Raw genomic sequence first — 142,522 nt, 5'->3', positions numbered from 1 at the left:
TGCAGAGGCCAGATGTGCATTACAGCCAGATACAGTATGCTGTGCAGAGGCCAGATGTGCATTGCAGCCAGATACAGTATGCTGTGCAGAGCCCAGATGTGCATTGCAGCCAGATACAGTATGCTGTGCAGAGGCCAGATGTGCATTGCAGCAAGATACAGTATGCTGTGCAGAGGCCAGATGTGCATTGCAGCAGGATACAGTATGCTGTGCAGAGGCCAGATGTGCATTGCAGCAAGATACAGCATGCTGTGCAGAGGCCATATGTGCATTGCAGCAAGATACAGTATGCTGTGCAGAGGCCAGATGTGCATTGCAGCAAGATACAGCATGCTGTGCAGAGGCCAGATGTGCATTGCAGCCAGATACAGTATGCTGTGTAGAGGCCAGATGTGCATTGCAGCAAGATACAGTATGCTGTGCAGAGGCCAGATGTGCATTGCAGCCAGATACAGTATGCTGTGCAGAGGCCAGATGTGCATTGCAGCCAGATACAGTATGCTGTGCAGAGCCCAGATGTGCATTGCAGCAAGATACAGTATGCTGTGCAGAGGCCAGATGTGCATTGCAGCAAGATACAGTATGCTCTGCAGAGGCCAGATGTGCATTGCAGCCAGATACAGTATGCTGTGCAGAGGTCAGATGTGCATTGCAGCCAGATACAGTATGCTGTGCAGAGGCCAGATGTGCATTGCAGCCAGATACAGTATGCTGTGCAGAGGCCAGATGTGCATTGCAGCAAGATACAGTATGCTGTGCAGAGCCCAGATGTGCATTGCAGCCAGATACAGTATGCTGTGCAGAGGCCAGATGTGCATTGCAGCCAGATACAGTATGCTGTGCAGAGTCCAGATGTGCATTGCAGCAAGATACAGTATGCTGTGCAGAGGCCAGATGTGCATTGCAGCCAGATACAGTATGCTGTGCAGAGGCCAGATGTGCATTGCAGCCAGATACAGTATGCTGTGCAGAGGCCAGATGTGCATTGCAGCAAGATACAGTATGTTGTGCAGAGTCCAGATGTGCATTGCAGCAAGATACAGTATGCTGTGCAGAGGCCAGATGTGCATTGCAGCAAGATACAGTATGCTGTGCAGAGCCCAGATGTGCATTGCAGCAAGATACAGTATGCTGTGCAGAGGCCAGATGTGCATTGCAGCAAGATACAGTGTGCTGTGCAGAGGCCAGATGTGCATTGCAGCCAGATACAGTATGCTGTGCAGAGGCCAGATGTGCATTGCAGCAAGATACAGTATGCTGTGCAAAGGCCAGATGTGCATTGCAGCAGGATACAGTATGCTGTGCAGAGTGCAGATGTGCATTGCAGCAAGATACAGTATGCTGTGCAGAGGCCAGATGTGCATTGCAGCAAGATACAGTATGCTGTGCAGAGTGCAGATGTGCATTGCAGCCAGATACAGTATGTTGTGCAGAGGCCAGATGTGCATTGCAGCAAGATACAGCATGCTGTGCAGAGGCCAGATGTGCATTGCAGCAAGATACAGTATGCTGTGCAGAGGCCAGATGTGCATTGCAGCCAGATACAGTATGCTGTGCAGAGGCCAGATGTGCATTGCAGCAAGATACAGTATGTTGTGCAGAGTCCAGATGTGCATTGCAGCAAGATACAGTATGCTGTGCAGAGTCCAGATGTGCATTGCAGCCAGATGCAGTATGCTGTGCAGAGGCCAGATGTGCATTGCAGCAAGATACAGTATGCTGTGCAGAGGCCAGATGTGCATTGCAGCAAGATCCAGCATGCTGTGCAGAGGCCAGATGTGCATTGCAGCAAGATACAGCATGCTGTGCAGAGGCCAGATGTGCATTGCAGCAAGATACAGCATGCTGTGCAGAGGCCAGATGTGCATTGCAGCAAGATACAGTATGCTGTGCAGAGGCCAGATGTGCATTGCAGCAAGATACAGCATGCTGTGCAGAGGCCAGATGTGCATTGCAGCCAGATACAGTATGCTGTGCAGAGGCCAGATGTGCATTGCAGCAAGATACAGTATGCTGTGCAGAGGCCAGATGTGCATTGCAGCCAGATACAGTATGCTGTGCAGAGGCCAGATGTGCATTGCAGCCAGATACAGTATGCTGTGCAGAGCCCAGATGTGCATTGCAGCAAGATACAGTATGCTGTGCAGAGGCCAGATGTGCATTGCAGCAAGATACAGTATGCTGTGCAGAGGCCAGATGTGCATTGCAGCCAGATACAGTATGCTGTGCAGAGGCCAGATGTGCATTGCAGCAAGATACAGTATGCTGTGCAGAGGCCAGATGTGCATTGCAGCCAGATACAGTATGCTGTGCAGAGGCCAGATGTGCATTGCAGCAAGATACAGTATGCTGTGCAGAGGCCAGATGTGCATTGCAGCAAGATACAGTATGCTGTGCAGAGGCCAGATGTGCATTGCAGCAAGATACAGTGTGCTGTGCAGAGGCCAGATGTGCATTGCAGCCAGATACAGTATGCTGTGCAGAGGCCAGATGTGCATTGCAGCCAGATACAGTATGCTGTGCAGAGGCCAGATGTGCATTGCAGCCAGATACAGTATGCTGTGCAGAGGCCAGATGTGCATTGCAGCCAGATACAGTATGCTGTGCAGAGTGCAGATGTGCATTGCAGCCAGATACAGTATGCTGTGCAGAAGCCAGATGTGCATTGCAGCAAGATACAGTATGCTGTGCAAAGGCCAGATGTGAATTGCAGCCAGATACAGTATGCTGTGCAGAGGCCAGATGTGCATTGCAGCCAGATACAGTATGCTGTGCAGAGCCCAGATGTGCATTGCAGCCAGATACAGTATGCTGTGCAGAGGCCAGATGTGCATTGCAGCAAGATACAGTATGCTGTGCAGAGACCAGATGTGCATTGCAGCCAGATACAGTATGCTGTGCAGAAGCCAGATGTGCATTGCAGCAAGATACAGTATGCTGTGCAGAGGCCAGATGTGCATTGCAGCCAGATACAGTATGCTGTGCAGAGGCCAGATGTGCACTGCAGCCAGATACAGTATGCTGTGCAGAGGCCAGATGTGCATTGCAGCCAGATACAGTATGCTGTGCAGAGGCCAGATGTGCATTACAGCCAGATACAGTATGCTGTGCAGAGCCCAGATGTGCATTGCAGCAAGATACAGTATGCTGTGCAGAGGCCAGATGTGCATTGCCGCCAGATACAGTATGCTGTGCAGAGTCCAGATGTGCATTGCAGCCAGATACAGTATGCTGTGCAGAGGCCAGATGTGCATTGCAGCCAGATACAGTATGCTGTGCAGAGGCCAGATGTGCATTGCAGCAAGATACAGTATGCTGTGCAGAGGCCAGATGTGCATTGCAGCAAGATACAGTATGCTGTGCAGAGGCCAGATGTGCATTGCAGCAGATACAGTATGCTATGCAGAGCCCAGATGTGCATTGCAGCAAGATACAGTATGCTGTGCAGAGCCCAGATGTGCATTGCAGCCAGATACAGTATGCTGTGCAGAGCCCAGATGTGCATTGCAGAAAGATACAGTATGCTGTGCAGAGGCCAGATGTGCATTGCAGCCAGATACAGTATGCTGTGCAGAGGCCAGATGTGCATTGCAGCCAGATACAGTATGCTGTGCAGAGTCCAGATGTGCATTGCAGCAAGATACAGTATGCTGTGCAGAGGCCAGATGTGCATTGCAGCCAGATACAGTATGCTGTGCAGAGTGCAGATGTGGATTGCAGCAAGATACAGTATGCTGTGCAGAGGCCAGATGTGCATTGCCACCAGATACAGTATGCTGTGCAGAGTCCAGATGTGCATTGCAGCAAGATACAGTATGCTGTGCAGAGGCCAGATGTGCATTGCAGCCAGATACAGTATGCTGTGCAGAGGCCAGATGTGCATTGCAGCCAGATACAGTATGCTGTGCAGAGGCCAGATGTGCATTGCAGAAAGATACAGTATGTTGTGCAGAGTCCAGATGTGCATTGCAGCAAGATACAGTATGCTGTGCAGAGGCCAGATGTGCATTGCAGCAAGATACAGTATGCTGTGCAGAGCCCAGATGTGCATTGCAGCAAGATACAGTATGCTGTGCAGAGGCCAGATGTGCATTGCAGCAAGATACAGTGTGCTGTGCAGAGGCCAGATGTGCATTGCAGCCAGATACAGTATGCTGTGCAGAGGCCAGATGTGCATTGCAGCAAGATACAGTGTGCTGTGCAGAGGCCAGATGTGCATTGCAGCAGGATACAGTATGCTGTGTAGAGTGCAGATGTGCATTGCAGCAAGATACAGTATGCTGTGCAGAGGCCAGATGTGCATTGCAGCAAGATACAGTATGCTGTGCAGAGTGCAGATGTGCATTGCAGCCAGATACAGTATGTTGTGCAGAGGCCAGATGTGCATTGCAGCAAGATACAGTATGTTGTGCAGAGGCCAGATGTGCATTGCAGCCAGATACAGTATGCTGTGCAGAGGCCAGATGTGCATTGCAGCCAGATACAGTATGCTGTGCAGAGGCCAGATGTGCATTGCAGCAAGATACGGTATGTTGTGCAGAGTCCAGATGTGCATTGCAGCAAGATACAGTATGCTGTGCAGAGTCCAGATGTGCATTGCAGCAGGATACAGTATGCTGTGCAGAGGCCAGATGTGCATTTCAGCAGGATACAGTATGCTGTGCAGAGGCCAGATGTGCATTGCAGCCAGATACAGTATGCTGTGCAGAGCCCAGATGTGCATTGCAGCAAGATACAGTATGCTGTGCAGAGGCCAGATGTGCATTGCAGCAGGATACAGTATGCTGTGCAGAGGCCAGATGTGCATTACAGCAAGATACAGTATGCTGTGCAGAGACCAGATGTGCATTGCAGCCAGATACAGTATGCTGTGCAGAGCCCAGATGTGCATTGCAGCAAGATACAGTATGCTGTGCAGAGGCCAGATGTGCATTGCAGCAGGATACAGTATGCTGTGCAGAGGCCAGATGTGCATTGCAGCAAGATACAGTATGCTGTGCAGAGGCCAGATGTGCATTGCAGCAGGATACAGTATGCTGTGCAGAGGCCAGATGTGCATTGCAGCAGGATACAGTATGCTGTGCAGAGGCCAGATGTGCATTGCAGCAAGATACAGTATGCTGTGCAGAGGCCAGATGTGCATTGCAGCAAGATACAGTATGCTGTGCAGAGGCCAGATGTGCATTGCAGCCAGATACAGTATGCTGTGCAGAGGCCAGATGTGCATTGCAGCCAGATACAGTATGCTGTGCAGAGGCCAGATGTGCATTGCAGCCAGATACAGTATGCTGTGCAGAGTCCAGATGTGCATTGCAGCAAGATACAGTATGCTGTGCAGAGGCCAGATGTGCATTGCAGCCAGATACAGTATGCTGTGCAGAGGCCAGATGTGCATTGCAGCCAGATACAGTATGCTGTGCAGAGTCCAGATGTGCATTGCAGCAAGATACAGTATGCTGTGCAGAGGCCAGATGTGCATTGCAGCAAGATACAGTATGCTCTGCAGAGGCCAGATGTGCATTGCAGCCAGATACAGTATGCTGTGCAGAGGTCAGATGTGCATTGCAGCCAGATACAGTATGCTGTGCAGAGGCCAGATGTGCATTGCAGCCAGATACAGTATGCTGTGCAGAGGCCAGATGTGCATTGCAGCAAGATACAGTATGCTGTGCAGAGCCCAGATGTGCATTGCAGCCAGATACAGTATGCTGTGCAGAGGCCAGATGTGCATTGCAGCCAGATACAGTATGCTGTGCAGAGTCCAGATGTGCATTGCAGCAAGATACAGTATGCTGTGCAGAGGCCAGATGTGCATTGCAGCCAGATACAGTATGCTGTGCAGAGGCCAGATGTGCATTGCAGCCAGATACAGTATGCTGTGCAGAGGCCAGATGTGCATTGCAGCAAGATACAGTATGTTGTGCAGAGTCCAGATGTGCATTGCAGCAAGATACAGTATGCTGTGCAGAGGCCAGATGTGCATTGCAGCAAGATACAGTATGCTGTGCAGAGCCCAGATGTGCATTGCAGCAAGATACAGTATGCTGTGCAGAGGCCAGATGTGCATTGCAGCAAGATACAGTGTGCTGTGCAGAGGCCAGATGTGCCTTGCAGCCAGATACAGTATGCTGTGCAGAGGCCAGATGTGCATTGCAGCAAGATACAGTATGCTGTGCAAAGGCCAGATGTGCATTGCAGCAGGATACAGTATGCTGTGCAGAGTGCAGATGTGCATTGCAGCAAGATACAGTATGCTGTGCAGAGGCCAGATGTGCATTGCAGCAAGATACAGTATGCTGTGCAGAGTGCAGATGTGCATTGCAGCCAGATACAGTATGTTGTGCAGAGGCCAGATGTGCATTGCAGCAAGATACAGCATGCTGTGCAGAGGCCAGATGTGCATTGCAGCAAGATACAGTATGCTGTGCAGAGGCCAGATGTGCATTGCAGCCAGATACAGTATGCTGTGCAGAGGCCAGATGTGCATTGCAGCAAGATACAGTATGTTGTGCAGAGTCCAGATGTGCATTGCAGCAAGATACAGTATGCTGTGCAGAGTCCAGATGTGCATTGCAGCCAGATGCAGTATGCTGTGCAGAGGCCAGATGTGCATTGCAGCAAGATACAGTATGCTGTGCAGAGGCCAGATGTGCATTGCAGCAAGATCCAGCATGCTGTGCAGAGGCCAGATGTGCATTGCAGCAAGATACAGCATGCTGTGCAGAGGCCAGATGTGCATTGCAGCAAGATACAGCATGCTGTGCAGAGGCCAGATGTGCATTGCAGCAAGATACAGTATGCTGTGCAGAGGCCAGATGTGCATTGCAGCAAGATACAGCATGCTGTGCAGAGGCCAGATGTGCATTGCAGCCAGATACAGTATGCTGTGCAGAGGCCAGATGTGCATTGCAGCAAGATACAGTATGCTGTGCAGAGGCCAGATGTGCATAGCAGCCAGATACAGTATGCTGTGCAGAGGCCAGATGTGCATTGCAGCCAGATACAGTATGCTGTGCAGAGCCCAGATGTGCATTGCAGCAAGATACAGTATGCTGTGCAGAGGCCAGATGTGCATTGCAGCAAGATACAGTATGCTGTGCAGAGGCCAGATGTGCATTGCAGCCAGATACAGTATGCTGTGCAGAGGCCAGATGTGCATTGCAGCAAGATACAGTATGCTGTGCAGAGGCCAGATGTGCATTGCAGCCAGATACAGTATGCTGTGCAGAGGCCAGATGTGCATTGCAGCAAGATACAGTATGCTGTGCAGAGGCCAGATGTGCATTGCAGCAAGATACAGTATGCTGTGCAGAGGCCAGATGTGCATTGCAGCAAGATACAGTGTGCTGTGCAGAGGCCAGATGTGCATTGCAGCCAGATACAGTATGCTGTGCAGAGGCCAGATGTGCATTGCAGCCAGATACAGTATGCTGTGCAGAGGCCAGATGTGCATTGCAGCCAGATACAGTATGCTGTGCAGAGGCCAGATGTGCATTGCAGCCAGATACAGTATGCTGTGCAGAGTGCAGATGTGCATTGCAGCCAGATACAGTATGCTGTGCAGAAGCCAGATGTGCATTGCAGCAAGATACAGTATGCTGTGCAAAGGCCAGATGTGCATTGCAGCCAGATACAGTATGCTGTGCAGAGGCCAGATGTGCATTGCAGCCAGATACAGTATGCTGTGCAGAGCCCAGATGTGCATTGCAGCCAGATACAGTATGCTGTGCAGAGGCCAGATGTGCATTGCAGCAAGATACAGTATGCTGTGCAGAGACCAGATGTGCATTGCAGCCAGATACAGTATGCTGTGCAGAAGCCAGATGTGCATTGCAGCAAGATACAGTATGCTGTGCAGAGGCCAGATGTGCATTGCAGCCAGATACAGTATGCTGTGCAGAGGCCAGATGTGCACTGCAGCCAGATACAGTATGCTGTGCAGAGGCCAGATGTGCATTGCAGCCAGATACAGTATGCTGTGCAGAGGCCAGATGTGCATTACAGCCAGATACAGTATGCTGTGCAGAGCCCAGATGTGCATTGCAGCAAGATACAGTATGCTGTGCAGAGGCCAGATGTGCATTGCCGCCAGATACAGTATGCTGTGCAGAGTCCAGATGTGCATTGCAGCCAGATACAGTATGCTGTGCAGAGGCCAGATGTGCATTGCAGCCAGATACAGTATGCTGTGCAGAGGCCAGATGTGCATTGCAGCAAGATACAGTATGCTGTGCAGAGGCCAGATGTGCATTGCAGCAAGATACAGTATGCTGTGCAGAGGCCAGATGTGCATTGCAGCAGATACAGTATGCTATGCAGAGCCCAGATGTGCATTGCAGCAAGATACAGTATGCTGTGCAGAGCCCAGATGTGCATTGCAGCCAGATACAGTATGCTGTGCAGAGCCCAGATGTGCATTGCAGAAAGATACAGTATGCTGTGCAGAGGCCAGATGTGCATTGCAGCCAGATACAGTATGCTGTGCAGAGGCCAGATGTGCATTGCAGCCAGATACAGTATGCTGTGCAGAGTCCAGATGTGCATTGCAGCAAGATACAGTATGCTGTGCAGAGGCCAGATGTGCATTGCAGCCAGATACAGTATGCTGTGCAGAGTGCAGATGTGGATTGCAGCAAGATACAGTATGCTGTGCAGAGGCCAGATGTGCATTGCCACCAGATACAGTATGCTGTGCAGAGTCCAGATGTGCATTGCAGCAAGATACAGTATGCTGTGCAGAGGCCAGATGTGCATTGCAGCCAGATACAGTATGCTGTGCAGAGGCCAGATGTGCATTGCAGCCAGATACAGTATGCTGTGCAGAGGCCAGATGTGCATTGCAGAAAGATACAGTATGTTGTGCAGAGTCCAGATGTGCATTGCAGCAAGATACAGTATGCTGTGCAGAGGCCAGATGTGCATTGCAGCAAGATACAGTATGCTGTGCAGAGCCCAGATGTGCATTGCAGCAAGATACAGTATGCTGTGCAGAGGCCAGATGTGCATTGCAGCAAGATACAGTGTGCTGTGCAGAGGCCAGATGTGCATTGCAGCCAGATACAGTATGCTGTGCAGAGGCCAGATGTGCATTGCAGCAAGATACAGTGTGCTGTGCAGAGGCCAGATGTGCATTGCAGCAGGATACAGTATGCTGTGTAGAGTGCAGATGTGCATTGCAGCAAGATACAGTATGCTGTGCAGAGGCCAGATGTGCATTGCAGCAAGATACAGTATGCTGTGCAGAGTGCAGATGTGCATTGCAGCCAGATACAGTATGTTGTGCAGAGGCCAGATGTGCATTGCAGCAAGATACAGTATGTTGTGCAGAGGCCAGATGTGCATTGCAGCCAGATACAGTATGCTGTGCAGAGGCCAGATGTGCATTGCAGCCAGATACAGTATGCTGTGCAGAGGCCAGATGTGCATTGCAGCAAGATACGGTATGTTGTGCAGAGTCCAGATGTGCATTGCAGCAAGATACAGTATGCTGTGCAGAGTCCAGATGTGCATTGCAGCAGGATACAGTATGCTGTGCAGAGGCCAGATGTGCATTTCAGCAGGATACAGTATGCTGTGCAGAGGCCAGATGTGCATTGCAGCCAGATACAGTATGCTGTGCAGAGCCCAGATGTGCATTGCAGCAAGATACAGTATGCTGTGCAGAGGCCAGATGTGCATTGCAGCAGGATACAGTATGCTGTGCAGAGGCCAGATGTGCATTACAGCAAGATACAGTATGCTGTGCAGAGACCAGATGTGCATTGCAGCCAGATACAGTATGCTGTGCAGAGCCCAGATGTGCATTGCAGCAAGATACAGTATGCTGTGCAGAGGCCAGATGTGCATTGCAGCAGGATACAGTATGCTGTGCAGAGGCCAGATGTGCATTGCAGCAAGATACAGTATGCTGTGCAGAGGCCAGATGTGCATTGCAGCAGGATACAGTATGCTGTGCAGAGGCCAGATGTGCATTGCAGCAGGATACAGTATGCTGTGCAGAGGCCAGATGTGCATTGCAGCAAGATACAGTATGCTGTGCAGAGGCCAGATGTGCATTGCAGCAAGATACAGTATGCTGTGCAGAGGCCAGATGTGCATTGCAGCCAGATACAGTATGCTGTGCAGAGGCCAGATGTGCATTGCAGCAAGATACAGTATGCTGTGCAGAGTGCAGATGTGCATTGCAGCCAGATACAGTATGCTGTGCAGAGCCCAGATGTGCATTGCAGCAAGATACAGTATGCTGTGCAGAGGCCAGATGTGCATTGCCGCCAGATACAGTATGCTGTGCAGAGTCCAGATGTGCATTGCAGCCAGATACAGTATGCTGTGCAGAGGCCAGATGTGCATTGCAGCCAGATACAGTATGCTGTGCAGAGGCCAGATGTGCATTGCAGCAAGATACAGTATGCTGTGCAGAGCCCAGATGTGCATTGCAGCAAGATACAGTATGCTGTGCAGAGCCCAGATGTGCATTGCAGCCAGATACAGTATGCTGTGCAGAGCCCAGATGTGCATTGCAGCAAGATACAGTATGCTGTGCAGAGGCCAGATGTGCATTGCAGCCAGATACAGTATGCTGTGCAGAGGCCAGATGTGCATTGCAGCCAGATACAGTATGCTGTGCAGAGTCCAGATGTGCATTGCAGCAAGATACAGTATGCTGTGCAGAGGCCAGATGTGCATTGCAGCCAGATACAGTATGCTGTGCAGAGTGCAGATGTGGATTGCAGCAAGATACAGTATGCTGTGCAGAGGCCAGATGTGCATTGCCGCCAGATACAGTATGCTGTGCAGAGTCGAGATGTGCATTGCAGCAAGATACAGTATGCTGTGCAGAGGCCAGATGTGCATTGCAGCAAGATACAGTATGCTGTGCAGAGCCCAGATGTGCATTGCAGCAAGATACAGTATGCTGTGCAGAGGCCAGATGTGCATTGCAGCAAGATACAGTATGCTGTGCAGAGGCCAGATGTGCATTGCAGCAAGATACAGTGTGCTGTGCAGAGGCCAGATGTGCATTGCAGCCAGATACAGTATGCTGTGCAGAGGCCAGATGTGCATTGCAGCAAGATACAGTATGCTGTGCAGAGGCCAGATGTGCATTGCAGCCAGATACAGTATGCTGTGCAGAGGCCAGATGTGCATTGCAGCCAGATACAGTATGCTGTGCAGAGGCCAGATGTGCATTGCAGCCAGATACAGTATGCTGTGCAGGGTGCAGATGTGCATTGCAGCCAGATACAGTATGCTGTGCAGAAGCCAGATGTGCATTGCAGCAAGATACAGTATGCTGTGCAAAGGCCAGATGTGCATTGCATCCAGATACAGTATGCTGTGCAGAGGCCAGATGTGCATTGCAGCCAGATACAGCATGCTGTGCAGAGCCCAGATGTGCATTGCAGCCAGATACAGTATGCTGTGCAGAGGCCAGATGTGCATTGCAGCAAGATACAGTATGCTGTGCAGAGGCCAGATGTGCATTGCAGCCAGATACAGTATGCTGTGCAGAAGCCAGATGTGCATTGCAGCAAGATACAGTATGCTGTGCAGAGGCCAGATGTGCATTGCAGCCAGATACAGTATGCTGTGCAGAGTCCAGATGTGCACTGCAGCCAGATACAGTATGCTGTTCAGAGGCCAGATGTGCATTGCAGCCAGATACAGTATGCTGTGCAGAGGCCAGATGTGCATTACAGCCAGATACAGTATGCTGTGCAGAGCCCAGATGTGCATTGCAGCAAGATACAGTATGCTGTGCAGAGGCCAGATGTGCATTGCCGCCAGATACAGTATGCTGTGCAGAGTCCAGATGTGCATTGCAGCCAGATACAGTATGCTGTGCAGAGGCCAGATGTGCATTGCAGCCAGATACAGTATGCTGTGCAGAGGCCAGATGTGCATTGCAGCCAGATACAGTATGCTGTGCAGAGGCCAGATGTGCATTGCAGCAAGATACAGTATGCTGTGCAGAGGCCAGATGTGCATTGCAGCAGGATACAGTATGCTGTGCAGAGGCCAGATGTGCATTACAGCAAGATACAGTATGCTGTGCAGAGACCAGATGTGCATTGCAGCCAGATACAGTATGCTGTGCAGAGCCCAGATGTGCATTGCAGCAAGATACAGTATGCTGTGCAGAGGCCAGATGTGCATTGCAGCAGGATACAGTATGCTGTGCAGAGGCCAGATGTGCATTGCAGCAAGATACAGTATGCTGTGCAGAGGCCAGATGTGCATTGCAGCAGGATACAGTATGCTGTGCAGAGGCCAGATGTGCATTGCAGCAGGATACAGTATGCTGTGCAGAGGCCAGATGTGCATTGCAGCAAGATACAGTATGCTGTGCAGAGGCCAGATGTGCATTGCAGCAAGATACAGTATGCTGTGCAGAGGCCAGATGTGCATTGCAGCCAGATACAGTATGCTGTGCAGAGGCCAGATGTGCATTGCAGCAAGATACAGTATGCTGTGCAGAGTGCAGATGTGCATTGCAGCCAGATACAGTATGCTGTGCAGAGCCCAGATGTGCATTGCAGCAAGATACAGTATGCTGTGCAGAGGCCAGATGTGCATTGCCGCCAGATACAGTATGCTGTGCAGAGTCCAGATGTGCATTGCAGCCAGATACAGTATGCTGTGCAGAGGCCAGATGTGCATTGCAGCCAGATACAGTATGCTGTGCAGAGGCCAGATGTGCATTGCAGCAAGATACAGTATGCTGTGCAGAGCCCAGATGTGCATTGCAGCAAGATACAGTATGCTGTGCAGAGCCCAGATGTGCATTGCAGCCAGATACAGTATGCTGTGCAGAGCCCAGATGTGCATTGCAGCAAGATACAGTATGCTGTGCAGAGGCCAGATGTGCATTGCAGCCAGATACAGTATGCTGTGCAGAGGCCAGATGTGCATTGCAGCCAGATACAGTATGCTGTGCAGAGTCCAGATGTGCATTGCAGCAAGATACAGTATGCTGTGCAGAGGCCAGATGTGCATTGCAGCCAGATACAGTATGCTGTGCAGAGTGCAGATGTGGATTGCAGCAAGATACAGTATGCTGTGCAGAGGCCAGATGTGCATTGCCGCCAGATACAGTATGCTGTGCAGAGTCGAGATGTGCATTGCAGCAAGATACAGTATGCTGTGCAGAGGCCAGATGTGCATTGCAGCAAGATACAGTATGCTGTGCAGAGCCCAGATGTGCATTGCAGCAAGATACAGTATGCTGTGCAGAGGCCAGATGTGCATTGCAGCAAGATACAGTATGCTGTGCAGAGGCCAGATGTGCATTGCAGCAAGATACAGTGTGCTGTGCAGAGGCCAGATGTGCATTGCAGCCAGATACAGTATGCTGTGCAGAGGCCAGATGTGCATTGCAGCAAGATACAGTATGCTGTGCAGAGGCCAGATGTGCATTGCAGCCAGATACAGTATGCTGTGCAGAGGCCAGATGTGCATTGCAGCCAGATACAGTATGCTGTGCAGAGGCCAGATGTGCATTGCAGCCAGATACAGTATGCTGTGCAGGGTGCAGATGTGCATTGCAGCCAGATACAGTATGCTGTGCAGAAGCCAGATGTGCATTGCAGCAAGATACAGTATGCTGTGCAAAGGCCAGATGTGCATTGCATCCAGATACAGTATGCTGTGCAGAGGCCAGATGTGCATTGCAGCCAGATACAGCATGCTGTGCAGAGCCCAGATGTGCATTGCAGCCAGATACAGTATGCTGTGCAGAGGCCAGATGTGCATTGCAGCAAGATACAGTATGCTGTGCAGAGGCCAGATGTGCATTGCAGCCAGATACAGTATGCTGTGCAGAAGCCAGATGTGCATTGCAGCAAGATACAGTATGCTGTGCAGAGGCCAGATGTGCATTGCAGCCAGATACAGTATGCTGTGCAGAGTCCAGATGTGCACTGCAGCCAGATACAGTATGCTGTTCAGAGGCCAGATGTGCATTGCAGCCAGATACAGTATGCTGTGCAGAGGCCAGATGTGCATTACAGCCAGATACAGTATGCTGTGCAGAGCCCAGATGTGCATTGCAGCAAGATACAGTATGCTGTGCAGAGGCCAGATGTGCATTGCCGCCAGATACAGTATGCTGTGCAGAGTCCAGATGTGCATTGCAGCCAGATACAGTATGCTGTGCAGAGGCCAGATGTGCATTGCAGCCAGATACAGTATGCTGTGCAGAGGCCAGATGTGCATTGCAGCAAGATACAGTATGCTGTGCAGAGGCCAGATGTGCATTGCAGCAAGATACAGTATGCTGTGCAGAGGCCAGATGTGCATTGCAGCAGATACAGTATGCTATGCAGAGCCCAGATGTGCATTGCAGCAAGATACAGTATGCTGTGCAGAGCCCAGATGTGCATTGCAGCCAGATACAGTATGCTGTGCAGAGCCCAGATGTGCATTGCAGCAAGATACAGTATGCTGTGCAGAGGCCAGATGTGCATTGCAGCCAGATACAGTATGCTGTGCAGAGGCCAGATGTGCATTGCAGCCAGATACAGTATGCTGTGCAGAGTCCAGATGTGCATTGCAGCAAGATACAGTATGCTGTGCAGAGGCCAGATGTGCATTGCAGCCAGATACAGTATGCTGTGCAGAGTGCAGATGGTGATTGCAGCAAGATACAGTATGCTGTGCAGAGGCCAGATGTGCATTGCCGCCAGATACAGTATGCTGTGCAGAGTCCAGATGTGCATTGCAGCAAGATACAGTATGCTGTGCAGAGGCCAGATGTGCATTGCAGCCAGATACAGTATGCTGTGCAGAGGCCAGATGTGCATTGCAGCCAGATACAGTATGCTGTGCAGAGGCCAGATGTGCATTGCAGCAAGATACAGTATGTTGTGCAGAGTCCAGATGTGCATTGCAGCAAGATACAGTATGCTGTGCAGAGGCCAGATGTGCATTGCAGCAAGATACAGTATGCTGTGCAGAGCCCAGATGTGCATTGCAGCAAGATACAGTATGCTGTGCAGAGGCCAGATGTGCATTGCAGCAAGATACAGTGTGCTGTGCAGAGGCCAGATGTGCATTGCAGCCAGATACAGTATGCTGTGCAGAGGCCAGATGTGCATTGCAGCAAGATACAGTGTGCTGTGCAGAGGCCAGATGTGCATTGCAGCAGGATACAGTATGCTGTGCAGAGTGCAGATGTACATTGCAGCAAGATACAGTATGCTGTGCAGAGGCCAGATGTGCATTGCAGCAAGATACAGTATGCTGTGCAAGTGCAGATGTGCATTGCAGCCAGATACAGTATGTTGTGCAGAGGCCAGATGTGCATTGCAGCAAGATACAGTATGTTGTGCAGAGGCCAGATGTGCATTGCAGCAAGATACAGTATGCTGTGCAGAGGCCAGATGTGCATTGCAGCCAGATACAGTATGCTGTGCAGAGGCCAGATGTGCATTGCAGCAAGATACAGTATGTTGTGCAGAGTCCAGATGTGCATTGCAGCAGGATACAGTATGCTGTGCAGAGGCCAGATGTGCATTTCAGCAGGATACAGTATGCTGTGCAGAGGCCAGATGTGCATTGCAGCCAGATACAGTATGCTGTGCAGAGCCCAGATGTGCATTGCAGCAAGATACAGTATGCTGTGCAGAGGCCAGATGTGCATTGCAGCAGGATACAGTATGCTGTGCAGAGGCCAGATGTGCATTGCAGCAAGATACAGTATGCTGTGCAGAGACCAGATGTGCATTGCAGCCAGATACAGTATGCTGTGCAGAGCCCAGATGTGCATTGCAGCAAGATACAGTATGCTGTGCAGAGGCCAGATGTGCATTGCAGCAGGATACAGTATGCTGTGCAGAGGCCAGATGTGCATTGCAGCAAGATACAGTATGCTGTGCAGAGGCCAGATGTGCATTGCAGCAGGATACAGTATGCTGTGCAGAGGCCAGATGTGCATTGCAGCAAGATACAGTATGCTGTGCAGAGGCCAGATGTGCATTGCAGCAAGATACAGTATGCTGTGCAGAGCCCAGATGTGCATTGCAGCAAGATACAGTATGCTGTGCAGAGGCCACATGTGCATTGCAGCCAGATACAGTATGCTGTGCAGAGGCCAGATGTGCATTGCAGCAGGATACAGTATGCTGTGCAGAGGCCAGATGTGCATTGCAGCAAGATACAGTATGCTGTGCAGAGGCCAGATGTGCATTGCAGCAAGATACAGTATGTTGTGCAGAGGCCAGATGTGCATTGCAGCCAGATACAGTATGCTGTGCAGAGGCCAGATGTGCATTGCAGCAAGATACAGTATGCTGTGCAGAGTGCAGATGTGCATTGCAGCCAGATACAGTATGCTGTGCAGAGCCCAGATGTGCATTGCAGCAAGATACAGTATGCTGTGCAGACGCCAGATGTGCATTGCCGCCAGATACAGTATGCTGTGTAGAGTCCAGATGTGCATTGCAGCCAGATACAGTATGCTGTGCAGAGGCCAGATGTGCATTGCAGCCAGATACAGTATGCTGTGCAGAGGCCAGATGTGCATTGCAGCAAGATACAGTATGCTGTGCAGAGCCCAGATGTGCATTGCAGCAAGATACAGTATGCTGTGCAGAGCCCAGATGTGCATTGCAGCCAGATACAGTATGCTGTGCAGAGCCCAGATGTGCATTGCAGCAAGATACAGTATGCTGTGCAGAGGCCAGATGTGCATTGCAGCCAGATACAGTATGCTGTGCAGAGGCCAGATGTGCATTGCAGCCAGATACAGTATGCTGTTCAGAGTCCAGATGTGCATTGCAGCAAGATACAGTATGCTGTGCAGAGGCCAGATGTGCATTGCAGTCAGATACAGTATGCTGTGCAGAGTGCAGATGTAGATTGCAGCAAGATACAGTATGCTGTGCAGAGGCCAGATGTGCATTGCCGCCAGATACAGTATGCTGTGCAGAGTCCAGATGTGCATTGCAGCAAGATACAGTATGCTGTGCAGAGGCCAGATGTGCATTGCAGCCAGATACAGTATGCTGTGCAGAGGCCAGATGTGCATTGCAGCCAGATACAGTATGCTGTGCAGAGGCCAGATGTGCATTGCAGCCAGATACAGTATGCTGTGCAGAGGCCAGATGTGCATTGCAGCCAGATACAGTATGCTGTGCAGAGGCCAGATGTGCATTGCAGCAAGATACAGTATGTTGTGCAGAGTCCAGATGTGCATTGCAGCAAGATACAGTATGCTGTGCAGAGGCCAGATGTGCATTGCAGCAAGATACAGTATGCTGTGCAGAGCCCAGATGTGCATTGCAGCAAGATACAGTATGCTGTGCAGAGGCCAGATGTGCATTGCAGCAAGATACAGTGTGCTGTGCAGAGGCCAGATGTGCATTGCAGCCAGATACAGTATGCTGTGCAGAGGCCAGATGTGCATTGCAGCAAGATACAGTATGCTGTGCAGAGGCCAGATGTGCATTGCAGCAGGATACAGTATGCTGTGCAGAGTGCAGATGTGCATTGCAGCAAGATACAGTATGCTGTGCAGAGGCCAGATGTGCATTGCAGCAAGATACAGTATGCTGTGCAGAGTGCAGATGTGCATTGCAGCCAGATACAGTATGTTGTGCAGAGGCCAGATGTGCATTGCAGCAAGATACAGTATGTTGTGCAGAGGCCAGATGTGCATTGCAGCAAGATACAGTATGCTGTGCAGAGGCCAGATGTGCATTGCAGCCAGATACAGTATGCTGTGCAGAGGCCAGATGTGCATTGCAGCAAGATACAGTATGTTGTGCAGAGTCCAGATGTGCATTGCAGCAAGATACAGTATGCTGTGCAGAGTCCAGATGTGCATTGCAGCAGGATACAGTATGCTGTGCAGAGGCCAGATGTGCATTGCAGCAGGATACAGTATGCTGTGCAGAGGCCAGATGTGCATTGCAGCCAGATACAGTATGCTGTACAGAGCCCAGATGTGCATTGCAGCAAGATACAGTATGCTGTGCAGAGCCCAGATGTGCATTGCAGCAGGATACAGTATGCTGTGCAGAGGCCAGATGTGCATTGCAGCAAGATACAGTATGCTGTGCAGAGACCAGATGTGCATTGCAGCCAGATACAGTATGCTGTGCAGAGCCCAGATGTGCATTGCAGCAAGATACAGTATGCTGTGCAGAGGCCAGATGTCCATTGCAGCAGGATACAGTATGCTGTGCAGAGGCCAGATGTGCATTGCAGCAGGATACAGTATGCTGTGCAGAGGCCAGATGTGCATTGCAGCAAGATACAGTATTCTGTGCAGAGCCCAGATGTGCATTGCAGCAAGATACAGTATGCTGTGCAGAGGCCAGATGTGCATTGCAGCCAGATACAGTATGCTGTGCAGAGGCCAGATGTGCATTGCAGCAGGATACAGTATGCTGTGCAGAGGCCAGATGTGCATTGCAGCAAGATACAGTATGCTGTGCAGAGGCCAGATGTGCAGTGCAGCCAGATACAGTATGCTGTGCAGAGGCCAGATGTGCATTGCAGCCAGATACAGTGTGCTGTGCAGAGGCCAGATGTGCATTGCAGCCAGATACAGTATGCTGTGCAGAGGCCAGATGTGCATTGCAGCCAGATACAGTATGCTGTGCAGAGGCCAGATGTGCAGTGCAGCCAGATACAGTATGCTGTGCAGAGGCCAGATGTGCAGTGCAGCCAGATACAGTATGCTGTGCAGAGGCCAGATGTGCATTGCAGCAAGATACAGTATGCTGTGCAGAGGCCAGATGTGGATTGCAGCAAGATACAGTATGCTGTGCAGAGGCCAGATGTGCATTGCAGCAAGATACAGTATGCTGTGCAGAGGCCAGATGTGCATTGCAGCAAGATACAGTATGCTGTGCAGAGGCCAGATGTGCATTGCAGCCAGATACAGTATGCTGTGCAGAGGCCAGATGTGCATTGCAGCAAGATACAGTATGCTGTGCAGAGGCCAGATGTGCATTGCAGCAAGATACAGTATGCTGTGCAGAGGCCAGATGTGCATTGCAGCAAGATACAGTATGCTGTGCAGAGGCCAGATGTGCATTGCAGCCAGATACAGTATGCTGTGCAGAGGCCAGATGTGCATTGCAGCAAGATACAGTATGCTGTGCAGAGGCCAGATGTGCATTGCAGCAAGATACAGTATGCTGTGCAGAGGCCAGATGTGCATTGCAGCAAGATACAGTATGCTGTGCAGAGTCCAGATGTGCATTGCAGCAAGATATAGTATGCTGTGCAGAGGCCAGATGTGCATTGCAGCAAAATACAGTATGCTGTGCAGAGGCCAGATGTGCATTGCAGCAAGATACAGTCTGCTGTGCAGAGGCCAGATGTGCATTGCAGCAAGATACAGTATGCTGTGCAGAGGCCAGATGTGCATTGCAGCAAGATACAGTACGCTGTGCAGAGGCCAGATGTGCATTGCAGCAAGATACAGTATGCTGTGCAGAGTCCAGATGTGCATTGCCGCCAGATACAGTATGCTGTGCAGAGGCCAGATGTGCATTGCAGCCAGATACAGTATGCTGTGCAGAGGCCAGATGTGCATTGCAGCAAGATACAGTATGCTGTGCAGAGGCCAGATGTGCATTGCAGCCAGATACAGTATGCTGTGCAGAGCCCAGATGTGCATTGCAGCCAGATACAGTATGCTGTGCAGAGGCCAGATGTGCATTGCAGCAAGATACAGTATGCTGTGCAGAGGCCAGATGTGCATTGCAGCAAGATACAGTATGCTGTGCAGAGGCCAGATGTGCATTGCAGCAAGATACAGTATGCTATGCAGAGGCCAGATGTGCATTGCAGCCAGATACAGTATGCTGTGCAGAGGCCAGATGTGCATTGCAGCAAGATACAGTATGCTGTGCAGAGGCCAGATGTGCATTGCAGCCAGATACAGTATGCTGTGCAGAGGCCAGATGTGCATTGCAGCCAGATACAGTATGCTGTGCAGAGTCCAGATGTGCATTGCAGCTGACGGGGGCCACTAATGAGCGCCATATGCTTGACCAGCATTCAATGTTTAGGGGGTCATGGGTTTCATATCACAGCATTTCTGTGCAAGGTGTGGATTCGTATTGAATTGATGATGCGTTGCAACTTTGTAATTCACTTTTTTTCTCTATCTCGTTCTGTTTTCGAGATAAAAATGCTAACTCCGTTGTTTTCCACCAGGTGGCGCTATAGGGGGTTTCATTGCGTAGCGCATGGCTACTTTACTATACCTAGACACCACTTCCATGCCTATAGCTGCCGCCGTTCTCAAGTTAATGGCGATGGACACACTGTATAGAGCTCCCTACCCAGTATATGGATACCTATCCTTAACATAATTTATGAAGCCCACTTCCCAGTATACGGAGACCTCTCTTCAATATACTGTATGAAGCCTCCTCCCCAGTATACGGAGCCCCCTCCCCAGTAAGCAGAGCTTCCTCACCAGTATATGTAGACAAACCCTCCCCAAAACATGAAGCCCTCTGTCAAGTATACGTAGCTGCCTCCCCAGTATATAGAGCCCTCAACCCAGTAAACGAAGCCCCCTCATCAGTATACTGAGCCCCCTCCCCAGTATATGGAGCCCCCCCTCCCCAGTATATGGAACCCCCCCTCCCCAGTATATGGAGCCCCCCCTCCCCAGTATATACAATCCTCTCCTCAGTATATGGAGCCCCCTCCCCAGTATATAGATCCCCTTACCCAGTATATGGAGAGCTCTCTTCAATATACTGTATGAAGCCCTCTCCCCATTATACGAAGCCCCCTTATCAGTATTCGGAGCTCCCTTCCCATTATCCAGAGCCCCCTCCACAGTATAAGGAGACCCTTCCTCACTATACAGAGCCCCTGTTGCGCCCTGGACTAGCCAGGTCGTCACAGGTACTGCAACACACACCCCCACCCTGAGACAGGCACATCAGCCAGACACAAAATCCCTGTTGCCTCCCTCCAGGGGCTGATGTCCACACTAGGTGGGGCGGAGCCAGGCGGTTGGCCCCACCCACGGAGGAGTTCACAGTCCTGGAGGCGGGAGAAGGAAGGCAGTTCAGATCAGGGAGTCAGAGAAGAGTGCAGTTAGGAGGAGGGAGAGAAGTGAACTGACCGTGTCCGGGTGTGTGGTCCGGGCACCAAGAGCAAGGTTGGCAGACGGTGGTGGCCGTCTGCAGGAGAGGCAGATCAACGCAGAACCGTAGGACCGGGGACGGGCGGTGGCCCGCCGGTACCGAACCGGGGAGCGAAGTGAAGCCAGCACACTCAGGCAGGGCCTGCGGACCCCGACCAGGCTTGGAGTCGTCATTAGAGGTCAAATCCGTCAGTGACCGGAACCCCAGGGGTTTCCTAACAGCCAAGTCCCGATTGAAGGCAACCTTCCGACCAACAGAAGGAAATACAGCTACCGCCACAGCTAGAGTTCCAAGGGCCAGAGCCTGCGGGCAAAAGGTCTCCTCCGGCCCATATACACGCTGGGGAGCAGGTTACCGGTGGGAAGCCATCGGGGCCAAACATACACAAAAGGTGCAGGGAAAGGCAGCCACCACCAACCGCCCAGGAGAAGCCACAGCAGCCGGCTGCGGGACCTGTCCATCCAGCCGTTTGGTTTACCAGAGACTTTGCGTATATTTGTGGCTGAGTGAGTACAACCGTGCCATCCGGCACCGCGCTGCCCCCGCGACCCTGCACCTCACCAACCGTGCCTCCCCGCCACCTCACCGGGCCCCGGGACCACCGACCCCTACCCACGGAGGGGGAAAACAACATCCCTGCTGCTCCCTACCATCACTCCCGGGATCCCCGTCACCAGCAGCGGTGGTGCCCAACCTCACCACAACCCGTGGGTGGCGTCACGGACCAAATCCCCCAAACCAAACTACCCCCTTTCACTCACGGGCGAGGAGCGCCGCTCGAGTCCCCGGGATCCGGACCACCGCTCGAGCCACCGAGCAGCAGCAGCAGCGCCGGACCCGAGCGTTAGCGAGCGCAGCGCAGCGGAGTCCTTCCCCGCCCGCGACACCCCCTCTCCAGTATACAGAGCCCCCTCTCCAGTATACAGAGCCTCCTCTCCAGTATACAGAGCCCCCTCTCCAGTATACGGAGCCTCTTCCTGATTATACAGAACCCTCTTATTAGTATACGGAGCCATCTACCCAGTATACAGCGCAGCTCCTCAATATACGGAACCCTCTCCTCAGTATATGGAGACCCCTCCTTAGTCTACGAAGCCCCCTTATCAGTATATGGAGCCTCTTCCTCATTATCCAGAACCCTCTTATTAGTATTTGGAGCCCCCTTCCCAGTATACAGTGTAGCTCCTCAGTATACGGAACCCTCTCCTCAGTATACAGAACCCCCTCTCCAGTATATGGAGACCCCTCCTTAGTATATGGAACCTCTACAGTATACAGAGCCCCCTAATCAGTATATGGAGCCCTCTTCCCAGCATACAGTGTCCCCTCCTCAATATACAGCGTCCCATTGTCTGACTCCTCTCACTGCTATTAGAGGAGGGGCCTGGCTGGTGGAGGGCTGAGCGGCAGCAGCATAACCCTCACTCTCCGCCTCTGCCAGCAGAAACCAGCTCTCCTGCCCCACAGAAGCCGCAAGTACTAGGCAGGAGACAGATCCGACCCTCCACCCGGACCACCACCAGCCAAACCCTCCACCTGAACCCCCTCCAGCCAAACCTTCCACCAGGACCCCCACCAGCCAAACCCTCCAACTGAACCCCCTCCAGCCAAACCTTCCACCAGGACCCCCACCAGCCAAACCCTTCACCTGAACCCCCCACCAGCCAAACCCTTCACCTGAACCCCCCACCAGCCAAACCCTTCACCTGAACCCCCTCCAGCCAAACCCATCACCTGAACCCACTCCAGCCAAACCCTCCACCAGGAGACCCCCTCCAGCCAAACCCTCCACCAGGACCCCCTCCAGCCAAACCCACCACCCGGATCTCCATCAGCCAAACCCTTCACCTGGATCTCCACCAGCCAAACCCTTCACCTGGATCTCCACCAGCCAAACCCTTCACCTGGATCTCCACCAGCCAAACCCTCCACCAGGACCTCCACCAGCCAAACCCTCCACCAGGACCCCACCAGGATAACCCTCCACCTGAACCCCTACAAGCCAAACCCTCCACCAGGACCCCACCAGGATAACCCTCCACCTGGAATTTCACCCAGATCCCTGCCAGCTGAACTTTCTACGCCCAGGCCCCCAACAAGACAACAAACCATCTGGAGCCCACTAGCCGAACCCACCATCCGGACCCCCACCAGGATAACCTTCCACCTGGACCTTCACCCGGACCCCTGACAGACAAATTTTGTACACTCAGACCCCCACCAGGAGAACAAACCACCCGGATCCCCACTAGCCAAGCCCTCCACCCGGACACCCAGCAGCTGAACCCTCCACCCGGACCCTCAACAGCCACCAACTCCCATGCGCTGCTGCCGGCGAATACTAACAAAGAAAACCAGGAAGTTTGTTGTCCGCCTCCTCCAATATCCACAGGTAAAGGGTCAATGAGAGATAGGAGGATGGGAGTGATGATCCCTGAGCAACGACCAATCACAGCCAATCTGTCCTGTGAACAAAAAGCAAAGGGCAAAGGCTGAGCGGATGATGGGTGTAGTAGTAATAATACACTTTGGGAGGAGAGTGTAGGATAGGTGACTACACTCTATTACTCCCTGTTATCAGCCGTTACTAGGGAAGAAGACTGTAGGACAGGTGACTACACTCTATTACTCCCTGTTATCAGTCATTACTGGGGGAGGAGACTGTAGGACAGGTGACTACACTCTATTACTCCCTGTTATCAGCCGTTACTAGGGAAGAAGACTATAGGACAGGTGAGTACAATCTATTACTCCCTGTTATCAGCCGTTATTAGGGAAGGAGACTATAGGACAGGTGTGAGTGAAACACTCCGATTGCATTGGAACTCCAAATTAATAAGATTTGTTTTACGAGTGCTCGGGAAATCATTGCAGCACCCATGCTACTGATAGTCTGCTTTATTACATCATGTGACCAGTGTATATAGTATCACAAACAAAGAAATCACTTCTCTGAACTATGCACCAATAAGAGCCGCAGGGGTGTGTAGAAATGTGAAACTTCCCACCCGTCAGTGTTAGCAGAGCCCTATGACATCATTCAGCTATAAGACAAGATGCTTTCTATAAGAGGATTGTATCCTCTCACATCCCCCCCTTTTGTGGCCAATTCTGGGTATATCAGGAGGTATATAGGAGCGCGCTACAAGTTCCTTACCTGGATACACACAATTCTATCACAACACTAATGGATCTCTTTTTGTCTCGGTTCTGTATTTCATGACCAGACGTTCTTTGACGGGATTTCCCTTACACATGGTAACATCAGTAACACAGAGTAGCACTTTTATGGCTACAAATACCAACAACTAAGACGATACCAGTTATATACAGGTGTGTGTTATCCTTAATAAGTCACGAAAACTGGTTAGTTCAAGACAGAGAATGTTTCTCCCACCATGAGTCCTTGTTTGTGTTGTGTTCCTGTAAACATTGTTCCCTTATTTTGGCTATTTCCCCTATATCAGCCCCAATCTGAAGATATCCCATAAAGTCCTATGTGAAATAGTCCAGCACTATGTGTGTTGTGACCCTCATTCTGCTGTCTGCTGCTATGATGACTCTTTACAACGACTGCTTTGTATCCAGATGGGTTTTCCATGGAACTTTCTGTGGTCAGGAGAAGCTGGATCGGCCCATGGCTCTTTCTCACTTGTCACCCGGTCTCCTGGCTTGAGACCATGTATTACTGGCACTGATTTAGGATCTGGAATTGGAGAATACACCTGCTTATCACACTATTTAGTCAATCATATAAGACTCGTACATCCCTGGTCACTATATCCTGCTGAATCTGTGGGAAATATAATCATGTTCTAGGTACTAAACCAAAAAATATATTTTATGGAGACCTATTAATTAAGAAAATAAAATAAAACATACATTCAGTCCACGACGTGCCAGTTTCCACCTTTCCCTTCTGTATTTTTACCTTGACTGTCCCATTCAGCCTTTCCACCTTCCTATAAAATATGTACTTTTACCACTTTCGGAACCCCATTTTTACATACCACCTCCATTATGTGCTTTTCAGCAATAACGTCATTTTCTGCACTGGAATGCCTCAGATCAATACTGGAAATAAAATTACACAACAAGCACAAACTTGCGTAAACATACTCATGGTATACGTTTATAATCAATCTGCAATCTCTAGATCGGGTAGAGCGGATGAGGGATGTGTTTCTGCAGGATCGTTACAGTTTTTCCTACATTGTTTTAGGCACATGTCTTACAAGACTGGGTGAGTCTGGCCACCTGGGTACTGAACCCTGGTGCCACCAAAGCACACACTGATAACTGTCATTCACAGATGTGTTATGGGTTACCTGGGCCATCATTGAGTAGAGAGCTCCTGGCAGAGAAAGCTTACCACTCTTTATCCACCGACCTTCCTCAGTCAGCTGTCTCCCTGTGTTTCACACTTCATTCCCTGTTGAATCGCTTGTTCCTGTAGGGATTTAAGAACATCAGGAGTGACAGGTGCCACGGAAGTGACAGATGCCACTGAAGTGCTGGTCTGTATTGGTAAAAGACTCTCAGCTCATGGCCTATTTGCTGCCTCCTTGTCTGCTGCATCTGTGCGAGCATCTCCTTTGCTTCCATCACTGTCAGGTCTGAGCTTTATCTTCACTATATCAGGCTCATTTGATAACAGGAGAGCCTCCATCCACCCTCGTATACAATCTGCGGTCTCTACAGGTTTCTTATGTGACATTATGAAAAACCTACCGTTTACATTCACATTTGACCATCTTACCCATTTCCGCTCTACATGTCTCAGAGGGGACCTTCATCTCAGCCTCCTGTACTGATAGGAGGGGAGGGAGTGGTGTGGCTTTTTATTACCTCATGTTGTGTAAACCGTAGCATATCCAGTGTAGAATCAACCAGCATCTTATTATCCTGTACCATCTATGAAATAACTAAAAATATGTTAGATCATTCTATAACCTTAGCTTTGACTATGATAGTGGTCATCTGTACTTTGCATGGTTGAAAGCACTAAATAAATAACATATAGGACACGATTCTCCTATTTTTCACTTTCTAATTTAGCAGACACATATGTTACTAATCCAGGAAATATGACTGTGGTGGAGGAAGGGCCAGATTCAGGGTCTCTCTAGTATATATGTCTGCTACACCCTCCACTGTTGGAGAATACAGGTGACATCTTTCCCCCTTTTGAATTCAGCATCTTCTTTATAACTGGATTCAAAACTGTATCAGTTGAGTACCCACATTCATGGCATGAGGAAAGGCACATTGCATCTAGAGTATCATTTAGGCAATTTTATAATATATATATATATATATATATATATATATATATATATAATATATATATATAATCTCTGATAACTTTGTGTTGTATCAGACCTGTGCCATCCAGAAAAGCAATGACATGGCATATTTTACTTGGTGTTACTTTATTATTGAAGGGGCTTTGCAATAAATTATTATGTACATACTATAAACTAAAGCAACACAACCTCCGGATATAGCGAAGTCCATTTATATATATATATTTCTTTTCAGAATTGATGTCATTGCAACAATTTACATTGCTGATGAATTTTGGACACCTTGTGATAACACGGTCCGTGTATACTGTAAACTATATCCATGTAAGAAAAAAAAATCAAAATAAGGTACTGTCAGTCTATGAGCAAAGGCACAAAATAATAATGTATTTTCCAAGTAAATCACCATTAAATGCTTTGATGATTTCCAAAAAAAAAACCAACCCACTATCATTCACATACCTCGAGTAACTTTCTCAGTTCTGGGACCAGGCTATTTATTACAAAATAACTCACCCTATGAAAAATAGACCAAACTCTCCGGAAAGTAAGGCAAGTGTAAGAATTTTAATCTTCTTACCTTATGCTGCACTGTCCCCAAAGCATCGATTTTTCACACGAGATCCGGATAGTATAATGTTTCTCTGGGTCCCTGTTCATGACAAGATGTTTGTGAGCGAAATATACTCCTTCTATGCCATTGGAACTCCAAATTAGTTAGATTTGTATTACAAGCGCTTAGGAAATCATTGCAGCACACAAGCTTTGTGGGGTACTGCAAGTTTCTGCTTTATTAGATCATGTGACCAGTTTATATAGTATCCCAAACAAAGAAATAACTCCTCAGAATTATACAACAATAAGAGCAATAGGAACAATAGGAGTGTGTGTAGAAATGTGAAACTTCCCGCCCATCAGTGTTAGCTGAGCCCTATGACATCATTCAGCTATAAGACAAGATGGACATTACAGGAACAAAATGTATTATGTTCTCTCACACAGGTGACTACAATCTATTACTCCCTGTTATCAGCCATTACTGGGGGAGGAGACTGTAGGACAGGTAAGTACAAACTATTACTCCCTGTTATCTGCCATTACTGAGGAAGGAGACTCTAGGACAGGTGATTACAATCTATTACTCCCTGTTATCAGCCATTACTGGGGAGGAATTAGTGAGGACAGCTTTGTCTGGTCATTGACACTCTGGGAACACAGGATAATGCCTTGCTGTGATTGGTTGATTTCCAGCTGTCTTCCGCGCTCCTCTCCCTTATGACGTCCAGAGCAGGAATCAATGTGTATTGTGTCTGCACAAAGGATGAGATGAAATGATACTGAGCGACAAACGAGAGCAACGAGAGATCCTCACATCCCTTTATAACCCGGGTATCTCCTGTATATAATTATATATGTACAGCCGGTATAACCTGGGCCTCTCCTGTATATAATTATATATGTACAGCTGGTATAACCTGGGCATCTCCTGTATATAATTATATATGTACAGCTGGTATAACCCGGGCATCTCCTGTATATAATTATATATGTACAGCCGGTATAACCTGGACATCTCCTGTATATAAATATATATGTACAGCCAGTATAACCTGGACATCTCCTGTATATAATTATATATGTACAGCCGGTATAACCTGGCATCTCCTGTATATAATTATATATGTACAGCCGGTATAACCCGGGCATCGCCTGTATATAATTATATATGTACAGCCGGTATAACCTGGGCATCTCCTGTATATAATTATATATGTACAGCCGGTATAACCTGGGCATCTCCTGTATATAATTATATATGTACAGCCGGTATAACCTGGACATCTCCTGTATATAAATATATATGTACAGCCAGTATAACCTGGACATCTCCTGTATATAATTATATATGTACAGCCGGTATAACCCGGGCATCTCCTGTATATAATTATATATGTACAGCCGGTATAACCTGGGCATCTCCTGTATATAATTATATATGTACAGCCGGTATAACCCGGGCATCTCCTGTATATAATTATATATGTACAGCCGGTATAACCTGGGCATCTCCTGTATATAATTATATATGTACAGCCGGTATAACCTGGACATCTCCTGTATATAAATATATATGTACAGCCGGTATAACCTGGACATCTCCTGTATATAATTATATATGTACAGCCGGTATAACCTGGACATCTCCTGTATATAATTATATATGTACAGCCGGTATAACCCGGGCATCTCCTGTATATAATTATATATGTACGGCCGGTATAACCTGGGCATCTCCTGTATATAATTATATATGTACGGCCGGTATAACCTGGGCATCTCCTGTATATAATTATATATGTGCAGCCGGTATAACCTGGGCATCTCCTGTATATAATTATATATGTACAGCTGGTATAACCTGGGCATCTCCTGTATATAATTATATATATACAGCTGGTATAACCTGGGCCTCTCCTGTATATAATTATATATGTACAGCCGGTATAACCTGGGCATCTCCTGTATATAATTATATATGTACAGCCGGTATAACCCGGGCATCTCCTGTATATAATTATATATGTATAGCTGGTATAACCTGGGTATCTCCTGTATATAATTATATATGTACAGCCGGTATAACCTGGGCATCTCCTGTATATAATTATATATGTACAGCTGGTATAACCTGGGCCTCTCCTGTATATAATTATATATGTACAGCTGGTATAACCTTGGCATCTCCTGTATATAATTATATATGTACAGCTGGTATAACCTGGGCATCTCCTGTATATAATTATATATGTACAGCCGGTATAACCTGGGCATCTCCTGTATATAATTATATATGTACAGCCGGTATAACCTGGCATCTCCTGTATATAATTATATATGTACAGCCGGTATAACCTGGGCATCTCCTGTATATAATTATATATGTACAGCTGGTATAACCTGGGCATCTCCTGTATATAATTATATATGTACAGCCGGTATAACCTGAGTATCTCCTGTATATAATTATATATGTACAGCTGGTATAACCTGGGCATCTCCTGTATATAATTATATATGTACAGCCGGTATAACCTGGACATCTCCTGTATATAATTATATATGTACAGCCGGTATAACCTGGACATCTCCTGTATATAATTATATATGTACAGCCGGTATAACCTGGACATCTCCTGTATATAATTATATATGTACAGCCGGTATAACCTGGGCATCTCCTGTATATAATTATATATGTACAGCCGGTATAACCTGGACATCTCCTGTATATAATTATATATGTACAGCCGGTATAACCTGGGCCTCTCCTGTATATAATTATATATGTACAGCCGGTATAACCTGGGCATCTCCTGTATATAATTATATATGTACGGCTGGTATAACCTGGATATCTCCTGTATATAATTATATATGTACAGCCGGTATAACCTGGCCATCTCCTGTATATAATTATATATGTACAGCCGGTATAACCTGGCCATCTCCTGTATATAATTATATATGTACAGCCGGTATAATCTGGGCATCTCCTGTATATAATTATATATGTACAGCCGCTATAACCTGGGCCTCTCCTGTATATAATTATATATGTACAGCCGGTATAACCTGGGCATCTCCTGTATATAATTATATATGTACAGCCGGTATAACCTGGGCATCTCCTGTATATAATTATATATGTACAGCTGGTATAACCTGGGCATCTCCTGTATATAATTATATATGTACAGCCGGTATAACCTGGGCATGTTCTGTATATAATTATATATGTACAGCCGGTATAACCTGGGCATCTCCTGTATATAATTATATATGTACAGCTGTTATAACCTGGGCATCTCCCGTATATAATTATATATGTACAGCCGGTATAACCCGGGCATCTCCTGTATATAATTATATATGTACAGCTGGTATAACCTGGGCATCTCCTGTATATAAATATATATGTACAGCCGGTATAACCTGGGCCTCTCCTGTATATAATTATATATGTACAGCCGGTATAACCTGGGCATCTCCTGTATATAATAATATATGTACAGCCGGTATAACCTGTATATAATTATATTTGTACAGTCGGTATAACCTGGGCATCTCCTGTATATAATTATATATGTACAGCCGGTAAAACCTGGGCATCTCCTGTATATAATTATATATGTACAGCTGGTATAACCCGGGCATCTCCTGTATATAATTATATATGTACAGCTGATATAACCTGGGCATCTCCTGTATATAATTATATATGTACAGCCGGTATAACCCGGGCATCTCCTGTATATAATTATATATGTACAGCTGGTATAACCCGGGCATCTCCTGTATATAATTATATATGTACAGCTGGTATAACCTGGGCATCTCCTGTATATAATTATATATGTACAGCCGGTATAGCCCAGGCATCTCCCGTATATAATTATATATGTACAGCTGGTATAACCTGGGCTTCTCCTGTATATAATTATATATGTACAGCCGGTATAACCCGGGCATCTCCTGTATATATTTATATATGTACAGCTGGTATAACCTGGGCATCTCCTGTATATAATTATATATGTACAGCTGGTATAACCTGGCATCTCCTGTATATAAATATATATGTACAGCTGGTATAACCTGGGCATCTCCTGTATATAATTATATATGTACAGCCGGTATAACCCGGGCATCTCCTGTATATAATTATATATGTACAGCCGGTATAACCTGGGCATCTCCTGCATATAATTATATATGTACAGCCGATATAACCTGGGCCTCTCCTGTATATAATTATATATTCAGCTCGTATAACCTGGGCATCTCCTGTATATAATTATATATGTACAGCCGGTATAACCTGGGCATCTCCTGTATATAATTATATATGTACAGCCGGTATAACCTGGGCATCTCCTGTATATAATTATATATGTACAGCCGGTATAACCCGGGCATCTCCTGTATATAATTATATATGTACAGACGGTATAACCTGGGCATCTTCTGTATATAATTATATATGTACAGACGGTATAACCTGGGCATCCCCTGTATATAATTATATATGTACAGCTGGTATAACCTGGACATCTCCTGTATATAATTATACATGTACAGCTGGTATAACCTGGACATCTCCTGTATATAATTATACATGTACAGCTGGTATAACCTGGGCATCTCCTGTATATAATTATATATGTACAGCTGGTATAACCTGGGCATCTCCTGAATATAATTATATATGTACAGCTGGCATAACCTGGGCATCTCCTGTATATAATTATATATGTACAGCCGGTATAACCTGGGCATCTCCTGTATATAATTATATATGTACAGCCGGTATAACCCGGGCATCTCCTGTATATAATTATATATGTACAGCCGATATAACCCGGGCATCTCCTGCATATAATTATATATGTACAGCCGGTATAACCTGGGCATCTCCTGTATATAATTATAGATGTACAGCCGGTATAACCCGGGCATCTCCTGCATATAATTATATATGTACAGCCGGTATAACCTGGGCATCTCCTGTATATAATTATATATGTACAGCCGGTATAACCTGGGCATCTCCTGTATATAATTATATATGTACAGCCGGTATAACCCGGGCATCTCCTGTATATAATTATATATGTACAGCCGGTATAACCCGGACATCTCCTGTATATAATTATATATGTACAGCCGGTATAACCCGGACATCTCCTGTATATAATTATATATGTACAGCTGGTATAACCTGGGCATCTCCTGTATATAATTATATATGTACAGCTGGTATAACCTGGGCATCTCCTGTATATAATTATATATGTACAGCCGGTATAACCTGGGCATCTCCTGTATATAATTATATATGTACAGCTGGTATAACCTGGGCATCTCCTGTATATAATTATATATGTACAGCCGCTATACATTGGATGGTGATGGATGGATGGTTATCATTATGGATGATGATGGTGATGGATGCCGCTACTGCTGTGGTGTCTGCTGCAGATCACGTATCATCTCCCGGTGCCGCCCTCTGATAACACTGACTGTCACACCTGCAGATTGGTTGGGGCTGATGTGTGATTTCTGGATTGTCTGTTCTCACCTCTGTGCTGTGGTGTATGGAGGGGATATAATGTATCTCCGGTGCTCCCCCCTCTGCAGCACAATGTGTAATTACAGGAGCAGCTCATCTACATAACAACGGGTGGAGAGAAGAATATTACTCAGCCTCATTTACATGTATAGGGAATGAAGTCACGGATACACAGATTATCTATCCCATATCTATTTTTTCACTTTATATCTCTTCCCTCTCCGGCTGTGTCTCTTCCCTCTGCGGCTGTGTCTCTTCCCTCTGCGGCTGTATCTTTTCCCTCTGCGGCTGTATATTTTCCCTCTGTGGCTGTGTCTCTTCCCTCTGCGGCTGTGTCTCTTCCCTCTGTGGCTGTATCTCTTCCCTCTGCGGCTGTGTCTTCTCCCTCTGCGGCTGTATCTCTTTCCTTTGCAGCTGTCCCTTCCCTCTGCGGCTGTATCTTTTCCCTCTGCGGCTGTGTCTCTTCCCTCTGCGGCTGTATCTTTTCCCTCTGCGGCTGTGTCTCTTCCCTCTGCGGCTGGGTCTCTTCCCTATGCCACTGTATCTCTGTCCCTCTGTGGCTGTGTCTCTTCCCTCTGCGGCTGTATCTCTTCCCTCTGCGGCTGTGTCTCTTCCCTCTGCGGCTGTGTTTCTTCCCTCTGCAGCTGTATCTCTTCCCTCTGCAGCTGTCTCTTCCCTCTGCGGCTGTATCTCTTCCCTCTGCGGCTGTATCTCTTCCCTCTGCGGCTGTATCTCTTCCCTCTGTGGCTGTGTCTCTTCCCTCTGCGGCTGTAACTCTTCCCTCTGCGGCTGTGACTCTTCCCTCTGCGGCTGTGTCTCTTCCCTCTGCGGCTGTGTCTCTTCCCTCTGCGGCTGTGTCTTTTCCCTCTGCGGCTGCGTCTCTTCCCTCTGCGGCTGTATCTTTTCCCTATGCGTCTGTATCTCTTCCCTCTGCGGCTGTATCTCTTCCCTCTGTGGCTGTATCTCTGCCCTCTGCGGCTGTGTCTATTCCCTCTGTGGCTGTGTCTCTTCCCTCTGCGGCTGTATCTCTTCCCTCTGCGGCTGTGTCTCTTCCCTCTGCGGCTGTGTCTCTTCCCTCTGCGGCTGTGTCTCTTCCCTCTGCGGCTGTGTCTCTTCCCTCTGCGGCTGTGTCTCTTCCTTCTACGGCTGTGTCTCTTCCCTCTGCGGCTGTGTCTCTTCCCTCTGCGGCTGTATCTCTTCCCTCTGCGGCTGTATCTCTTCCCTCTGCGGCTGTATCTCTTCCCTCTGCGGCTGTATCTCTTCCCTCTGCGGCTGTGTCTCTTCCCTCTGCGGCTGTGTCTCTTCCCTCTGCGGCTGTATCTCTTCCCTCTGCGGCTGTATCTCTTCCCTCTGCGGCTGTATTTCTTCCCTCTGCGGCTGTATCTCTTCCCTCTGCGGCTGTATCTCTTCCCTCTGCGGCTGTATCTCTTCCCTCTGCGGCTGTATCTCTTCCCTCTGCGGCTGTATCTCTTCCCTCTGCGGCTGTATCTCTTCCCTCTGTGGCTGTATCTCTAACTTCTGCAGCTGTATCTCTTCCATCTGCGGCTGTGTCTCTTCCCTCTGCGGCTGTGTCTCTTCCCTCTGCGGCTGTATCTCTTCCCTCTGCGGCTGTATCTCTTCCCTCTGCGGCTGTATCTCTTCCCTCTGCGGCTGTATCTTTTCCCTCTGAGGCTGTGTCTCTTCCCTCTGCGGCTGTGTCTCTTCCCTCTGCGGCTGTATCTCTTCCCTCTGCGGCTGTATCTCTTCCCTCTGTGGCTGTATCTCTTCCCTCTGTGGCTGTATCTCTTCCCTCTGTGGCTGTGTCTCTTCCCTCTGTGGCTGTGTCTCTTCCCTCTGCGGCTGTATCTCTTCCCTCTGTGGCTGTCTCTCTTCCCTCTGTGGCTGTATCTCTGTCTCTCTGCGGCTGTATCTCTTCCCTCTGTGGCTGTATCTCTAACTTCTGCAGCTGTATCTCTTCCATCTGCGGCTGTGTCTCTTCCCTCTGCGGCTGTATCTTTTCCCTCCGTGGCTGTATCTTTTCCCTCTGCGGCTGTGTCTCTTCCCTCTGCGGCTGTGTCTCTTCCTTCTGCGGCTGTATCTCTTCCTTCTGCGGCTGTATCTCTTCCCTCTGCGGATGTGTCTCTTCCCTCTGTGGCTGTGTCTCTTCCCTCTGCGGCTGTGTCTCTTCCCTCTGCGGCTGTTTCTCTTCCCTCTGCGGCTGTATCTCTTCCCTCTGTGGCTGTATCTCTTCCCTCTGTGGCTGTATCTCTGCCTTCTGCGGCTGTGTCTCTTCCCTCTGCGGCTGTGTCTCTTCCCTCTGTGGCTGTATCTCTGCCTTCTGCAGCTGTATCTCTTCCCTCTGCAGCTGTGTCTCTTCCCTCTGTGGCTGTGTCTCTTCCCTCTGCGGCTGTATCTCTTCTCTTTGTGGCTGTATCTCTTCCGTCTGCGGCTGTGTCTCTTCCCTCTGTGGCTTTGTCTCTTCCCTCTGCGGCTGTATCTCTTCCCTCTGTGGCTCTGTCTCTTACCTCTGTGGCTGTATCTCTGTCCCTCTGAGGCTGTATCTCTTCCCTCTGTGGCTGTATCTCTGCCTTCTGCAGCTGTATCTCTTCCCTCTGCGGCTGTGTCTCTTCCCTCTGCGGCTGTATCTTTTCCCTCTGCGGCTGTATCTTTTCCCTCTGCGGCTGTGTCTCTTCCCTCTGCGGCTGTGTCTCTTCCCTCTGCGGCTGTGTCTCTTCCCTCTGCGGCTGTGTCTCTTCCCTCTGCGGCTGTGTCTCTTCCCTCTGCGGCTGTGTCTCTTCCCTCTGCGGCTGTGTCTCTTCCCTCTGCGGCTGTATCTCTTCCCTCTGCAGCTGTATCTTCCCTCTTCGGCTGTGTCTCTTCCCTCTGCGGCTGTATATTTTCCCTCTGCAGCTGTGTCTCTTCCCTCTGTGACTGTGCCTCTTCCCTATGCCACTGTATCTCTGTCCCTCTGTGGCTGTGTCTCTTCCCTCTGCGGCTGTATCTCTTCCCTCTGCGGCTGTGTCTCTTCCCTCTGCGGCTGTATCTCTTCCCTCTGCGGCTGTCTCTTCCCTCTGCGGCTGTATCTTTTCCCTCTGCGGCTGTGTCTCTTCCCTCTGTGGCTGTGTCTCTTCCCTCTGCGGCTGTATCTTTTCCCTCTGCGGCTGTGTCTTTTCCCTCTGCGGCTGTGTCTCTTCCCTATGCCACTGTCTCTCTGTCCCTCTGTGGCTGTGTCTCTTCCCTCTGTGGCTGTATCTCTTCCCTCTGCGGCTGTATCTCTTCCCTCTGCGGCTGTATCTCTTTCCTCTGCGGCTGTATCTTTTCTCTCTGCGGCTGTATCTCTTCTCTCTGCGGCTGTATCTGTTCCTTCTGCAGCTGTATCTGTTCCCTCTGTGGCTGTATTTTTTCTCTCTGCGGCTATATCTCTTCTCTCTGCGGCTGTGTCTCTTCCCTCTGCGGCTGTATCTCTTCCCTCTGCGGCTGTATTTTTTCTCTCTCAGGCAATATCTCTTCTCTCTGCGGCTGTATCTCTTCCCTCTGCGGCTGTCTCTCTTCCCTTTGTGGCTGTATTTTTTCTCTCTGCGGCTGTATCTCTTCCCTCTGCGGCTGTATTTTTTCTCTGTGCGGCTGTATCTCTTCCCTCTGCGGCTGTATCTTTTCCCTCTACGGCTGTGTCTCTTCCGTCTGCCACTGAATCTCTGTCCCTCTGTGGCTGTATCTCTTCCCTCTGTGGCTGTATCTCTTCCGTCTGCGGCTGTGTTTCTTCCCTCTGCGGCTGTGTCTCTTCCTTCTGCGGCTGTATCTCTTCCCTCTGCGGCTGTATCTCTTCCCTCTGCGGCTGTGTCTCTTCCGTCTGCCACTGTATCTCTGTCCCTCTGCGGCTGTATCTCTTCCCTCTGCAGCTGTATCTCTTCCCTCTGCGGCTGTATCTTTTCCCTTTGCGGCTGTGTCTCTTCCCTCTGCGGCTGTATCTTTTCCCTCTGCGGCTGTGTCTCTTCCCTCTGTGGCTGTGTCTCTTCCCTATGCCACTGTATCTCTGTCCCTCTGTGGCTGTGTCTCTTCCCTCTGCGGCTGTGTCTCTTCCCTCTGCGGCTGTGTCTCTTCCCTCTGCGGCTGTGTCTCTTCCCTCTGCGGCTGTATCTCTTCCCTCTGCGGCTGTCCCTTCCCTCTGCTTCTGTATCTTTTCCCTCTGCGGCTGTGTCTCTTCCTTCTGTGGCTGTGACTCTTCCATCTGCGGCTGTATCTTTTCCCTCTGCGGCTGTGTCTCTTCCCTCTGCGGCTGTGTCTCTTCCCTATGTCACTGTATCTCTGTCCCTCTGTGGCTGTGTCTCTTCCCTCTGTGGCTGTGTCTCTTCCCTCTGTGGCTGTATCTCTTCCCTCTGCGGCTGTATGTCTTCCCTCTGCGGCTGTATCTCTTTCCTCTGCGGCTGTATCTTTTCTCTCTGCGGCTGTATCTCTTCTCTCTGCGGCTGTATCTCTTTCCTCTGCGGCTGTGTCTCTTCCCTTTGCGGCTGTAATTTTTCTCTCTGCGGCTGTATCTCTTCCCTCTGCGGCTGTATATTTTCTCTGTGCGGCTGTATCTCTTCCCTCTGCGGCTGTATCTTTTCCTTCTGCGGCTGTGTCTCTTCCGTCTGCCACTGTATCTCTGTCCCTCTGTGGCTGTATTTCTTCCCTCTGCGGCTGTATCTCTTCCCTCTGTGGCTGTATCTCTTCCCTCTGCGGCTGTATCTCTTCCCTCTGTGGCTGTGTCTCTTCCCTCTGTGGCTGTATCTCTTCCCTCTGCGGCTGTATCTCTTCCCTCTGCGGCTGTATCTCTTTCCTCTGCGGCTGTATCTTTTCTCTCTGCGGCTGTATCTCTTCTCTCTGCGGCTGTATCTGTTCCTTCTGCAGCTGTATCTGTTCCCTCTGTGGCTGTATTTTTTCTCTCTGCGGCTATATCTCTTCTCTCTGCGGCTGTGTCTCTTCCCTCTGCGGCTGTATCTCTTCCCTCTGCGGCTGTATTTTTTCTCTCTCAGGCAATATCTCTTCTCTCTGCGGCTGTATCTCTTCCCTCTGCGGCTGTCTCTCTTCCCTTTGTGGCTGTATTTTTTCTCTCTGCGGCTGTATTTCTTCCCTCTGCGGCTGTATTTTTTCTCTGTGCGGCTGTATCTCTTCCCTCTGCGGCTGTATCTTTTCCCTCTACGGCTGTGTCTCTTCCGTCTGCCACTGAATCTCTGTCCCTCTGTGGCTGTATCTCTTCCCTCTGTGGCTGTATCTCTTCCGTCTGCGGCTGTGTTTCTTCCCTCTGCGGCTGTGTCTCTTCCTTCTGCGGCTGTATCTCTTCCCTCTGCGGCTGTATCTCTTCCCTCTGCGGCTGTGTCTCTTCCGTCTGCCACTGTATCTCTGTCCCTCTGCGGCTGTATCTCTTCCCTCTGCAGCTGTATCTCTTCCCTCTGCGGCTGTATCTTTTCCCTTTGCGGCTGTGTCTCTTCCCTCTGCGGCTGTATCTTTTCCCTCTGCGGCTGTGTCTCTTCCCTCTGTGGCTGTGTCTCTTCCCTATGCCACTGTATCTCTGTCCCTCTGTGGCTGTGTCTCTTCCCTCTGCGGCTGTGTCTCTTCCCTCTGCGGCTGTGTCTCTTCCCTCTGCGGCTGTGTCTCTTCCCTCTGCGGCTGTATCTCTTCCCTCTGCGGCTGTCCCTTCCCTCTGCTTCTGTATCTTTTCCCTCTGCGGCTGTGTCTCTTCCTTCTGTGGCTGTGACTCTTCCATCTGCGGCTGTATCTTTTCCCTCTGCGGCTGTGTCTCTTCCCTCTGCGGCTGTGTCTCTTCCCTATGCCACTGTATCTCTGTCCCTCTGTGGCTGTGTCTCTTCCCTCTGTGGCTGTATCTCTTCCCTCTGCGGCTGTATCTCTTCCCTCTGCGGCTGTATCTCTTTCCTCTGCGGCTGTATCTTTTCTCTCTGCGGCTGTATCTCTTCTCTCTGCGGCTGTATCTCTTTCCTCTGCGGCTGTGTCTCTTCCCTTTGCGGCTGTAATTTTTCTCTCTGCGGCTGTATCTCTTCCCTCTGCGGCTGTATATTTTCTCTGTGCGGCTGTATCTCTTCCCTCTGCGGCTGTATCTTTTCCTTCTGCGCCTGTGTCTCTTCCGTCTGCCAATGTATCTCTGTCCCTCTGTGGCTGTATTTCTTCCCTCTGCGGCTGTATCTCTTCCCTCTGTGGCTGTATCTCTTCCCTCTGCGGCTGTATCTCTTCCCTCTGCGGCTGTGTCTCTTCCCTCTGCGGTTGTATCTCTTCTCTCTGCGGCTGTGTCTCTTCCGTCTGCCACTGTACCTCTGTCCCTCTGTGGCTGTATCTCTGTCCCTCTGTGGCTGTATCTCTTCCATCTGCGGCTGTGTCTCTTCCCTCTGCGGCTGTGTCTCTTCCTTCTGCGGCTGTATCTCTTCCCTCTGCGGCTGTATCTCTTCCCTCTGTGGCTGTGTCTCTTCCCTCTGCGGCTGTGTCTCTTCCCTCTGCGGCTGTGTCTCTTCCCTCTGCGGCTGTGTCTCTTCCCTCTGCGGCTGTGTCTCTTCCCTCTGCGGCTGTATCTCTTCCCTCTGCGGCTGTTTCTTCCCTCTGCGGCTGTATCTTCTCCCTCTGCGGCTGTGTCTCTTCCCTCTGTGGCTGTGTCTCTTCCCTCTGTGGCTGTGTCTCTTCCCTCTGCGGCTGTATCTTTTACCTCTGCGGCTGTGTCTCTTCCCTCTGCGGCTGTGTCTCTTCCCTATGCCACTGTATCTCTGTCCCTCTGTGGCTGTGTCTCTTCCCTCTGTGGCTGTGTCTCTTCCCTCTGTGGCTGTATCTCTTCCCTCTGCAGCTGTATCTCTTCCCTCTGCGGCTGTATCTCTTCCCTCTGCGGCTGTATCTTTTCTCTCTGCGGCTGTATCTCTTCTCTCTGCGGCTGTATCTGTTCCCTCTGCGGCTGTATCTCTTCCCTCTGCGGCTGTATTTTTTCTCTCTGCGGCTATATCTCTTCTCTCTGCGGCTGTGTCTCTTCCCTCTGCGGCTGTATCTCTTCCCTCTGCGGCTGTATTTTTTCTCTGTGCGGCTGTATCTCTTCCCTCTGCGGCTGTGTCTTTTCCCTCTACGGCTGTGTCTCTTCCGTCTGCCACTGTATCTCTGTCCCTCTGTGGCTGTATCTCTTCCCTCTGCGGCTGTATCTCTTCCCTCTGCGGCTGTATCTCTTCCCTCTGCGGCTGTATCTCTTCCTTCTGCGGCTGTGTCTTTTCCCTCTGCGGTTGTATCTCTTCTCTCTGCGGCTGTGTCTCTTCCGTCTGCCACTGTATCTCTGTCCCTCTGTGGCTGTATCTCTGTCCCTCTGTGGCTGTATCTCTTCCGTCTGCGGCTGTGTCTCTTCCCTCTGCTGCTGTGTCTCTTCCTTCTGCGGCTGTATCTCTTCCCTCTGCGGCTGTATCTCTTCCCTCTGTGGATGTGTCTCTTCCCTCTGCGGCTGTGTCTCTTCCCTCTGCGGCTGTGTCTCTTCCCTCTGCGGCTGTGTCTCTTCCCTCTGCGGCTGTGTCTCTTCCCTCTGCGGCTGTGTCTCTTCCCTCTGCGGCTGTGTCTCTTCCCTCTGCGGCTGTATCTCTTCCCTCTGTGGCTGTATCTCTTCCCTCTGTGGATGTATCTCTTCCCTCTGCGGCTGTATCTCTTCCCTCTGCGGCTGTATCTCTTCCCTCTGCGGCTGTATCTCTTCCCTCTGCGGCTGTGTCTCTTCCCTCGTCCACTGTATCTCTGTCCCTCTGTGGCTGTATCTTTGTCCGTCTGTGGCTGTATCTCTTCCGTCTGCAGCTGTGTCTCTTCCCTCTGCGGCTGTGTCTCTTCCTTCTGCGGCTGTATCTCTTCCCTCTGCGGCTGTATCTCTTCCCTCTGCGGCTGTGTCTCTTCCCTCTGCGGCTGTGTCTCTTCCCTCTGCGGCTGTGTCTCTTCCCTCTGCGGCTGTGTCTCTTCCCTCTGCGGCTGTGTCTCTTCCCTCAGCGGCTGTGTCTCTTCCCTCAGCGGCTGTGTCTCTTCCCTCAGCGGCTGTGTCTCTTCCCTCTGCGGCTGTGTCTCTTCCCTCTGCGGCTGTATCTCTTCCCTCTGCGGCTGTGTCTCTTCCCTCTGCGGCTGTATCTCTTCCCTCTGCGGCTGCGTCTCTTCCCTCTGCGGCTGCGTCTCTTCCCTCTGCGGCTGTATCTTTTCCCTCTGCGGCTGTGTCTCTTCCCTCTGCGGCTGTATCTTTTCCTTCTGCGGCTGTGTCTCTTCCCTCTGCGGCTGTGTCTCTTCCCTCTGCGGCTGTGTCTCTTCCCTCTGCGGCTGTGTCTCTTTCCTCTGCGGCTGTTTCTCTTCCCTCTGTGGCTGTATCTTTTCCCTCTGCGGCTGTGTCTCTTACCTCTGCGGCTGTGTCTCTTCCATATGCCGCTGTATCTCTGTCCCTCTGTGGCTGTGTCTCTTCCCTCTGCGGCTGTATATCTTCCCTCTGCGGCTGTGTCTCTTCCCGCTGCGGCTGTATCTCTTCCCTCTGCAGCTGTCTCTTCCCTCTGCGGCTGTATCTTTTCCCTCTGCAGCTGTGTCTCTTCCCTCTGCGGCTGTGTCTCTTCCCTCTGCGGCTGTATCTCTTCCCTCTGCGGCTCTATCTCTTCCCTCTGCGGCTGTATCTCTTCCCTCTGCGGCTGTGTCTCTTCCCTCTGCGGCTGTGTCTCTTCCCTCTGCGGCTGTATCTTTTCCCTCTGCGGCTGTATATTTTCCCTCTGTGGCTGTGTCTCTTCCCTCTGCGGCTGTGTCTCTTCCCTCTGCGGCTGTGTCTCTTCCCTCTGTGGCTGTATCTCTTCCCTCTGCGGCTGTGTCTTCTCCCTCTGCGGCTGTATCTCTTTCCTTTGCAGCTGTCCCTTCCCTCTGCGGCTGTGTCTCTTCCCTCTGTGGCTGTATCTCTTCCCTCTGCGGCTGTGTCTTCTCCCTCTGCGGCTGTATCTCTTTCCTTTGCAGCTGTCCCTTCCCTCTGCGGCTGTATCTTTTCCCTCTGCGGCTGTGTCTCTTCCCTCTGCGGCTGTATCTTTTCCCTCTGCGGCTGTGTCTCTTCCCTCTGCGGCTGTGTCTCTTCCCTATGCCACTGTATCTCTGTCCCTCTGTGGCTGTGTCTCTTCCCTCTGCGGCTGTGTCTCTTCCCTATGCCACTGTATCTCTGTCCCTCTGCGGCTGTGTCTCTTCCCTCTGTGGCTGTATCTCTGCCTTCTGCAGCTGTATCTCTTCCCTCTGCAGCTGTGTCTCTTCCCTCTGTGGCTGTGTCTTTTCCCTCTGCGGCTGTATCTCTTCCCTCTGTGGCTGTGTCTCTTCCCTCTGCGGCTGTATCTCTGTCCCTCTGCGGCTGTATCTCTTCCCTCTGTGGCTGTATCTCTGCCTTTTGCAGCTGTATCTCTTCCCTCTCCGGCTGTGTCTCTTCCCTCTGCGGCTGTGTCTCTTCCCTCTGCGGCTGTATCTTTTCCCTCTGCGGCTGTATATTTTCCCTCTGTGGCTGTGTCTCTTCCCTCTGCGGCTGTGTCTCTTCCCTCTGCGGCTGTATCTCTTCCCTCTGCGGCTGTGTCTTCTCCCTCTGCGGCTGTATCTCTTTCCTTTGCAGCTGTCCCTTCCCTCTGCGGCTGTATCTTTTCCCTCTGCGGCTGTGTCTCTTCCCTCTGCGGCTGTATCTTTTCCCTCTGCGGCTGTGTCTCTTCCCTCTGCGGCTGTGTCTCTTCCCTATGCCACTGTATCTCTGTCCCTCTGTGGCTGTGTCTCTTCCCTCTGCGGCTGTATCTCTTCCCTCTGCGGCTGTGTCTCTTCCCTCTGCGGCTGTGTTTCTTCCCTCTGCAGCTGTATCTCTTCCCTCTGCAGCTGTCTCTTCCCTCTGCGGCTGTATCTCTTCCCTCTGCGGCTGTATCTCTTCCCTCTGCGGCTGTATCTCTTCCCTCTGTGGCTGTATCTCTGCCTTCTGCAGCTGTATCTCTTCCCTCTGCGGCTGTGTCTCTTCCCTCTGCGGCTGTGTCTCTTCCCTCTGCGGCTGTATCTTTTCCCTCTGCGGCTGTGTCTCTTCCCTATGCCACTGTATCTCTGTCCCTCTGTGGCTGTGTCTCTTCCCTCTGTGGCTGTATCTCTTCCCTCTGCGGCTGTATCTCTTCCCTCTGCGGCTGTATCTCTTCCCTCTGCGGCTGTATCTCTTCCCTCTGCGGCTGTATTTTTTCTCTCTGCGGTTATATCTCTTTTCTCTGCGGCTGTATCTCTTTCCTCTGCGGCTGTATCTCTTCCCTCTGCGGCTCTATTTTTCTCTATGCAGCTATATCTCTTCTCTCTGCGGCTGTATCTCTTCCCTCTGCGGCTGAGTCTCTTCCCTCTGCGGCTGTATTTTTTCTCTCTGCGGCTGTATCTCTTCCCTCTGCGGCTGTATTTTTTCTCTCTGCAGCTGTATCTTTTCCCTCTGCGGCTGTGTCTCTTCCGTCTGCCACTGTATCTCTGTCCCTCTGTGGCTGTATCTCTTCCCTCTGCGGCTGTATCTCTTCCCTCTGCGGCTGTATCTCTTCCCTCTGCGGCTGTATCTCTTCCCTCTGCGGCTGTGTCTCTTCCCTCTGCGGTTGTATCTCTTCTCTCTGCGGCTGTGTCTCTTCCGTCTGCCACTGTATCTCTGTCCCTCTGTGGCTGTATCTCTGTCCCTCTGTGGCTGTGTCTCTTCCCTCTGCGGCTGTGTCTCTTCCCTCTGCGGCTGTGTCTCTTCCTTCTGCGGCTGTATCTCTTCCCTCTGCGGCTGTATCTCTTCCCTCTGCGGCTGTATCTCTTCCCTCTGCGGCTGTGTCTCTTCCCTCTGCGGCTGTGTCTCTTCCCTCTGCGGCTGTATCTCTTCCCTCTGTGGCTGTATCTCTGCCTTCTGCAGCTGTATCTCTTCCCTCTTCGGCTGTGTCTCTTCCCTCTGTGGCTGTATCTCTGCCTTCTGCAGCTGTATCTCTTCCCTCTGCAGCTGTGTCTCTTCCCTCTGTGGCTGTGTCTTTTCCCTCTGCGGCTGTATCTCTTCCCTCTGTGGCTGTGTCTCTTCCCTCTGCGGCTGTATCTCTGTCCCTCTGCGGCTGTATCTCTTCCCTCTGTGGCTGTATCTCTGCCTTCTGCAGCTGTATCTCTTCCCTCTGCGGCTGTGTCTCTTCCCTCTGCGGCTGTGTCTCTTCCCTCTGCGGCTGTATCTTTTCCCTCTGCGGCTGTATATTTTCCCTCTGTGGCTGTGTCTCTTCCCTCTGCGGCTGTGTCTCTTCCCTCTGCGGCTGTGTCTCTTCCCTCTGTGGCTGTATCTCTTCCCTCTGCGGCTGTGTCTTCTCCCTCTGCGGCTGTATCTCTTTCCTTTGCAGCTGTCCCTTCCCTCTGCGGCTGTATCTTTTCCCTCTGCGGCTGTGTCTCTTCCCTCTGCGGCTGTATCTTTTCCCTCTGCGGCTGTGTCTCTTCCCTCTGCGGCTGTGTCTCTTCCCTATGCCACTGTATCTCTGTCCCTCTGTGGCTGTGTCTCTTCCCTCTGCGGCTGTATCTCTTCCCTCTGCGGCTGTGTCTCTTCCCTCTGCGGCTGTGTTTCTTCCCTCTGCGGCTGTATCTCTTCCCTCTGCAGCTGTCTCTTCCCTCTGCGGCTGTATCTCTTCCCTCTGCAGCTGTATCTCTTCCCTCTGCGGCTGTATCTCTTCCCTCTGTGGCTGTATCTTTGCCTTCTGCAGCTGTATCTCTTCCCTCTGTGGCTGTGTCTCTTCCCTCTGTGGCTGTATCTTTGCCTTCTGCAGCCGTGTCTCTTCCCTCTGCAGCTGTGTCTCTTCCCTCTGTGGCTGTGTCTCTTCCCTCTGTGGCTGTGTCTTTTCCCTCTGCGGCTGTATCTCTTCCCTCTGTGGCTGTGTCTCTTCCCTCTGCGGCTGTATCTCTGTCCCTCTGCGGCTGTATCTCTTCCCTCTGTGGCTGTATCTCTGCCTTCTGCAGCTGTATCTCTTCCCTCTGCAGCTGTGTCTCTTCCCTCTGCGGCTGTGTCTCTTCCCTCTGCGGCTGTATCTCTTCCCTCTGCGGCTGTATCTTTTCCCTCTGCGGCTGTATATTTTCCCTCTGTGGCTGTGTCTCTTCCCTCTGCGGCTGTGTCTCTTCCCTCTGTGGCTGTATCTCTTCCCTCTGCGGCTGTGTCTTCTCCCTCTGCGGCTGTGTCTTTTCCCTCTGCGGCTGTATCTTTTCCCTCTGCGGCTGTGTCTCTTCCCTCTGCGGCTGTATCTTTTCCCTCTGCGGCTGTGTCTCTTCCCTCTGCGGCTGTGTCTCTTCCCTATGCCACTGTATCTCTGTCCCTCTGTGGCTGTGTCTCTTCCCTCTGCGGCTGTATCTCTTCCCTCTGCGGCTGTGTCTCTTCCCTCTGCGGCTGTGTTTCTTCCCTCTGCAGCTGTATCTCTTCCCTCTGCAGCTGTCTCTTCCTTCTGCAGCTGTCTCTTCCCTATGCCACTGTATCTCTGTGGTTGTGTCTCTTCCCTCTGCGGCTGTATCTCTTCCCTCTGCGGCTGTGTCTCTTCCCTCTGCGGCTGTATCTCTTCCCTCTGCAGCTGTCCCTTCCCTCTGTGGCTGTGTCTCTTCCCTCTGCGGCTGTGTCTCTTCCCTCTGCGGCTGTGTCTCTTCCCTCTGCGGCTGTATCTTTTCCCTCTGCGGCTGTGTCTCTTCCCTCTGCGGCTGTGTCTCTTCCTATGCCACTGTATCTCTGTCCCTCTGTGGCTGTGTCTCTTCCCTCTGTGGCTGTATCTCTTCCTTCTCCGGCTGTATCTCTTCCCTCTGCGGCTGTATCTCTTCCCTCTGCGGCTGTGTCTTTTCTCTCTGCGGCTGTATCTCTTCCTTCTGCGGCTGTATCTCTTCCTTCTGCGGCTGTATTTTTTCTCTCTGCGGCTATATCTCTTCTCTCTGCGGCTGTATCTCTTCCCTCTGCGGCTGTGTCTCTTCCCTCTGCGGCTGTATCTTTTCTCTCTGCGGCTGTATCTCTTCCCTCTGCGGCTGTATCTTTTCCCTCTGCGGCTGTGTCTCTTCTGCCTGCCACTGTATCTCTGTCCCTCTGTGGCTGTATTTTTCTCTCTGCGGCTGTATCTCTTCCCTCTGCGGCTGTATCTCTTCCCTCTGCGGCTGTATATTTTCCCTGTGCAGCTGTATCTCTTCCCTCTGCGGCTGGATTTTTCTCTCTGCGGCTGTATCTCTTCCCTCTGCGGCTGTATCTCTTCCCTCTGTGGCTGTATCTCTTCTCTCTGCGGCTGTGTCTCTTCCCTCTGCGGCTGTATCTCTTCCCTCTGCGGCTGTGTCTCTTCCCTCTGCGGCTGTATCTCTTCCCTCTGCGGCTGTATCTCTTCCCTCTGCGGCTGTGTCTCTTCTCTCTGTGGCTGTATATCTTCCCTCTGCGGCTGTATCTCTTCCCTCTGCGGCTGTATCTCTTCCCTCTGCGGTTGTATCTCTTCTCTCTGCGGCTGTATCTCTTCCCTCTGCGGCTTTATCTCTTCCCTCTGCGGCTGTATCTCTTCCCTCTGCGGCTGTATCTTTTCCCTGTGCGGCTGTATCTCTTCCCTATGCGGCTGTGTCGCTTCCCTCTGCGGCTGTGTCTCTTCCCTCTGCGGCTTTGTCTTTTCCCTCTGCGGCTGTATCTCTTCCCTCTGCGGCTGTATCTCTTTCCTCTGCGGCTGTATCTCTTTTCTCTGCGGCTGTATCTTTTCCCTGTGCGGCTGTATCTCTTCCCTCTGCGGCTGTGTCTCTTCCCTCTGCGGCTGTGTCTCTTCCCTCTGCGGCTGTGTCTCTTCCCTCTGCGGCTGTATCTCTTCCCCCTGCTGCTGTATCTCTTCCCTCTGCAGCTGTATCTCTTCCCTCTGCGGCTGTATCTCTTCTCTCTGCGGCTGTATCTCTTCCCTCTGCGGCTGTATCTCTTCCCTCTGCGGCTATATATTTTCCCTGTGCAGCTGTATCTCTTCCCTCTGCGGCTGGATTTTTCTCTCTGCGGCTGTATCTCTTCCCTCTGCGGCTGTATCTCTTCCCTCTGCGGCTGTATCTCTTCTCTCTGTGGCTGTATCTCTTCACTCTGCGGCTGTATCTCTTCCCTCTGCGGCTGTGTCTCTTCCCTCTGCGGCTGTATCTCTTCCCTCTGCGGCTGTATCTCTTCCCTCTGCGGTTGTATCTCTTCTCTCTGCGGCTGTATCTCTTCCCTCTGCGGCTTTATCTCTTCCCTCTGCGGCTGTATCTCTTCCCTCTGCGGCTGTATCTTTTCCCTGTGCGGCTGTATCTCTTCCCTATGCGGCTGTGTCGCTTCCCTCTGCGGCTGAGTCTCTTCCCTCTGCGGCTTTGTCTTTTCCCTCTGCGGCTGTATCTCTTCCCTCTGCGGCTGTATCTCATCCCTCTGCGGCTGTATCTCTTTCCTCTGCGCCTGTATCTTTTCCCTGTGCGGCTGTATCTCTTCCCTCTGCGGCTGTGTCTCTTCCCTCTGCGGCTGTGTCTCTTCCCTCTGCGGCAGTGTCTCTTCCCTCTGCGGCTGTGTCTCTTCCCTCTGCGGCTGTATCTCTTCCCCCTGCTGCTGTATCTCTTCCCTCTGCAGCTGTATCTCTTCCCTCTGCGGCTGTATCTCTTCTCTCTGCGGCTGTATCTCTTCCCTCTGCGGCTGTATCTCTTCCCTCTTCGGCTATATATTTTCCCTGTGCAGCTGTATCTCTTCCCTCTGCGGCTGGATTTTTCTCTCTGCGGCTGTATCTCTTCCCTCTGCGGCTGTATCTCTTCCCTCTGCGGCTGTATCTCTTCTCTCTGTGACTGTATCTCTTCACTCTGCGGCTGTATCTCTTCCCTCTGCGGCTGTGTCTCTTCCCTCTGCGGCTGTTTCTCTTCCCTCTGCGGCTGTATCTTTTCCCTCTGCGGCTGTGTCTCTTACCTCTGCGGCTGTGTCTCTTCCCTATGCCGCTGTATCTCTGTCCCTCTGTGGCTGTGTCTCTTCCCTCTGCGGCTGTATATCTTCCCTCTGTGGCTGTGTCTCTTCCCTCTGCGGCTGTATATCTTCCCTCTGCAGCTGTCTCTTCCCTCTGCGGCTGTATCTTTTCCCTCTGCGGCTGTGTCTCTTCCCTCTGCGGCTGTGTCTCTTCCCTCTGCGGCTGTATCTTTTCCCTCTGCGGCTGTGTCTCTTCCCTATGCCACTGTATCTCTGTCCCTCTGTGGATGTGTCTCTTCCCTCTGTGGCTGTATCTCTTCCCTCTGCGGCTGTATCTCTTCCCTCTGCGGCTGTATCTCTTCCCTCTGCGGCTGTATCTCTTCCCTCTGCGGCTGTATCTCTTCCCTCTGCGGCTGTATTTTTTCTCTCTGCGGCTATATCTTTTTTCTCTGCGGCTGTATCTTTTTCCTCTGCGACTGTATCTCTTCCCTCTGCGGCTCTATTTTTTCTCTATGCAGCTATATCTCTTCTCTCTGCGGCTGTATCTCTTCCCTCTGCGGCTGTGTCTCTTCCCTCTGCGGCTGTATTTTTTCTCTCTGCGGCTGTATCTCTTCCCTCTGCGGCTGTATTTTTTCTCTCTGCAGCTGTATCTTTTCCCTCTGCGGCTGTGTCTCTTCCGTCTGCCACTGTATCTCTGTCCCTCTGTGGCTGTATCTCTTCCCTCTGCGGCTGTATCTCTTCCCTCTGCGGCTGTATCTCTTCCCTCTGCGGCTGTATCTCTTCCCTCTGCGGCTGTGTCTCTTCCCTCTGCGGTTGTATCTCTTCTCTCTGCGGCTGTGTCTCTTCCGTCTGCCACTGTATCACTGTCCCTCTGTGGCTGTATCTCTGTCCCTCTGTGGCTGTATCTCTTCCGTCTGCGGCTGTGTCTCTTCCCTCTGCGGCTGTGTCTCTTCCTTCTGCGGCTGTATCTCTTCCCTCTGCGGCTGTATCTCTTCCCTCTGCGGCTGTGTCTCTTCCCTCTGCGGCTGTGTCTCTTCCCTCTGCGGCTGTGTCTCTTCCCTCTGCGGCTGTGTCTCTTCCCTCTGCGGCTGTGTCTCTTCCCTCTGCGGCTGTGTCTCTTCCCTCTGCGGCTGTATCTCTTCCCTCTGCGGCTGTATCTCTTCCTTCTGTGGCTGTATCTCTTCCCTCTGTGGCTGTATCTCTGCCTTCTGCAGCTGTATCTCTTCCCTCTGCGGCTGTGTCTCTTCCCTCTGTGGCTGTATCTCTGCCTTCTGCTGCTGTATCTCTTCCCTCTGCAGCTGTGTCTCTTCCCTCTGTGGCTGTGTCTCTTCCCTCTGCGGCTCTATCTCTGTCCCTCTGCGGCTGTATCTCTTCCCTCTGTGGCTGTATCTCTGCCTTCTGCAGCTGTATCTCTTCCCTCTGCGGCTGTGTCTCTTCCCTCTGCGGCTGTGTCTCTTCCCTGGGCGGCTGTATCTTTTCCCTCTGCGGCTGTATATTTTCCCTCTGTGGCTGTGTCTCTTCCCTCTGCGGCTGTGTCTCTTCCCTCTGTGGCTGTATCTCTTCCCTCTGCGGCTGTGTCTCTTCCCTCTGCGGCTGTATCTCTTTCCTTTGCAGCTGTCTCTTCCCTCTGCGGCTGTATCTTTTCCCTCTGCGGCTGTGTCTCTTCCCTCTGCGGCTGTATCTTTTCCCTCTGCGGCTGTGTCTCTTCCCTCTGCGGCTGTGTCTCTTCCCTATGCCACTGTATCTCTGTCCCTCTGTGGCTGTGTCTCTTCCCTCTGTGGCTGTGTCTCTTCCCTCTGTGGCTGTGTCTCTTCCCTCTGTGGCTGTGTCTCTTCCCTCTGCGGCTATATCTCTTCTCTCTGCGGCTGTATCTCTTCCCTCTGCGGCTGTGTCTCTTCCCTCTGCGGCTGTATTTTTTCTCTCTGCGGCTGTATCTCTTCCCTCTGCGGCTGTTTTTTTTCTCTCTGCGGCTGTATCTCTTCCCTCTGCGGCTGGATTTTTTCTCTCTGCGGCTGTATCTCTTCCCTCTGCGGCTGTATATTTTCCCTGTGCAGCTGTATCTCTTCCCTCTGCGGCTGGATTTTTCTCTCTGCGGCTGTATCTCTTCCCTCTGCGGCTGTATCTCTTCCCTCTGTGGCTGTATCTCTTCTCTCTGTGGCTGTATCTCTTCCCTCTGCGGCTGTATCTCTTCCCTCTGCGGCTGTGTCTCTTCCCTCTGCGGCTGTGTCTCTTCCCTCTGCGGCTGTGTCTCTTCCTTCTGCGGCTGTATCTCTTCCCTCTGCGGCTGTATCTCGTCCCTCTGCGGCTGTATCTCTGTCCCTCTGCGGCTGTATCCCTTCCCTCTGTGGCTGTATCTCTGCCTTCTGCAGCTGTATCTCTTCCCTCTGCGGCTGTGTCTCTTCCCTCTGCGGCTGTGTCTCTTCCCTCTGCGGCTGTATCTTTTCCCTCTGCGGCTGTATATTTTCCCTCTGCGGCTGTGTCTCTTCCCTCTGCGGCTGTATCTCTTTCCTTTGCAGCTGTCTCTTCCCTCTGCGGCTGTATCTTTTCCCTCTGCAGCTGTGTCTCTTCCCTCTGCGGCTGTATCTTTTCCCTCTGCGGCTGTGTCTCTTCCCTCTGCCGCTGTGTCTCTTCCCTATGCCACTGTATCTCTGTTCCTCTGTGGCTGTGTCTCTTCCCTCTGCGGCTGTGTCTTTTCCCTCTGCGGCTGTATCTTTTCCCTCTGCGGCTGTGTCTCTTCCCTCTGCGGCTGTGTCTCTTCCCTATGCCACTGTATCTCTGTCCCTCTGTGGCTGTGTCTCTTCCCTCTGCGGCTGTATCTCTTCCCTCTGCGGCTGTGTCTCTTCCCTCTGCGGCTGTGTTTCTTCCCTCTGCAGCTGTATCTCTTCCCTCTGCAGCTGTCTCTTCCTTCTGCAGCTGTCTCTTCCCTATGCCACTGTATCTCTGTGGTTGTGTCTCTTCCCTCTGCGGCTGTATCTCTTCCCTCTGCGGCTGTGTCTCTTCCCTCTGCGGCTGTATCTCTTCCCTCTGCAGCTGTCCCTTCCCTCTGTGGCTGTGTCTCTTCCCTCTGCGGCTGTGTCTCTTCCCTCTGCGGCTGTGTCTCTTCCCTCTGCGGCTGTATCTTTTCCCTCTGCGGCTGTGTCTCTTCCCACTGCGGCTGTGTCTCTTCCTATGCCACTGTATCTCTGTCCCTCTGTGGCTGTGTCTCTTCCCTCTGTGGCTGTATCTCTTCCTTCTCCGGCTGTATCTCTTCCCTCTGCGGCTGTATCTCTTCCCTCTGCGGCTGTATCTTTTCTCTCTGCGGCTGTATCTCTTCCTTCTGCGGCTGTATCTCTTCCTTCTGCGGCTGTATTTTTTCTCTCTGCGGCTATATCTCTTCTCTCTGCGGCTGTATCTCTTCCCTCTGCGGCTGTGTCTCTTCCCTCTGCGGCTGTATCTTTTCTCTCTGCGGCTGTATCTCTTCCCTCTGCGGCTGTATCTTTTCCCTCTGCGGCTGTGTCTCTTCTGCCTGCCACTGTATCTCTGTCCCTCTGTGGCTGTATTTTTCTCTCTGCGGCTGTATCTCTTCTCTCTGCGGCTGTATCTCTTCCCTCTGCGGCTGTATATTTTCCCTGTGCAGCTGTATCTCTTCCCTCTGCGGCTGGATTTTTCTCTCTGCGGCTGTATCTCTTCCCTCTGCGGCTGTATCTCTTCCCTCTGTGGCTGTATCTCTTCTCTCTGCGGCTGTGTCTCTTCCCTCTGCGGCTGTATCTCTTCCCTCTGCGGCTGTGTCTCTTCCCTCTGCGGCTGTATCTCTTCCCTCTGCGGCTGTATCTCTTCCCTCTGCGGCTGTGTCTCTTCTCTCTGTGGCTGTATATCTTCCCTCTGCGGCTGTATCTCTTCCCTCTGCGGCTGTATCTCTTCCCTCTGCGGTTGTATCTCTTCTCTCTGCGGCTGTATCTCTTCCCTCTGCGGCTTTATCTCTTCCCTCTGCGGCTGTATCTCTTCCCTCTGCGGCTGTATCTTTTCCCTGTGCGGCTGTATCTCTTCCCTATGCGGCTGTGTCTCTTCCCTCTGCGGCTGTGTCTCTTCCCTCTGCGGCTTTGTCTTTTCCCTCTGCGGCTGTATCTCTTCCCTCTGCGGCTGTATCTCTTTCCTCTGCGGCTGTATCTCTTTCCTCTGCGGCTGTATCTTTTCCCTGTGCGGCTGTATCTCTTCCCTCTGCGGCTGTGTCTCTTCGCTCTGCGGCTGTGTCTCTTCCCTCTGCGGCTGTGTCTCTTCCCTCTGCGGCTGTATCTCTTCCCCCTGCTGCTGTATCTCTTCCCTCTGCAGCTGTATCTCTTCCCCCTGCTGCTGTATCTCTTCCCTCTGCAGCTGTATCTCTTCCCTCTGCGGCTGTATCTCTTCTCTCTGCGGCTGTATCTCTTCCCTCTGCGGCTGTATCTCTTCCCTCTGCGGCTATATATTTTCCCTGTGCAGCTGTATCTCTTCCCTCTGCGGCTGGATTTTTCTCTCTGCGGCTGTATCTCTTCCCTCTGCGGCTGTATCTCTTCCCTCTGCGGCTGTATCTCTTCTCTCTGTGGCTGTATCTCTTCACTCTGCGGCTGTATCTCTTCCCTCTGCGGCTGTGTCTCTTCCCTCTGCGGCTGTATCTCTTCCCTCTGCGGCTGTATCTCTTCCCTCTGCGGTTGTATCTCTTCTCTCTGCGGCTGTATCTCTTCCCTCTGCGGCTTTATCTCTTCCCTCTGCGGCTGTATCTCTTCCCTCTGCGGCTGTATCTTTTCCCTGTGCGGCTGTATCTCTTCCCTATGCGGCTGTGTCGCTTCCCTCTGCGGCTGAGTCTCTTCCCTCTGCGGCTTTGTCTTTTCCCTCTGCGGCTGTATCTCTTCCCTCTGCGGCTGTATCTCATCCCTCTGCGGCTGTATCTCTTTCCTCTGCGCCTTTATCTTTTCCCTGTGCGGCTGTATCTCTTCCCTCGGCGGCTGTGTCTCTTCCCTCTGCGGCTGTGTCTCTTCCCTCTGCGGCTGTGTCTCTTCCCTCTGCGGCTGTGTCTCTTCCCTCTGCGGCTGTATCTCTTCCCCCTGCTGCTGTATCTCTTCCCTCTGCAGCTGTATCTCTTCCCTCTGCGGCTGTATCTCTTCTCTCTGCGGCTGTATCTCTTCCCTCTGCGGCTGTATCTCTTCCCTCTTCGGCTATATATTTTCCCTGTGCAGCTGTATCTCTTCCCTCTGCGGCTGGATTTTTCTCTCTGAGGCTGTATCTCTTCCCTCTGCGGCTGTATCTCTTCCCTCTGCGGCTGTATCTCTTCTCTCTGTGACTGTATCTCTTCACTCTGCGGCTGTATCTCTTCCCTCTGCGGCTGTATCTTTTCCCTCTGCGGCTGTGTCTCTTACCTCTGCGGCTGTGTCTCTTCCCTATGCCGCTGTATCTCTGTCCCTCTGTGGCTGTGTCTCTTCCCTCTGCGGCTGTATATCTTCCCTCTGTGGCTGTGTCTCTTCCCTCTGCGGCTGTATATCTTCCCTCTGCAGCTGTCTCTTCCCTCTGCGGCTGTATCTTTTCCCTCTGCGGCTGTGTCTCTTCCCTCTGCGGCTGTGTCTCTTCCCTCTGCGGCTGTATCTTTTCCCTCTGCGGCTGTGTCTCTTCCCTATGCCACTGTATCTCTGTCCCTCTGTGGATGTGTCTCTTCCCTCTGTGGCTGTATCTCTTCCCTCTGCGGCTGTATCTCTTCCCTCTGCGGCTGTATCTCTTCCCTCTGCGGCTGTATCTCTTCCCTCTGCGGCTGTATCTCTTCCCTCTGCGGCTGTATTTTTTCTCTCTGCGGCTATATCTTTTTTCTCTGCGGCTGTATCTTTTTCCTCTGCGACTGTATCTCTTCCCTCTGCGGCTCTATTTTTTCTCTATGCAGCTATATCTCTTCTCTCTGCGTCTGTATCTCTTCCCTCTGCGGCTGTGTCTCTTCCCTCTGCGGCTGTATTTTTTCTCTCTGCGGCTGTATCTCTTCCCTCTGCGGCTGTATTTTTTCTCTCTGCAGCTGTATCTTTTCCCTCTGCGGCTGTGTCTCTTCCGTCTGCCACTGTATCTCTGTCCCTCTGTGGCTGTATCTCTTCCCTCTGCGGCTGTATCTCTTCCCTCTGCGGCTGTATCTCTTCCCTCTGCGGCTGTATCTCTTCCCTCTGCGGCTGTGTCTCTTCCCTCTGCGGTTGTATCTCTTCTCTCTGCGGCTGTGTCTCTTCCGTCTGCCACTGTATCACTGTCCCTCTGTGGCTGTATCTCTGTCCCTCTGTGGCTGTATCTCTTCCGTCTGCGGCTGTGTCTCTTCCCTCTGCGGCTGTGTCTCTTCCTTCTGCGGCTGTATCTCTTCCCTCTGCGGCTGTATCTCTTCCCTCTGCGGCTGTGTCTCTTCCCTCTGCGGCTGTGTCTCTTCCCTCTGCGGCTGTGTCTCTTCCCTCTGCGGCTGTGTCTCTTCCCTCTGCGGCTGTGTCTCTTCCCTCTGCGGCTGTATCTCTTCCCTCTGCGGCTGTATCTCTTCCTTCTGTGGCTGTATCTCTTCCCTCTGTGGCTGTATCTCTGCCTTCTGCAGCTGTATCTCTTCCCTCTGCGGCTGTGTCTCTTCCCTCTGTGGCTGTATCTCTGCCTTCTGCTGCTGTATCTCTTCCCTCTGCAGCTGTGTCTCTTCCCTCTGTGGCTGTGTCTCTTCCCTCTGCGGCTCTATCTCTGTCCCTCTGCGGCTGTATCTCTTCCCTCTGTGGCTGTATCTCTGCCTTCTGCAGCTGTATCTCTTCCCTCTGCGGCTGTGTCTCTTCCCTCTGCGGCTGTGTCTCTTCCCTGGGCGGCTGTATCTTTTCCCTCTGCGGCTGTATATTTTCCCTCTGTGGCTGTGTCTCTTCCCTCTGCGGCTGTGTCTCTTCCCTCTGTGGCTGTATCTCTTCCCTCTGCGGCTGTGTCTCTTCCCTCTGCGGCTGTATCTCTTTCCTTTGCAGCTGTCTCTTCCCTCTGCGGCTGTATCTTTTCCCTCTGCGGCTGTGTCTCTTCCCTCTGCGGCTGTATCTTTTCCCTCTGCGGCTGTGTCTCTTCCCTCTGCGGCTGTGTCTCTTCCCTATGCCACTGTATCTCTGTCCCTCTGTGGCTGTGTCTCTTCCCTCTGTGGCTGTGTCTCTTCCCTCTGTGGCTGTGTCTCTTCCCTCTGCGGCTATATCTCTTCCCTCTGCGGCTATATCTCTTCTCTCTGCGGCTGTATCTCTTCCCTCTGCGGCTGTGTCTCTTCCCTCTGCGGCTGTATTTTTTCTCTCTGCGGCTGTATCTCTTCCCTCTGCGGCTGTTTTTTTTCTCTCTGCGGCTGTATCTCTTCCCTCTGCGGCTGGATTTTTTCTCTCTGCGGCTGTATCTCTTCCCTCTGCGGCTGTATATTTTCCCTGTGCAGCTGTATCTCTTCCCTCTGCGGCTGGATTTTTCTCTCTGCGGCTGTATCTCTTCCCTCTGCGGCTGTATCTCTTCCCTCTGTGGCTGTATCTCTTCTCTCTGTGGCTGTATCTCTTCCCTCTGCGGCTGTATCTCTTCCCTCTGCGGCTGTGTCTCTTCCCTCTGCGGCTGTGTCTCTTCCCTCTGCGGCTGTGTCTCTTCCTTCTGCGGCTGTATCTCTTCCCTCTGCGGCTGTATCTCGTCCCTCTGCGGCTGTATCTCTGTCCCTCTGCGGCTGTATCCCTTCCCTCTGTGGCTGTATCTCTGCCTTCTGCAGCTGTATCTCTTCCCTCTGCGGCTGTGTCTCTTCCCTCTGCGGCTGTGTCTCTTCCCTCTGCGGCTGTATCTTTTCCCTCTGCGGCTGTATATTTTCCCTCTGCGGCTGTGTCTCTTCCCTCTGCGGCTGTATCTCTTTCCTTTGCAGCTGTCTCTTCCCTCTGCGGCTGTATCTTTTCCCTCTGCAGCTGTGTCTCTTCCCTCTGCGGCTGTATCTTTTCCCTCTGCGGCTGTGTCTCTTCCCTCTGCCGCTGTGTCTCTTCCCTATGCCACTGTATCTCTGTTCCTCTGTGGCTGTGTCTCTTCCCTCTGCGGCTGTATCTCTTCCCTCTGCGGCTGTGTCTTTTCCCTCTGCGGCTGTGTCTCTTCCCTCTGCGGCTGTATCTCTTCCCTCTGCAGCTGTCTCTTCCCTCTGCGGCTGTATCTCTTCCCTCTGCGGCTGTATCTTTTCCCTCTGCGGCTGTGTCTCTTTCCTCTGCGGCTGTATCTTTTCCCTCTGCGGCTGTGTCTCTTCTCTCCTGTGGCTGGTTCTCTTCCCTATGCCACTGTATCTCTGTGGTTGTGTCTCTTCCCTCTGCCGCTGTACCTCTTCCCTCTGTGGCTGTGTCTCTTCCCTCTGCGGCTGTATCTCTTCCCTCTGCAGCTGTCCCTTCCCTCTGCGACTGTATCTTTTCCCTCTGCGGCTGTGTTTCTTCCCTCTGCGGCTGTGTCTCTTCCCTCTGCGGCTGTGTCTCTTCCCTCTGCCACTGTATCTCTGTCCCTCTGTGGCTGTGTCTCTTCCCTCTGCGGCTGTATCTCTTCCCTCTGCGGTTGTGTCTCTTCCCTCTGCGGCTGTGTCTCTTCCCTCTGCGGCTGTATCTCTTCCCTCTGCAGCTGTCTCTTCCCTCTGCGGCTGTATCTCTTCCCTCTGCGGCTGTATCTTTTCCCTCTGCGGCTGTGTCTCTTTCCTCTGCGGCTGTATCTTTTCCCTCTGCGGCTGTGTCTCTTCCCTCCTGTGGCTGTGTCTCTTCCCTATGCCACTGTATCTCTGTGGTTGTGTCTCTTCCCTCTGTGGCTGTATCTCTTCCCTCTGCGGCTGTGTCTCTTCCCTCTGCGGCTGTATCTCTTCCCTCTGCAGCTGTCCCTTCCCTCTGCGGCTGTATCTTTTCCCTCTGCGGCTGTGTCTCTTCCCTCTGCGGCTGTGTCTCTTCCCTCTGCGGCTGTATCTTTTCCCTCTGCGGCTGTGTCTCTTCCCTCTGCGGCTGTGTCTCTTCCTATGCCACTGTATCTCTGTCCCTCTGTGGCTGTATCTCTTCCCTCTGCGGCTGTGTCTCTTCCCTCTGCGGCTGTATCTTTTCTCTCTGCGGCTGTATCTCTTCCCTCTGCGGCTGTATCTTTTCCCTCTGCGGCTGTGTGTCTTCTGTCTGCCACTGTATCTCTGTCCCTCTGTGGCTGTATCTCTTCCCTCTGTGGCTGTATCTCTTCCCTCTGCGGCTGTATCTCTTCCCTTTGTGGCTGTATCTCTTCCCTCTGCAGTTGTATATTTTCCCTGTGCAGCTGTATCTCTTCCCTCTGCGGCTGTATTTTTCTCTCTGCGGCTGTATCTCTTCCCTCTGCGGCTGTATCTCTTCCCTCTGCGGCTGTATCTCTTCCCTCTGCGGCTGTATATTTTCCCTGTGCAGCTGTATCTCTTCCCTCTGCGGCTGGATTTTTCTCTCTTCGGCTGTATCTCTTCCCTCTGCGGCTGTATCTCTTCCCTCTGTGGCTGTATCTCTTCTCTCTGCGGCTGTATCTCTTCCCTCTGCGGCTGTATCTCTTCCCTCTGCGGCTGTGTCTCTTCCCTCTGCGGCTGTATCTCTTCCCTCTGCGGCTGTATCTCTTCCCTCTGCGGCTGTATCTCTTCCCTCTGCGGCTGTATCTCTTCCCTCTGCGGTTGTATCTCTTCTCTCTGCGGCTGTATCTCTTCCCTCTGCGGCTTTATCTCTTCCCTCTGCGGCTGTATCTTTTCCCTGTGCGGCTGTATCTCTTCCCTATGCGGCTGTGTCTCTTCCCTCTGCGGCTGTGTCTCTTCCCTCTGCGGCTTTGTCTTTTCCCTCTGCGGCTGTATCTCTTCCCTCTGCGGCTGTATCTCTTCCCTCTGCGGCTGTATCTCTTTCCTCTGCGGCTGTATCTTTTCCCTGTGCGGCTGTATCTCTTCCCTCTGCGGCTGTGTCTCTTCCCTCTGCGGCTGTGTCTCTTCCCTCTGCGGCTGTATCTCTTCCCTCTGCGGCTGTATCTCTTCCCTCTGCGGCTATATCTCTTCCCTCTGCGGCTGTATCTCTTCCCTCTGCGGCTGTGTCTCTTCCCTCTGCGGCTGTGTCTCTTCCCTCTGCGGCTTTGTCTTTTCCCTCTGCGGCTGTATCTCTTCCCTCTGCGGCTGTGTCTCTTCCCTCTGCGGCTGTATCTCTTCCCTCTGCGGTTGTATCTCTTCTCTCTGCGGCTGTGTCTCTTCCCTCTGCGGCTGTGTCTCTTCCCTCTGCGGCTGTATCTTTTCCCTCTGCGGCTGTGTCTCTTCCCTATGCCACTGTATCTCTGTCCCTCTGTGGATGTGTCTCTTCCCTCTGTGGCTGTATCTCTTCCCTCTGCGGCTGTATCTCTTCCCTCTGCGGCTGTATCTCTTCCCTCTGCGGCTGTATCTCTTCCCTCTGCGGCTGTATCTCTTCCCTCTGCGGCTGTATTTTTTCTCTCTGCGGCTATATCTTTTTTCTCTGCGGCTGTATCTTTTTCCTCTGCGACTGTATCTCTTCCCTCTGCGGCTCTATTTTTTCTCTATGCAGCTATATCTCTTCTCTCTGCGTCTGTATCTCTTCCCTCTGCGGCTGTGTCTCTTCCCTCTGCGGCTGTATTTTTTCTCTCTGCGGCTGTATCTCTTCCCTCTGCGGCTGTATTTTTTCTCTCTGCAGCTGTATCTTTTCCCTCTGCGGCTGTGTCTCTTCCGTCTGCCACTGTATCTCTGTCCCTCTGTGGCTGTATCTCTTCCCTCTGCGGCTGTATCTCTTCCCTCTGCGGCTGTATCTCTTCCCTCTGCGGCTGTATCTCTTCCCTCTGCGGCTGTGTCTCTTCCCTCTGCGGTTGTATCTCTTCTCTCTGCGGCTGTGTCTCTTCCTTCTGCCACTGTATCACTGTCCCTCTGTGGCTGTATCTCTGTCCCTCTGTGGCTGTATCTCTTCCGTCTGCGGCTGTGTCTCTTCCCTCTGCGGCTGTGTCTCTTCCTTCTGCGGCTGTATCTCTTCCCTCTGCGGCTGTATCTCTTCCCTCTGCGGCTGTGTCTCTTCCCTCTGCGGCTGTGTCTCTTCCCTCTGCGGCTGTGTCTCTTCCCTCTGCGGCTGTGTCTCTTCCCTCTGCGGCTGTGTCTCTTCCCTCTGCGGCTGTATCTCTTCCCTCTGCGGCTGTATCTCTTCCTTCTGTGGCTGTATCTCTTCCCTCTGTGGCTGTATCTCTGCCTTCTGCAGCTGTATCTCTTCCCTCTGCGGCTGTGTCTCTTCCCTCTGTGGCTGTATCTCTGCCTTCTGCTGCTGTATCTCTTCCCTCTGCAGCTGTGTCTCTTCCCTCTGTGGCTGTGTCTCTTCCCTCTGCGGCTCTATCTCTGTCCCTCTGCGGCTGTATCTCTTCCCTCTGTGGCTGTATCTCTGCCTTCTGCAGCTGTATCTCTTCCCTCTGCGGCTGTGTCTCTTCCCTCTGCGGCTGTGTCTCTTCCCTGGGCGGCTGTATCTTTTCCCTCTGCGGCTGTATATTTTCCCTCTGTGGCTGTGTCTCTTCCCTCTGCGGCTGTGTCTCTTCCCTCTGTGGCTGTATCTCTTCCCTCTGCGGCTGTGTCTCTTCCCTCTGCGGCTGTATCTCTTTCCTTTGCAGCTGTCTCTTCCCTCTGCGGCTGTATCTTTTCCCTCTGCGGCTGTGTCTCTTCCCTCTGCGGCTGTATCTTTTCCCTCTGCGGCTGTGTCTCTTCCCTCTGCGGCTGTGTCTCTTCCCTATGCCACTGTATCTCTGTCCCTCTGTGGCTGTGTCTCTTCCCTCTGTGGCTGTGTCTCTTCCCTCTGTGGCTGTGTCTCTTCCCTCTGCGGCTATATCTCTTCCCTCTGCGGCTATATCTCTTCTCTCTGCGGCTGTATCTCTTCCCTCTGCGGCTGTGTCTCTTCCCTCTGCGGCTGTATTTTTTCTCTCTGCGGCTGTATCTCTTCCCTCTGCGGCTGTTTTTTTTCTCTCTGCGGCTGTATCTCTTCCCTCTGCGGCTGGATTTTTTCTCTCTGCGGCTGTATCTCTTCCCTCTGCGGCTGTATATTTTCCCTGTGCAGCTGTATCTCTTCCCTCTGCGGCTGGATTTTTCTCTCTGCGGCTGTATCTCTTCCCTCTGCGGCTGTATCTCTTCCCTCTGTGGCTGTATCTCTTCTCTCTGTGGCTGTATCTCTTCCCTCTGCGGCTGTATCTCTTCCCTCTGCGGCTGTGTCTCTTCCCTCTGCGGCTGTGTCTCTTCCCTCTGCGGCTGTGTCTCTTCCTTCTGCGGCTGTATCTCTTCCCTCTGCGGCTGTATCTCGTCCCTCTGCGGCTGTATCTCTGTCCCTCTGCGGCTGTATCCCTTCCCTCTGTGGCTGTATCTCTGCCTTCTGCAGCTGTATCTCTTCCCTCTGCGGCTGTGTCTCTTCCCTCTGCGGCTGTGTCTCTTCCCTCTGCGGCTGTATCTTTTCCCTCTGCGGCTGTATATTTTCCCTCTGCGGCTGTGTCTCTTCCCTCTGCGGCTGTATCTCTTTCCTTTGCAGCTGTCTCTTCCCTCTGCGGCTGTATCTTTTCCCTCTGCAGCTGTGTCTCTTCCCTCTGCGGCTGTATCTTTTCCCTCTGCGGCTGTGTCTCTTCCCTCTGCCGCTGTGTCTCTTCCCTATGCCACTGTATCTCTGTTCCTCTGTGGCTGTGTCTCTTCCCTCTGCGGCTGTATCTCTTCCCTCTGCGGCTGTGTCTTTTCCCTCTGCGGCTGTGTCTCTTCCCTCTGCGGCTGTATCTCTTCCCTCTGCAGCTGTCCCTTCCCTCTGTGGCTGTATCTCTGCCTTCTGCAGCTGTATCTCTTCCCTCTGCGGCTGTGTCTCTTCCCTCTGCGGCTGTGTCTCTTCCCTCTGCGGCTGTATCTTTTCCCTCTGCGGCTGTATATTTTCCCTCTGCGGCTGTGTCTCTTCCCTCTGCGGCTGTATCTCTTTCCTTTGCAGCTGTCTCTTCCCTCTGCGGCTGTATCTTTTCCCTCTGCAGCTGTGTCTCTTCCCTCTGCGGCTGTATCTTTTCCCTCTGCGGCTGTGTCTCTTCCCTCTGCCGCTGTGTCTCTTCCCTATGCCACTGTATCTCTGTTCCTCTGTGGCTGTGTCTCTTCCCTCTGCGGCTGTATCTCTTCCCTCTGCGGCTGTGTCTTTTCCCTCTGCGGCTGTGTCTCTTCCCTCTGCGGCTGTATCTCTTCCCTCTGCAGCTGTCTCTTCCCTCTGCGGCTGTGTCTCTTCCCTCTGCGGCTGTGTCTCTTCCCTCTGCGGCTGTATCTTTTCCCTCTGCGGCTGTATATTTTCCCTCTGCGGCTGTGTCTCTTCCCTCTGCGGCTGTATCTCTTTCCTTTGCAGCTGTCTCTTCCCTCTGCGGCTGTATCTTTTCCCTCTGCAGCTGTATCTCTTCCCTCTGCGGCTGTGTCTTTTCCCTCTGCGGCTGTGTCTCTTCCCTCTGCGGCTGTGTCTCTTCCTATGCCACTGTATCTCTGTCCCTCTGTGGCTGTATCTCTTCCCTCTGCGGCTGTGTCTCTTCCCTCTGCGGCTGTATCTTTTCTCTCTGCGGCTGTATCTCTTCCCTCTGCGGCTGTATCTTTTCCCTCTGCGGCTGTGTGTCTTCTGTCTGCCACTGTATCTCTGTCCCTCTGTGGCTGTATCTCTTCCCTCTGTGGCTGTATCTCTTCCCTCTGCGGCTGTATCTCTTCCCTTTGTGGCTGTATCTCTTCCCTCTGCAGTTGTATATTTTCCCTGTGCAGCTGTATCTCTTCCCTCTGCGGCTGTATTTTTCTCTCTGCGGCTGTATCTCTTCCCTCTGCGGCTGTATCTCTTCCCTCTGCGGCTGTATCTCTTCCCTCTGCGGCTGTATATTTTCCCTGTGCAGCTGTATCTCTTCCCTCTGCGGCTGGATTTTTCTCTCTTCGGCTGTATCTCTTCCCTCTGCGGCTGTATCTCTTCCCTCTGTGGCTGTATCTCTTCTCTCTGCGGCTGTATCTCTTCCCTCTGCGGCTGTATCTCTTCCCTCTGCGGCTGTGTCTCTTCCCTCTGCGGCTGTATCTCTTCCCTCTGCGGCTGTATCTCTTCCCTCTGCGGCTGTATCTCTTCCCTCTGCGGCTGTATCTCTTCCCTCTGCGGTTGTATCTCTTCCCTCTGCGGTTGTATCTCTTCTCTCTGCGGCTGTATCTCTTCCCTCTGCGGCTTTATCTCTTCCCTCTGCGGCTGTATCTTTTCCCTGTGCGGCTGTATCTCTTCCCTATGCGGCTGTGTCTCTTCCCTCTGCGGCTGTGTCTCTTCCCTCTGCGGCTTTGTCTTTTCCCTCTGCGGCTGTATCTCTTCCCTCTGCGGCTGTATCTCTTCCCTCTGCGGCTGTATCTCTTTCCTCTGCGGCTGTATCTTTTCCCTGTGCGGCTGTATCTCTTCCCTCTGCGGCTGTGTCTCTTCCCTCTGCGGCTGTGTCTCTTCCCTCTGCGGCTGTATCTCTTCCCTCTGCGGCTGTATCTCTTCCCTCTGCGGCTATATCTCTTCCCTCTGCGGCTGTATCTCTTCCCTCTGCGGCTGTGTCTCTTCCCTCTGCGGCTGTGTCTCTTCCCTCTGCGGCTTTGTCTTTTCCCTCTGCGGCTGTATCTCTTCCCTCTGCGGCTGTGTCTCTTCCCTCTGCGGCTGTATCTCTTCCCTCTGCGGTTGTATCTCTTCTCTCTGCGGCTGTATCTCTTCCCTCTGCGGCTTTATCTCTTCCCTCTGCGGCTGTATCTTTTCCTTCTGCGGCTGTATCTCTTCCCTCTGCGGCTGTATCTCTTCCCTCTGCGGCTGTATCTCTTTCCTCTGCGGCTTTGTCTTTTCCCTCTGCGGCTGTATCTCTTCCCTCTGCGGCTGTATCTCTTCCCTCTGCGGCTGTATCTCTTCCCTCTGCGGCTGTATCTCTTTCCTCTGCGGCTGTATCTTTTCCCTGTGCGGCTGTATCTCTTCCCTCTGCGGCTGTGTCTCTTCCCTCTGCGGCTGTGTCTCTTCCCTCTGCGGCTGTGTCTCTTCCCTCTGCGGCTGTATCTCTTCCCCCTGCTGCTGTATCTCTTCCCTCTGCAGCTGTATCTCTTCCCTCTGCGGCTATATCTCTTCCCTCTGCGGCTGTATCTTTTCCCTGTGCGGCTGTATGTCTTCCCTCTGCATATAGCCACCATAACCACTGAGCAACTGTACTGTGCCAAACACAGAGCTTCCGTACAGCCCTTGCTGTGTTCCTGGCTGTAGTGCTGTGTCAGCGCCTGATGAGTGTCCCTGACTCTATTACTGCGTCCATGTCTGTGTCACCAATCTATCCATGATGATAACGCTGTATCCTCGATCCCCGGTGGTATCGCTACATCCCCTGCTGTATTCCTGGCTGTATATCTGTATCCTCTGTTGTATCCTCAGCATTATCGCTCTGTCACTGGCTGTGCGTCTGTATCATCCATCTATTCCTGGCTTTATTGTATCCTCATCTGTGTCACTGTTTTCCCGGCTATATCACTTCTTTTTCCTGGCTGTATCCCCAGCTGTGTTGTTGTATCCAAAGTTGTATCTCTATATTCCTGGCTGTATCCCCAGCTGTGTTGTTGTATCCAAGGTTGTATCTCTATATTCCTGGCTGTATCCCCAGCTGTGTTATTGTATCCCAAGTTGTATCTCTATATTCCTGGCTGTATCCCCAGCTGTGTTGTTGTATCCATGGTTGTTTCTCTATATTCCTGGCTGTATCCCCAGCTGTGTTGTTGTATCTCAAGTTGTATCTCTATATTCCTGGCTGTATCCCCAGCTGTGTTGTTGTATCCATGGTTGTTTCTCTATATTCCTGGCTGTATCCCCAGCTGTGTTATTGTATCCCAAGATGTATCTCTATATTCCTGGCTGTATCCCCAGCTGTGTTGTTGTATCCAAAGTTGTATCTCTATATTCCTGGCTGTATCCACAGCTGTGTTGTTGTTTCCCAGGTTGTATCTCTATATTCCTGGCTGTATCCCCAGCTGTGTTATTGTATCCCAAGAGGTATCTCTATATTCCTGGCTGTATCCCCAGCTGTGTTGTTGTATCCCAGGTTGTATCTCTATATTCCTGGCTGTATCCCCAGCTGTGTTGTTGTATCCCAGTTTGTATCTCTATATTCCTGGCTGTATCCCCAGCTGTGTTGTTGTATCCAAAGTTGTATCTCTATATTCCTGGCTGTATCCCCAGCTGTATTGTTGTATCCCAAGTTATATCGCTGTATTTCTGGCTGTATACCCAGCTGTGTTATTGTATCCCAGGTGCTATGGCTGTATTTCTGGCTGTATCCCCAGCTGTGTTATTGTATCCCAGGTTCTATCTCTATATTCCTGGCTGTATCCCCAGCTGTGTTGTTGTATCCAAGGTTGTATCTCTATATTCCTGGCTGTATCCCCAGCTGTGTTATTGTATCCCAGGTTGTATCTCTATATTCCTGGCTGTATCCCCAGCTGTGTTGTTGTATCCCAGGTTGTATCTCTATATTCCTGGCTGTATCCCCAGCTGTGTTGTTGTATCCCAGGTTGTATCTCTATATTCCTGGCTGTATCCCCAGCTGTTTTGTTGTATCCAAAGTTGTATCTCTATATTCCTGGCTGTATCTCCAGCTGTGTTGTTGTATCCAAAGTTGTATCTCTATATTCCTGACTGTATCCCCAGCTGTGTTGTTGTATCCCAGGTTGTATCGCTGTATTTCTGGCTGTATCCCCAGTTGTGTTGTTGTATCCCAGGTGCTATCGCTGTATTTCTGGCTGTATCCCCAGCTGTGTTATTGTATCCCAGGTTGTATCTCTATATTCCTGGCTGTATCCCCAGCTGTGTTGTTGTTTCCCAGGTTGTATCGCTGTATTTCTGGCTGTATCCCCAGCTGTGTTGTTGTATCCCAGTTTGTATCTCTATATTCCTGGCTGTATCCCCAGCTGTGTTGTTGTATCCCAGTTTGTATCTCTATATTCCTGGCTGTATCCCCAGCTGTGTTGTTGTATCCCAGTTTGTATCTCTATATTCCTGGCTGTATCCCCAGCTGTGTTGTTGTATCCCAGTTTGTATCTCTATATTCCTGGCTGTATCCCCAGCTGTGTTGTTGTATCCCAGGTTGTATCTCTATATTCCTGGCTGTATCCCCAGCTGTGTTGTTGTATCCCAGTTTGTATCTCTATATTCCTGGCTGTATCCCCAGCTGTGTTGTTGTATCCCAGGTTGTATCTCTATATTCCTGGCTGTATCCCAGCTGTGTTGTTGTATCCCAGGTTGTATCGCTGTATTTCTGGCTGTATCCCCAGCTGTGTTGTTGTATCCCAGGTTGTTTCGCTGTATTTCTGGCTGTATCCCCAGCTGTGTTATTGTATCCCAGGTTGTATCTCTATATTCCTGGCTGTATCCCCAGCTGTGTTGTTGTATCCCAGGTTGTATCTCTATATTCCTGGCTGTATCCCTAGCTGTGTTGTTGTATCCTAGGTTGTATCTCTATATTCCTGGCTGTATCCCCAGCTGTGTTGTTGTATCCTAGGTTGTATCTCTATATTCCTGGCTGTATCCCCAGCTGTGTTGTTGTATCCCAGGTTGTATCTCTATATTCCTGGCTGTATCCCCAGCTGTGCTGTTGTATCCAAGGTTGTAGCTCTATATTCCTGGCTGTATCCTCAGCTGTGTTGTTGTATCCCAGGTTGTATCTCTATATTCCTGGCTGTATCCCCAGCTGTGTTGTTGTATCCAAGGTTGTATCTCTATATTCCTGGCTGTATCCCCAGCTGTGTTGTTGTATCCCAGGTTGTATCTCTATATTCCTGGCTGTATCCCCAGCTGTGTTATTGTATCCAAAGTTGTATCTCTATATTCCTGGCTGTATCCCCAGCTGTGTTGTTGTATCCCAAGTTGTATCTCTATATTCCTGGCTGTATCCACAGCTGTGTTGTTGTATCCAAGGTTGTATCTCTATATTCCTGGCTGTATCCCCAGCTGTGTTGTTGTATCCAAAGTTGTATCTCTATATTCCTGTCTGTATCCCCAGCTGTGTTGTTGTATCCTAGGTTGTATCTCTATATTCCTGGCTGTATCCCCAGCTGTGTTGTTGTATCCTAGGTTGTATCTCTATATTCCTGGCTGTATCCCCAGCTGTGTTGTTGTATCCAAGGTTGTATCTCTTTATTCCTGGCTGTATCCCCAGCTGTGTTGTTGTATCCAAGGTTGTATCTCTATATTCCTGTCTGTATCCCCAGCTGTGTTGTTGTATCCAAGGTTGTATCTCTATATTCCTGTCTGTATCACCAGCTGTGTTGTTGTATCCCAGGTTGTATCTCTATATTCCTGGCTGTATCCCCAGCTGTGTTGTTGTATCCAAAGTTGTATCTCTATATTCCTGGCTGTATCCCCAGCTGTGTTGTTGTATCCTAGGTTGTATCTCTATATTCCTGGCTGTATCCTTAGCTGTGTTGTTGTATCCGAGGTTGTATCTCTATATTCCTGGCTGTATCCCCATCTGTGTTGTTGTATCCCAGGTTGTATCTCTGTATTTCTGGCTGTATCCTCAGCTGTGTTGTTGTATCCAAGGTTGTATCTCTATATTCCTGGCTGTATCCCCAGCTGTGTTGTTGTATCCCAAGTTGTATCTATATTCCTGGCTGTATCCACAGCTGTGTTGTTGTATCCAAGGTTGTATCTCTATATTCCTGGCTGTATCCCCAGCTGTGTTGTTGTATCCAAAGTTGTATCTCTATATTCCTGGCTGTATCACCAGCTGTGTTGTTGTATCCTAGGTTGTATCTCTATATTCCTGGCTGTATCCCCAGCTGTGTTGTTGTATCCTAGGTTGTATCTCTATATTCCTGGCTGTATCCTTAGCTGTGTTGTTGTATCCAAGGTTGTATCTCTATATTCCTGGCTGTATCCCCAGCTGTGTTGTTGTATCCAAGGTTGTATCTCTATATTCCTGTCTGTATCCCCAGCTGTGCTGTTGTATCCAAGGTTGTATCTCTATATTCCTGGCTGAATCTTCATCTGTGTTGTTGTATCCAAGGTTGTATCTCTATATTCCTGGCTGTATCCCCAGCTGTGTTGTTGTATCCCAGGTTGTATCTCTATATTCCTGGCTGTATCCCCAGCTGTGTTGTTGTATCCCAGGTTGTATCTCTATATTCCTCGCTGTATCCCCAGCTGTGTTGTTGTATCCAAAGTGGTATCTCTATATTCCTGGCTGTATCCCCAGCTGTGTTGTTGTATCCCAGGTTGTATCTCTATATTCCTGGCTGTATCCCCAGCTGTGTTGTTGTATCCCAGGTTGTATCGCTGTATTTCTGGCTGTATCCCCAGCTGTGTTGTTGTATCCCAGGTTGTATCGCTGTATTCCTGGCTGTATCCCCAGCTGTGTTGTTGTATCCTAGGTTGTATCTCTATATTCCTGGCTGTATCCTCAGCTGTGCTGTTGTATCCAAGGTTGTATCTCTATATTCCTGTCTGTATCCCCAGCTGTGTTGTTGTATCCAAGGTTGTATCTCTATATTCCTGGCTGTATCCTTAGCTGTGTTGTTGTATCCAAGGTTGTATCTTTATATTCCTGGCTGTATCCCCAGCTGTGTTGTTGTATCCAAGGTTGTATCTCTATATTCCTGGCTGTATCCCCAGCTGTGTTGTTGTATCGCAGGTTGTATCTCTATATTCCTGGCTGTATCCCCAGCTGTGTTGTTGTATCCCCGGTTGTATCGCTGTATTTCTGGCTGTATCCCCAGCTGTGTTGTTGTATCCCAGGTTGTATCTCTATATTCCTGGCTGTATCCCCAGCTGTGTTGTTGTATCCAAAGTTGTATCTCTATATTCCTGGCTGTATCCCCAGCTGTGTTGTTGTATCCCAAGTTGTATCTCTATATTCCTGGCTGTATCCACAGCTGTGTTGTTGTATTCAAGGTTGTATCTCTATATTCCTGGCTGTATCCCCAGCTGTGTTGTTGTATCCAAAGTTGTATCTCTATATTCCTGGCTGTATCCCCAGCTGTGTTGTTGTATCCCAAGTTGTATCTCTATATTCCTGGCTGTATCCACAGCTGTGTTGTTGTATCCAAGGTTGTATCTCTATATTCCTGGCTGTATCCCCAGCTGTGTTGTTGTATCCTAGGTTGTATCTCTATGTTCCTGGCTGTATCCTTAGCTGTGTTGTTGCATCCGAGGTTGTATCTCTATATTCCTGGCTGTATCCCCAGCTGTGTTGTTGTATCCCAGGTTGTATCTCTGTATTTCTGGCTGTATCCTCAGCTGTGTTGTTGTATCCCAGGTTGTATCTCTATATTCCTGGCTGTATCCCCAGCTGTGTTGTTGTATCCCAGGTTGTATCTCTATATTCCTGGCTGTATCCCCAGCTCTGTTGTTGTATCCTAGGTTGTATCTCTATATTCCTGGCTGTATCCCCAGCTGTGTTGTTGTATCCCAGGTTGTATCTCTATATTCCTGGCTGTATCCCCAGCTCTGTTGTTGTATCCCAGGTTGTATCTCTATATTCCTGGCTGTATCCTCAGCTGTGTTGTTGTATCCAAGGTTGTATCTCTATATTCCTGGCTGTATCCCCAGCTGTGTTGTTGTATCCCAGTTTGTATCGCTGTATTTCTGGCTGTATCCCCAGCTGTGTTGTTGTATCCCAGGTTGTATCTCTATATTCCTGGCTGTATCCCCAGCTGTGTTGTTGTATCCTAGGTTGTATCTCTATATTCCTGGCTGTATCCTCAGCTGTGTTGTTGTATCCAAGGTTGTATCTCTATATTCCTGGCTGTATCCACAGCTGTGTTGTTGTATCCCAGGTTGTATCGCTGTATTTCTGGCTGTATCTCCAGCTGTGTTGTTGTATTCTAGGTTGTATCTCTATATTCCTGGCTGTATCCTCAGCTGTGTTGTTGTATCCCAGGTTGTATCTCTATATTCCTGGCTGTATCCCCAGCTGTGTTGTTGTATCCCAGGTTGTATCTCTATATTCCTGGCTGTATCCCCAGCTGTGTTGTTGTATCCTAGGTTGTATCTCTATATTCCTGGCTGTATCCCCAGCTGTGTTGTTGTATCTGTTAGGGCCAGGTGGACGGGCAGACCCAGGAGGTGGATCCACTGGGCTGAACACCTCACCGAGGGCAAGGTGCCTGGTAGCCGGGGCACTAGCAGGACAGTCCGTTTAGAGGAGTGGAGTAAAGAAGTCCCTGGGACCACGGGGTCTCTGATGGTAGTCCGGGTGACGGAGCTCAGGTTCGGAGGCCGAGATGTCGTCAGGCAGAGTCCGGAACCAATGGAGCGAGAAGACGGGTCACCACAGGGATCGGAGATGGCAGGAGCTGACAAATGGCAGGCCGTCACCGTTCGGGGTTCGGGTATCGTCCGGACCGGTTGGCGAGGCAGGATCGGTTCTACGAGAGAGATAGGTGAGTATATCACAGACACAAGGAGACCTGACTCCTAGCTCAGAAAACACGAAGAACAGGCCCCGCCCACTTGGACATTAAACCCCTTTATACCCTGTACCTGTGTGTTCAATATCCTGTCAGTGGACGCTGGCCCTTTAAGAGAGGGTCAATGACCGCGCGCGCGCCCTAATGCGCATGCGCGAGGCCCGGGTGCCAGAAGCCAGAGCAGGGAGCGGTGAACAGGAGGCAGAAGAGCCGGGCTGGAGCAGGGATGCCGACGGGCGCCGGGAGCGGGGACCGGGCTGCCTGGGGACCGCAGGTGCTGGAGCATGGAGGCTGTGGAGCGGGGGACGCCTGGCAGAGGAGTCTGGGAGCGAGGCAGGTGAGCCGGGGAGCGTGGCAGGAGAGCCGGGGAGCGTGGCAGGGGAGCCGGGGAGCGTAGCAGGGGAGCCGGGGAGCGTGACAGTACCCCCTCCCCCACGCCCCCCTCCCCGCAACCCGGACAGGAAGGCACGTATCAGGGGAGTACCCACATTCTCCCGGGGTTCCCAGGACCTATCCTCAGGACCATACCCTGCCCAGTCCACCAGGAAGAACTGTCGGCCCCGTACGGTTTTCATGGCCACGATATCCCTTACCGCATAGATGTCATCATCAGCAATAGGGGGAGGAGCAGAACTGGCAGCAGCGGAGAAGGGACCATGGACAACCGGCTTGAGCAGGGAGACGTGGAAGGAGTTGGGTATCCTCATCGTGGCCGGGAGCTGCAGCTTGTAGGAGACCTCATTTATCTTGCTGAGGACTTTAAACGGCCCGATGTAGCGAGGACCCAGCTTGTATGATGGTAGCTTCAATCGGACGTACTTGGAGGCAAGCCAGACCAGATCTCCTGGAGAGAAACACGGAGGATCCAGACGTCTCTTGTCCGCGTGTCTCTTCATCCGCAGGGAAGCACGTCCAAGGGACGTCTTGACAGAGTCCCAAATTGTTCTAAAGTCACGGACTACGGCATCAGCAGCAGGGACATCCGAGGAAGAGGATACAGGTAATGGGACGGAAGGCTGAAGTCCGTAAATGACATGGAAGGGAGAGCTGGAGGAGGACTCACTGACGTGGTGGTTATGGGAGAATTCAGCCCAAGGAAGAAGCGTGGACCAATCGTCGTGATGGGCGTTAACGTAGTGACGTAAGAAGGAGGTCAGGATCTGATTGACTCGTTCCACTTGGCCATTCGACTGAGGATGGTAGGCTGAAGAAAAGTCCAGAGTCACTCCCAGATGTTTGCAGAGAGCCCTCCAGAAGCGGGAGGTAAACTGAGTTCCTCTGTCGGACACAATGTGTGATGGAAAGCCATGCAACCGGAAGATGTGTTGTACATAGGCGTCAGCGAGTTCCTGGGCAGAGGGCAGTCCAGCCATAGGGACGAAATGAGCCATTTTGGAGAACCGATCCACCACGACCCATATGACTGTGTGTCCGGAGGACAGGGGCAAGTCCGTAATAAAGTCCATCGCAATGTGTTGCCATGGAACGGAGGGTATAGGCAGAGGCAGAAGACGACCATATGGCAGGTGTTTGGGCGTCTTATTCCTGGCACAAGAGGAGCAGGCTGAGACAAAAGAAGCGACGTCCGTGCGAAGGGATGGCCACCAGTAATGACGTACAATCGCACTCCATGTTCTCTTTTGACCAGCATGACCGGCTATTTTCGAGGCATGGCCCCAGTGTAACACTTTTTGCCTGTCAGTCTCAGAGACATAGGTCTTCCCGGGCGGTATCTGGGCCAGGGTGACAGGAGCCACTGGAATGATTTTGCTAGGACAGATGATGGGTTGGGTAGTCTCCTCCTCCTGTTCCATGGGCATGAAAGACCTGGACAAGGCATCTGCTCGCACATTCTTGTCCGCGGGTCGAAAATGGAGCTGAAAATCGAACCTGGCAAAGAACAAGGACCACCTGGCCTGCCGTGGGTTCAGCCGCTGAGCGGACCGCAGGTATTCCAGGTTCTTGTGGTCCGTGTAAATGATCACGGGGTACACTGCTCCCTCCAGAAGGTAGCGCCATTCCTCCAGAGCCAGTTTGACTGCCAAGAGCTCTCAGTCACCGATGGTGTAGTTGCGTTCAGGCGCTGAGAAGCTCTTGGAGAAGAAACCGCAAGTAACCATCTTCCCGGAGGAGGACTTCTGCATGAGCACTGCTCCGGCTCCCGAGGAGGAGGCATCCACCTCCAAGGTGAACTGTCGGTTTAACTCAGGACGGTGGAGCACAGGGGAAGAAGCAAATGCCTGTTTCAGGGAGCCAAACGCGGCGTCGGCCGCAAGTGACCAGTCCTTTGGATTAGCCCCCTTCTTGGTCAAGGCGGAGAGAGGTGCAGTCAGAGCAGAGAAGTGAGGGATGAACTGACGATAATAGTTTGCGAATCCCAGAAAGCGTTGAATTGCCTTCAGTCTGGAAGGAGGGGGCCAGTTGACAATGGAAGAGACCTTCTCTGGGTCCATCTGCAGGCCGGTATCGGAGATTACGTAACCCAGGAAGGGAAGAGAAGACTGCTCGAAGACACACTTCTCGTACTTGGCGTACAGACGATTCTCTCTCAGTCTTTGTAGTACCAGCTGCACGTTCTCTCTGTGGGTCTGGAGGTCCGGAGAGGAGACCAGGATATCATCAAGATACACTACCACACAGACGTAGAGAAGGTCCCGGAACACGTCGTTCACCAATTCCTGAAACACTGCTGGTGCGTTACACAGGCCGAAGGGCATCACACAGTATTCATAGTGCCCATCGCGAGTATTGAATGCGGTCTTCCATTCGTCCCCAGAGCGGATGCGGACCAGGTTGTAGGCACCCCGAAGATCCAACTTGGTAAACACACGAGCTCCTCTAAGCCGATCAAACAATTCGGGGATGAGCGGCAGGGGGTATTTATTTTTCACGGTGATTTGGTTCAATCCCCGGTAGTCAATGCAGGGGCGCAGATCGCCCTCTTTCTTCTTACCGAAGAAGAAGCCTGCTCCAGCAGGAGAGGAGGACCTCCGAATGAATCCCCTTGCTAGGCTCTCCGTGATGTAGGCAGACATGGCCCTAGTTTCAGCAGGAGACAGCGGATATATCCGTCCTCGAGGTGGTGTAGTTCCCGGGAGTAGGTCGATGGCACAGTCATAAGGACGATGTGGCGGAAGTACCTCTGATTCCTTTTTATCAAAGACGTCCGCGAAGGACCAATAGGCCGAGGGCAGTCCCGGTAGGGTCTCTGGAACCGGAGGTCGTCGGATGGGTTGTATGGTCTTCAGACAGTTCTCGTGGCAAGAGGAGCCCCATCGGGTGATTTCACCAGTACCCCAGCTGACTGACGGTTCGTGTGTCCGTAACCAGGGGAGTCCCAGCAGGATTTGATGGGACATGTGTGGGAGGACGTAGAGAGCGATGTTCTCGGTGTGCAGGGCACCGATACGTAGTTCCACCGGCTTGGTGATCCACGAGATGGTGTCAGAGAGGGGTCTCCCATCCACAGAGGCAATCACGAGGGGTTTGTCGAGTGGAGTAACAGGCACCTGGTACTTGTCCACCGTGGCCTGCTGGATGAAATTGCCTGCTGCCCCGGAATCGAGGTACGCCTCGGCCGTGAACCGCGTCTCTCCCGTTGTCACTTGAACAGTCCACGTAACCGGGTCTGAGAGAGTCCCAGCACCTAGGGTGGCCTCTCCTACCAACCCTAGGCTTTGGAGTTTCCCGGCCTCTCTGGACAGGAGCGTAGAAGGTGTGTGCCCTCTCCGCAGTAGAAGCAGAGACCCTTGGCGAGCCGTTCTGCTCGGCGTTGTTCGGACTGCCGCAAACGGTCAATCTGCATGGGCTCGTGGACAGAGACACCAGACGACGCTGACTGAAGTACGGCGGGCTTCTGCGGTGGAGAGGAATGCCGTATCGGACGTCTCTCACGGGACACCTCTTTGGATTGTTCCTGGAATCTGAGGTCCACGCGGGTGGCTAGTGCGATCAGGGCATCCAGGGTGGAAGGAACATCGCGGCCTGCCAGCTCGTCCTTAATACGGCTGGAGAGTCCTTCCCAGAAGGCGGCGGTGAGGGCTTCATTGTTCCACGCCAATTCTGAGGCCAAAGTGCGGAAGCGAATGGCATACTGCCCCACCGTCATGGTCCCCTGACGTAGCCTGAGGAGTGATGAGGCGGATGCAGCGGCACGTCCAGGTTCGTCAAAGGTATTTCTGAATGCCTGCAGGAAGTCCTGGATGTTGGTAGTCACAGGGTCCTCTTTTTCCCACAAGGGGTTCATCCAGGCCAGTGCCTCACCCTCTAGATGTGACATCACAAACGCCACCTTGGCTTGGTCGGAGGCAAACAAGTGCGGAAGCAGCTTGAAATGAAGGGAGCACTGGTTTAGGAATCCCCTGCAGGTCTTGGGATCTCCGGCGTACCGGGGTGGTGAAGCCAAACGAAGTCTGGAAGCATCCGAGGAGGCTGCCACGGGAGCTGTGGCCGTGGATTGTACCGTGGAAACCTGAGATGCCAAGGATGTGGCCGTCGCTTGTAGCGTGTTCAGGCGGGTATCCACAGAAGACATGAAGTTCGGCATGCGGGTCTGGGTCTCGCACTGGCGTGTGAGTTCCTGCTGCAAGGCCGCTAGTGCTTCGGCGGGATCCATGGCCTGTTCTTACTGTTAGGGCCAGGTGGACGGGCAGACCCAGGAGGTGGATCCACTGGGCTGAACACCTCACCGAGGGCAAGGTACCTGGTAGCCGGGGCACTAGCAGGACAGTCCGTTTAGAGGAGTGGAGTAAAGAAGTCCCTGGGACCACGGGGTCTCTGATGGTAGTCCGGGTGACGGAGCTCAGGTTCGGAGGCCGAGATGTTGTCAGGCAGAGTCCGGAACCAATGGAGCGAGAAGACGGGTCACCACAGGGATCGGAGATGGCAGGAGCTGACGGGATGGCAGGCCGTCACCGTTCGGGTATCGTCAGGACCGGTTGGCGAGGCAGGATCGGTTCTACGAGAGAGATAGGTGAGTATATCACAGACACAAGGAGACCTGACTCCTAGCTCAGAAAACACGAAGAACAGGCCCCGCCCACTTGGACATTAAACCCCTTTATACCCTGTACCTGTGTGTTCAATATCCTGTCAGTGGACGCTGGCCCTTTAAGAGAGGGTCAATGACCGCGCGCGCGCCCTAATGCGCATGCGCGAGGCCCGGGTGCCAGAAGCCAGAGCAGGGAGCGGTGAACAGGAGGCAGAAGAGCCGGGCTGGAGCAGGGATGCCGACGGGCGCCGGGAGCGGGGACCGGGCTGCCTGGGGACCGCAGGTGCTGGAGCATGGAGGCTGTGGAGCGGGGAACGCCTGGCAGGTGAGCCGGGGAGCGTGGCAGGGGAGCCGGGGAGCGTGACAATATCCCAGGTTGTATCTCTGTATTTCTGGCTGTATCCCCAGCTGTGTTGCTGTATCCCATCTGGCGGTTTAACTATATCAGCTTATTCCAACTGTATCCTTGGGTGTATCCTTATTCCAGCAGTATCTTAAGCTGTATCACTTTATTGTCGGTTTATTCCCGGTTGTATCTCCAGCTGTGTTGCTGTATTCCTGGCTGTGTCACTGTATACTCAGCTATATCCCTGCAGTTTTGCCACATCCCAGCTATTCTGGCTGTATACCTGACTGTATTGCTGTATCCCATTTGTTTGCTGACTATATCCCTGGCTGTGTCGCTGTACCCTCTGCTAGAGCGCTAAATTGTCAGTTGTATTCAGGTGTTATCCTTAGCTGTATCCCCAGCTGTGTTGTTGTGTTCCTGACTGTATTGCTTTTTTACCTACTGTATCACTGTATCCTAAGCTGTATCCCCAACTATGTCGCTATATCCGCAGTGTCACTATACTCCTGTTGGTGAAGCTGTATCACTAGTGGTGACTATATTGCTGTATTATCCCTGTATCTTCAGCTGTGTTGTTGTGTTCCTGACTGTATTGCTGTATTATCCCTGTATCCTCAGCTGTGTTGTTGTGTTCCTGACTGTATTGCTGTATCACTGTATCCCCAGCTGTGTTGTTGTATTCTTGACTGTATTGCTGTTTTACCGGCTGTATCACTGTAACCTCAACGGTATCCCGGCTGTATCTCTGTAACCTCAGCGGTATCCCAGCTATATCACTGTAACCTCAGCTGTATCCCCGCTGTATCACTGTATCCTCAGCTGTATCCCAGCTGTATCACTGTAACCTCAGCTGTATCCCAGCTGTATCACTGTAACCTCAGCTGTTTCCTGGCTGTATCACTGTAACCTCAGCTGTATCCCCGCTGTATCACTGTAACCTCAGCGGTATCCCGGCTGTATCTCTGTAACCTCAGCGGTATCCCAGCTATATCACTGTAACATCAGCTGTATCCCGGCTGTATCACTGTTACCTCAGCGGTATCCCGGCTGTATCTCTGTAACCTCAGCGGTATCCCGGCTGTATCTCTGTAACCTCAGCGGTATCCTGGCTATATCACTGTAACCTCAGCTGTATCCCGGCTGTATCACTGTATCCTCAGCTGTTTCCTGGCTGTATCACTGTAACCTCAGCTGTATCCCCGCTGTATCACTGTAACCTCAGCTATATCCCGGCTGTATCACTGTAACCTCAGCTGTATCCCAGCTGTATCACTGTAACCTCAGCTGTATCTCGGCTGTATCACTGTATCCTCAGCTGTTTCCTGGCTGTATCACTGTAACCTCAGCTGTATCCCCGCTGTATCACTGTAACCTCAGCTATATCCCGGCTGTATCACTGTAACCTCAGCTGTATCCCAGCTGTATCACTGTAAACTCAGCTGTATCCGGGCTGTATCACTGTAACCTCAGCTGTATCCTGGCTGTATCACTGTAACCTCAGCTGTATCTCCGCTGTATCACTGTAACCTCAGCTATATCCCGGCTGTATCACTGTAACCTCAGCTGTTTCCCGGCTGTATCACTGTAACCTCAGCTGTATCCCGGCTGTATCACTGTAAACTCAGCTGTATCCCCGCTGTATCACTGTAACCTCAGCTGTATCCCCGCTGTATCACTGTAACCTCAGCTGTATCCCGGCTGTATCACTGTAACCTCAGCTATATCCCGGCTGTATCACTGTAACCTCAGCTGTATCTCCGCTGTATCACTGTATCCTCAGCTGTTTCCCGGCTGTATCACTGTAACCTCAGCTGTATCTCCGCTGTATCACTGTATCCTCAGCTGTTTCCCGGCTATATCACTGTAACCTCAGCTGTATCCCGGCTGTATCACTGTATCCTCAGCTGTTTCCCGGCTGTATCACTGTAACCTCAGCTGTATCCCCGCTGTATCACGGTAACCTCAGCTATATCCCGGCTGTATCACTGTAACCTCAGCTGTATCTCCGCTGTATCACTGTATCCTCAGCTGTTTCCTGGCTGTATCACTGTAACCTCAGCTGTATCCCGGCTGTGTGGCCATATTGCTTTATCTGTGTGGTTCGTATTCTCAGGAACCATGTAACCTTCTTCTCCTTGTCTTGCAGGTCCCTCTCTGCCCACGGTGGGGCCGGGCGCTCTGTGGGATGGGGGTCTGCAGCAGGAAAGCCCTGACTCTTCTCAGCAGTGTATTTGCAGTGTGTGCTCTGGGGCTCCTGGGGATCGCAGTCAGTACTGATTACTGGCTCTACCTGGAGGAGGGGGTCATCCTGCCCCAAAACCAGACCACCGAGATCAAGATGTTGTTGCACTCCGGGCTGTGGAGGGTCTGCTTCCTAGCAGGTAGGGGTATCATGGGAATGTTGCTATACGCCCCTGGCAAGAGCCTTGAAAAACTATTCACACCCCGTGAAACTTTCCACATTTTTCCATTTTACACCCACAAACTTAAATGATGTTATTGGGACTTTCTGTGACACCAAAACTGAGCACAAGAAGGTGCAACGGAAATGTGTCCTGGATGTGAGGTGCGTTAGTATTCAGCCCCTGGAGTCAGCACTTTGTAGGACCACCTTTCTCTGTCTTGCATTAGTATTCATCCCGTGGAGTCAGCACTTTGTAGGACCACCTCTCTTGGTCTTGCATTAGTACTCAGACCCCAGAGTCAGCACTTTGTAGGACCACCTTTCTCTGTCTTGCATTAGTACTCAGACCCCGGAGTCAGCATTTTGTAGGGCCACCTTTCTCTGTTTTGCATTAGTACTCAGACCCCGGAGTCAGCACTTTGTAGGAACACCTTTCTCGGTCTTGCATTAGTACTCAGTCCCCGGAGTCAGCACTTTGTAGGACCACCTCTCTCTGTCTTGCATTAGTACTCAGCCCCCAGAGTCAGCACTTTGTAGGACCACCTTTCTCTGTCTTGCATTAGTACTCAGACCCCGGAGTCAGCACTTTGTAGGACCACCTTCCTCTGTCTTGCATTAGTACTCAGCCCCTGGAGTTAGCACTTTGTAGGACCACCTTCCTCTGTCTTGCATTAGTACTCGGGCCCCGGAGTCAGCACTTTGTAGGACCACCTTTCTCTGTCTTGCATTAGTATTCATCCCCTGGAGTCAGCACTTTGTAGGACCACCTTCCTCTGTCTTGCATTAGTATTCATCCCCCGGAGTCAGCACTTTGCAGGGCCACCTTTCTCTGTCTTGCATTAGTACTCAGCCCCAGGAGTCAGCACTTTGTAGGACCACCTTTCTCTGTCTTAAATTAGTACTCAGACCCCGGAGTCAGAACTTTGTAGGACCACCTTTCTCTGTCTTGCATTAGTACTCAGACCCCGGAGTCAGCACTTTGTAGGACCACCTCTCTCTGTCTTGCATTAGTACAAAGCCCCCGGAGTCAGCACTTTGTAGGACCACCTTTCTCTGTCTTGCATTAGTATTCAGCCCCTGCAGTCAGCACTTTGTAGGACCACCTCTCTCTGTCTTGCATTAGTACTCAGCACTTTGTAGGGCCACCTTCCTCTGTCTTGCATTAGTACTCAGACCCCGGAGTCAGCACTTTGTAGGACCACCTTTCTCTGTCTTGCATTAGTACTCAGACCCCGGAGTCAGCACTTTGTAGGACCACCTTTCTCTGTCTTGCATTAGTATTCAGCCCCTGGAGTCAGCACTTTGTAGGACCACCTTTCTCTGTCTTGCATTAGTACTCAGACCCCGGAGTCAGCACTTTGTAGGACAACCTCTCTCTGTCTTGCATTAGTACTCAGACCCCGGAGTCAGCACTTTGTAGGACCACCTCTCTCTGTCTTGCATTAGTACTCAGCCCCCGGAGTCAGCACTTTGTAGGACCACCTTTCTCTGTCTTGCATTAGTATTCAGCCCCTGCAGTCAGCACTTTGTAGGACCACCTCTCTCTGTCTTGCATTAGTACTCAGCACTTTGTAGGAACGCCTGTCTCTGTCTTGCATTAGTACTCAGACCCCGGAGTCAGCACTTTGTAGGACACCCTCTCTCTGTCTTGCATTAGTACTCAGCCCCTGGAGTTAGCACTTTGTAGGACCACCTTTCTCTGTCTTGCATTAGTATTCAGCCCCTGGAGTCAGCACTTTGTAGGACCACCTTTCTCTGTCTTGCATTAGTACTCAGACCCCGGAGTCAGCACTTTGTAGGACCACCTCTCTCTGTCTTGCATTAGTACTCAGACCCCGGAGTCAGCACTTTGTAGGACCACCTCTCTCTGTCTTGCATTAGTACTCAGCCCCCGGAGTCAGCACTTTGTAGGACCACCTTTCTCTGTCTTGCATTAGTATTCAGCCCCTGCAGTCAGCACTTTGTAGGACCACCTCTCTCTGTCTTGCATTAGTACTCAGCACTTTGTAGGAACGCCTGTCTCTGTCTTGCATTAGTACTCAGACCCCGGAGTCAGCACTTTGTAGGACACCCTCTCTCTGTCTTGCATTAGTACTCAGCACTTTGTAGGAACGCCTGTCTCTGTCTTGCATTAGTACTCAGACCCCGGAGTCAGCACTTTGTAGGACACCCTCTCTCTGTCTTGCATTAGTACTCAGCCCCTGCAGTTAGCACTTTGTAGGACCACCTTTCTCTGTCTTGAATTAGTACTCAGCCCCTGGAGTCAGCACTTTGTAGGGCCACCTTTCTCTGTTTTGCATTAGTATTCATCCCGTGGAGTTAGAACTTTGTAGGACCACCTCTCTCGGTCTTGCATTAGTACTCAGACCCCGGAGTCAGCACTTTGTAGTACACCCTCTCAATGTCTTGCATTAGTACTCAGCCCCTGGAGTCAGCACTTTGTAGGACCACCTTTCTCTGTCTTGCATTAGTACTCAGACCCCGGAGTCAGCACTTTGTAGGACCACCTTCCTCAGTCTTGCATTAGTACTCGGGCCCCGAAGTCAGCACTTTGTAGGACCACCATCCTCTGTCTTGCATTAGTATTCATCCCCCGGAGTCAGCACTTTGCAGGGCCACCTTTCTCTGTCTTGCATTAGTACTCAGCCCCTGGAGTTAGCACTTTGTAGGAACACCTTTCTCTGTCTTGCATTAGTACTCAGACCCCGGAGTCAGCACTTTGTAGTACACCCTCTCAATGTCTTGCATTAGTACTCAGCCCCTGGAGTCAGCACTTTGTAGGACCACCTTTCTCTGTCTTGAATTAGTACTCAGCCCCCGGAGTCAGCACTTTGTAGTACACCCTCTCTCTGTCTTGCATTAGTACTCAGCCCCTGGAGTCAGCACTTTGTAGGGCCACCTTTCTCTGTCTTGCATTAGTATTCATCCCGTGGAGTTAGACCTTTGTAGGACCACCTCTCTCGGTCTTGCATTAGTACTCAGCCCCTGGAGTCAGCACTTTGTAGGACCACCTTTCTCTGTCTTGCATTAGTACTCAGCCCCTGGAGTCAGCACTTTGTAGGGCCACCTTTCTCTGTCATGCATTAGTACTCAGCCCCCAGAGTCAGCACTTTGTAGGACCACCTTTCTCTGTCTTGCATTAGTACTCAGACCCCGGAGTCAGCACTTTGTAGGACCACCTTCCTCTGTCTTGCATTAGTACTCGGGCCCCGAAGTCAGCACTTTGTAGGACCACCTTCCTCTGTCTTGCATTAGTATTCATCCCCTGGAGTCAGCACTTTGTAGGACCACCTTCCTCTGTCTTGCATTAGTATTCATCCCCCGGAGTCAGCACTTTGCAGGGCCACCTTTCTCTGTCTTGCATTAGTACTCAGGCCCTGGAGTTAGCACTTTGTAGGAACACCTTTCTCTGTCTTGCATTAGTACTCAGCCCCCGGAGTCAGCACTTTGTAGGACCACCTTTCTCTGTCTTGCATTAGTACTCAGACCCCGGAGTTAGCACTTTCTAGGGCCACCTTTCTCTGTCTTGCATTAGTACTCAGACCCTGGAATTAGCACTTTGTAGGACCACCTTCCTCTGTCTTGCATTAGTACTCAGCCCCTGGAGTTAGCACTTTGTAGGACCACCTTCTTCTGTCTTCTATTAGTACTCGGGCCCCGGAGTCAGCACTCTGTAGGACCACCTTTCTCTGTCTTGCATTAGTATTCAACCCCTGGAGTCAGCACTTTGTAGGACCACCTTCCTCTGTCTTGCATTAGTATTCATCCCCCGGAGTCAGCACTTTGCAGGGCCACCTTTCTCTGTCTTGCATTAGTACTCAGCCCCCGGAGTCAGCACTTTGTAGGACCACCTTTCTCTGTCTTGCATTAGTACTCAGACCCCGGAGTCAGCACTTTGTAGGACCACCTTTCTCTGTCTTGCATTAGTACTCAGACCCCGGAGTCAGCATTTTGTAGGGCCACCTTTCTCTGTTTTGCATTAGTACTCAGACCCCGGAGTCAGCACTTTGTAGGACCACCTTTCTCTGTCTTGCATTAATACTCAGACCCTGGAGTCAGCACTTTTTAGGGCCACCTTTCTCTGTCTTGCATTAGTATTCATCCCGTGGAGTTAGCACTTTGTAGGACCACCTCTCTCGGTCTTTCATTAGTACTCAGATCCCGGAGTCAGCACTTTGTAGGGCCAACTTTCTCTGTCTTGCATTAGTACTCAGCCCGTGGAGTCAGCACTTTGTAGGGCCACCTTCTCTGTCTTGCATTAGTATTCATCCCGTGGAGTTAGCACTTTGTAGGAACACCTTTCTCGGTCTTGCATTAGTACTCAGTCCCCGGAGTCAGCACTTTGTAGGACCACCTCTCTCTGTCTTGCATTAGTATTCAGCCCCTGGAGTCAGCACTTTGTAGGACCACCTTTCTCTGTCTTGCATTAGTACTCAGACCCCGGAGTCAGCACTTTGTAGGACCACCTCTCTCTGTCTTGCATTAGTACTCAGACCCCGGAGTCAGCACTTTGTAGGACCACCTCTCTCTGTCTTGCATTAGTACTCAGCCCCCGGAGTCAGCACTTTGTAGGACCACCTCTCTCTGTCTTGCATTAGTACTCAGCCCCCAGAGTCAGCACTTTGTAGGACCACCTTTCTCTGTCTTGCATTAGTACTCAGACCCCGGAGTCAGCACTTTGTAGCACCACCTTCCTCAGTCTTGCATTAGTACTCGGGCCCCGAAGTCAGCACTTTGTAGGACCACCTTCCTCTGTCTTACATTAGTATTCATCCCCTGGAGTCAGCACTTTGTAGGACCACCTTCCTCTGTCTTGCATTAGTATTCATCCCCCGGAGTCAGCACTTTGCAGGGCCATCTTTCTCTGTCTTGCATTAGTACTCAGCCCCTGGAGTTAGCACTTTGTAGGAACACCTTTCTCTGTCTTGCATTAGTACTCAGACCCCGGAGTCAGCACTTTGTAGTACACCCTCTCAATGTCTTGCATTAGTACTCAGCCCCTGGAGTCAGCACTTTGTAGGACCACCTTTCTCTGTCTTGAATTAGTACTCAGCCCCTGGAGTCAGCACTTTGTAGGACCACCTTTCTCTGTCTTGAATTAGTACTCAGCCCCCGGAGTCAGCACTTTGTAGTACACCCTCTCTCTGTTTTGCATTAGTACTCAGCCCCTGGAATCAGCACTTTGTAGGGCCACCTTTCTTTGTGTTGCATTAGTATTCATCCCGTGGAGTTAGAACTTTGTAGGACCACCTCTCTCGGTCTTGCATTAGTACTCAGCCCCTGGAGTCAGCACTTTGTAGGACCACCTTTCTCTGTCTTGCATTAGTACTCAGCCCCTGGAGTCAGCACTTTGTTGGGCCACCTTTCTCTGTCTTGCATTAGTACTCAGCCCCCAGAGTCAGCACTTTGTAGGACCACCTTTCTCTGTCTTGCATTAGTACTCAGACCCCGGAGTCAGCACTTTGTAGGACCACCTTCCTCTGTCTTGCATTAGTACTCGGGCCCCGAAGTCAGCACTTTGTAGGACCACCTTCCTCTGTCTTGCATTAGTATTCATCCCCCGGAGTCAGCACTTTGCAGGGCCACCTTTCTCTGTCTTGCATTAGTACTCAGGCCCTGGAGTTAGCACTTTGTAGGAACACCTTTCTCTGTCTTGCATTAGTACTCAGCCCCCGGAGTCAGCACTTTGTAGGACCACCTTTCTCTGTCTTGCATTAGTACTCAGTGTGGAGACACGGGGCTCAGTGGGCGCTGTCGTCCACTAAAACCCGCCGCCTTTAGAAAGACAGCGTGGCTCAGGGCTCATCCCAACTGAACGCCGGCCTCCCTAACCGTGGGCGTAACACTACTCAGACAACACAGGGTGAGGGAACCACAATAATTAGACTTTATTGGATCCCCAAACAATTAACGGCACATAACACATAACCAGCAAAACACACAAATGTAACAGGCAACAGAGTCTCACCCTTCCGCTGGCTCACCAGGGATTTAGAATGTCCATGCCTCACAGGTTCCAAGCTGTCTGAGGTCTGCAAAGTCTGTAACAGGTGACTCAACTGTCCCAACCTGCGTGTCCTCCTTAGGTAGTCCTGGTTTGATGATAAAATCCTGGCAGCCGGAGTCGAAATCCCTAGGCTGTGGATATGGTCTCCAACCGGATCCGGAGTCCCTAGATTGAAGCCATAAGATGTCCTGATCCTCCAGTCAGCTCCAAAGAGCTTAGACTGAATCCATCAACCATCAACAACCTGGTGGCTTAAAGAAGTCCTCTCTTATAGCCACAGCCCTCCCCCTGGACACACTGCGTCCTCATACATTGGTTGGACAAGATTGCTTCTCCCATTGGACGAATTTCAAGCTACATGGACAATGCTCATTCAAATGATGTGCTTAGAAAGGCTGAGGGTGTACATGTAAACTGGGAGTCACCGACTAGACAATGGCTACTAAGGTAATTACATTATCAATACACAACTACAATACAATGGTTACTGGAAATGTCTGGAGAACAATAGTCTAGCTTTCAGTGGCCAACACAATTACATTGAGTCAACAAGAGTCTTGTAAAAACAATGAGGGACTTCTCCCCCATCTATAGACAATCTATCATGCTGTCTGGCTGGATTTTAAGAAACGTTAACCCATGAGAGTCCATGTCGTCACATTCCTCCCCCTTCTTAATATTAGCCAGGCATGATAGGCTTCCGATCATCCTTCTCCTCTTGTCGGGAAAGCCCATCCGCATTTCCATGGTTCTTGCCTTGTTTATGGGAGATGGAAAAATTGTAAGATTGTAATGCCAGACTCCACCTGAGCAAGCGTCCGTTGTCCCCGGCAGTGCGATTTAGCCAACTCAATGGATTGTGGTCAGTGAGGACTGTGAACTCATTGCCATAGAGGTAGGGCTGCAATTTTTTTAGGGCCCAGACTATGGCCAGGCATTCTTTTTCTATGGTGGCATAAGCCCTCTCTCGGTCCAACAGTTTCCGGGAGAGGTAAGCTATCGGATGTTCCTCACCGTTGTCCCCCACTTGGCTAAGTACAGCTCCTAGTCCTGTGTCCGATGCGTCTGTTTGGACAATGAATCTGCGACGGAAGTCAGGAGCAGTCAAGACTGGGCTTTGGGCTAGCCGGTCTTTCAATTGGAGGAACGCAGTTTCACATTCTGGGGTCCAGATAAGGTTACGGGCATATCTTTTGGTTGTGAGGTCAGTGAGCGGTTTTGCTATGGTACTGTAATTGGGGAGAAACTTTCGATAGTAGTTTGCGGTTCCTAGAAATGCACGGACCTGTTTTTGATTGACTGGGCGTGGCCACTGGATAATGGCTTCTACTTTTGCAGGTTCGGGACGAATGCACCCACTTCCCACCCGATGTCCCAGGTATAGCACTTCGGCCATCCCCATTTGGCATTTGTCAGGTCGGATGGTGAGCTGGGCTTTGGCTACCCTCTGCAGCACCTGGGACACATGCTGAAGATGCTCTTCCCAAGTGTCGCTGAAGATAGCGATGTCATCCAAATAGGCCTGGGCATACCCCTGACATCCCTCTAGTAAATGGTCTACCATCCTCTGGAAGGTGGCTGGGGCGTTTTTCATCCCAAAAGGCATGCTGGTAAACTCAAAGAGGCCAAAAGGGGTTATGAAGGCCGATTTCTCTTGAGCGTCTTTTGTGAGTGGGATCTGCCAGTATCCCTTGCTCAAATCGAGGGTAGATATAAACCGAGACCCCCCTAACCTATCATCCACCCGGGGCATGGGGTAAGCATCTGTAATCATGACCTCATTGAGCCGTCTATAGTCCACACAGAAACGAGTACTCTTGTCCTTTTTTGGCACCAATACCACACTGGCAGCCCATGGGCTATGGGAGGGGACTATGACTCCCATATTTAACATGTCATCCACCTCGGCCTTCATCATTGCCAACACAGGAGGGGTCACCCGGTAGGCGGGTTGTCTTAGTGGGGTGGCTGCCCCTGTATTGACATGATGCTGGACCAGGGGGGTTCTACCAGGCTGACTGGTGAACAGGGTTTCATATGTTCCGAGTATGTCTGATATCTGTCGCTTCTGTGATGGACAAAGCTGCTCCCCTAGTGATACATCTTTTACCCCCATTTCCCTTTTGGAGTCCACTAATAGGTCTGGGATCTGGTCCAACTCTGGATCATCTAACTCTGGACAGCAAACTGCTAAATTGGTGACTTCTCGTTCCTCATAAGCTTTTAGCCTGTTGATGTGGTAGGTACGCTCACGAACACCTGCTCGATCCAGGGCCACGGTGTAGTCAGTATTGCCACATTTCTTGGTAATGGTGAATGGACCCGCCCACATGGCTTGCAGCTTGTTTTTCCGCACCGGTACTAGTACTAGGACCTTCTGTCCACAGGCAAATTCTCGGGGCCGGGCAGTGCGGTCGTAACATCGTTTTTGCCTTTCCTGAGCCACTTCTAAATTCCCATGGGCTAACGCCATGAGGTGCCTCATCCTTTCCCTAAACTTTTGAACATAGTCCAGTATGGGAACCTCTTCTGTGGGGAAGGTGCCCTCCCAACTCTCTCGTACCAGCTCTAGGGGCCCTCGTACTTTTCGGCCGTACAGCAATTCAAAGGGAGAGAACCCAGTGGAGTCCTGCGGCACCTCCCGGTAAGCAAAAAGGAGCTGCTGCAAGTTTTTCTCCCAGTCCCCCCCCTCGGACTCCACATATCGGCTAATGAGCTGTTTGAGCGTTTTGTTGAAGCGCTCACACAATCCATTTGTTTCAGGATGGTAGGGGGTTGTGCGCATGGGGCGGACTCCATGTTTTTCCCACAGGGTGTGAATCAGTTCACTTTGGAACTGTGCCCCCTGGTCAGTCAATACTTCCTGTGGAAACCCTACCCGGCTAAAGATGTCCAGTAGAGCTTGAGCCACGTGCTCTGCATCTATGGAGGTTAAGGCAACGGCTTCTGGGTAACGGGTGGCAAAGTCTACCAGGGTGAGGATGAATCTTTTTCCACTGCGGCTGGGGATGGCTAAGGGGCCTACTATATCAATGGCAACTCTCTGGAACGGTTCTCCTATCAAGGGCATGGGTTGAAGTGGGGCACGGCATGGGGCTCCCCCCATACGCTGACACACTGGGCAAGAGGCTCTGTATTTTTGCACTTCTTGAGTGACCCTTGGCCAGAAAAAACTACGCAGCAGGCGGGCCCGAGTCTTTTTGGTCCCCATGTGCCCAGCCGCAGGAACATCATGAGCTAAACGCAACAGTTGGGGTCGGTATGGCTGGGGTACCACAAGCTGATGTACACGGGTCCAGGGTTTTTCTGGGCAGGATGCGGGCTTCTCCCGATATAAGAGGCCTTTTTCCCATCTATATACCTCCCCCTGATTTCCTCCCCCAGGTTGGGTGGCCGCACTACGGATAAGCTCTAAGGTGGGGTCTGACAGTTGAGCTTCCCTGAGCTCTTTACGATCTATCTCCCCCCAATCAATGGCCACAGTTGGGTCTGATGTACTCACATTTGTTGGCTCTGATGAGGAGGCTGAAGATTGAGGAGTTGGGTTCTCCTCTGATGGGCTGGAAGAAAGACCTGCACCAGGATGGTGTTTGGCTTGGCTGCGGGTGATGGCTGTGACAAACTGGCTGGATAGTCCTTGTCCTAGGTCATTTCCCAAAATTACAGGAGTGGGGAGGCCGTCCATGAGCCCCACTTCAACCTCTCCTTGGTCAGTTCCCCAGTCCAACTGCACTCGTGCCAGAGGGATGTTCGAGCGCTGGCCCCCAGCAAGGATGATGGTCACTTGGCGGCCAGGTAAATGATGTTCTGTGGGAACAATATCTGGGCTGACCAGGGTGATGGAAGATCCCGAGTCTCGAAGTCCCCGAGCCTGTATATCACCGACCTTGACCGTCTGGATGTGGGGATGGAGGTTAGCTGGTGTACGGTGTCCGGCCTGCCGTAGGGTGTGGACTGGATAAACCACTTCCTCAGCTATTGGTGTTTCTCGGGAGTAGCATTCCTCAGGTCTCGGTTCATCTCGGCATATGTTGACTGGTAGACGGGCTCCAGGCATGGGGTCCCGGTTTTGTAGACACTCTTTGGCCATGTGTCCAAGGCGCCCACACGTATAACAGCGCCGTGGGTTAGACAAGTCACCCACCCTGTTGGTAAACCTTTGTCTTGTTGGGGCTTCTGTGGGGTAATGAGTTAGTCCAGCACGTGAGTCTGGGGGTCGCTTGGATCCATGGTTGAGGGACCTATTGGGCCTCCAGCTGGGTCGGTTGGCTGTAAATTCGTCAGCCAATCGCGCTGCTTGCTCTGGGGTGTCGGGCTTCCTGTCAGCTACCCATTCTCGGATTTCCGGGTCCATCTGCACCAGCAGCTGTTCAAGCACTATCACATCACGGAGGGCAGCAGCGGAGTGGGCAGCCCGTCCATCGAGCCAGCGATTGCAGTGTCGTCGGAGTTGACTGCCAAATTCGACGTACGAGACACCCTGGCGAGACATAGTCCGGAACTTAGTGCGATGTCTCTCGGGTGTTATGGTAAAAAGGGCCAACAAAGTGTCCTTAATAATTCCGTAGTCCAAGCAGTCCTGAGGCCCAAGTGATCGGACAGCCTCCTGGGCCCGGACCGGCAAGCTTGTCCACAGGTATTTGGACCACTCATCTGTGGGCACCTGGTGCATACGCATTAGCATCTCAAAGTTTTGCAAGTGTTCATCTATCTCAGTGCTGGAATCATTAAACACTGGCACGTCCCTGTAGCGAAGATGACTTCCTTGGTGGTGGTCTATCCTGGAGGTAGGTGCTGATGGTGAGGAAATTGGAAATCCAAACACAAATTGCAGAACACCAGCCCTCTCTTCCCTTGAAGCTTCAGGCCCCAATGCAGTCAACAATTCCTTGACTCGGTCTGCTTGGGTTTGGTTTGTTTCCAGACTGTCACTGGATCTAGGATGAGATACAGGGTTTACCTCCTCTGATACCACAACGGCAGTGTCATCATCCTCTGCATCATTCTGGGCATCCCAACAGACTAATTTCCGGATCAAGTCTGACCGAGTGTCAGTGTTCCTGTAGTCAATCTTTCGCATCTGGCACAGATCCTGTAGCATCCATTTACTGCTGCGGTCGTAACTCCTCTCTGGTCCTTGTCCCATGGCTGAGCTGGTGGGGTTGGACATGGCAGCGTCCGAAACCTGAATGCCTCCCCTATGGCCTGCTGGGTATGCTTATGTGCCTCCCTGGTTGTTGAGCCCTGGACGGTGTCCGAAAACACCAGTCCACTGCAGCTCCCCTGGGTAAACCAGGCTGAGTAGTATCCCACCGCTGCCACCAATTGTGGAGACACGGGGCTCAGTGGGCGCTCTCGTCCACTAAAACCCGCCGCCTTTAGAAAGACAGCGTGGCTCAGGGCTCATCCCAACTGAACGCCGGCCTCCCTAACCGTGGGCGTAACACTACTCAGACAACACAGGGTGAGGGAACCACAATAATTAGACTTTATTGGATCCCCAAACAATTAACGGCACATAACACATAACCAGCAAAACACACAAATGTAACAGGCAACAGAGTCTCACCCTTCCGCTGCTCACCAGGGATTAGAATGTCCATGCCTCACAGGTTCCAAGCTGTCTGAGGTCTGCAAAGTCTGTAACAGGTGACTGAACTGTCCCAACCTGCGTGTCCTCCTTAGGTAGTCCTGGTTTGATGATAAAATCCTGGCAGCCGGAGTCGAAATCCCTAGGCTGTGGATATGGTCTCCAACCGGATCCGGAGTCCCTAGATTGAAGCCATAAGATGTCCTGATCCTCCAGTCAGCTCCAAAGAGCTTAGACTGGATCCATCAACCATCAACAACCTGGTGGCTTAAAGAAGTCCTCTCTTATAGCCACAGCCCTCCCCCTGGACACACTGCGTCCTCATCCATTGGTTGGACAAGATTGCTTCTCCCATTGGACGAATTTCAAGCTACATGGACAATGCTCATTCAAATGATGTGCTTAGAAAGGCTGAGGGTGTACATGTAAACTGGGAGTCACCGACTAGACAATGGCTACTAAGGTAATTACATTATCAATACACAACTACAATACAATGGTTACTGGAAATGTCTGGAGAACAATAGTCTAGCTTTCAGTGGCCAACACAATTACATTGAGTCAACAAGAGTCTTGTAAAAACAATGAGGGACTTCTCCCCCATCTATAGACAATCTATCGTGCTGTCTGGCTGGATTTTAAGAAACGTTAACCCATGAGAGTCCATGTCGTCACACTCAGACCCTGCAGTTAGCACTTTGTAGGGCCACCTTTCTCTGTCTTGCATTAGTACTCAGCCCCTGAAATTAGCACTTTGTAGGAACACCTTTCTCTGTCTTCCATTAGTACTCAGACCCCGGAGTGAGCACTTTGTAGGACACCCTCTCTCTGTCTTGCATTAGTACTCAGCCCCTGGAGTCAGCACTTTGTAGGACCACCTTTCTCTGTCTTGAATTAGTACTCAGCCCCCGGAGTCAGCACTTTGTAGGACCACCTTTCTCTGTCTTGCATTAGTACTCAGACCCCGGAGTCAGCACTTTGTAGGACCACCTCTCTCTGTCTTGCATTAGTACAAAGCCCCCGGAGTCAGCACTTTGTAGGACCACCTTTCTCTGTCTTGCATTAGTATTCAGCCCCTGCAGTCAGCACTTTGTAGGACCACCTCTCTCTGTCTTGCATTATTACTCAGCACTTTGTAGGGCCACCTTTCTCTGTCTTGCATTAGTACTCAGCCCCTGGAGTCAGCACTTTGTAGGGCCACCTTTCTCTGTCTTGCATTAGTATTCATCCCGTGGAGTTAGCACTTTGTAGGACCACCTCTCTCGGTCTTGCATTAGTACTCAGACCCCGGAGTCAGCACTTTGTAGGGCCACCTTTCTCTGTCTTGCATTAGTATTCATCCCGTGGAGTTAGCACTTTGTAGGACCACCTTTCTCGGTCTTGCATTAGTACTCAGTCCCCGGAGTCAGCACTTTGTAGGACCACCTCTCTCTGTCTTGCATTAGTACTCAGCCCCCAGAGTCAGCACTTTGTAGGACCACCTTTCTCTGTCTTGCATTAGTACTCAGACCCCGGAGTCAGCACTTTGTAGGACCACCTTCCTCTGTCTTGCATTAGTACTCAGCCCCTGGAGTTAGCACTTTGTAGGACCACCTTCTTCTGTCTTCCATTAGTACTCGGGCCCCGGAGTCAGCACTTTGTAGGACCACCTTTCTCTGTCTTGCATTAGTATTCATCCCCTGGAGTCAGCACTTTGTAGGACCACCTTCCTCTGTCTTGCATTAGTATTCATCCCCCGGAGTCAGCACTTTGCAGGGCCACCTTTCTCTGTCTTGCATTAGTACTCAGCCCCCGGAGTCAGCACTTTGTAGGACCACCTTTCTCTGTCTTGCATTAGTACTCAGACCCCGGAGTCAGCACTTTGTAGGACCACCTTTCTCTGTCTTGCATTAGTACTCAGACCACGGAGTCAGCACTTTGTAGGACCACCTCTCTCTGTCTTGCATTAGTACAAAGCCCCCGGAGTCAGCACTTTGTAGGACCACCTTTCTCTGTCTTGCATTAGTATTCAGCCCCTGCAGTCAGCACTTTGTAGGACCACCTCTCTCTGTCTTGCATTAGTACTCAGCACTTTGTAGGGCCACCTTCCTCTGTCTTGCATTAGTACTCAGACCCCGGAGTCAGCACTTTGTAGGACCACCTTTCTCTGTCTTCCATTAGTACTCAGACCCCGGAGTCAGCACTTTGTAGGACACCCTCTATTTGTCTTACATTAGTACTCAGCCCCTGGAGTCAGCACTTTGTAGGACCACCTTTCTCTGTCTTGAATTAGTACTCAGCCCCCGGAGTCAGCACTTTGTAGGGCCACCTTTCTCTGTCTTGCATTAGTATTCATCCCGTGGAGTTAGCACTTTGTAGGACCACCTCTCTCTGTCTTGCATTAGTACTACGCCCCCGGAGTCAGCACTTTGTAGGACCACCTCTCTCTGTCTTGCATTAGTACTCAGCCCCCAGAGTCAGCACTTTGTAGGACCACCTTTCTCTGTCTTGCATTAGTACTCAGACCCCGGAGTCAGCACTTTGTAGGACCACCTTCTTCTGTCTTGCATTAGTACTCAGCCCCTGGAGTTAGCACTTTGTAGGACCACCTTCTTCTGTCTTCCATTAGTACTCGGGCCCCGGAGTCAGCACTTTGTAGGACCACCTTTCTCTGTCTTGCATTAGTATTCATCCCCTGGAATCAGCACTTTGTAGGACCACCTTCCTCTGTCTTGCATTAGTATTCATCCCCCGCAGTCAGCACTTTGCAGGGCCACCTTTCTCTGTCTTGCATTAGTACTCAGCCCCCGGAGTCAGCACTTTGTAGGACCACCTTTCTCTGTCTTGCATTAGTACTCAGACCCCGGAGTCAGCACTTTGTAGGACCACCTTTCTCTGTCTTGCATTAGTACTCAGACCCCGGAGTCAGCACTTTGTAGGACCACCTCTCTCTGTCTTGCATTAGTACAAAGCCCCCGGAGTCAGCACTTTGTAGGACCACCTTTCTCTGTCTTGCATTAGTATTCAGCCCCTGCAGTCAGCACTTTGTAGGACCACCTCTCTCTGTCTTGCATTAGTACTCAGCACTTTGTAGGGCCACCTTTCTCTGTCTTGCATTAGTACTCAGACCCCGGAGTCAGCACTTTGTAGGACCACCTTCCTCTGTCTTGCATTAGTACTCGGGCCCCGAAGTCAGCACTTTGTAGGACCACCTTCCTCTGTCTTGCATTAGTATTCATCCCCTGGAGTCAGCACTTTGTAGGACCACCTTCCTCTGTCTTGCATTAGTATTCATCCCCCGGAGTCAGCACTTTGCAGGGCCACCTTTCTCTGTCTTGCATTAGTACTCAGCCCCCGGAGTCAGCACTTTGTAGGACCACCTTTCTCTGTCTTACATTAGTATTCATCCCCCGGAGTCAGCACTTTGCAGGGCCACCTTTCTCTGTCTTGCATTAGTACTCAGCCCCCGGAGTCAGCACTTTGTAGGACCACCTTTCTCTGTCTTGCATTAGTACTCAGACCCCGCAGTTAGCACTTTGTAGGGCCACCTTTCTCTGTCTTGCATTAGTACTCAGCCCCTGGAATTAGCACTTTATAGGAACACCTTTCTCTGTCTTCCATTAGTACTCAGACCCCGGAGTCAGCACTTTGTAGGACACCCTCTCTCTGTCTTGCATTAGTACAAAGCCCCTGGAGTCAGCACTTTGTAGGACCACCTTTCTCTGTCTTGAATTAGTACTCAGCCCCCGGAGTCAGCACTTTGTAGGACCACCTTTCTCTGTCTTGCATTAGTACTCAGACCCCGGAGTCAGCACTTTGTAGGACCACCTCTCTCTGTCTTGCATTAGTACAAAGCCCCCGGAGTCAGCACTTTGTAGGACCACCTTTCTCTGTCTTGCATTAGTATTCAGCCCCTGCAGTCAGCACTTTGTAGGACCACCTCTCTCTGTCTTGCATTAGTACTCAGCACTTTGTAGGGCCACCTTTCTCTGTCTTGCATTAGTACTCAGCCCCTGGAGTCAGCACTTTGTAGGGCCACCTTTCTCTGTCTTGCATTAGTATTCATCCCGTGGAGTCAGCACTTTGTAGGACCACCTCCCTCGGTCTTGCATTAGTACTCAGACCCCGGAGTCAGCACTTTGTAGGGCCACCTTTCTCTGTCTTGCATTAGTATTCATCCCGTGGAGTTAGCACTTTGTAGGACCACCTTTCTCGGTCTTGCATTAGTACTCAGTCCCCGGAGTCAGCACTTTGTAGGACCACCTCTCTCTGTCTTGCATTAGTACTCAGCCCCCAGAGTCAGCACTTTGTAGGACCACCTTTCACTGTCTTTCATTAGTACTCAGACCCCGGAGTCAGCACTTTGTAGGACCACCTTCCTCTGTCTTGCATTAGTACTCAGCCCCTGGAGTTAGCACTTTGTAGGACTACCTTCTTCTGTCTTCCATTAGTACTCGGGCCCCGGAGTCAGCACTTTGTAGGACCACCTTTCTCTGTCTTGCATTAGTATTCATCCCCTGGAGTCAGCACTTTGTAGGACCACCTTCCTCTGTCTTGCATTAGTATTCATCCCCCGGAGTCAGCACTTTGCAGGGCCAACTTTCTCTGTCTTGCATTAGTACTCAGCCCCCGGAGTCAGCACTTTGTAGGACCACCTTTCTCTGTCTTGCATTAGTACTCAGACCCCGGAGTCAGCACTTTGTAGGACCACCTTTCTCTGTCTTGCATTAGTACTCAGACCCCTGGAGTCAGCACTTTGTAGGACCACCTCTCTCTGTCTTGCATTAGTACAAAGCCCCCGGAGTCAGCACTTTGTAGGACCACCTTTCTCTGTCTTGCATTAGTATTCAGCCCCTGCAGTCAGCACTTTGTAGGACCACCTCTCTCTGTCTTGCATTAGTACTCAGCACTTTGTAGGGCCACCTTCCTCTGTCTTGCATTAGTACTCAGACCCCGGAGTCAGCACTTGTAGAACCACCTTTCTCTGTCTTGCATTAGTACTCAGACCCCGAAGTCAGCACTTTGTAGGACCACCTCTCTCTGTCTTGCATTAGTACTCAGCACTTTGTAGGAACACCTTTCTCTGTCTTGCATTAGTACTCAGACCCCGGAGTCAGCACTTTGTAGGACACCCTCTCTCTGTCTTGCATTAGTACTCAGCCCCTGGAGTCAGCACTTTGTAGGACCACCTTTCTCTGTCTTGAATTAGTACTCAGCCCCCGGAGTCAGCACTTTGTAGGGCCACCTTTCTCTGTCTTGCATTAGTACTCAGCCCCTGGAGTCAGCACTTTGTAGGGCCACCTTTCTCTGTCTTGCATTAGTATTCATCCCGTGGAGTTAGAACTTTGTAGGACCACCTCTCTCGGTCTTGCATTAGTACTCAGACCCCGGATTCAGCACTTTGTAGGGACACCTTTCTCTGTCTTGCATTAGTACTCAGCCCCTGGAGTCAGCACTTTGTAGGGCCACCTTCCTCTGTCTTGCATTAGTACTCTGCCCCCAGAGTCAGCACTTTGTAGGACCACCTTTCTCTGTCTTGCATTAGTACTCAGACCCCGGAGTCAGCACTTTGTAGGACCACCTTCCTCTGTCTTGCATTAGTACTCGGGCCCCGAAGTCAGCACTTTGTAGGACCACCTTCCTCTGTCTTGCATTAGTATTCATCCCCTGGAGTCAGCACTTTGTAGGACCACCTTCCTCTGTCTTGCATTAGTATTCATCCCCCGGAGTCAGCACTTTGCAGGGCCACCTTTCTCTGTCTTGCATTAGTACTCAGCCCCTGGAGTTAGCACTTTGTAGGAACACCTTTCTCTGTCTTGCATTAGTACTCAGCCCCCAGAGTCAGCACTTTGTAGGGCCACCTTTCTCTGTCTTGCATTACTACTCAGCCCCTGGAATTAGCATTTTGTAGGAACACCTTTCTCTGTCTTGCATTAGTACTCAGACCCCGGAGTCAGCACTTTGTAGGACACCCTCTCTCTGTCTTGCATTAGTACTCAGCCCCTGGAGTCAGCACTTTGTAGGACCACCTTTCTATGTCTTGAATTAGTACTCAGACCCCGGAGTCAGCACTTTGTAGGGCCACCTTTCTCTGTCTTGCATTAGTACTCAGCCCCTGGAGTCAGCACTTTGTAGGGCCACCTTTCTCTGTCTTGCATTAGTATTCATCCCGTGGAGTTAGCACTTTGTAGGACCACCTCTCTCGGTCTTGCATTAGTACTTAGACCCCGGAGTCAGCACTTTGTAGGACCACCTTCCTCTGTCTTGCATTAGTACTCAGCCCCTGGAGTTAGCACTTTGTAGGACCACCTTTTTCTGTCTTGCATTAGTATTCATCCCCCGGAGTCAGCACTTTGCAGGGCCACCTTTCTCTGTCTTGCATTAGTACTCAGCCCCCAGAGTCAGCACTTTGTAGGACCACCTCTCTCGGTCTTGCATTAGTACTCAGACCCCGGAGTCAGCACTTTGTAGGACCACCTTCCTCTGTCTTGCATTAGTACTCAGCCCCTGGAGTTAGCACTTTGTAGGACCACCTTCTTCTGTCTTCCATTAGTACTCGGGCCCCGGAGTCAGCACTTTGTAGGACCACCTTTCTCTGTCTTGCATTAGTATTCATCCCCTGGAGTCAGCACTTTGTAGGACCACCTTCCTCTGTCTTGCATTAGTATTCATCCCCCGGAGTCAGCACTTTGCAGGGCCACCTTTCTCTGTCTTGCATTAGTACTCAGCCCCCGGAGTCAGCACTTTGTAGGACCACCTTTCTCTGTCTTGCATTAGTACTCAGACCCCGGAGTCAGCACTTTGTAGGACCACCTTTCTCTGTCTTGCATTAGTACTCAGACCCCGGAGACAGCACTTTGTAGGACCACCTCTCTCTGTCTTGCATTAGTACAAAGCCCCCGGAGTCAGCACTTTGTAGGACCACCTTTCTCTGTCTTGCATTAGTATTCAGCCCCTGCAGTCAGCACTTTGTAGGACCACCTCTCTCTGTCTTGCATTAGTACTCAGCACTTTGTAGGGCCACCTTCCTCTGTCTTGCATTAGTACTCAGACCCCGGAGTCAGCACTTTGTAGGACCACCTTTCTGTGTTTTGCATTAGTACTCAGACCCCGGAGTGAGCACTTTGTAGGACCACCTTTCTCTGTCTTGCATTAGTATTCAGCCCCTGGAGTCAGCACTTTGTAGGACCACCTTTCTCTGTCTTGCATTAGTACTCAGACCCCGAAGTCAGCACTTTGTAGGACCACGTCTCTCTGTCTTGCATTAGTACTCAGACCCCGGAGTCAGCACTTTGTAGGACCACCTCTCTCTGTCTTGCATTAGTACGCAGACCCCAGAGTCAGCACTTTGTAGGACCACCTCTCTCTGTCTTGCATTAGTACTCAGCCCCCGGAGTCAGCACTTTGTAGGACCACCTTTCTCTGTCTTGCATTAGTATTCAGCCCCTGCAGTCAGCACTTTGTAGGACCACCTCTCTCTGTCTTGCATTAGTACTCAGCACTTTGTAGGAACACCTTTCTCTGTCTTGCATTAGTACTCAGACCCCGGAGTCAGCACTTTGTAGGACACCCTCTCTCTGTCTTCCATTAGTACTCAGCCCCTGGAGTCAGCACTTTGTAGGACCACCTTTCTCTGTCTTGCATTAGTATTTATCCCGTGGAGTTAGAACTTTGTAGGACCACCTCTCTCGGTCTTGCATTAGTACTCAGACCCCGGAGTCAGCACTTTGTAGGGACACCTTTCTCTGTCTTGCATTAGTACTCAGCCCCTGGAGTCAGCACTTTGTAGGGCCACCTTTCTCTGTCTTGCATTAGTACTCAGCCCCCAGAGTCAGCACTTTGTAGGACCACCTTTCTCTGTCTTGCATTAGTACTCAGACCCCGGAGTCAGCACTTTGTAGGACCAACTTCCTCTGTCTTGCATTAGTACTTGGGCCCCGAAGTCAGCACTTTGTAGGACCACCTTCCTCTGTCTTGCATTAGTATTCATCCCCTGGAGTCAGCACTTTGTAGGACCACCTTCCTCTGTCTTGCATTAGTATTCATCCCCCGGAGTCAGCACTTTGCAGGGCCACCTTTCTCTGTCTTGCATTAGTACTCAGCCCCTGGAGTTAGCACTTTGTAGGAACACCTTTCTCTGTCTTGCATTAGTACTCAGCCCCCGGAGTCAGCACTTTCTAGGGCCACCTTTCTCTGTCTTGCATTAGTACTCAGCCCCTGGATTTAGCACTTTGTAGGAACACCTTTCTCTGTCTTGCATTAGTACTCAGACCCCGGAGTCAGCACTTTGTAGGGCCACCTTTCTCTGTCTTGCATTAGTATTTATCCCGTGGAGTTAGCACTTTGTAGGACCACCTCTCTCGGTCTTGCATTAGTACTCAGACCCCGGAGTCAGCACTTTGTAGGGCCACCTTTCTCTGTCTTGCATTAGTACTCAGCCCCTGGAGTCAGCACTTTGTAGGGCCACCTTTCTCTGTCTTGCATTAGTATTCATCCCGTGGAGTTAGCACTTTGTAGGACCACCTTTCTCGGTCTTGCATTAGTACTCAGTCCCCGGAGTCAGCACTTTGTAGGACCACCTCTCTCTGTCTTGCATTAGTACTCAGCCCCCAGAGTCAGCACTTTGTAGGACCACCTTTCTCTGTCTTGCATTAGTACTCAGACCCCAGAGTCAGCACTTTGTAGGACCACCTTCCTCTGTCTTGCATTAGTACTCAGCCCCTGGAGTTAGCACTTTGTAGGACCACCTTCCTCTGTCTTGCATTAGTATTCATACCCCGGAGTTAGCACTTTGCAGGGCCACCTCTCTCTGTCTTGCATTAGTACTCAGCCCCCTGAGTGAGCACTTTGTAGGACCACCTTTCTCTGTCTTGCATTAGTATTCATCCCCTGGAGTCAGCACTTTGTAGGACCACCTTCCTCTGTCTTGCATTAGTATTCATCCCCCGGAGTCAGCACTTTGCAGGGCCACCTTTCTCTGTCTTGCATTAGTACTCAGCCCCCGGAGTCAGCACTTTGTAGGACCACCTTTCTCTGTCTTGCATTAGTACTCAGACCCCGGAGTCAGCACTTTGTAGGACCACCTTTCTCTGTCTTGCATTAGTACTCAGACCCCGGAGTCAGCACTTTGTAGGACCACCTTTCTCTGTCTTGCATTAGTACTCAGACCCCGGAGTCAGCACTTTGTAGGACCACCTCTTTCTGTCTTGCATTAGTACTCAGCCCCCGGAGTCAGCACTTTGTAGGACCACCTTTCTCTCTCTTGCATTAGTATTCAGCCCCTGCAGTAAGCACTTTGTAGGACCACCTCTCTCTGTCTTGAATTAGTACTCAGCCCCCGGAGTCAGCACTTTGTAGGGCCACCTTTCTCTGTCTTGCATTAGTACTCAGCCCCTGGAGTCAGCACTTTGTAGGGCCAACTTTCTCTGTCTTGCATTAGTATTTATCCCGTGGAGTTAGCACTTTGTAGGACCACCTCTCTCGGTCTTGCATTAGTACTCAGACCCCGGAGTCAGCACTTTGTAGGGCCACCTTTCTCTGTCTTGCATTAGTACTCAGCCCCTGGAGTCAGCACTTTGTAGGGCCACCTTTCTCTGTCTTGCATTAGTATTCATCCCGTGGAGTTAGCACTTTGTAGGACCACCTTTCTCGGTCTTGCATTAGTACTCAGTCCCCGGAGTCAGCACTTTGTAGGACCACCTCTCTCTGTCTTGCATTAGTACTCAGCCCCCAGAGTCAGCACTTTGTAGGACCACCTTTCTCTGTCTTGCATTAGTACTCAGACCCCAGAGTCAGCACTTTGTAGGACCACCTTCCTCTGTCTTGCATTAGTACTCAGCCCCTGGAGTTTTCACTTTGTAGGACCACCTTCCTCTGTCTTGCATTAGTATTCATCCCCCGGAGTCAGCACTTTGCAGGGCCACCTCTCTCTGTCTTGCATTAGTACTCAGCCCCCTGAGTCAGCACTTTGTAGGATCACCTTTCTCTGTCTTGCATTAGTATTCGACCCCTGGAGTCAGCACTTTGTAGGACCACCTTCCTCTGTCTTGCATTAGTATTCATCCCCCGGAGTCAGCACTTTGCAGGGCCACCTTTCTCTGTCTTGCATTAGTACTCAGCCCCCGGAGTCAGCACTTTGTAGGACCACCTTTCTCTGTCTTGCATTAGTACTCAGACCCCGGAGTCAGCACTTTGTAGGACCACCTTTCTCTGTCTTGCATTAGTACTCAGACCCCGGAGTCAGCACTTTGTAGGACCACCTTTCTCTGTCTTGCATTAGTACTCAGACCCCGGAGTCAGCACTTTGCAGGGCCACCTTTCTCTGTTTTGCATTAGTACTCAGACCCCGGAGTCAGCACTTTGTAGGGCCACCTTTCTCTGTCTTGCATTAGTATTCATCCCCTGGAGTCAGCACTTTGTAGGACCACCTTCCTCTGTCTTGCATTAGTATTCATCCCCCGGAGTCAGCACTTTGCAGTGCCACCTTTCTCTGTCTTGCATTAGTATTCAGCCCCCGGAGTCAGCACTTTGTAGGACCACCTTTCTCTGTCTTGCATTAGTACTCAGACCCCGGAGTCAGCACTTTGTAGGACCACCTTTCTCTGTCTTGCATTAGTACTCAGACCCCGGAGTCAGCACTTTGTAGGACCACCTCTCTCTGTCTTGCATTAGTACAAAGCCCCCGGAGTCAGCACTTTGTAGGACCACCTTTCTCTGTCTTGCATTAGTATTCAGCCCCTGCAGTCAGCACTTTGTAGGACCACCTCTCTCTGTCTTGCATTTGTACTCAGCACTTTGTAGGGCCACCTTCCTCTGTCTTGCATTAGTACTCAGACCCCGGAGTCAGCACTTTGTAGGACCACCTTTCTGTGTTTTGCATTAGTACTCAGACCCCGGAGTGAGCACTTTGTAGGACCACCTTTCTCTGTCTTGCATTAGTATTCAGCCCCTGGAGTCAGCACTTTGTAGGACCACCTTTCTCTGTCTTGCATTAGTACTCAGACCCCGGAGTCAGCACTTTGTAGGACCACCTCTCTCTGTCTTGCATTAGTACTCAGACCCCGGAGTCAGCACTTTGTAGGACCACCTCTCTGTCTTGCATTAGTACTCAGACCCCGGAGTCAGCACTTTGTAGGACCACCTCTCTCTGTCTTGCATTAGTACTCAGCCCCCGGAGTCAGCACTTTGTAGGACCACCTTTCTCTGTCTTGCATTAGTATTCAGCCCCTGCAGTCAGCACTTTGTAGGACCACCTCTCTCTGTCTTGCATTAGTACTCAGCACTTTGTAGGAACACCTTTCTCTGTCTTGCATTAGTACTCAGACCCCGGAGTCAGCACTTTGTAGGACCAACTTCCTCTGTCTTGCATTAGTACTTGGGCCCCGAAGTCAGCACTTTGTAGGACCACCTTCCTCTGTCTTGCATTAGTATTCATCCCCTGGAGTCAGCACTTTGTAGGACCACCTTCCTCTGTCTTGCATTAGTATTCATCCCCCGGAGTCAGCACTTTGCAGGGCCACCTTTCTCTGTCTTGCATTAGTACTCAGCCCCTGGAGTCAGCACTTTGTAGGGCTACCTTTCTCTGTCTTGCATTAGTACTCAGCCCCCAGAGTCAGCACTTTGTAGGACCACCTTTCTCTGTCTTGCATTAGTACTCAGACCCCGGAGTCAGAACTTTGTAGGGACACCTTTCTCTGTCTTGCATTAGTACTCAGCCCCTGGAGTCAGCACTTTGTAGGGCTACCTTTCTCTGTCTTGCATTAGTACTCAGCCCCCAGAGTCAGCACTTTGTAGGACCACCTTTCTCTGTCTTGCATTAGTACTCAGACCCCGGAGTCAGCACTTTGTAGGACCAACTTCCTCTGTCTTGCATTAGTACTTGGGCCCCGAAGTCAGCACTTTGTAGGACCACCTTCCTCTGTCTTGCATTAGTATTCATCCCCTGGAGTCAGCACTTTGTAGGACCACCTTCCTCTGTCTTGCATTAGTATTCATCCCCCGGAGTCAGCACTTTGCAGGGCCACCTTTCTCTGTCTTGCATTAGTACTCAGCCCCTGGAGTTAGCACTTTGTAGGAACACCTTTCTCTGTCTTGCATTAGTACTCAGCCCCCAGAGTCAGCACTTTGTAGGGCCACCTTTCTCTGTCTTGCATTACTACTCAGCCCCTGGAATTAGCATTTTGTAGGAACACCTTTCTCTGTCTTGCATTAGTACTCAGACCCCGGAGTCAGCACTTTGTAGGACCACCTCTCTCTGTCTTGCATTAGTACAAAGCCCCCGGAGTCAGCACTTTGTAGGACCACCTTTCTCTGTCTTGCATTAGTATTCAGTCCCTGCAGTCAGCACTTTGTAGGACCACCTCTCTCTGTCTTGCATTTGTACTCAGCACTTTGTAGGGCCACCTTCCTCTGTCTTGCATTAGTACTCAGACCCCGGAGTCAGCACTTTGTAGGACCACCTTTCTGTGTTTTGCATTAGTACTCAGACCCCGGAGTGAGCACTTTGTAGGACCACCTTTCTCTGTCTTGCATTAGTATTCAGCCCCTGGAGTCAGCACTTTGTAGGACCACCTTTCTCTGTCTTGCATTAGTACTCAGACCCCGGAGTCAGCACTTTGTAGGACCACCTCTCTCTGTCTTGCATTAGTACTCAGACCCCGGAGTCAGCACTTTGTAGGACCACCTCTCTCTGTCTTGCATTAGTACTCAGACCCCGGAGTCAGCACTTTGTAGGACCACCTCTCTCTGTCTTGCATTAGTACTCAGCCCCCGGAGTCAGCACTTTGTAGGACCACCTTTCTCTGTCTTGCATTAGTATTCAGCCCCTGCAGTCAGCACTTTGTAGGACCACCTCTCTCTGTCTTGCATTAGTACTCAGCACTTTGTAGGAACACCTTTCTCTGTCTTGCATTAGTACTCAGACCCCGGAGTCAGCACTTTGTAGGACCAACTTCCTCTGTCTTGCATTAGTACTTGGGCCCCGAAGTCAGCACTTTGTAGGGCCACCTTTCTCTGTCTTGCATTAGTACCCAGCCCCTGGAGTCAGCACTTTGTAGGACCACCTTTCTCTGTCTTGCATTAGTATTTATCCCGTGGAGTTAGAACTTTGTAGGACCACCTCTCTCGGTCTTGCATTAGTACTCAGACCCCGGAGTCAGAACTTTGTAGGGACACCTTTCTCTGTCTTGCATTAGTACTCAGCCCCTGGAGTCAGCACTTTGTAGGGCTACCTTTCTCTGTCTTGCATTAGTACTCAGCCCCCAGAGTCAGCACTTTGTAGGACCACCTTTCTCTGTCTTGCATTAGTACTCAGACCCCGGAGTCAGCACTTTGTAGGACCAACTTCCTCTGTCTTGCATTAGTACTTGGGCCCCGAAGTCAGCACTTTGTAGGACCACCTTCCTCTGTCTTGCATTAGTATTCATCCCCTGGAGTCAGCACTTTGTAGGACCACCTTCCTCTGTCTTGCATTAGTATTCATCCCCCGGAGTCAGCACTTTGCAGGGCCACCTTTCTCTGTCTTGCATTAGTACTCAGCCCCCGGAGTCAGCACTTTGTAGGACCACCTTTCTCTGTCTTGCATTAGTACTCAGCCCCCGGAGTCAGCACTTTGTAGGACCACCTTTCTCTGTCTTGCATTAGTACTCAGACCCCGGAGTCAGCACTTTGTAGGACCACCTCTCTCTGTCTTGCATTAGTACTCAGCCCCCGGAGTCAGCACTTTGTAGGACCACCTTTCTCTGTCTTGCATTAGTATTCAGCCCCTGCAGTAAGCACTTTGTAGGACCACCTCTCTCTGTCTTGCATTAGTATTCATCCCCTGGAGTCAGCACTTTGTAGGACCACCTTTCTCTGTCTTGCATTAGTATTCAGCCCCTGGAGTCAGCACTTTGTAGGACCACCTTTCTCTGTCTTGCATTAGTACTCAGACCCCGGAGTCAGCACTTTGTAGAACCACCTTTCTCTGTCTTGCATTAGTACTCAGACCCCGGAGTCAGCACTTTGTAGGACCACCTCTCTCTGTCTTGCATTAGTACTCAGACCCCGGAGTCAGCACTTTGTAGGACCACCTCTCTCTGTCTTGCATTAGTACTCAGACCCCGGAGTCAGCACTTTGTAGGACCACCTTTCTCTGTCTTGCATTAGTATTCATCCCGTGGAGTTAGCACTTTGTATAACCACCTCTCTCTGTCTTGCATTAGTATTCAGACCCCGGAGTCAGCACTTTGTAGGACCACCTTTCTCTGTCTTGCATTAGTATTCAGCCTCTGCAGTCAGCACTTTGTAGGACCACCTTTCTCTGTCTTGCATTAGTACTCAGACCCCGGAGTCAGCACTTTGTAGGACTACCTTTCTCTGTCTTGCATTAGTACTCAGACCCTGGAGTCAGCACTTTGTAGGACCACCTCTTTCTGTCTTGCATTAGTACTCAGGCCCCGGAGTCAGCACTTTGTAGGACCACCTTTCTCTGTCTTGCATTAGTATTCATCCCATGGAGTTAGCACTTTGTAGAACCACCTCTCTCTGTCTTGCATTAGTATTCATCCCGTGAAGTTAGCACTTTGTAGAACCACCTCTCTCTGTCTTGCATTAGTACTCAGACCCCGGAGTCAGCACTTTGTAGGGCCACCTTTCTCTGTCTTGCATTAGTACTCAGACCCTGGAGTGAGCACTTTGCAGGGCCTCCTTTCTCTGTCTTGCATTAGTACTCAGACCCCGGAGTCAGCACTTTGCAGGGCCACCTTTCTCTGTTTTGCATTAGTACTCAGACCCCGGAGTCAGCACTTTGTTGGGCCACCTTTCTCTGTCTTGCATTAGTACTCAGACCCCGGAGTCAGCACTTTGCAGGACCACCTTTCTCTGTTTTGCATTAGTACTCAGACCCCGGAGTCAGCACTTTGTAGGACCACCTTTCTCTGTTGGAGTCAGCACTTTGCAGGGCCACCTTTCTCTATTTTGCATTAGTACTCAGACCCCGGAGTCAGCACTTTGCAGGGCCACCTTTCTCTGTTTTGCATTAGTACTCAGACCCCGGAGTCAGCACTTTGTTGGGCCACCTTTCTCTGTCTTGCATTAGTACTCAGACCCCGGAGTCAGCACTTTGCAGGACCACCTTTCTCTGTTTTGCATTAGTACTCAGACCCCGGAGTCAGCACTTTGTAGGACCACCTTTCTCTGTTGGAGTCAGCACTTTGCAGGGCCACCTTTCTCTATTTTGCATTAGTACTCAGACCCCGGAGTCAGCACTTTGCAGGGCCACCTTTCTCTGTTTTGCATTAGTACTCAGACCCCGGAGTCAGCACTTTGTAGGACCACCTTTCTCTGTTGGAGTCAGCACTTTGCAGGGCCACCTTTCTCTGTTTTGCATTAGTACTCAGACCCCGGAGTCAGCACTTTGTAGGACCACCTCTCTCTGTCTTGCATTAGTACTCAGACCCCGGAGTCAGCACTTTGTAGGGCCACCTTTCTCTGTCTTGCATTAGTACTCAGCCCCCGGAGTCAGCACTTTGCAGGGCCACCTTTCTCTGTTTTGCATTAGTACTCAGACCCCGGAGTCAGCACTTTGTAGGGCCACCTTTCTCTGTCTTGCATTAGTACTCAGCCCCCGGAGTCAGCACTTTGCAGGGCCACCTTTCTCTGTTTTGCATTAGTACTCAGCCCCCGGAGTCAGCACTTTGCAGGGCCACCTTTCTCTGTTTTGCATTAGTACTCAGCCCCCGGAGTCAGCACTTTGCAGGGCCACCTTCCCCTATATTTTGGGGCCGGTCTCTCCAGCTTTGCACAGCTATAGGTGGGATTTTCCCTCTGGCTTCTGGAGTGACAGGTTTCCTCCAGGATTGTCCTGCATTTAGCTCCATCCATCTTCACCTCTGAGCAGCTTCCCTGCCCCTGCTGGAGACAAGACTCCTCACAGCAGAATGCGGCCTCCACCATGTGTGACGGTGGGGAGGGTGTTCTCAGGGTGATGTGCGGGGTTAGTTTCCACCACACATAGCGGTTTATATATCGCCCACAAAGTTCTCCTTTGCTCTCATCTGACCAGAGACACTTCTGCATGTCATGTAGGGGACACCGCGAGCAAAAGGAGAAGGCTCTCTGGTTGGATGAGACCTCCCACCCTATATAGTGACATCACAGCCCTGCATATAGTGACATCACACCCTGTATATAGTGACATTACACCCTGTATATAGTGACATCACAGCCCACTATATAGTGACAGCACACCCTGTATATAGTGACATCACAGCCTGTATATAGTGACATTACACCCTGTATATAGTGACATCACAGCCTGTATATAGTGACATCACAGCCTGTATATAGTGACAGCACACCCTGTATATAGTGACATCACAGCCCACTATATAGTGACAGCACACCCTGTATATAGTGACATCACAGCCTGTATATAGTGACATTACACCCTGTATATAGTGACCTCACACCCTGTATATAGTGACATTACACCCTGTATATAGTGACAGCACACCCTGTATATAGTGACATCACAGCCCTGTATATAGTGACATCACAGCCTGTATATAGTGACAGCACACCCTGTATATAGTGACATCACAGCCTGTATATAGTGACATTACACCCTGTATATAGTGACATCACAGCCTGTATATAGTGACATCACAGCCCTGCATATAGTGACATCACACCCTGTATATAGTGACATTACACCCTGTATATAGTGACATCACAGCCCACTATATAGTGACAGCACACCCTGTATATAGTGACATCACAGCCTGTATATAGTGACATTACACCCTGTATATAGTGACATCACAGCCTGTATATAGTGACATCACAGCCTGTATATAGTGACATCACAGCCTGTATATAGTGACATCACAGCCCTGTATATAGTGACATCACAGCCCTGTATATAGTGACATCACACCCTGTATATAGTGACATCACACCCTGTATATAGTGATATCACACCCTGTATATAGTGACATCACACCCTGTATATAGTGACATCACAGCCCTGTATATAGTGACATCACAGCCCTGTATATAGTGACATCACACCCTGTATATAGTGACATCACACTCTGTATATAGTGACATCACACCCTGTATATAGTGACATCACACTCTGTATATAGTGACATCACACTCTGTATATAGTGACATCACAGCCCTGTATATAGTGACATCACACCCTGTATATAGTGACATCACACTCTGTATATAGTGACATCACACCCTGTATATAGTGACATCACACTCTGTATATAGTGACATCACAGCCCTGTATATAGTGACATCACACCCTGTATATAGTGACATCACACCCTGTATATAGTGACATCACAGCCCTGTATATAGTGACATCACAGCCCTGTATATAGTGACATCACAGCCCTGTATATAGTGACATCACACCCTGTATATAGTGATATCACACCCTGTATATAGTGACATCACACCCTGTATATAGTGACATCACAGCCCTGTATATAGTGACATCACAGCCCTGTATATAGTGACATCACACCCTGTATATAGTGACATCACACTCTGTATATAGTGACATCACAGCCCTGTATATAGTGACATCACAGCCTGTATATAGTGACATCACAGCCCTGTATATAGTGACCTCACACCCTGTATATAGTAACATCACACCCTGTATATAGTGACATCACACCCTGTATATAGTGACATTACACCCTGTATATAGTGACATCACACCCTGTATATAGTGACATCACAGCCCTGTATATAGTGACATCACACCCTGTATATAGTGACATCACAGCCCTGTATATAGTGACATCACAACTTCATATATATTGACATCACAGCCCTGTATATAGTGACATCACAGCCTGTATATAGTGACATCACAGCCTGTATATAGTGACATCACAGCCTGTATATAGTGACATCACACCCTGTATATAGTGACATCACAGCCCTGTATATAGTGACATCACACCCTGTATATAGTGACATCACAGCCCTGTATATAGTGACATCACAGCCCTGTATATAGTGACATCACAGCCCTGTATATAGTGACATCACACCCTGTATATAGTGACATCACAGCCCTGTATATAGTGACATCACAGCCCTGTATATAGTGACATCACACCCTGTATATAGTGACATCACAGCCTGTATATAGTGACATCACAGCCCTGTATATAGTGACATCACAGCCCTGTATATAGTGACATCACACCCTGTATATAGTGACATCACAGCCTGTATATAGTGACATCACAGCCCTGTATATAGTGACATCACAGCCCTGTATATAGTGACATCACACCCTGTATATAGTGACATCACAGCCTGTATATAGTGACATCACAGCCCTGTATATAGTGACATCACAGCCCTTGTATATAGTGACATCACAGCCCTGTATATAGTGACATCACAGCCCTGTATATAGTGTCATCACACCCTGTATATAGTGACATCACAGCCCTGTATATAGTGACATCACAGCCCTGTATATAGTGACATCACAGCTCTGTATATAGTGACATCACAGCACTGTATATAGTGACATCACACCCTGTATATAGTGACATCACACCCTGTATATAGTGACATCACACCCCTGTATATAGTGACATCACACCCTGTATATAGTGACATCACACCCTGTATATAGTGACATCACACCCCTGTATATAGTGACATCACACTCTGTATATAGTGACATCACACTCTGTATATAGTGACATCACAGCCTGTATATAGTGAAATCACAGCCTGTATATAGTGATATCACAGCCTGTATATAGTGACATCACACCCTGTATATAGTGACATCACACCCTGTATATAGTGACATCACAGCCTGTATATAGTGATATCACAGCCCTGTATATAGTGACATCACACTCTGTATATAGTGACATCACAGCCTGTATATAGTGACATCACAGCCTGTATATAGTGATATCACAGCCCTGTATATAGTGACATCACAGCCTGTATATAGTGACATCACCCCCCTGTATATAGTGACATCACACCCTGTATATAGTGACATCACAGCCCTGTATATAGTGACATCATAGCCCGGTATATAGTGACATCACACCCTGTATATAGTGACATCACACCCTGTATATAGTGACATCACAGCCCTGTATATAGTGACATCACACCCTGTATATAGTGACATCACAGCCTGTATATAGTGACATCACACCCTGTATATAGTGACATCACAGCCCTGTATATAGTGACATCACACCCTGTATATAGTGACATCACACCCTGTATATAGTGACATCACACCCTGTATATAGTGACCTCACACCCTGTATATAGTGACATCACAGCCCTGTATATAGTGACATCACAGCCTGTATATAGTGACATCACAGCCCTGTATATAGTGACATCACAGCCTGTATATAGTGACATCACAGCCTGTATATAGTGACATCACACCCTGTATATAGTAACATCACACCCTGTATATAGTGACATCACACCCTGTATATAGTGACATCACACCCTGTATATAGTGACATCACACCCTGTGTATAGTGACATCACACCCTGTATATAGTGACATCACACTCTGTATATAGTGACATCACACCCTGTATATAGTGACCTCACACCCTGTATATAGTGACATCACAGCCCTGTATATAGTGACATCACACCCTGTATATAGTGACCTCACACCCTGTATATAGTGACATCACAGCCTGTATATAGTGACATCACAGCCTGTATATAGTGACATCACACCCTGTATATAGTGACATCACACCCCTGTATATAGAAACATCACACTCTGTATATAGTGACATCACAGCCTGTATATAGTTACATCACAGCCCTGTATATAGTGACATCACAGCCCTGTATATAGTGACATCACAGCCCTGTATATAGTGACATCACACCCTGTATATAGTGACATCACAGCCTGTATATAGTGACATCACAGCCTGTATATAGTGACATCACACCCTGTATATAGTGACATCACACCCCTGTATATAGTAACATCACACTCTGTATATAGTGACATCACAGCCTGTATATAGTTACTTCACAGCCCTGTATATAGTGACATCACAGCCCTGTATATAGTGACATCACAGCCCTGTATATAGTGACATCACACCCTGTATATAGTGACATCACAGCCTGTATATAGTGACATCACACCCTGTATATAGTGACATCACACCCCTGTATATAGTGACATCACACTCTGTATATAGTGACATCACACTCTGTATATAGTGACATCACACCCTGTATATAGTGACATCACAGCCCTGTATATAGTGACATCACAGCCCTGTATATAGTGACATCACAGCCTGTATATAGTGACATCACACCCTGTATATAGTGACATCACAGCCCTGTATATAGTGACATCACAGCCCTGTATATAGTGACATCACAGCCTCTATATAGTGACATCACAGCCCTGTATATAGTGAAATCACACCCTGTATATAGTGACATGACAGCCCTGTATATAGTGACATCACACCCTGTATATAGTGACATCACAGCCCTGTATATAGTGACATACAGCCCTGTATATAGTGACATCACACCCTGTATATAGTGATATCACAGCCTGTATATAATGACATCACAGCACTGTATATAGTGACATCACAGCGCTGTATATAGTGACATCACACCCTGTATATAGTGACATCACAGCCCTGTATATAGTGACATCACACCCTGTATATAGTGACATCACACCCTGTATATAGTGACATCACAGCACTGTATATAGTGACATCACACCCTGTATATAGTGACATCACAGCCCTGTATATAGTGACATCCCACCCTGTATATAGTGACATCACAGCCCTGTATATAGTGACATCACACCCTGTGTATAGTGACATCACACTCTGTATATAGTGACATCACAGCCCTGTATATAGTGACATCACACCCTGTATATAGTGACATCACAGCCCTGTATATAGTGACATCACACCCTGTATATAGTGACATCACACCCTGTATATAGTGACATCACAGCCCTGTATATAGTGACATCACAGCCTGTATATAGTGACATCACAGCCTGTATATAGTGACATCACACCCTGTATATAGTGACATCACACCCTGTATATAGTGACATCACAGCCCTGTATATAGTGACCTCACACCCTGTATATAGTGACATCACCCCCTGTATATAGTGACATCACAGCCCTGTATATAGTGACATAACACCCTGTATATAGTGACATCACACCCCTGTATATATTGACTTCACACCCTGTATATAGTGACCTCACACCCTGTATATAGTGACCTCACACCCTGTATATAGTGACATCACAGCCCTGTATATAGTGACATAACACCCTGTATATAGTGACATCACCCCCTGTATATAGTGACATCACAGCCCTGTATATAGTGACATAACACCCTGTATATAGTGACATCACACCCCTGTATATATTGACTTCACACCCTGTATATAGTGACCTCACACCCTGTATATAGTGACATCACAGCCCTGTATATAGTGACATCACAGCCCTGTATATAGTGACCTCACACCTTGTATATAGTGACCTCACATCCTGTATATAGTGACATCACACTCTTTATATAGTGACATCACACCCTGTATATAGTGACATCACACCCTGTATATAGTGACATCACACTCTGTATATAGTGACATCACACCCTGTATATAGTGACATCACACCCTTTATATAGTGACATCACAGCCTGTATATAGTGACATCACACCCTGTATATAGTGACATCACACCCTGTATATAGTGACATCACACCCTTTATATAGTGACATCACAGCCTGTATATAGTGACATCACACCCTGTATATAGTGACATCACACCCTGTATATAGTGACATCACACCCTGTATATAGTGACATCACACTCTGTATATAGTGACATCACACCCTGTATATAGTGACATCACACCCTGTATATAGTGACATCACACCCTGTATATAGTGACATCACACTCTGTATATAGTGACATCACACTCTGTATATAGTGACATCACACCCTTTATATAGTGACATCACAGCCTGTATATAGTGACATCACACCCTGTATATAGTGACATCACACCCTGTATATAGTGACATCACACCCTGTATATAGTGACATCACATTCTGTATATAGTGACATCACACCCTGTATATAGTGACATCACACCCTGTATATAGTGACATCACACCCTGTATATAGTGACATCATGGCCGAGCTGCTGTCTGTGTTGCAGGGGAGGAGCAGGGTCGCTGTTTCACCATCGAGTATGTGATGCCGATGAACGTCCAGATGACTTCCGAGTCCACTGTCAGCGTCCTCAGTAAGTAATGCAACTACAGGGGTGTGGGGGGCGCCGGTACGGGGTCATTGGGTGCAAGGCACCAATACGGGGTCACTGGGGAGAAAGTGGTGCCAATACGGGGTCATCGGGTGCAAGGCACCAATACGGGGTCACTGGGGAGAAAGGGGCGCCAATACGGGGTCATCGGGTGCAAGGCACCAATACGGGGTCATCGGGTGCAAGGCACCAATACGGGGTCACTGGAGAGAAAGTGACACCTATACGGGGTCATCGGGTGCAAGGCACCAATACAAGGTCACTGGGGAGAAAGGGGCGCCAATACGGAGTCATCGGGTGCAAGGCACCAATACGGGGTCACTGGAGAGAAAGTGGCACCTATACGGGGTCATCAGGTGCAAGGCACCAATAAGGGGTCACTGGGGAGAAAGGGGCGCCAATAAGGGGTCATCGGGTGCAAGGCACCAATACGGGGTCACTGGGGAGAAAGTGGCGCCAATACGGGGTCATCGGGTGCAAGGCACCAATACGGGGTCACTGGGGAGAAAATAGCGCCAATACGGGTTCATCGGGTGCAAGGCACCAATATGGGTTCACTGGGGAGAAAGGGGCGCCAATACGGGGTCATCGGGTGCAAGGCACCAATATGGGGTCACTGGGGAGAAAGTGGCGCCAATACGGGGTCATCGGGTGCAAGGCACCAATACGGGGTCATCGGGTGCAAGGCACCAATACGGGGTCACTGGAGAGAAAGTGACACCTATACGGGGTCATCGGGTGCAAGGCACCAATACAAGGTCACTGGTCAGAAAGGGGCGCCAATACGGGGTCATCGGGTGCAAGGCACCAATACGGGGTCACTGGAGAGAAAGTGGCACCTATAAGGGGTCATCGGGTGCAAGGCACCAATACAGGGTCACTGGGGAGAAAGGGGCGCCAATACGGGGTCATCGGGTGCAAGGCACCAATACGGGGTCATCGGGTGCAAGGCACCAATACGGGGTCACTGGAGAGAAAGTGACACCTATACGGGGTCATCGGGTGCAAGGCACCAATACAAGGTCACTGGTCAGAAAGGGGCGCCAATACGGGGTCATCGGGTGCAAGGCACCAATACGGGGTCACTGGAGAGAAAGTGGCACCTATAAGGGGTCATCGGGTGCAAGGCACCAATACGGGGTCACTGGGGAGAAAGGCGCGCTAATAAGGGGTCAACGGGTGCAAGGCACCAATACGGGGTCACTGGGGAGAAAGTGGCGCCAATACGGGGTCATCAGGTGCAAGGCACCAATACGGGGTCACTGGGCAGAAAGTGGCGCCAATACGGGGTCATCGGGTGCAAGGCACCAATATGGGGTCACTGGGGAGAAAATGGCGCCAATACGGGTTCATCGGGTGCAAGGCACCAATATAAGTTCACTGGGGAGAAAGGGGCGCCAATACGGGGTCATCGGGTGCAAGGCACCAATATGGGGTCACTGGGGAGAAAGTGGCACCAATACGGGGTCATCGGGTGCAAGGCACCAATACGGGGTCACTGGGGAGAAAGTGGTGCCAATACGGGGTCATCGGGTGCAAGGCACCAATACGGGGTCACTTGGGAGAAAGGGGCGCCAATACGGGGTCATCGGGTGCAAGGCACCAATACGGGGTCACTGGGGAGAAAGGGGCGCCAATACGGGGTCATCGGGTGCAAGGCACCAATACGGGGTCACTGGGGAGAAAGGGGCGCCAATACGGGGTCATCGGGTGCAAGGCACCAATACGGGGTCACTGGGGAGAAAGGGGCGCCAATACGGGGTCATCGGGTGCAAGGCACCAATACGGAGTCACTGGGGAGAAAGGGGCGCCAATACGGGGTCATCGGGTGCAAGGCACCAATACGGGGTCACTGGGGAGAAAGGGGCGCCAATACGGGGTCATCGGGTGCAAGGCACCAATACGGGGTAACTGGGGAGAAAGGGGCGCCAATACGGGGTCATCAGGTGCAAGGCACCAATACGAGGTCACCGGGGAGAAAGGGGCGCCCATATAAAGCCACAGTAGCAAAAACAATCAGCAACTCTTCTGAATCTGTCCCATACACAACACATCACACAGAGAGCGGGAAACCGAAATTACTTACTGCTAAACCTCTCCTCCTCCTCCGTCCAAACTGCTCATTCCCTCCTCCTCCCTCCAGACTCCTCTTATCCTCCTCCTCCCTCCAGACTCCTCTTTTCCTCCTCCTTCCTGCAGACTCTTTTTTTCCTCCCCCCAGATTCCTCTTTTCCTCCTCCTCCCTCCAGACTCCTCTTTTCCTCCTCCTCCCTCCAGACTCCTCTTTTCCTCCTCCTCCCTCCAGACTCCTCTTTTCCTCCTCCTCCCTCCAGACTCCTCTTTTCCTCCTCCTCCCTCCAGACTCTTTTCCTCTTCCTCCCTTCAGACTCCTCTTTTCCTCCTCCTCCCTCCAGACTCCTCTTTTCCTCCTCCTCCCTCCAGACTCCTCTTTTCCTCTTCCTCCCTCCAGACTCCTCTTTTCCTCCTCCTCCCTCCAGACTGCTCTTTTCCTCCTCCTCCCTCCAAACTCCTCTTTTCCTCCTCCTCCCTCCAGACTCCTCTTTTCCTCCTCCTCCCTCCAGACTCCTCTTTTCCTCCTCCTCCCTCCAGACTCCTCTTTTCCTCCTCCTCCCTCCAGACTCCTCTTTTCCTCCTCCTCCCTCCAGACTCTTTTCCTCTTCCTCCCTTCAGACTCCTCTTTTCCTCCTCCTCCCTCCAGACTCCTCTTTTCCTCCTCCTCCCTCCAGACTCCTCTTTTCCTCTTCCTCCCTCCAGACTCCTCTTTTCCTCCTCCTCCCTCCAGACTGCTCTTTTCCTCCTCCTCCCTCCAAACTCCTCTTTTCCTCCTCCTCCCTCCAGACTCCTCTTTTCCTCCTCCTCCCTCCAGACTCCTCTTTTCCTCCTCCTCCCTCCAGACTCCTCTTTTCCTCCTCCTCCCTCCAGACTCCTCTTTTCCTCCTCCTCCCTCCAAACTCCTCTTTTCCTCCTCCTCCCTCCAGACTCCTCTTTTCCTCCTCCTCCCTCCAGACTCCTCTTTTCTTCCTCCTCCCTCCAGACTCCTCTTTTCCTCCTCCTCCCTCCAGACTCTTTTCCTCTTCCTCCCTTCAGACTCCTCTTTTCCTCCTCCTCCCTCCAGACTCCTCTTTTCCTCCTCCTCCCTCCAGACTCCTCTTTTCCTCTTCCTCCCTCCAGACTCCTCTTTTCCTCCTCCTCCCTCCAGACTGCTCTTTTCCTCCTCCTCCCTCCAAACTCCTCTTTTCCTCCTCCTCCCTCCAGACTCCTCTTTTCCTCCTCCTCCCTCCACACTCCTCTTTTCCTCTTCCTCCCTCCAGACTCCTCTTTTTCTCTTCCTCCCTCCAGACTCCTCTTTTCCTCCTCCTCCCTCCAGACTCTTTTCCTCTTCCTCCCTTCAGACTCCGCTTTTCCTCCTCCTCCCTCCAGACTCCTCTTTTCCTCCTCCTCCCTCCAGACTCCTCTTTTCCTCTTCCTCCCTCCAGACTCCTCTTTTCCTCCTCCTCCCTCCAGACTGCTCTTTTCCTCCTCCTCCCTCCAGACTCCTTTTTACCTCTTCCTCCTTCTAGACTCCTCTTTTCCTTCTCATCCCTCCAGACTCCTCTTTTCCTCTTCCTCCTTCTAGACTCCTCTTTTCCTCCTCCTCCCTCCACACTCCTCTTTTCCTCCTCCTCCCTCCAGACTCCTCTTTTCCTCTTCCTCCCTCCAGACTCCTCTTTTCCTCTTCCTCCTTCTAGACTCCTCTTTTCCTCTTCCTCCCTCCAGACTCCTCTTTTCCTCCTCCTCCCTCCAGACTCCTCTTTTCTTCCTCCTCCCTCCAGTCCCTCCAGACTCCTCGTCTCCTCCTCCGCCTCCTCCCTCCAGACTCCTCTTTTTCTCCTACTCCCTCCAGACTCCTCTTTTACTCCTCCTCCCTCCAGACTCCTCTTTTCCTCCTTCTCCCTCCAGACTCCTCTTTTTCTCCTCCTTCCTCCAAACTCCTCTTTTGCTCCTCCTCCCTCCAGACTCCTCTTTTCCTCCTACTCCCTCCAAACTCCTCTTTTGCTCCTCCTCCCTCCAGACTCCTCTTTTCCTCCCTCCAGACTACTCTTTTCCTCCTCCTCCCTCCAGACACCCCTTTTCCTCTTCCTCCTTCTAGACTCCTCTTTTCTTTCTCCTTATTCCAGACTCCTCTTTTCCTCCTCATCCCTCCAGACTTCTCTTTACCTCTTCCTCCTTCTAGACTCCTCTTTTCCTTCTCATCCCTCCAGACTCCTCTTTTCCTCTTCCTCCTTCTAGACTCCTCTTTTCCTCCTCCTCCCTCCACACTCCTCTTTTCCTCCTCCTCCCTCCACACTCCTCTTTTCCTCTTCCTCCCTCCAGACTCCTCTTTTTCTCTTCCTCCTTCTAGACTCCTCTTTTCCTCCTCCTCTCTCCAGACTCCTCTTTTCCTCCGCCTCCCTCCACACTCCTCTTTTCCTCCTCCTCCCTCCAGACTCCTTTTTTCCTCTTCCTCTTTTCCTCCTCCTCCCTCTAGACTCCTCTTTTCTTCCTCCTCCCTCCAGACTCCTCTTTTCCTCCTCCTCCCTCCAGACTCCTCTTTTCCTCCTCCTCCCTCCAGACTCCTCTTTTCCTCCTCCTCCCTCCAGACTCCTCTTTTCCTCCTCCTCCCTCCAGACTCTTTTCCTCTTCCTCCCTTCAGACTCCGCTTTTCCTCCTCCTCCCTCCAGACTCCTCTTTTCCTCCTCCTCCCTCCAGACTCCTCTTTTCCTCTTCCTCCCTCCAGACTCCTCTTTTCCTCCTCCTCCCTCCAGACTGCTCTTTTCCTCCTCCTCCCTCCAAACTCCTCTTTTCCTCCTCCTCCCTCCAGACTCCTCTTTTCCTCCTCCTCCCTCCAGACTCGTCTTTTTATCTTCCTCCTTCTAGACTCCTCTTTTCCTCCTCCTCCCTCCAGACTCCTTTTTTCCTCCTCCTCCCTCCAGACTCCTTTTTATCTCTTCCTCCTACTAGACTCCTCTTTTCCTTCTCTTCCCTCCAGACTCCTCTTTTCTTCCTCCTCCCTCCAGACTCCTCTTCTCCTCCTCCGCCTCCTCCCTCCAGACTCCTCTTTTTCTCCTCCTCCCTCCAGACTCCTCTTTTACTCCTCCTCCCTCCAGACTCCTCTTTTCCTCCTTCTCCCTCCAGACTCCTCTTTTTATCCTCCTTCCTCCAAACTCCTTTTTTGCTCCTCCTCCCTCCAGACTCCTCTTTTCCTCATCCTCCCTCCAGACTCCTCTTTTCTTCCTCCTCCCTCCAGACTCTTTTTCTCCTCCTCCCTCCACACTCATCTTTTCCTCCTCCTCCCTCCAGACTCCTCTTTTCCTCCTCCTCCCTCCAGACTCCTTTTTATCTCTTCCTCCTACTAGACTCCTCTTTTCCTTCTCCTTTTTCCAGACTCCTCTTTTCCTCCTCCTCCCTCCAGACTTCTCTTTTCCTCCTCTTTTCCTCTTCCTCCTTCTAGACTCCTCTTTTCCTTCTCATCCCTCCAGACTCCTCTTTTCCTCTTCCTCCTTCTAGACTCCTCTTTTCCTCCTCCTCCCTCCACACTCCTCTTTTCCTCCTCCTCCCTCCAGACTCCTCTTTTCCTCTTCCTCCCTCCAGACTCCTCTTTTCCTCTTCCTCCTTCCAGACTCCTCTTTTCCTCTTCCTCCCTCCAGACTCCTCTTTTCCTCCTCCTCCCTCCAGACTCCTCTTTTCTTCCTCCTCCCTCCAGACTCCTCTTCTCCTCCTCCGCCTCCTCCCTCCAGACTCCTCTTTTTCTCCTCCTCCCTCCAGACTCCTCTTTTACTCCTCCTCCCTCCAGACTCCTCTTTTCCTCCTTCTCCCTCCAGACTCCTCTTTTTATCCTCCTTCCTCCAAACTCCTTTTTTGCTCCTCCTCCCTCCAGACTCCTCTTTTCCTCATCCTCCCTCCAAACTCCTCTTTTGCTCCTCCTCCCTCCAGACTCCTCTTTTCCTCCCTCCAGACTACTCTTTTCCTCCTCCTCCCTCCAGACACCCCTTTTCCTCTTCCTCCTTCTAGACTCCTCTTTTCTTTCTCCTTATTCCAGACTCCTCTTTTCCTCCTCATCCCTCCAGACTTCTCTTTACCTCTTCCTCCTTCTAGACTCCTCTTTTCCTCCTCCTCCCTCCACACTCCTCTTTTCCTCCTCCTCCCTCCACACTCCTCTTTTCCTCTTCCTCCCTCCAGACTCCTCTTTTTCTCTTCCTCCTTCTAGACTCCTCTTTTCCTCCTCCCTCCAGACTCCTCTTTTCCTCCTCCTCCCTCCAGACTCCTCTTTTCCTCCTCCTCCCTCCAGACTCCTCTTTTCCTTCTCCTCCCTCCAGACTACTCTTTTCCTCCTCCCTCCAGACACCTCTTTTCCTCTTCCTCCTTCTAGACTCCTCTTTTCCTTCTCCTCCCTCCAGACTCCTCTTTACCTCTTCCTCCTTCTAGACTCCTCTTTTCCTTCTCATCCCTCCAGACTCCTCTTTTCCTCTTCCTCCTTCTAGACTCCTCTTTTCCTCCTCCTCCCTCCAGACTCCTCTTTTCCTCCTCCCTCCAGACTCCTCTTCTCCTCCTCCCTGCAGACTCCTGTTTTTCTCCTCCTCCATCCACACTCCTCTTTTCCTCCTCCTCCCTCCAGACTCCTCTTTTCCTCCTCCTCCCTCCAGACTCCTCTTTTCCTCCTCCTCCTCCCTCCAGACTCCTCTTTTTCTCCTCCTCCCTCCAGACTCCTCTTTTCCTCCTCCTCCTCCCTCCAGACTCCTCTTTTTCTCCTCCTCCCTCCAGACTCCTCTTTTCCTCCTCCTCCCTCCAGACTCCTCTTTTCTTCCTCCTCCCTCCAGACTCCTCTTTTCCTCCTCCTCCCTCCAGACTCCTCTTTTCCTCCTTTTCCCTCCAGACTCCTCTTTTCCTCCTCCTCCCTCCAGATTCCTCTTTACCTCCTCCTCCCTCCAGACTCCTCTTTTCCTCCTCCTCCCTCCAGACTCTTCTTTCCCTCCTCCTCCCTCCAGACTCCTCTTTCCCTCCTCCTCCCTCCAGACTCCTCTTTTTCTCCTCCTCCCTCCAGACTCCTCTTTTCCTTCTCCTCCCTCCAGACTCCTCTTTTCCTCCTCCTCCCTCCAGACACCTCTTTTCTTCTTCCTCCTTCTAGACTCCTCTTTTCTTTCTCCTTTTTCCAGACTCCTCTTTTCCTCCTCATCCCTCTGGATTCCTCTTTACCTCTTCCTCCTTCTAGACTCCTCTTCTCCTTCTCATCCCTCCAGACTCCTCTTTTCCTCTTCCTCCTTCTAGACTCCTCTTTTCCTCCTCCTCCCTCCACACTCCTCTTTTCCTCCTCCTCCCTCCAGAATCCTCTTTTCCTCCTCCTTCCTCCAGACTCCTCTTTTCCTCCTCCTCCCTCCACACTCCTCTTTTCCTCTTCCTCCCTCCAGACTCCTCTTTTACTCCTCCTCCCTCCAGACTCCTCTTTTCCTCCTCCTTCCTCCAGGCTCCTCTTTTCCTCCTCCCTCCAGACTCCTCTTTTCCTTCCTCCTCCTTCCAGACTCCTCTTTTCCTCCTCCTTCCTCCAGACTCCTCTTTTCCTCTTCCTCTCTCCAGACTCCTCTTCTCCCCCTCCTCCTCCCGCCAGACTCCTGTTTTTCTCCTCCTCCCTCCACACTCCTCTTTTCCTCCTCCTCCTCCCTCCAGACTCCTCTTTTCCTTTTCCTCCTTCTAGACTCCTCTTTTTCTTCTCCTCCCTCTAGACTCCTCTTTTCCTCTTCTTCCTTCTAGACTCCTCTTTTCCTCCTCCTCCCTCCAGACTCCTCTTTTCCTCCTCCTCCCTCCAGACCCCTCTTTTCCTCCTCCTCCCTCCAGACCCCTCTTTTCCTCCTCCTCCCTCCAGACTCCTCTTTTCATCTTCTTCCCTCCAGACTCCTCTTTTCCTCTTCCTCCTTCTAGACTCCTCTTTTCCTCCTCCCTCCAGACTCCTCTTTTCTTCCTCCTCCCTCCAGACTCTTTTTCTCCTCCTCCCTCCACACTCATCTTTTCCTCCTCCTCCCTCCAGACCCCTCTTTTCCTCCTCCTCCCTCCAGACCCCTCTTTTCCTCCTCCTCCTTCCAGACTCCTCTTTTCATCTTCTTCCCTCCAGACTCCTCTTTTCCTCTTCCTCCTTCTAGACTCCTCTTTTCCTCCTCCTCCCTCCAGACTCCTTTTTTCTTCCTCCTCCCTCCAGACTCTTTTTCTCCTCCTCCCTCCACACTCATCTTTTCCTCCTCCTCCCTCCAGACTCCTCTTTTCCTCCTCCTCCCTCCAGACTCCTTTTTATCTCTTCCTCCTACTAGACTCCTCTTTTCCTTCTCCTTTTTCCAGACTCCTCTTTTCCTCCTCCTCCCTCCAGACTTCTCTTTTCCTCCTCTTTTCCTCTTCCTCCTTCTAGACTCCTCTTTTCCTTCTCCTCCCTCCAGACTCCTCTTTTCCTCCTCCCTCCAGACTCCTCTTTTCCTCCTCCTCCCTCCAGACTCCTCTTTTCCTCCTCCTCCCTCCAGGCCCCTCTTTTCCTCCTCCTCCCTCCACACTCCTCTTTTCCTCCTCCTCCCTCCAGACTCCTTTTTTCCTCTTCCTCTTTTCCTCCTCCTCCCTCTAGACTCCTCTTTTCTTCCTCCTCCCTCCAGACTCCTCTTTTCTTCCTCCTCCCTCTAGACTCCTCTTTTTCTCCTCCTCCCTCCACACTCCTCTTTTCCTCCTCCTCCCTCCACACTCCTTTTCCTCCTCCTCCCTCCAGACTCCTCTTTTCCTCCTCTTCCCTCCAGACTCCTTTTTATCTCTTCCTCCTACTAGACTCCTCTTTTCCTTCTCTTCCCTCCAGACTCCTCTTTTCCTCTTCCTCCTTCTAGACTCCTCTTTTCCTCCTCCTCCCTCCAGACTCCTCTTTTCTTCCTCCTCCCTCCAGACTCTTTTTCTCCTCCTCCCTCCACACTCATCTTTTCCTCCTCCTCCCTCCAGACTCCTCTTTTGCTCCTCCTCCCTCAAGACTCCTTTTTATCTCTTCCTCCTACTAGACTCCTCTTTTCCTTCTCCTTTTTCCAGACTCCTCTTTTCCTCCTCCTCCCTCCAGACTTCTCTTTTCCTCCTCTTTTCCTCTTCCTCCTTCTAGACTCCTCTTTTCCTTCTCCTCCCTCCAGACTCCTCTTTTCCTCTTCTTCCTTCTAGACTCCTCTTTTCCTCCTCCTCCCTCCAGACTCCTCTTTTCCTCCTCCTCCCTCCAGGCCCCTCTTTTCCTCCTCCTCCCTCCACACTCCTCTTTTCCTCCTCCTCCCTCCAGACTCCTTTTTTCCTCTTCCTCTTTTCCTCCTCCTCCCTCTAGACTCCTCTTTTCTTCCTCCTCCCTCCAGACTCCTCTTTTCTTCCTCCTCCCTCTAGACTCCTCTTTTTCTCCTCCTCCCTCCACACTCCTCTTTTCCTCCTCCTCCCTCCACACTCCTCTTTTCCTCCTCCTCCCTCCAGACTCCTCTTTTCCTCCTCCTCCCTCCAGACTCCTTTTTATCTCTTCCTCCTACTAGACTCCTCTTTTCCTTCTCTTCCCTCCAGACTCCTCTTTTCCTCTTCCTCCTTCTAGACTCCTCTTTTCCTCCTCCTCCCTCCAGACTCCTCTTTTCCTCCTCCCTCCAGTCTCCTCTTTTTCTCTTCCTCCCTCCAGACTCCTCTTTTCCTCCTCCTCCCTCCAGACTCCTCTTTTCCTTCTCCTCCCTCGAGACTGTTCTTTTCTTTCTCCTCCCTCCAGACTGTTTTTTTCCTTTTCCTCCCTCCAGACTCCTCTTTTCCTCTTCCTCCTTCTAGACTCCTCTTTTCTTCCTCCTCCCTCCAGACTCCTGTTTTTCTCCTCCTCCCTCCACACTCCTCTTTTCCTCCTCCTCCCTCCAGACTCCTCTTTTAATCCTCCTCCTCCCTCCAGACTCCTCTTTTCCTTTTCCTTCTTCTAGACTCCTATTTTCCTTCTCCTTTTTCCAGACTCCTCTTTTCCTCCTCCTCCCTCCAGACTTCTCTTTTCCTCCTATTTTCCTCTTCCTCCTTCTAGACTCCTCTTTTCCTTCTCCTCCCTCCAGACTCCTCTTTTCCTCTTCTTCCTTCTAGACTCCTCTTTTCCTCCTCCTCCCTCCAGACTCCTCTTTTCCTCCTCCTCCCTCCAGGCCCCTCTTTTCCTCCTCCTCCCTCCAGACCCCTCTTTTCCTCCTCCTCCTCCCTCCAGACTCCTCTTTTCCTCTTCCTCCTTCTAGACTCCTCTTTTCCTCCTCCTCCCTCCAGACTCCTCTTTTCCTCCGCCTCCCTCCACACTCCTCTTTTCCTCCTCCTCCCTCCAGACTCCTTTTTTCCTCTTCCTCTTTTCCTCCTCCTCCCTCTAGACTCCTCTTTTCTTCCTCCTCCCTCTAGACTCCTCTTTTTCTCCTCCTCCCTCCACACTCCTCTTTTCCTCCTCCTTCCTCCAGACCCCTCTTTTTTCCTCCTCCTCCCTCCAGACTCCTCTTTTCCTCCTCCTCCCTCCAGGCCCCTCTTTTCCTCCTCCTTCCTCCAGACCCCTCTTTTCCTCCTCCTCCCTCCAGACTCCTCTTTTCCTCTTCTTCCTTCTAGACTCCTCTTTTCCTCCTCCTCCCTCCAGACTCCTCTTTTCCTCCTCCTCCCTCCAGGCCCCTCTTTTCCTCCTCCTCCCTCCAGACCCCTCTTTTCCTCCTCCTCCTCCCTCCAGACTCCTCTTTTCCTCTTCCTCCTTCTAGACTCCTCTTTTCCTCCTCCTCCCTCCAGACTCCTCTTTTCCTCCGCCTCCCTCCACACTCCTCTTTTCCTCCTCCTCCCTCCAGACTCCTTTTTTCCTCTTCCTCTTTTCCTCCTCCTCCCTCTAGACTCCTCTTTTCTTCCTCCTCCCTCCAGACTCCTCTTTTCTTCCTCCTCCCTCTAGACTCCTCTTTTTCTCCTCCTCCCTCCACACTCCTCTTTTCCTCCTCCTCCCTCCACACTCCTCTTTTCCTCCTCCTCCCTCCAGACTCCTCTTTTCCTCCTCCTCCCTCCAGACTCCTTTTTATCTCTTCCTCCTACTAGACTCCTCTTTTCCTTCTCTTCCCTCCAGACTCCTCTTTTCCTCTTCCTCCTTCTAGACTCCTCTTTTCTTCCTCCTCCCTCCAGACTCCTGTTTTTCTCCTCCTCCCTCCACACTCCTCTTTTCCTCCTCCTCCCTCCAGACTCCTTTTTATCTCTTCCTCCTACTAGACTCCTCTTTTCCTTCTCTTCCCTCCAGACTCCTCTTTTCCTCTTCCTCCTTCTAGACTCATCTTTTCCTCCTCCTCCCTCCAGACTCCTCTTTTCCTCCTCCCTCCAGTCTCCTCTTTTTCTCTTCCTCCCTCCAGACTCCTCTTTTCCTCCTCCTCCCTCCAGACTCCTCTTTTCCTTCTCCTCCCTCGAGACTGTTCTTTTCTTTCTCCTCCCTCCAGACTGTTTTTTTCCTTTTCCTCCCTCCAGACTCCTCTTTTCCTCTTCCTCCTTCTAGACTCCTCTTTTCTTCCTCCTCCCTCCAGACTCCTGTTTTTCTCCTCCTCCCTCCACACTCCTCTTTTCCTCCTCCTCCCTCCAGACTCCTCTTTTCCTCCTCCTCCTCCCTCCAGACTCCTCTTTTCCTTTTCCTCCTTCTAGACTCCTATTTTCCTTCTCCTTTTTCCAGACTCCTCTTTTCCTCCTCCTCCCTCCAGACTTCTCTTTTCCTCCTCTTTTCCTCTTCCTCCTTCTAGACTCCTCTTTTCCTTCTCCTCCCTCCAGACTCCTCTTTTCCTCTTCTTCCTTCTAGACTCCTCTTTTCCTCCTCCTCCCTCCAGACTCCTCTTTTCCTCCTCCTCCCTCCAGGCCCCTCTTTTCCTCCTCCTTCCTCCAGACCCCTCTTTTCCTCCTCCTCCCTCCAGACTCCTCTTTTCCTCCTCCTCCCTCCAGGCCCCTCTTTTCCTCCTCCTTCCTCCAGACCCCTCTTTTCCTCCTCCTCCCTCCAGACTCCTCTTTTCCTCTTCTTCCTTCTAGACTCCTCTTTTCCTCCTCCTCCCTCCAGACTCCTCTTTTCCTCCTCCTCCCTCCAGGCCCCTCTTTTCCTCCTCCTCCCTCCAGACCCTTCTTTTCCTCCTCCTCCTCCCTCCAGACTCCTCTTTTCCTCTTCCTCCTTCTAGACTCCTCTTTTCCTCCTCCTCCCTCCAGACTCCTCTTTTCCTCCGCCTCCATCCACACTCCTCTTTTCCTCCTCCTCCCTCCAGACTCCTTTTTTCCTCTTCCTCTTTTCCTCCTCCTCCCTCTAGACTCCTCTTTTCTTCCTCCTCCCTCCAGACTCCTCTTTTCTTCCTCCTCCCTCTAGACTCCTCTTTTTCTCCTCCTCCCTCCACACTCCTCTTTTCCTCCTCCTCCCTCCACACTCCTCTTTTCCTCCTCCTCCCTCCAGACTCCTCTTTTCCTCCTCCTCCCTCCAGACTCCTTTTTATCTCTTCCTCCTACTAGACTCCTCTTTTCCTTCTCTTCCCTCCAGACTCCTCTTTTCCTCTTCCTCCTTCTAGACTCCTCTTTTCCTCCTCCTCCCTCCAGACTCCTCTTTTCCTCCTCCCTCCAGTCTCCTCTTTTTCTCTTCCTCCCTCCAGACTCCTCTTTTCCTCATCCTCCCTCCAGACTCCTCTTTTCCTTCTCCTCCCTCGAGACTGTTCTTTTCTTTCTCCTCCCTCCAGACTCCTGTTTTTCTCCTCCTCCCTCCACACTCCTCTTTTCCTCCTCCTCCCTCCAGACTCCTCTTTTCCTCCTCCTCCTCCCTCCAGACTCCTCTTTTCCTTTTCCTCCTTCTAGACTCCTATTTTCCTTCTCCTTTTTCCAGACTCCTCTTTTCCTCCTCCTCCCTCCAGACTTCTCTTTTCCTCCTCTTTTCCTCTTCCTCCTTCTAGACTCCTCTTTTCCTTCTCCTCCCTCCAGACTCCTCTTTTCCTCTTCTTCCTTCTAGACTCCTCTTTTCCTCCTCCTCCCTCCAGACTCCTCTTTTCCTCCTCCTCCCTCCAGGCCCCTCTTTTCCTCCTCCTTCTTCCAGACCCCTCTTTTCCTCCTCCTCCCTCCAGACTCCTCTTTTCCTCTTCCTCCTTCTAGACTCCTCTTTTCAACCTTCTCCCTCCAGACTCCTCTTTTCCTCCGCCTCCCTCCACACTCCTCTTTTCCTCCTCCTCCCTCCAGACTCCTTTTTTCCTCTTTCTCTTTTCCTCCTCCTCCCTCTAGACTCCTCTTTTCTTCCTCCTCCCTCCAGACTCCTCTTTTCTTCCTCCTCCCTCTAGACTCCTCTTTTTCTCCTCCTCCCTCCACACTCCTCTTTTCCTCCTCCTCCTCCCTCCACACTCCTCTTTTCCTCCTCCTCCCTCCAGACTCCTCTTTTCCTCTTCCTCCTTCTAGACTCCTCTTTTTCTCTTCCTTCCTCCAGACTCCTCTTTTCCTCCTCCTCCCTCCAGGCTCCTCTTTTTTTTCTCCTCCCTCCAGACTGTTCTTTTCCTTTTCCTCCCTCCAGACTTCTCTTTTCCTTTTCCTCCCTCCAGACTCCTCTTTTCCTCCTCCCTCCAGACTCCGTTTTTCCTCCTCCTCCTCCCTCCAGACTCCTCTTTTCCTCCTCCTCCCTCCAGACTCCTCTTTTTTCTCTTCCTCCCTCCAGACTCCTCTTTTCCTCCTCCTCCCTCCAGACTCCTCTTTTCCTTCTTTTCCCTCCAGACTGTTCTTTTCCTTCTCCTCCCTCCAGACTGTTCTTTTCCTTTTCCTCCCTCCAGACTCCTCTTTTCCTCCTCCTCCTCCCTCCAGACTCCTCTTTTTCTCCTCCTCCCTCCAGACTCCTCTTTTCCTCCTCTTCCCTCCAGACTCCTCTTTTCCTGCTTCTCCCTCCAGACTCCTCTTTTCCTCCTCCTCCTCCAGACTCCTCTGTCCTCCTCCTCCCTCCAGACTCCTCTGTCCTCCTCCTCCTCCTCTAGACTCCCCTGTCCTTCTCCTCCCTGCAGACTCGTTCCTTCTCTTCACGCCATATAATAACAGATATGAACAGTAAATCTTCCCCCGTCTTCTTCTGCCTTTACTGCTCTCCACAGTCCACCTCTTGTTTTTCTCCAGAGATGATCCGCTCCGCCACCCCCTTCCCTCTCGTCAGCCTCTTCTTCATGTTCATCGGGTTCATCCTCAATAATGTGGGGCACATCCGTCCGCACCGCACCATCCTGGCCTTCATCTCCGGCATCTTCTTCATTCTCTCTGGTGAGTATTTTACTATGGGATGACCAGTGTAATCCAGCAGCACAGAGTATTTCAGGAGAGGAGAGCACTGATCTTATAGGAGGTCACAGAGATACAGAGGAAGGAGCAGGTCCCAGCAGCACAGAGTATTTCAGGAGAGAAGAGCACTGATCTTATAGGAGGTCACAGAGATACAGAGGAAGGAGCAGGTCCCAGCAGCACAGAGTATTTCAGGAGAGGAGAGCACTGATCTTACAGGAGGACACAGAGATACATAGAGGAAGGAGCAGGTCCCAGCAGCACAGAGTATTTCAGGAGAGAAGAGCACTGATCTTATAGGACACAGAGATACAGAGGAAGGAGCAGGTCCCAGCAGCACAGAGTATTTCAGGAGAGGAGAGCGCTAATCTTATAGGAGGACACAGAGATACAGAGGAGGAGCAGGTCCCAGCAGCACAGAGTATTTCAGGAGAGCACTGATCTTATAGGAGGTCACAGAGATACAGAGGAAGGAGCAGGTCCCAGCAGCACAGAGTATTTCAGGAGAGGAGAGCACTGATCTTATAGGAGGACACAGAGATACAGAGGAGGAGCAGGACCCAGCAGCACAGAATATTTCAGGAGAGGAGAGCACTGATCTTATAGGAGGACACAGAGATACAGAGGAAGGAGCAGGTCCCAGCAGCACAGAGTATTTCAGGAGAGGAGAGCACTGATCTTATAGGAGGTCACAGAGATACATAGGAAGGAGCAGGTCCCAGCAGCACAGAGTATTTCAGGAGAGGAGAGCGCTGATGTTATAGGAGGTCACAGAGATGCATAGAGGAAGGAGCAGGACCCAGCAGCACAGAGTATTTCAGGAGAGGAGAGCACTGATCTTATAGGAGGACACAGAGATACAGAGGAAGGAGCAGGTCCCAGCAGCACAGAGTATTTCAGGAGAGGAGAGCGCTGATCTTATAGGAGGACACAGAGATACATAGAGGAAGGAGCAGGACCCAGCAGCACAGAGAATTTCAGGAGAGGAGAGCACTGATCTTATAGGAGGACACAGAGATACATAGAGGAAGGAGCAGGTCCCAGCAGCACAGAGTATTTCAGGAGAGGAGAGCACTGATCTTATAGGAAGACACAGAGATACAGAGGAAGGAGCAGGACCCAGCAGCACAGAGTATTTCAGGAGAGGAGAGCACTGATCTTATAGGAGGACACAGAGATACATAGAGGAAGGGACAGGTCCCAGCAGCACAGAGTATTTCAGGAGAGGAGAGCACTGATCTTATAGGAGGACACAGAGATACATAGAGGAAGGAGCAGGTCCCAGCAGCACAGAGTATTTCAGGAGAGGAGAGCACTGATCTTATAGGAGGACACAGAGATACAGAGGAAGGAGCAGGTCCCAGCAGCACAGAGTATTTCAGGAGAGGAGAGCGCTGATCTTATAGGAGGACACAGAGATACATAGAGGAAGGAGCAGGACCCAGCAGCACAGAGAATTTCAGGAGAGGAGAGCACTGATCTTATAGGAGGTCTCAGAGATACATAGAGGAAGGAGCAGGTCCCAGCAGCACAGAGTATTTCAGGAGAGGAGAGCACTGATCTTATAGGAGGACACAGAGATACATAGAGGAAGGAGCAGGACCCAGCAGCACAGAGTATTTCAGGAGAGGAGAGCACTGATCTTATAGGAGGTCACAGAGATACATAGAGGAAGGAGCAGGACCCAGCAGCACAGAGTATTTCAGGAGAGGAGAGCACTGATCTTATAGGAGGACACAGAGATACATAGAGGAAGGAGCAGGACCCAGCAGCACAGAGTATTTCAGGAGAGGAGAGCACTGATCTTATAGGAGGACACAGAGATACATAGAGGAAGGAGCAGGACCCAGCAGCACAGAGTATTTCAGGAGAGGAAAGCACTGATCTTATAGGAGGTCACAGAGATACATAGAGGAAGGAGCAGGTCCCAGCAGCACAGAGTATTTCAGGAGAGAAGAGCACTGATCTTATAGGAGGACACAGAGATACAGAGGAAGGAGCAGGTCCCAGCAGCACAGAGTATTTCAGGAGAGGAGAGCGCTGATCTTATAGGAGGACACAGAGATACATAGAGGAAGGAGCAGGACCCAGCAGCACAGAGTATTTCAGGAGAGGAGAGCACTGATCTTATAGGAGGACACAGAGATACATAGAGGAAGGAGCAGGACCCAGCAGCACAGAGTATTTCAGGAGAGGAGAGCGCTGATCTTATAGGAGGACACAGAGATACATAGAGGAAGGAGCAGGACCCAGCAGCACAGAGTATTTCAGGAGAGGAAAGCACTGATCTTATAGGAGGTCACAGAGATACATAGAGGAAGGAGCAGGTCCCAGCAGCACAGAGTATTTCAGGAGAGAAGAGCACTGATCTTATAGGAGGACACAGAGATACATAGAGGAAGGAGCAGGTCCCAGCAGCACAGAGTATTTCAGGAGAGGAGAGAGCTGATCTTATAGGAGGACACAGGGATACATAGAGGAAGGAGCAGGTCCCAGCAGCACAGAGTATTTCAGGAGAGGAGAGCACTGATCTTATAGGAGGACACAAAGATACAGAGGAAGGAGCAGGACCCAGCAGCACACAGCAGCACAGAGTATTTCAGGAGAGGAGAGCACTGATCTTATTGGAGGTCACAGAGATACATAGATGAAGGGGCAGTTCCAGCAGCACAGAGTATTTCAGGAGAGGAGAGCACTGATCTTATAGGAGGTCACAGAGATACATAGATGAAGGAGCAGGTCCCAGCAGCACAGAGTATTTCAGGAGAGGAGAGCACTGATCTTATAGGAGGTCACAGAGATACATAGATGAAGGAGCAGGTCCCAGCAGCACAGAGTATTTCAGGAGAGGAGAGCACTGATCTTATAGGAGACCACAGAGATACAGAGGAAGGAGCAGGTCCCAGATCTCTATCAGTAATGACTCACAGGCCAGTTTTGTTCCCCAGATTTTTATCAGTGATGACTCACAGGCCGGTTTTGCTCCCCAGATCTCTATCAGTGATGACTCACAGGCCGGTTCTGCCCTCCAGGTCTCTATCATTGATGTCTCACAGGCCGGTTCTGCCCTCCAGGTCTCTATCAGTGGTGACTCACAGGCCGGTTCTGCCCTCCAGGTCTCTATTAGTGATGACTCACGGGCCGGTTCTGCCCTTCAGGTCTTTCTCTATCAGTGATGACTCACGGGCCGGTTCTGGCCTCCAGCTCTCTATCAGTGATGACTCACGGGCCGGTTCTGCCCTCCAGGTCTTTCTCTATCAGTGATGACTCACGGGCCGGTTCTGGCCTCCAGCTCTCTATCAGTGATGACTCACGGGCTGGTTCTGCCCTCCAGGTCTCTATCAGTGATGACTCACAGGCCGGTTCTGCCCCCCAGGTCTCTATCAGTGGTGACTCACGGGCCGGTTTTGCCCTCCAGATCTCTATCAGTGATGACTCACGGACCGGTTTTGCCCCCCAGGTCTCTATCAGTGATGACTCACGGGCCGGTTCTGCCCTCCAGATCTCTATCAGTGATGACTCACGGACCGGTTTTGCCCCCCAGGTCTTTATCAGTGATGACTCACAGGCCGGTTCTGCCCTTCAGGTCTCTATCAGTGATGACTCACGGGCCGGTTTTGCCCCCAGGTCTCTGTCTATTAGTGATGACTCATGGACCGGTTCTGCCCCCCAGGTCTCTATCAGTGATGACTCACGGACCGGTTTTGCCCCCCAGGTCTCTATCAGTGATTACTCACAGGCCGGTTTTGCCCCCCAGGTCTCTATCAGTGATGACTCACAGGCCGGTTTTGTCCCCCAGGTCTCTATCAGTGATGACTCACAGGCCGGTTTTGCCCCCAGGTCTCTGTCTATCAGTGGTGACTCACAGGCCGGTTCTGCCCCCCAGGTCTCTATCAGTGGTGACTCACGGGCCGGTTTTGCCCCCAGGTCTCTGTCTATCAGTGGTGACTCACAGGCCGGTTCTGCCCTCCAGATCTCTATCAGTGATGACTCACGGACTGGTTTTGCCCCCCAGGTCTCTATCAGTGATGACTCACAGGCCGGTTCTGCCCTCCAGGTCTCTCTCTATCAGTGATGACTCACGGGCCGGTTCTGCCCTCCAGATCTCTATCAGTGGTGACTCACTGGCCGGTTTTGCCCCCCAGGTCTCTATCAGTGGTGACTCACAGGCCGGTTTTGCCCCCCAGGTCTCTATCAGTGATGACTCACAGGCCGGTTTTGCCCCCCAGGTCTCTATCAGTGATGACTCACAGGCCGGTTCTGCCCTCCAGATCTCTATCAGTGGTGACTCACAGGCCGGTTCTGCCCTCCAGATCTCTATCAGTGGTGACTCACGGGCCGGTTCTGCCCCCAGGTCTCTATCAGTGGTGACTCACTGGCCGGTTTTGCCCCCCAGGTCTCTATCAGTGGTGACTCACGGGCCGGTTCTGCCCCCCAGGTCTCTCAGTGGTGACTCACAGGCCGGTTTTGCCCCCCAGGTCTCTATCAGTGGTGACTCACAGGCCGGTTTTGCCCCCCAGGTCTCTATCAGTGGTGACTCACAGGCCGGTTTTGCCCCCCAGGTCTCTATCAGTGGTGACTCACGGGCCGGTTTTGCCCCCCAGGTCTCTATCAGTGGTGACTCACGGGCCGGTTCTGCCCCCCAGGTCTCTATCAGTGGTGACTCACAGGCCGGTTTTGCCCCCCAGGTCTCTATCAGTGGTGACACACAGGCCGGTTTTGCCCCCCAGGTCTCTATCAGTGATGACTCACGGACCGGTTTTGCCCCCCAGGTCTCTATCAGTGGTGACTCACAGGCCGGTTTTGCCCCCCAGGTCTCTATCAGTGGTGACTCACAGGCCGGTTTTGCCCCCCAGGTCTCTATCAGTGGTGACTCACAGGCCGGTTTTGCCCCCCAGGTCTCTATCAGTGGTGACTCACGGGCCGGTTTTGCCCCCCAGGTCTCTATCAGTGGTGACTCACGGGCCGGTTCTGCCCCCCAGGTCTCTATCAGTGATGACTCACAGGCCGGTTTTGCCCCCCAGGTCTCTATCAGTGATGACTCACAGGCCGGTTTTGCCCCCCAGGTCTCTATCAGTGGTGACTCACGGGCCGGTTTTGCCCCCAGGTCTCTGTCAGTGATGACTCACGGGCCGGTTCTGCCCCCCAGGTCTCTATCAGTGATGACTCACAGGCCGGTTCTGCCCCCAGATCTTTATCTGTGATGACTCACGGGCCGGTTCTGCCCTCCAGGTCTCTCTCTATCAGTGGTGACTCACGGGCCGGTTCTGCCCCCCAGGTCTCTATCAGTGGTGACTCACAGGCCGGTTTTGCCCCCAGGTCTCTCCCTATCAGTGATGACTCACTGGCCGGTTTTGCCCCCAGGTCTCTATCAGTGATGACTCACGGGCCGGTTCTGCCCCCCAGGTCTCTATCAGTGATGACTCACAGGCCGGTTTTGCCCCCCAGGTCTCTATCAGTGATGACTCACGGGCCGGTTCTGCCCCCCAGGTCTCTATCAGTGATGACTCACAGGCCGGTTTTGCCCCCAGGTCTCTCGCTGGTGGTCGGTCTGGTTCTCTACATTTCCAGCATTAATGATGAGATCCTGAACCGGACGAGGGACGCGGATTCCTACTTCAGCTACAAGTACGGCTGGTCCTTCGCCTTCGCTGCCATCTCCTTCCTGCTGACGGAGGTAGGTGGCGGATGATGGGGGTAGTGGTGAGGTAACGGGGCGCCTCTGATAACGGGGTGTCTTCTGCAGAGTGCGGGGGTGATGTCCGTCTATCTCTTCATGAAGCGGTACACGGCAGAGGACGCCTACCGGCCGCACCCCGGATACTACCGGCCGCGGCTCAGCAACTGCTCCGACTACTCCGGCCAGTTCCTGCACCCCGAGGCCTGGGTGAGGGGCCGGAGCCCCTCCGATATCTCCAGTGAGGCCTCGCTGCAGATGAACTCCAACTACCCCGCCCTGCTGAAGTGCCCCGACTACGACCAGATGTCATCCTCCCCGTGCTGACCGGACCGCCGGGACACCGAGGGTCCCGCCACACCGGGACACCGAGGGTCCCGCCAGCTCATCTGCTGCCCCCTGTAGGTAGAAAACCAGCGCTGCTGCTCCGGCCAGTGTCCAACAACCCCACCCGGAATATACAGTCTGTGAGAGGGACCCCCACAGGGGAACGACACATCAGCTCTCCTCCAGCCACCTCCAGAGCTGCGCTCACTATTCTGCTGTTATACCATGTATTATCCTCCAGAGCTGCGCTCACTATTCTGCTGTTATACCATGTATTATCCTCCAGAGCTGAGCTCACTATTCTGCTGTTACATCATGTCTTATCCTCCAGCCACCTCAAGAGCTGCACTCACTATTCTGCTGTTACATTGTGTCTTAACCTCCAGAGCTGCAATCACTATTCTGCTGTTACATTGTCTTATCCTCCAGAGCTGCGCTCACTATTCTGCTGTTACATCATGTCTTATCCTCCAGAGCTGCGCTCACTATTCTGCTGTTATATCATGTCTTATCCTCCAGAGCTGCACTCACTATTCTGCTGTTATATTGTATGTTATCCTCCAGCCACCTCCACAGCTGCACTCACTATTCTGCTGTTACATCATGTCTTATCCTCCAGAGCTGCGCTCACTATTCTGCTGTTATATCATGTCTTATCCTCCAGAGCTGCGCTCACTATTCTGCTGTTATATTGTGTGTTATCCTCCAGCCACCTCCAGAGCTGCACTCACTATTCTGCTGTTATATTGTGTGTTATCCTCCAGAGCTGCACTCACTAGTCTGCTGTTACATCATGTCTTATCTTCCAGCCACCTCTAGAGCTGCACTCACTATTCTGCTGTTATACCATGTATTATCCTCCAGAGCTGCACTCACTATTCTGCTGTTATATTGTGTGTTATCCTCCAGCCACCTCCAGAGCTGCACTCACTATTCTGCTGCTATACCATGTATTATCCTCCAGAGCTGCACTCACTATTCTGCTGTTATATTGTGTGTTATCCTCCAGCCACCTCCACAGCTGCACTCACTATTCTGCTGTTACATCATGTCTTATCCTCCAGCCACCTCCAGAGCTGTGCTTACTATTCTACTGTTACATTGTGTCTTAACCTCCAGAGCTGCAATCACTATTCTGCTGTTACATTGTCTTATCCTCCAGAGCTGCGCTCACTATTCTGCTGTTATATCATGTCTTATCCTCCAGAGCTGCGCTCACTATTCTGCTGTTATATCATGTCTTATCCTCCAGAGCTGCGCTCACTATTCTGCTGTTATATCATGTCTTATCCTCCAGAGCTGTGCTCACTATTTTGCTGTTATATTGTGTGTTATCCTCCAGAGCTGCACTCACTATTCTGCTGTTATATTGTGTGTTATCCTCCAGAGCTGCACTCACTATTCTGCTGTTACATCATGTCTTATCCTCCAGCCACCTCTAGAGCTGCACTCACTATTCTGCTGTTATACCATGTATTATCCTCCAGAGCTGCACTCACTATTCTGCTGTTATATTGTGTGTTATCCTCCAGCCACCTCCAGAGCTGCACTCACTATTCTGCTGCTATACCATGTATTATCCTCCAGAGCTGCACTCACTATTCTGCTGTTATATTGTGTGTTATCCTCCAGCCACCTTCACAGCTGCACTCACTATTCTGCTGTTACATCATGTCTTATCCTCCAGCCACCTCCAGAGTTGTGCTTACTATTCTACTGTTACATTGTGTCGTGTCTTACCCTCCAGAGCTGCACTCACTATCCTGCTGTTATGTCATGTATTATCCTCCAGAGCTGCACTCACTATTCTGCTATTATATCATGTCTTATCCTCCAGAGCTGCACTCACTATTCTGCTGTTATATTGTGTGTTATCCTCCAGCCACCTCCAGAGCTGCACTCACTATCCTGCTGTTATGTCATGTCTTATCCTCCATAGCTGTGCTCACTATTCTGCTGTTATATCATGTCTTATCCTCCAGAGCTGCACTCACTATTCTGCTGTTACATCATGTCTTATCCTCTAGCCACCTCCAGAGCTGTACTCACTATTCTGCTGTTATACCATGTATTATCCTCCAGGCACCTCAAGAGCTGCGCTTACTATTCTACTGTTGCATTGTGTCTTATCCTCCAGAGCTGCACTCACTATCCTGCTGTTATGTCATGTCTTATCCTCCAGAGCTGCACTCACTATTCTGCTGTTACATTGTGTATTATCATCCAGTCACCTCCAAAGCTGCACTCCTTATTCTGTTTTTACATTGTGTCTTATCCTCCAGTCACCTCCAGAGCTGCAGTCACTATTCTGCTGTTACATTGTGTCTTATCCCCCAGTCACCTCCAGAGCTGCAGTCACTATTCTGCTGTTACGTCGTGTCTTATCCTCCAGTCACTTCCAGAGCTGTACTCACTATTCTGCTGTTACATTGTGTATTATCATCCAGTCACCTCCAAAGCTGCACTCCTTATTCTGTTTTTACATTGTGTCTTATCCTCCAGTCACCTCCAGAGCTGCAGTCACTATTCTGCTGTTACATTGTGTCTTATCCCCCAGTCACCTCCAGAGCTGCAGTCACTATTCTGCTGTTACGTCGTGTCTTATCCTCCAGTCACCTCCAGAGCTGCAGTCACTATTCTGCTGTTACATTGTGTCTTATCCTCCAGTCATCTCCAGAGCTGCAGTCACTATTCTGCTGTTACATTGTGTCTTATCCTCCAGTCACCTCCAGAGCTGCACTCACTATTCTGCTGTTACATCGTGTCTTATCCTCCAGAGCTGCAGTCACTATTCTGCTGTTATATCATGTCTTATCCTCCAGTCACCTCCAGAGCTGTAGTCACTATTCTGCTGTTATATCATGTCTTATCCTCCAGTCATCTCCAGAGCGGCACTCTCTGTATTATTGGACGTTCTCCATCATCATGTGCCGGATTATTGGATTTTCTGATGATGGGATTACCAGACCTCATAGTGCTGAATTATCGGACTTTGCAGATTACCGGCCGGTGGATCCTCTGGTGCCGGATGATTGGGGTGTGTTGTGTGATGGTGACGTCAGTGGACGCGGATCCCCTGAAGATTAGAATCCCCGGATTAAAAAAGTGGTGATGAGATTGTGAGGAATGATTGTGTGTGGAGTCCCGGAGTGACGGAGGTGGACGCCCGGCGTTCTGCCGCCCTCACAGGTGCTGGTGCGGGGTTCAGGTCTACGGTGGAATATAGAACCGCACATATACGGCCGGTTTATTTCTGGCGCTTTCTGCAGTATTTTGGGTCTGTTGGTGACTTTCTAGGACTTTTGCACAGTGCAGTGTATACACCCGTTCACAAATCGCTGCATGGAGCGGTCACCAGCTGCTCAGGACAGGGATCTCTTACTGATAAAATGCTTCTACCCTGGCTATAAAAAGCTGACAAAAGAGATACGCCTTGACGCTGGCTGCTGGGCTCACATAAAACTGGCCTATTTTATGCGCTATTTATTTCCTAAGTAGTAATGCATGTCCAAATTCCTGTATTGAATATTTGCAGGCCTCAGCACCTCAGACAGCGATGAGGAGGAGATGTAGGGAGGTGCAGTACTGTGGAGAAGACGGGTGGGTGATAGACAGAGATGAGGAAGATATGTAGAGCGATGCAAAACTATGGGAGAATATGGGAAGGTGACAGACAGAGATGAGGAGGAGATGTAGGGAGGTGCAGCACTGTAGAGAGGACGGGTAGGTGATAGACAGAGATGAGGAGGAGATGTAGGGAGGTGCAGAACTGTGGAGAGGATGGGTAGGTGATAGACAGAGATGAGGAGGAGATGTAGGGAGGTGCAGTACTGTGGAGAAGACGGGTGAGTGATAGACAGAGATGAGGAGGAGATGTAGGGGGGTGCAGCACTGTGGAGAGGACGGGTGGGTGATAGACAGAGATGAGGAGGAGATGTAGGGGGGTGCAGCACTGTGGAGAGCTTTGTGGTGATAGACAGAAATGAGGAGGAGATGTAGGGGGTGCAAAGCTATGGGAGAATATGGGAAGGTGACAGACAGAGATGAGGAGGAGATGGAGGGTAGTACAGAACTGTGGAGAGGACGGGAAGGTGATAGATTGAGATGAGGAGGAGATGTAAGAAGTGCAGCACTATGAAGAGGACGGGTGGGTGATAGATTGAGATGAGGAGATGTAGGGAGGTGCAGAACTGTGGAGAGGATGTGTAGGTGATAGACAGAGATGACGAGGAGATTTAGGGGGGTGCAGTACTGTGGAGAGGATGGGTAGGGGATAGAGATGAAGAGGAGATGTAGGGGGTGCAGCATTGTGGAGAGGATGTGTTAGTGATAGACAGAAATGAGGAGGAGATGTAGGGGGTGCAGAACTGTGGAGAGGACGGGTAGGTGATAGACAGAAATGAGGAGGAGATGTAGGGAGGTGCAGAACTGTGGAGAGGATGTGTTGGTGATAGACAGAGATGAGGAGGAGATGTAGGGGGGTGCAGTACTGTGGAGAGGACGGGTAGGGGATAGAGATGATGAGGAGATGTAGGGGGTGCAGCACTGTGGAGAGGATGTGTTAGTGATAGACAGAAATGAGGAGGAGATGTAGGGGGTGCAGAACTGTGGAGAGGACGGGTAGGTGATAGACAGAGATGAGGAGGAGATGTAGGGGGGTGCAGTACTGTGGAGAGGATGGGTAGGTGATAGACAGAGATGACGAGGAGATGGAGGGGGTGCAGCACTGTGGAGAGGACGGGTAGGGGATAGAGATGAAGAGGAGATGTAGGGGGTGCAGCACTGTGGAGAGGATGGGTAGGTGATAGACAGATGAGGAGGAGATGGAGGGTGGTGCAGAACTGTGGAGAGGATGTGTTGGTGATAGACAGAGATGAGGAGGAGATGTAGGGGGTGCAGCAGTGTGGAGAGGATGGGTAGGGGATAGAAAGAGATGACGAGGAGATGTAGGGAGGTGCAGAACTGTGGAGAGGATGTGTTGGTGATAGACAGAGATGAGGAGGAGATGTAGGGGTGCAGCAGTGTGGAGAGGATGGGTAGGGGATAGACAGAGATGAGGAGGAGATGTAGGGGGTGCAGCACTGTGGAGAGGATGGGTAGGGGATAGACAGAGATGAGGAGGTGATGTAGGGGGGTGCAGTACTGTGGAGAGGATGGGTAGGTGATAGACAGATGACGAGGAGATGTAGGGGGGTGCAGTACTGTGGAGAGGACGGGTAGGGGATAGAGATGAAGAGGAGATGTAGGGGGTGCAGCACTGTGGAGAGGATGGGTAGGTGATAGACAGATGAGGAGGAGATGGAGGGTGGTGCAGAACTGTGGAGAGGATGTGTTGGTGATAGACAGAGATGAGGAGGAGATGTAGGGGGTGCAGCAGTGTGGAGAGGATGGGTAGGGGATAGACAGAGATGAGGAGAAGACGTAGGGAGGTGCAGAACTGTGGAGAGGACGGGTAGGGGATAGACAGAGATGAGGAGGAGATGTAGGGGGTGCAGCACTGTGGAGAGGATGGGTAGGGGATAGACAGAGATGAGGAGGTGATGTAGGGGGGTGCAGCACTGTGGAGAGGATGTGTTAGTGATAGACAGAAATGAGGAGGAGATGTAGGGGGGTGCAGAACTGTGGAGAGGACGGGTAGGTGATAGACAGAGATGAGGAGGAGATGTAGGGGGGTGCAGAACTGTGGAGAGGATGGGTAGGGGATAGACAGAGATGAGGAGATGATGTAGGATGGATCCTGAGGAACCCTGGCACTAAAAGGAGGGGATCTGGGACTGAACCTTGAGGAGCCCGACAGTAAGAGGAGGATACTTACGACTGAACCTTGAGGAACCACAACAGTAAGAAGGGACATAGGACTGAACCCTGAGGAACCCCGATAGTAAGAAGGGACATAGGACTGAACCCTGAGGACCACAACAGTAAGAGGAGGGGACATAGGACTGAACCCTAAGGACCACAACAGTAAGAGGAGGGGACATAGGACTGAACCCTGAGGACCACAACAGTAAGAGGAGGGGACATAGGACTGAACCCTAAGGACCACAACAGTAAGAGGAGGGGACATAGGACTGAACCCTAAGGACCACAACAGTAAGAGGAGGGGACATAGGACTGAACCCTAAGGACCACAACAGTAAGAGGAGGGGACATAGGACTGAACCCTGAGGAACCACAACAGTAAGAGGAGGGGACATAGGACTGAACCCTGAGGAACCACAACAGTAAGAGGAGGGGACATAGGACTGAACCCTGAGGAACCACAACAGTAAGAGGAGGGGACATAGGACTGAACCCTGAGGAACCACAACAGTAAGAGGAGGGGACATAGGACTGAACCCTGAGGAATCACAACAGTAAGAGGAGGGGACATAGGACTGAACCCTGAGGAACCACAACAGTAAGAGGAGGGGACATAGGACTGAACCCTGAGGAACCACAACAGTAAGAGGAGGGGACATAGGACTGAACCCTGAGGAACCACGATAGTAAGAGCAAGAGGAGAGGAATAGGAGCCAGAAATGATACAGTGAAAGAGCATTCAGAGAGGTGCGAGGAGAACCCGGAGAGCGCCCAACAGAGTGGAGCACAGGGAGGAGGAGCTGGGGATCCACTGTATCACATGTAGAAGAGATCCAGGAGAACTTGCAGGGACCATCAGATTTAGCTGTTAGATTATTAGAGACTTGAGAAAATGTCAATCGTATTCTTGGAATGGATTCTCAATAAAGAAGAAGCAACTTTGTATGTAAGTGATGAGCCGCGTTCTGTGTGGATTAACCCATACAGCAGCTCCTCATACTACTGTGAGCCGGCTGTGCAGCCTGAACTTGCTCCCATGGCTGAAACATCTCCGCACTTGTCACCCGTGGCTGCTGCGTCTCCAGACTTGTATCCACTGGCTGCTGCGTCTCCAGACTTGTCTCCCGTGGCTGCAGTGTCTCCAGACTTGTCTCCCGTGGCTCCAGCATCTCTGGACTTGTCTCCGTCGGTGCAGCATCTCTGGACTAGTCTCTCCTGGCCGCAGTGTCTCTGGACTTGTCTTCCCTGGCAGCAGCATTTCTGGATTTGTCTCTCATGGCCCATGGCCGATGCATCTCCAGACTTGTCTCATCTGGCCAAAGTGTCTCAGGACTTGATTTCCCTGGCTGCTGCATCTCTGGACTTGTCTCCCGTGGCCGCAACATCTCTAGACTTGACTTCCATGGACGCTGCATCTTTGGACTTGTCTCCCATGGCCACTATGTCACTGGACTTGTCTTACCAGGCCGTAGCATCTCAGGACTTGTCTCCTGTTGCTGCAGCATCTCTTGGCTTGTCTGCCATGGCTGCTGCATCTCTGGACTTCTCTTGCCTGGCCACTGCATCTCCGGACTTGTCTCCCATGGTTGCTGTGTCTTCGAACATGTCTCCCATGGTCGCTGTGACTCAGGCCTTGTTTTCCCTGGCTGCAGCATCTCCAAACTTGTCTCCCCAAGCCCCTGCATTTCTGGAATTGTCTCCCATGGCCTCCGCATCTTCGTACTTGTCTCCTGTGGCCACTGCCTCTCCGGACTTGTCTACCGTGGCGGCTTCCACTATGGACATTAAACACTGAAAGAAACTGGCCATCAAAAGTAGAGATGACGCCGGGGGGTTGCGGGTAGCAAGCCCTCGGTGGGTATATTCTTAGAATGACATGGAAAAACTGGAGAAAGGAAGAACAAAAACCAAAAATATATGTAATAGTGAAAATATAAATATTTTATTTTTAAGTGAAGAAATGATTATACAAGGACCATATAGGTCAGAGACAAACATTAGTGGGATGTCAAAAGATCAACTGCACAAATATACAATAGCAATAAAAGGACCCCTCTCCTGCGCGAAGCGACCCAGCGTGATAGGGTAAAAGGATGGGGACAAATCCAGTGGAAGGAGGTGGAGTGTGCGGGGGGAATGCACGTTCAAAATCTAATAGCGGCTACAGTGATGGGGCACATAGACCGAAACTTTGAAACAGCCATAGGACAATGTAAATGAGTGTTTCTCCATGTAAAGGCTAAAGGGTCGGTCTATGTGCTAAGGTAACCGATGGGATGTTCCCATTGTACAAAATTCTGTCAGTACAGAAAGAATAGACTATTATGTTCAGGAACAAACACCCCAGGGATTATCTATCTGAGATATGCAGGGGAACATGCACATGCTAAATCTGGAGGCAGCTATAATACCGAGGCAAATGGACTGGTGTTTTCGATCAGCCACAGTAAGATAAATATTTCACCATGTGGAGGCTGGATGATCAGTCCATATGCTGGGGTCACCGGTGTGTGTTGAAATGAAACCGTGTGAGCCGTGCATCCAGATGGGATGTTCTCCCTGCAGTATTTTCAGCGCTATAGAGCAGAGTAGTAAAAATTGTGTGAGGGAGAGGTATAAAACCTCAATGATTACCTGTTAGAAGATGAAGGGTCGCCAAGGGCAGGAGAGGGGACCTCCCCAACGATCGTTTCGCTATGGGAGCGCTTTTTCCAGGGGCAGTATACACAAAGAGAAAGCTGTATCACTTTAAATAGTGTTGGCAAAGGGGAGATGATTCCCACAACTGCTGACAGGTGCGGCGCACGCGCCGATCGCCGAGGGGCGGGGAGCGGGGAAGCCACAAGCGCCGCCGCTCGGGCGCATGTCCGGGAGGCAGGGACGCGTCACCATGACTCCCAGGCATGCGCACGCGGCGACGCCGGGCATCCACACGGCCCGCCCATCGGCAGGTCGACGCGCGCGCACTGATGCCAGCAGAGGGTCTCCCCTGACAAGATGTATAGGTGATATGAACATGAGTTTAATTGAGTAAGAATAACAGAGTAAGGCACATGAGACATAAGAGCAAAAGGAAGGTATAATAAATACAGATATCAATACTCTAATATGTTCCAAGAGAATCAAAGGAAGATGATTATGATAAAATTCTGAATCCCAAGACATAATTTCATTCATGAAGACTTGTTAAAAAAGGAGAGACCTAAAAAAGGGGGGAAATATAGCATGAGAGAAAAATGAATATTAGTATAGTTAATATCAGATAAATAAATAATTAATACTTTTGCCAACACATAATAGTAGAATATGTACTTAGCACAAGCTAATAAATCTGTGCACATTAGGAGCATATCAGAAGGTATATATTGCTCCAAGAGAAAAATTCCATAAATTTATGTATATTTTATACGTTAATAAATCGTTAAAAATGAATGGTTAAAGGCGAAGCTGTGGGGGAACACAGCAGAGGTCTGTGGGATAGGAGAGCAAGAAGACATATAGAGCTCAAAGGGGGGGGGGGGGAGCCAGCCATTCTCAGACTTCAAAAAGTGAAAAAAGCTTAACATACAAAAGGTCGAAGAAGTGTTGATAATAAATTCAGAGGAAGGGGGCATAACTGACGACCTCATTAAGGCCGTTGGGTACCAAGGTGTTCAAAAGTATGATCCACTTGGATTCTCGTTGGGCAAGGATCTTACGTAAGTTGCCCCCACGGATTCCGCCCTGAACGACATCAATACCCCTGACCTGAAGAGAACTAGGGTCACTTTGATGGTGGAGTCTAAAGTGACGAGGTAAAGTTTTTAGGAGACCAATATCCTCAGCTGTCTTGGCACCCATGATGTCTCGGACGTGTTCCCTGACCCGTATGCGGAGCTCACGTGAGGTGAGTCCCACATAGATCAGGGAACACGCACAAGTAGCATAATAGACAACGTGGGTGGTCCCACAATTAATGTAGGGATAGATGGAGAAATGTTTAGTGCCATCGGAGGATGAGAAGGACTTACTCCGGACGACGTTGCTGCATGCCACACAATGGCCACAGGGGTAACACCCACGAAGTGGGCCACTCGAACCGAAAAAATTGGGTCGGGGAGGGATATAGTGACTCTTAACAAGAAGGTCCCCGAGGTTGTTCGCTCGTTTGGCCGTCATGAGGGGCCGATCGGGTAGTACTTCTGCCAGGGTGGAATCAGTCAGAAGTACCGGCCAATGCTTGCTTAAAATGCCCCTCATTGTGTCCCACTCATGATTGAAAGTACTGATAAAACGGACATTGGTATCCCGGTTCTGCTGACGTGGAATATAAGAAAGAAGTTGGTTGCGAGGGGTGTGTTTGGCACGGTTGTAACCCTTCTTTATGCATCTGTTTCCATAACCCCTCGCTTTAAACCTACACCGGAGGTCAGAGGATTGGGCTTCAAAGGTATCATCTGTAGAGCAAATCCGCTTCATCCTTAGGAATTGTCCGGTGGGGATGGCGCGAATGGTGGCGGGAGTGTGACTAGATGTTGCATGAAGTAATGCGTTTACCGACGTATCCTTTCGGAAAACGTCGGTCTGCACGCCACCAAGTTCATCAACCACAATCCGAATATCTAAAAAATCGATTTCAATCTTCGTACTTGTCTCCTGTGGCCACTGCCTCTCCGGACTTGTCTACCGTGGCGGCTTCCACTATGGACATGTCTCCAATGGCAACAGTATCTCTGGACTTGTCTCCCCTGGCCGCTGTGTCTCCAGACTTGTCTCCCCTGGAAGCAGTGTCACCGGACTTGTCTCCCATGGCTGTTGCCTCTCTGGATTTGTCTCCAGTAGCCGCAGCATCTCAGAACTTGTCTCCCCAGGCCGCTGCATCTCCAAACCTGTCAATCCCAGCCACTGTGTCTCCGGACTTGTCTCCCCTGTCTGCTATGTCTCCGGACTTGTCTCTCCCGGCCGCTGCATCTCCTGACTTGTCTCCCCGGCTGCTGTGTCTCCAGATTTGTCTCCCCTGTAAGCAGCATCACCCCGGACTTGTCTCCCTTGACTGCTGCATCTCTGGACTTGTCTTCTATGGTTGCAGCATCTCCAGACTTGTCTCCCATGGCTGCTGCGTGTTAGGACTTGTCTCTGGCTGCAGCTTTTCTGGACTTGTCTCCCCTGGCTGCAGCATCTCTGGTCTTGTCTCCTTGCTGCATCTCCGGATTTGTCTCCCCTGGCTGCAGCATATCCAGACTTGTCGCCCCTGGCTGCTGCATCTCTGGACTTGTCTCCCCTGGCTGCAGCATCTCCAAACTTGTCTCCAGTAGCTGCAGCTTCTCCGTACTTGTCTCCCATGGCTGCAGCATCTCTGGACTTGTCTCCCCTGGCTGCAGCACCTCTGGACTTGTCTCCCCTGGCTGCAGAGTCTCTGGACTTGTGTCCCATGGCTGCAGCATCTCTGGACTTGTTTCCTCTGGCTGCAGCACCTCTGGACTTGTTTCCCCTGGCTGCAGCATCTCTGGTCTTATCTCCTCTGGCTTCAGCACCTCCGGACTTGTTTCCCCTTGCTTCAGCACCTCCGGACTTGTTTCCCCTGGCTGCAGTGTCTCCGGTCTTGTCTCCCATAGCTGCAGCGTCTCTGGACTTGTCTCCCATGGCTTCAGCATCTCTGAACTTGTTTCCCCTGGCTTCAGCACCTCCAGACTTGTTTCCCCTGGCTGCAGTGTCTCCGGACTTGTCTCCCATGGCTGCAGTGTCTCTGGACTTGTTTCCCCTGGCTGCAGCACCTCCGGTCTTGTCTCCCATGGCTGCAGCATCTCTGGACTTGTCTCCCCTGGCTGCAGCGTCTCTGGACTTGTTTCCCCTGGCTGCAGCACCTCCGGTCTTGTCTTCCATGGCTGCAGCATCTCCGGACTTGTCTCCCATGGCTGCAGCATCTCTGGACTTGTC

The 142,522-nt window shown here is 51.0% G+C and overlaps 1 protein-coding gene across 3 annotated transcripts; it reads left to right on the top strand.

Moving 5' to 3' along the window:
- The first annotated feature begins 22,566 nt into the window (after nt 1-22,566).
- On the top strand, nt 22,567-134,636 carry CACNG5 (calcium voltage-gated channel auxiliary subunit gamma 5). Of its 3 annotated transcripts, XM_075351505.1 has the most exons (7): nt 23,428-23,514; nt 27,431-27,491; nt 76,292-76,526; nt 110,401-110,487; nt 124,642-124,782; nt 130,332-130,477; nt 130,547-134,636. In XM_075351505.1, exons 3-7 carry the CDS (start codon nt 76,331-76,333, stop codon nt 130,802-130,804), a joined length of 828 nt encoding a protein of 275 aa, XP_075207620.1. In that variant the 5' UTR covers nt 23,428-23,514; nt 27,431-27,491; nt 76,292-76,330; the 3' UTR covers nt 130,805-134,636. The 3 variants fall into 3 exon arrangements, with proteins under 3 accessions (XP_075207619.1, XP_075207620.1, XP_075207622.1); XM_075351504.1 differs by lacking the exon at nt 27,431-27,491 and having other exon boundaries at nt 22,567-23,514; XM_075351507.1 differs by lacking the exons at nt 23,428-23,514; nt 27,431-27,491 and adding an exon at nt 74,067-74,121.
- Nucleotides 134,637-142,522: the final 7,886 nt, after the last annotated feature.

Source organism: Anomaloglossus baeobatrachus, chromosome 5, assembly GCF_048569485.1.
Source record: "Anomaloglossus baeobatrachus isolate aAnoBae1 chromosome 5, aAnoBae1.hap1, whole genome shotgun sequence".
Taxonomy (NCBI): Eukaryota; Metazoa; Chordata; class Amphibia; order Anura; family Aromobatidae; genus Anomaloglossus; species Anomaloglossus baeobatrachus.
The sequence above is the reverse complement of the archived record's forward strand: the minus strand, read 5'-3'. Positions and strand labels throughout refer to the sequence as shown.

Coding starts and splice junctions, on each gene's coding strand:
- CACNG5 (XM_075351504.1), top strand. CDS start 23,443: ATGCGCTGCTGCCGGCGAATACTAACAAAGAAAACCAGGAAGTTTGTT. Junction 23,515..76,291: donor GCCTCCTCCAATATCCACAG/GTAAAGGGTCAA, acceptor CTTGTCTTGCAG/GTCCCTCTCTGCCCACGGTG. Junction 76,527..110,400: donor GAGGGTCTGCTTCCTAGCAG/GTAGGGGTATCA, acceptor TCTGTGTTGCAG/GGGAGGAGCAGGGTCGCTGT.